We start from the raw sequence: 124,418 nt of genomic DNA, 5'->3' as shown, positions 1-124,418 counted from the left end.
GGTCCTTCTCTGTTGTTCTATGCATCAGACACATAGAAGCCCCTCTCCCAGTGCCCCCCCTTCCTGCCCCAGGCTGGGGCCCTACTCTGTAGATCAGCAATCAGGCACTTAAAGAGGCACTCTGGGTGGGGTCCTCCTCGGTAGTTCCCTGCCTCAGGTGCTTGATGGATCAGCCTCTCTTTTGTCCAGCTGCGCATGCTGGTGTGTGGGGAGAGAGGCTATGGTGATGGCTCCATCCCCTATGTGTGACTCAGCAGTTTCTCCTTGATACCATGTCTGCCTGGCTTTCCTCCACAGGCATTTCCCACCACAGTCTCCTCCCTCACAGCTCATCTGTCTCTCCACAGCAGCTCTTGACCTGGAATAGCTCCACAATCCCTAAGTTCCAGCTCCCAGCCACTGCGCCTTCTATGGGACTTGCATCCCTGTCCGGGGTGTGTATTGCTGTGGCAAGAACTGTCTGATTCTCATTCTATTCAGGCTGCCACAGATCAACTGTTTCACACTCAGCCTTAAATGTTTCTCCTCTGACTCAGACATTTGTCCCGCTGTGGGGATTGGACCCCTGCTTCAGTTCCCCCACATGGTGAGGGCAGATCCAATCCTACTAACACTCCAGTTTTTCCCTCTAGTTCCTTTGTCCTACAGAGTTTTGTGTGGTTCCATATATTTTTTTCCGCTGATCCGGTCCTCCTGTCTGCTCTCAGCTGGTGTTCTGTATGCACTTCCGTGTCTGAAGGTGTATTCCTGATGTATCCGAGGAGAGAGATGTACTCCATGACCACCTACTCACCCGCCATCTTCTTCCTCTACAGAGTGAGTTTTTAAAAAACATCAGCTCATGTAACTACTATGCTCAAAACCCAAAATGTAATTCTCCATTTCTCTCAGAGTAAAGTCCTGTCAAAAACCTACATGACACAGACCTCCTGGCCCCACCAGCTCTCTGGCCTTCTCTTCAAATCCTCTCTCCCCACCTTACTAAACTCCACCCACATCAGCTGACTTGCTGGCCTTTAAATGTTACATGAATACTCCTGCTTCCTTGACTAGCATTTTCTGTTTCAGAGAAATGCAGGGAGCACAATCTCTATGTTTCAAGGCTCTTTCTTGTACAAATGAGAAGTTGTGTGGGATGAAGTGGAGTTGGCTCCTCTGGCCAACAGATGTACAGAAATAGGAGAGATGGTGTAGAAATATCTCCTACAGGCACTTGCCCATTTCTAACAGCTAAATACTCCTGATTTTGTTCACAGTTTCAGCCTCCACTGGACAATCAACTCAAGAATTTCTCATTTTAATTAATATCTATTGATAAAACAATTTCTAGGCACACAATTAAGAAATTAAGTGAATAAGATTTGCTGCCTTAGAGTAAGCAAAATATAATGCTGGATTTGTAAATGGTATTTTTATCTTACCAAGATAATTACGCTAAGTTAAAAAATAAGTATACAACCTGTAGATTGAAGATTCCTTCTCTGTGTAAGTAAAAAATCACACACATTTGCACAGAAAAATGCACGGAAGTATTATTAAAATGGTTAAGCACAGCTTATTTTGATTTTCAATCCTTTGCCTTCTTTTTCCTAATTTTGTGTAATTTATATGTATTACCTTAATTATCAGAAAAATAGAAGTATTCTTACTTTGAAGTCTTTATTGTTTCGTAAACTGTTCAATGTTTTAAAAGGAAAAGCAAGCTTTCAAAATTTCAGACACGTCATTTAAACATCTTCACATAGTACAAAAATCTTCACCGCCCTAGAAGCAAGACATTCTCAAAGTATCACGGTGAGAGCTGAGAGTCAATATTCTTCAGAGAATGGATATTCTGGGTGACCAACACCACTGAAAGAGAAGAAGGAGGATTCATTTATTAAATCAGCCATGTTGTCATAGAGAACATTGTTCTGTGAATGTGGTCAGGAAGGGCTAAAACTCTAAATCTACAGGCAGGTCCCTCTTTCTCCCCGGACAAGCACACCTGCAGGTGCCTGCTCCATGTGCACACGGCACCTGCACGTCCAGTCCCAACATTCACATGTTACATTCACTCCACAGTGACAGGTAGGTTGACTCAGGTTACAATTTATACAACAGCACAAGACATAGGACTAACTGTGAGCATCATTTCACACAGGTGGAACTTCTGTCCCTAGATGAGGAGAAGAATCACAGTGAACAAATTAGCTACTCTTTTTTACACATCCATGGATAAGCAGATACTGAGAACCCCCCAAAATTCAGGGTGTCTCCATTAAGGAATTTATCATCTGTTGAAGAGATACTACATACACCTCAATAATCACACAGCACAAAGTGGGATCATTATTTTCTTACTTTCAGTTCAGTTCAGTCACTCAGGCGTGTCCAACTCTTTACGACCCCATGAATTGCAGCACGCAAGGCCTCCCTGTCCATCACCAACTCCCTGCATATTTAACTTATATGCAGAGAACATCATGAGAAATGCTAGGCTGGAAGAAGCACAAGCTGGAATCAAGATTGCTGGGGGAAATATTAATAACCTCAGATATGCAGATGACACCACCCTTATGGCAGAGAGTGAAGAAGAGCTAAAAAGCCTCTTGATGAAAGTGAAAGAGGAGAGTGAAAACGTTGGCATAAAGCTCAACATTCAGAAAACGAAGATCATGGCATCTGGTCCCATCACTTCATGGGCAATAGATGGGGAAACAGTGGAAACAGTGTCAGACTTTATTTTGGGGGGCTCCAAAATCACTGTAGATGGTGATTGCAGCCATGAAATTAAAAGACGCTTACTCTTGGAAGGAAAGTTATGACCAACCTAGATAGCATATTGGAAAGCAGAGACATTACTTTGCCAACAAAGGTCCATCTAGACAAGGCTATGGTTTTTCCAGTAGTCATGTATGGATGTCAGAGTTGGACTGTGATGAAAGGTGAGCACCAAAGAATTGATGCTTTCGAACTGTGGTGTTGGAGAAGACTCTTGAGAGTCCATTGGACTGCAAGGAGATCCAACCAGTCCATTCTAAAGGAGATCAGTCCTGGGAGTCTCTTACTTTATAATATATTAAAACACTACTTATTCAGCAATTTGTATTACTGCTGTTTTCCTTTTTTCCATGTTTGTACTTTTCATTCTAATGTGTCCTTTTAAATCCAATTTATTCTAAAGTGCATTTTTAGCAATTCCATCTTCCAGGAGCTGTGCTAATTAGTTGAGCCCACAAAGATAAGCATTCACAGCCGAGTGAAGGAGAACATAGAATTGAAAAGCCTTAGGGAACTTAAAAGCCTTTGAGTACAGAAGAGGAGCTTTCCATGTTTTTTCCATGTTTCATATCTTTTCTTAGAATCATGATATAGCTTTGCAACAACAGGGGCAGTTTTGAGATCTTTCACTGAAACTAAATCTTCATTTTGCCATTATTTGTATTCTCATTTCTCAAAACTCCCTTCCAAACTTCTATTTTGTCTCTTCAATTCTGATCTCCTTCAGTAATTAGGCAGCTGGAGTTGCATGTTAGTGACTAAGTCAAAATCCAGGTGATAGGGGCTTCCAAAGGGATGTACCCCTGATGGACAGAAGCTACAGTGGGATAAGTGTTAACTCAGAAAACCAAACACCCAGCCGATCTTCCCTGGGCGTGTCCTGCTAAGGACACAGAAGTCATTCAGTGGAGGGTCAGTTAATGACCTACTTGTAATTCAGTTTTTTGAAATTATAAGGACGATGAAATGGGAGTTGGAATAGGGAAAACGGCCAATGAAGAGATCAATTTGAAATAAATGGATAATGTCATGGAGAAGAAATGCCCATTAGGGAGAAAACCCACCAGCCACTTAGGGGAGGGGGTCGAAGTAGGTCCCCTGTGACTTCTGAGCACTGATGCACATTGGCCTGCCTGGATCCCTTCAGAAAAACATTAACATGACATTTTATGACTGTCCGTAGGCAAACACCAACGCAGGCTTCTCAGGTTGTTCAGTAGTAAAGGACCCCACTGCCCATGGAGGAGATATGGGTTCAACCCCTGGGGTGGGAAGATCCCTTGGAGAGGGAAATGCCTGGGAAATCCCATGGACAAAAGAGCTTGGTAGGCTATAGTCCATGGGGTTGCAAAAGAGTCAGACAGGACTTCGTAGCTGAACAACAAAACATGTGTGTAATGCATGATGGATTCATTCTTATATAGCTATTATTAATATAATAATTTTCCCCTGATACAAAAAGAATTAAAGAAGAAACATGTTCACAGGTCCCTGAAAGAATAGTGGGCTGCAAGCAATGTGCCCTTTGTATATCCTGGGTCCCTCCACCCTCCACCCTCCACCCTGAGAGGAGGCAAACTAGTAGTGAAATCACCATGATGTCAAATCTGGGGATTCTACTGATGGACTGTCCTGGGCACAAGTCACATTTCTGTTGGTCAGAGATGGAGCTCTGGAGGAAACCTCTGGCCTGAGGTCTGCAGGAAGCTCCTGGTTTATGCCTACACTGGAAATCAGTACTCTCTTCCCAGAATTAAGCTTTTGAAACGCTTAGTTCTCCTGCTGACCTGCCTGCTACAGAAAACAGCGTATGTGTGAAATATCTGCAAGTCACTTATAATAGTATCTCATTATATCTTATATTTCTGTCGATGCCATCAATTGCTTTCTTTTTTTCTTTAATTTTAAAATCTTTAATTCTTACATGCGTTCCCAAACATGAACCCCCTTCCCACCTCCCTCCCCATAACATCTCTGTGGGTCATCCCCATGTACCAGCCCCAAGCATGCTGTATCCTGCGTCAGACATAGACTGGCGATTCAATTCTTACATGATAGTATACATGTTAGAATGCCATTCTCCCAAATCATCCCACCCTCTCCCTCTCCCTCTGAGTCCAAAAGTCCGTTATACACATCTGTGTCTTCTTCCTGTCTTGCATACAGGGTCGTCATTGCCATCTTTCTAAATTCCATATATATGTGTTAGTATACTGTATTGGTGTTTTTCTTTCTGGCTTAGTTCACTCCGTATAATCGGCTCCAGTTTCATCCATCTCATCAGAACTGATTCAAATGAATTCTTTTTAATGGCTGAGTAATACTCCATTGTGTATATGTACCACTGCGTTCTTATCCATTCATCTGCTGATGGACATCTAGGTTGTTTCCATGTCCTGGCTATTATAAACAGTGCTGCGATGAACATTGGGGTACATGTGTCTCTTTCAATTCTGGTTTCCTCGGTGTGTATGCCAAGCAGTGGGATTGCTGGGTCATAAGGCAGCTCTATTTGCAATTTTTTAAGGAATCTCCACACTGTTCTCCATAGTGGCTGTACTAGTTTGCATTCCCACCAACAGTGTAGGAGGGTTCCCTTTTCTCCACACCCTCTCCAGCATTTATTGCTCACGGATTTTTGGATCGCAGCCATTCTGACTGGTGTGAAGTGGTACCTCATTGTGGTTTTGATTTGCATTTCCCTGATAATGAGTGATGTTGAGCATCTTTTCATGTGTTTGTTAGCCATCCGTATGTCTTCTTTGGAGAAATGTCTATTTAGTTCTTTGGCCCATTTTTTGATTGGGTCGTTTGTTTTTCTGGAATTGAGCTGCATAAGTTGCTTGTATATTTTTGAGATTAGTTGTTTGTCAGTTGCTTCATTTGCTATTATTTTCTCCCATTCAGAAGGCTGTCTTTTCACCTTGCTGATATTTTCCTTTGTTGTGCAGAAGCTTTTAATTTTAATTAGATCCCATTTGTTTATTTTTGCTTTTATTTCCAGAATTCTGGGAGGTGGATCATAGAGGATCCTGCTGTGATTTATGTCGGAGAGTGTTTTGCCTATGTTCTCCTCTAGGAGTTTTATAGTTTCTGGTCTTACATTTAGATCTTTAATCCATTTTGAGTTTATTTTTGTGTGCGGTGTTAGAAAGTGATCTAGTTTCATTCTTTTACAAGTGGTTGACCAGTTTTCCCAGCACCACTTGTTAAAGAGATTGTCTTTACTCCATTGTATATTCTTGCCTCCTTTGTCAAAGATAAGGTGTCCATATGTGTGTGGATTTATCTCTGGGCTTTCTATTTTGTTCCATTGATCTATATGTCTGTCTTTGTGCCAGTACCATACTGTTTTGATGACTGTGGCTTTGTAGTAGAGCCTGAAGTCAGGCAAGTTGATTCCTCCAGTTCCATTCTTCTTTCTCAAGATTGCTTTGGCAATTCGAGGTTTTTTGTATTTCCATACAAATCTTGAGATTATTTGTTCTAGTTCTGTGAAAAATATGGCTGGTAGCTTGATAGGGATTGCATTGAATTTGTAAATTGCTTTGGGTAGTATACTCATTTTCACTATATTGATTCTTCCAATCCATGAACATGGTATATTTCTCCATCTATTGGTGTCCTCTTTGATTTCTTTCATCAGTGTTTTATAGTTTTCTATGTATAGGTCTTTAGTTTCTTTGGGTAGATATATTCCTAAGTATTTTATTCTTTTCGTTGCATTGGTGAATGGAATTGTTTCCTTAATTTCGTTTTCTACTTTCTCATTATTAGTGTATAGGAATGCAAGGGATTTCTGTGTGTTGATTTTATATCCTGCAACTTTACTATATTCATTGATGAGCTCTAGTAATTTTCTGGTGGAGTCTTTAGGGTTTTCCATGTAGAGGATCATGTCATCTGCAAACAGTGAGAGTTTTACTTCTTCTTTTCCAATTTGGATTCCTTTTATTTCTTTTTCTGCTCTGATTGCTGTGGCCAAAACTTCCAGAACTATGTTGAATAGTAGCGGTGAAAGTGGACACCCTGGTCTTGTTCCTGACTTTAGGGGAAATGCTTTCAATTTTTCACCATTGAGGATAATGTTTGCTGTGGGTTTGTCATATATAGCTTTTATTATGTTGAGGTATGTTCCTTCTATTCCTGCTTTCTGGAGAGTTTTTATCATACATGGATGTTGAATTTTGTCAAAGGCCTTCTCTGCATCTATTGAGATAATCATATGGTTTTTATTTTTCAATTTGTTAATGTGGTGAATTACATTGATTGATTTGCGGATATTGAAGAATCCTTGCATCCCTGGGATGAAGCCCACTTGGTCATGGTGTATAATCTTTTTAATGTGTTGTTGGATTCTGATTGCTAGAATTTTGTTGAGGATTTTTGCATCTCTGTTCATCAGTGATATTGGCCTGTAGTTTTCTTTTTTTGTGACATCTTTGTCAGGTTTTGGTATTAGGGTGATGGTGGCCTCATAGAATGAGTTTGGAAGTTTACCTTCCTCTGCAATTTTCTGGAAGAGTTTGAGTAGGATAGGTGTTAGCTCTTCTCGAAATTTTTGGTAGAATTCAGCTGTGAAGCCGTCTGGACCTGGGCTTTTGTTTGCTGGAAGATTTCTGATTACAGTTTCAATTTCCGTGCTAGTGATGGGTCTGTTAAGATTTTCTATTTCTTCCTGGTTCAGTTTTGGAAAATTGTACTTTTCTAAGAATTTGTCCATTTCTTCCACGTTGTCCATTTTATTGGCATGCAACTGCTGATAGTAGTCTCTTATGATCCTTTGTATTTCTGTGTTGTCTGTTGTGATCTCTCCATTTTCATTTCTAATTTTATTGATTTGATTTTTCTCTCTTTGCTTCTTGATGAGTCTGGCTAATGGTTTGTCAATTTCATTTATCCTTTCAAAGAACCAGCTTTTGGCTTTGTTGGTTTTTGCTATGGTCTCTTTTGTTTCTTTTGCATTTATTTCTGCCCTAATTTTTAAGATTTCTTTCCTTCTACTAACTCTGGGGTTCTCCAATTCTTCCTTTTCTAGTTGCTTTAGTTGTAGAGTTAGGTTATTTATTTGACTTTTTTCTTGTTTCTTGAGGTATGCCTGTATTGCTATGAACTTTCCTCTTAGCACTGCTTTTATAGTGTCCCACAGGTTTTGGGTCGTTGTGTTTTCATTTTCATTAGTTTCTATGCATATTTTGATTTCTTTTTTGATTTCTTCTGTGATTTGTTGGTTATTCAGAAGTGTGTTGTTCAACCTCCATATGTTGGAATTTTTAATAGTAGTTCTCCTGTAATTGAGATCTAATCTGAATGCATTATGGTCAGAAAAGATGCTTGGAATGATTTCGATTTTTTTGACTTTATCAAGTTTAGATTTATGGCCCAGGATGTGATCTATCCTGGAGAAGGTTCCATGAGCACTTGAAAAAAAGGTGAAATTCATTGTTTTGGGGTGAAATGTCCTATAGATATCAATTAGGTCTAACTGATCTAATGTATCATTTAAAGTTTGCGTTTCTTTGTTAATTTTCTGTTTAGTTGATCTGTCCATAGGTGTGAGTGGGGTATTAAAGTCTCCCACTATTATTGTGTTATTGTTGATTTCCCCTTTCATACTTGTTAGCATTTGTCTTACATATTGCCGTGCTCCATATTGGGTGCATATATATTTATAATTGTTATATCTTCTTCTTGGATTGATGCTTTGATCATTATGTAGTGGCCTTCTTTGTCTCTTTTCACAGCCTTTGTTTTAAAGTCTATTTTATCGGATATGAGTATTGCCACTCCTGCTTTCTTTTGGTCTCTATTTGCGTGGTATATATTTTTCCAGCCCTTCACTTTCAGTCTGTATGTGTCCCTTGTTTTGAGGTGGGTCTCTTGTAAGCAGCATATAGAGGGGTCTTGTTTTTGTATCCATTCGGCCAGTCTTTGCCTTTTGGTTGGGGCGTTCAACCCATTTACGTTTAAGGTAATTATTGATAAGTATGATCCCGTTACCATTTACTTTACTGTTTGGGGTTCGGGTTTATACACCCTTTTCGTGTTTCCTGTCTAGAGAATATCCTTAAGAATTTGTTGGAGAGCTGGTTTGGTGGTGCTGAATTCTCTCAGCTTTTGCTTGTCTGTAAAGCGTTTGATTTCTCCTTCGTATTTGAATGAGATCCTTGCTGGGTACAGTAATCTGGGCTGTAGGTTATTGTCTTTCATCACTTTAAGTATGTCTTGCCATTCCCTCCTGGCCTGGAGAGTTTCTATTGAAAGATCAGCTGTTATCCTTATGGGAATCCCCTTGTGTGTTATTTGTTGTTTTTCCCTTGCTGCTTTTAATATTTGTTCTTTGTGTTTGATCTTTGTTAATTTGATTAATATGTGTCTTGGGGTGTTTCGCCTTGGGTTTATCCTATTTGGAACTCTCTGTGTTTCTTGGACTTGGGTGATTATTTCCTTCCCCATTTTAGGGAAGTTTTCAACTATTATCTCCTCAAGGATTTTCTCATGATCTTTCTTTCTGTCTTCTTCTTCTGGGACTCCTATAATTCGAATGTTGGAGCATTTCATATTGTCCCGGAGGTCTCTGAGATTGTCCTCGTTTCTTTTAATTCGTTTTTCTTGTTTCCTCTCTGATTCATGTATTTCTACCATTCTATCTTCTATTTCACTAATCCTATCTTCTGCCTCCGTTATTCTACTATTTGTTGCCTCCAGAGTGTTTCTGATCTCATTTATTGTGTTATTCATTATATTTTGACTCTTTTTTATTTCTTCTAGGTCCTTGTTAAACCTTTCTTGCATCTTCTCAATCCTTGTCTCTAGGCTATTTATCTGTGATTCCATTTTGATTTCAAGATTTTGGATCATTTTCACTATCAATATTCGGAATTCCTTCTCAGGTAGATTTCCTACTTCTTCCTCTTTTGTTTGGTTTGGTGGGCAACTCTCCTGTTCCTTTACCTGCTGAGTATTCCTCTGTCTCTTCATCTTGGTTATATTGCTGCGTTTGGGGTGGCCTTTTTATATTCTGGTAATTTGTGGAGTTCTCTTTATTATGGAGCTTCCTCACTGTGGGTGGGGTTCTATCAGTGGCTTGTCAAGGTTTCCTGGTTTGGGAGGCTTGTGTTGGAGTTCTGGTCAGCGGAGCTGGGTTTCTTCTCTCTGGAGTGCAGTGGAGTGACCAGTAATGGGTTATGAGACATCAAAGGTTTTGGAATAATTTTGAGCTGCCTGTATATTGAAGCTCAGGGGAGTGTTCCTGTGTTGCTGGAGAATTTGCGTGGTATGTCTTGTTTTGGAACGTGTTGGCCCTTGGGTGGAGCTTGGTTTCAGTGTAGGTATGAAGGCATTTGATGAGCTCCTATTGCTTAATGTTCCCTGAATTCAAGAGTTCTCTAATGTTTTCAGGCTTTGGATTTAAGCCTCCTGCTTCTGGTTTTCAGTTTTATTTTTACAGTAGCCTCTAGACTTCTCCATCTATACAGCACCGATGATAAAACATCTAGGTTAAAGATGAAAAGTTTCTCCACATTGAGGGACACTCAGAGAGGTTCACTGAGTTACAAGGAGAAGAGAAGAGGGAGGGAGTAGTTAGAGGTGACTGGATTGAGATGTGGTGAGATCAAAAGAGGAGAGAGCAAGCTAGCCAGTAGTCACTTCCTTATGTGCGCTCTATAGTCTGGACCGCTCAGAGGTATTTACGGAGTTATACAGGGAAGAGGAGAGGGAGGAAGTAGACAGAGGTGACCAGGAGGATAAGAGAGAGGAATGAGAAGGAGAGAGACAAATCCTGCCAGTAACCAGTTCCTTAGGTGTTCTCCACCGTCTGGAACACACAGAGATTCACAGAGCTGGATAGAGAAGAGATGGGGGAGAAAAGAGACAGAGGCCACCTGGTGGAGAAAAAGGAGAGTCCAAAGGAGGAGAGAGTGGTCAAGCCAGTAATCTCGCTCTCAGGTAAACTTGGGTAGTGAAGTTTGGGTTTTTAAATGTACAAAATTGACAACAAAAACCTAAGAGCAAAGATTAAAAATCTGTTTTTGAAGACAATGGTCTGCTTTTCTGGTTGCCTGATGTCCTCTGCCAGCCTACAGAAGTTGTTTTGTGGAGTTTGCTTGGCATTGAAATGTTCTTTTGAGGAATTTGTGAGGGAGAAAGTGGTCTTCCCGTCCTATTCCTCCGCCATCTTTACAGTTCCCTCCCACTTTGTTGTTTTGAATTCAAGTTTATACACCCTTTCTGTGTTTCCTGTCTAGAGAACATCCTTTAGCATTTGTTGGAGAGCTGGTTTGGTGGTGCTGAATTCTCTCAGCTTTTGCTTTTCTTTAAAGCTTTTGATTTCTTGATGGAGAAGTTTAAATAAAGTGTCTGAACTTCTGAAACCATGCCTTTCCTTTTAAAAATAAGCAGTTTATGAAACAGCATAGACTTAAAAGTAAAAATACTCTTGTTTCCTGATCATTGAAATAATACATATGTATGACAGAATATTTAGATAGAGAAGGGACAGGATAGGAAATAAAGATCAGCTGTGTTTACCTATTCAATAATACTTACCTTCGGTGCATTTAGCTTGTAATTTTCCTAGACACATATGTGAGTTTGTTTGTTTACAAAGACATATAAACTTCAATGTACAGATTGCAACTTCATTTAAAACAGCCTAAGTGTCTTGGTAAGCTAATAATATGATTTTTAAAATCCAGTATTATATTTTGCTTCCTGTATAGCAAGCAGCACATCTTAGTCATTTATGTAATTTCTTATTTGTCTGCCCATGCTCAGCATTTTGATGAATCCTTACATATATTGAGTTTATTCATTGGTCATTAAGCAAAACTTTATTGACATTCTTTAGAAAGACATTGTCATATCAACAAGTGTCAATAAGTGAAATGAGAAATGTCTTGAGTCATTAGTCTCATAGAGAATGAGACTGTGAATGAAATCAGAAGAATTTAACTGTTAGAAATGGGTAAGTGCTTGTTGAGATAATTCTGCACAATCTCTCCCATTTCTATACTTCTGTTAGACAGAGGCATCAACTACACTTCATTTCACACAACTTTTCATTTGTAAAACACAGCCTTGAAACACAGAGACAGTGGCTCCCTGCATTTCTCTGGCACAGAGAATGCTTATTCCAGGAAGGAAGAGTGTTCATGGAACATTTAAGAGCCAGAAAGTGGACTGATGTGGGTGGAAGTTAGTGAAGTAGGGAGACAGGAGATGAAGACAGGTCAGAGAGCTGGTGGGGCAGAGGGTCCTTGTCACATAGGCTTTTAAAGGACTTACTGTGAGGAAAATGAAGAAGAATATTTCCAGAACCCTGCTCCCCGATCCCCCCTCGTAGCCAATGGCCACCCTGGCCCATCCAGATAGCCACCTCTGTACCCTCACTGCTCACTCTGCCCACTCTGCCCAGCATGGGTGGCCATCTCCCCAGGGGGAGTGAACTGGATCCAGATGCACTGAGGGGCCATCTGTGGGCTAGAGGGCACACAGACTGCCCAGTAAACGGGCTGAGTCCTGGGCAGTGTCCAGTGACTCCCTCAGCCTGTTTCAGGAGCAGGAGCTGGTGCATGTCTTAGGAGAGTAGTCATGTTCCCAGGCCTCCTGTGGGTCCCCCTGGGTTCACAGCAGCTGTGGGGCTGTGACTTCCCGGGGTCGTCCCAGGGCTGCAGTGCCCAGTGTGTGGTGTCTCCAGGGTCTCTCCAGGGAGAACCTCTGAACCCCTGTTCTTCCTCCTCGTCTGAGGCACTCCTGTGGGCTCAGTCCTGATCTAACGGCTTCTCTTCCCTTCCCACCCAGCTCCATGGGGATGTTTCCATCCAGCCTTGGTATGGAGGAGTCTTCCTGCTTGTGTCGTGTGTTTTCAGGAGATGGGACCCCCTAGTGTGCCTCTGGGGGAGCTGAGCTCAGCGTCCTCTTGCCCAACTGGAGCTCCTCCCCAGGACAGTGTTTGACATTCACTGTGCACCAAGTGTGGCTCCTGTGATTGTCCAGGAAGAGTCGGTGCTGATTTTGTTTCTTCCTTACATGGATCAGGCTTCCCAGGTAGGGCAGTGGTAAAGAATCTGCCTGACAGTGCCGGAGATATGGGTTCGATCTCAGATCCAGGAAGATTCACTGGAAAAGGAAATGGCAGCCCACTCCAGTATTCTTAGCTGCAGAATCCCATGGACAGAGCAACCTGTGTGGTTACCTTCCATGGTGTTGCAATAGTCTGACTTAGCGACTAAACAATAACAAAACTGTTCCATGGCTCATGTTTTTCTCTCTTTTTTCACCTTTTTTTAAGCTTTGTTGTTTCAGCTTTCTTTATTGTATGCCTTTTCTCTCTCTCCCTCTGTGTGTTCATGACTGGGTACTTGGACAAGAACAGGACACCCACTGTTTGCAGATTTGTACCACATCCTGATTGTCCTTCACTAGCTGGCATGGCATGTGCCTGATCATGGGATCAGCCCAACAGGAAACTAAGGGAAACTCAGTTCATTTCTGAGTCAACAACTTACCTGGCCCATGAGAGCCTTTTTGATTCTGGGGAATTTATGATTGTTTTTGAATGCCTTCGGTTCAGTTCAGTTGCTCAGTCGTGTCTGACTCTTTGTGACCCCATGAAACGCAGCACTCCAGGCCATCTTGTCCATCACCAGCTCCTGGAGTTTACCCAAACTCATGTCCATTGAGTTGGTGATGCCATCCAACCATCTCATCCTCTGCCATTCCCCTCTCCTCCTGCTCCCAGTCTTTCCTACCATCATGGTCTTTTCCAGTGAGCCAGCCCTTCACATCAGGTTGCAAAGTATTGGAGTTTCAGCTTCTACATCAGTCCTTCCAATGAACACCCAGTACTGATCTCCTTTAGGATGGACTGGTTGGATCTCCTTGCAGTCCAAGGGACTCTAAACAGCCTTCTCAAACACCACAGTTCAAAAACATAAATTCTTCGGCACTCAGCTTTTTTATAGTCCAACTCTCACATCCATATATGACTACCAGAAAAACCATAGCCCTGACTAGATGGACCTTTGTTGACAAAGTAATGTCTCTACTTTTTAATATGCTGTCTGGGTTGGTCATAACTTTCTTTTCAAGGAGTCCAAGTAGTAAGCATCTTTTAATTTCATGGCTGCAGTCACTATCTGCAGTGATTTTGGAGCCCCCCCACCAAAAAAATAAAATCAGCCACTGTTTCCCCATCTATTTGCCATGAAGTGATGGGACTGGATGCCATGATCTTAGTTTTCTGAATGTTGAGCTTTAAGCCAACATTTTCACTTTCTTTCACTTTCATCAAGAGGCTGTTTAGTTCTTTTTCACTTTCTGCCCATAACAATTCCTTACTATCCCCCAAATCCATACCCTCGTTCTATCAGAATTTTACATGGTCTTGTGTGTGGCTCCACCCTTACTCCCTGGCCCTGGCCCCATATATATCTAGTTCCCCTGTAGCTGTAATGAGCCACTCCAGCTGCTCTTCAGTTCAAGCTCAGAAATAAGTGAAATGGACACCAGTTCCAGGCAAGTGCCAAGTAGGGGAAAATATTGCAGGTAAGGATTTCTGCGATGAGTCTGCTTTGAGGGAAGTAGCAGGGTGCTAAGCCGCCGCATTTTGCAGATCAAGGTGGCTCTGTTCAAGTCAGGGGAGAGATGATTGTGAAAAGGAAAACACACAGAAATATCCTTGCAGTCTTCTGGATCTTCCCTAGTTGCGTGTTCACTTTGTTGCTGTAGATGTTTGTTTGACTATTTCCCAGAACTCCTATGATGTTTTTCAGGTGCTTTCTCTTTCCATACTTTCCTTTCCAAGGGAGACGTCACTCCTCCTAGCTCACTATTTTGCTGACATCACTCTATGTGTTCAATTGAATTTTCCTTCACAACATCCCCTTGTACCAGTGCATCATGATTTCCCTTACTGTTCCCAAATTTGTTGCAATTTCAGATGTTTATAGGTTTTTATTTTATGAATAATGCTTAGCACAATAATAAACTATGTAAGATATGTAATGATTACATAATAAGAGTACTCTAAAAAGTTATGTAACTTAGTACAAGGTATAAACAGTCAAGAGTCTGTTTGAACCTGCACATGGTATCCACAAATTGTTAATGATTAACGCCAATAAACACTTTGCCCAAATGTCTGGTTTTGGTATCCTTTTCAGAATTTCACCCTAGTCAGGTCTGTAAGGGTTTCTCAGGTGGCCCAGTGGTAAGAATTCGCCTGCCAATGTAAGTGACACAAGAGACCTGGGCTGGATATCTGGATCAGGAAGATACTGTGTTGTTGGAAATGGCAACCCACTCCAGTATTCTAGCCAGGAAATTCCATGAACTGTGGAGCCTGGCTTGGTACAGTCCATGGGATTTTAAAAGAGTCAGACATGACTTACTGATTATACCTCCACCACCATAGGTGTGTAAAGCAAAATAATATTGCTGATGGAAAATTTAAAAAGGCAAATTTGTTTTGTTCCACAGTTTGATTCTTTATTAAGAGATTACATTTTGGAAAATGCTTAATAATTAACACTTTAAATTTTTTTTTATTTATTTCTTTTTTAATTGTTGTTATTATTTTTTTACTTTACAATATTGTATTGGTTTTGCCACACATCAACATGAATCCGCCATGGGTGTACATGTTTTCCCAATTCAAACCTCCCTCCCACTCCCCCCCCCCCCCCCCACCCGACACCATCCCTCCGGGTCATCCCAGTGCACCAGCCCCAAGCATCCTGCACCCTGCTTTGAACCTAGACTGACGATTCGTTTCTTATATGATATTATACATGTTTCAATGCTATTCTCCCAAATCATCCCACTCTCTCCCTCTCCCACAGAGTCCAAAAGACTATTCTATACATCTGTGTCTCTTTCGCTGTCTTGCATACAGGGTTATAATTACCATCTTTCTAAATTCCATATATATGCGTTAGTATACTGAATTGGTGTTTTTCTTTCTGGCTTAGTTCACTCTGTGTAATAGGCCCCAGTTTCATCCACCTCATTAAAACTGATTCAAATGTATTCTTTTTAATGGCTGAGTAATACTCCATTGTGTATATGTACCACTGCGTTCTTATCCATTCATCTGCTGATGGACATCTAGGTTGCTTCCATGTCCTGACTATTATAAACAGTGCTGCGATGAACATTGGGGTACACGTGTCTCTTTCTATTCTGGTTTCCTCAGTGTGTATGCCCAGCAGTGGGATTGCTGGGTCATAAGACAATTCTATTTCCAGTTTTTTAAGGAATCTCTACACTGTTCTCCATAGTGGCTGTACTAGTTTGCATTCCCACCAACAGTGTAAGAGGGTTCCCTTTTCTCCACACCCTCTCCAGCATTTATTGCTTGTAGACTTTTGGATCACAGCCATTCTGACTGGTGTGAAATGATACCTCATTGTGGTTTTGATTTGCATTTCTCTGATATTTTAATTGTGTGACTAGTGTGTCTTTCTGAACTATGAAGTAGTTTTTTCAGTTGATGTTTGATCAAAAGTGGGCTTCATAATTAAAAAAGTGAATTGACTGTTATGTGGAGGTGTCTGTGTAATGTTTGGTCAGTAATTGTTTGGCAGATATTATCATTATATAACTTAAGTTTTTTCTGATTAAAAAAAAATTGTACTGGATTCAATTCTCTTCTTACTCTCTGGGCACTGGTTTAATCCTTATCCTCCTCCAGTGTATCTGCTAACATTGGACAGTCAGCTGGGGTGTTAATGTCCTGTTATTTATAACCTGTAAAAGCAGAAGAAAAGATCAGTCTGCTTATTCAGATTAGAAACAGGCAATGGATCCCAAAGGCCAGAGTGTAAAGCTAAATGATAGCCATTTCATTCCTGTCCTGGGATTTGGCACCACTGTACCTAAAGAGTAACAGAGGTAGTTTGAGGTTGAGATAGAAATAGTAGTAGATGTAACATAATTGGAAAGGACTTGCATTGTCAAGCACTAAGCTCCTGTGTGACTCTGGGAGGGTCACATGGTTCCACTAACCAGGCTAAAACCACGCCTTGTGAAAGGGGAGAGAGCATCCAATCTTCACTCTGCATCAGGGTCTGAGGCTGTGCTCACCTGCAGATTTCTCTGGGTTCCCCTCCAGTTTCCATTTCTTTCCCAGCTTAGCAGAAGCAGTGAGACTCTGCTGTCCAGAACATTGACTGTCAGCTGCTTCTCTCTGAGGGGGATTGCAATGGCCAGGTTTCTCTGTATATTTTAGTAGTTTCAGAACTCCTTCCTCCTTCCAAAAAGACATGACCTAGAGAAATATTTGAGGTACAAGGTCCTGAAGATGAAATGGCTGAAAACTAATGGGAGGGAATTGCTTTTCTACTATGAGTGTCTGCTTGGTCCCAGGCCAGACACACTGCAGCTGCAGTTGTGTTTTTCGTTATACTTCTGTTTCTGCTTGACTACTTCTTCTAATGGGAATTGTAGTGTCATTTGAGGGGATAAGCTACAGTCTTACAGGCCAGGCTTTGTAAAGTATTTTTGGGTTTTGTTGTGTCTTTTTATTAAAGTATAGTTATCATTGCTTGGAAATGAGGGGCCAGTGGACAAGTTTCTAGACTGGAAGCCAGACAGTTTTCTGTCCCTCTGGTCTTTAGAGTAGGTAGCTGTGACAAGGGGCTGCTACTGCTACTGCTAAGTCACTTCAGTCGTGTCCGACTCTGGGTGACCCTGTAGACGGCAATCCACCAGGCTCCCCCATCCCTGGGATTCTCCAGGCAAGAACACTGGAGTGGGTTGCCATTTCCTTCTCCACTGCATGAAAGTGAAAAGTGAAAGTGAAGTCACTCAGTTGTATCTGACTCTTAGCGACCCCATGGACTGCAGCCTACCAGGCTCCTCCATCCATGGGATTTTCCAGGCAAGAGTACTGGAGTTGGGTGCCATTGCCTTCTCTGGGCAAGGTGCTGACAGGTCCTTAACTTGTGTCTCACTTCTTTGTCTATAAAACAGAAGGAAATATTCAGAGGTCTTTTCAAGACAGAAGACAGGGCTTGTTTCCTTGTGGTGCAAAGTGGGATGAGGGGAGGGAAGGGACCAGGCTATACTGAAGCTTACTGGTTCATTTCTTGGTACATTCCCAAATAACTGAGTATTTAAGAAAAACCAGGGCCCAACAGAGGGAAGTTAGACCAGTTATCTAGTTCCTTGAAACAGGAAAGATTCTGAATCCAATAAAAAGAAATGGAGTATTATGTAGCATTAAAAACAAAGTTAATCCTGCCATTTGCAACCACACAGATCAACCTGGAGAACATTAAGTGAAATGAGAGAAGCCAGAAATAGAAAGACAAATACTTCATGATCTCTATATGGGTGAAATCTGAAAAAGTGGAACTCACAGAAGAAGAGAGTAGAGAAATGGTGACCAGAAGTTGAGGACAAGGCTGGGAGAAAAGGGAAAGATGTTGGTCAAAGGGAACAGACCTTCAGTTTGAGATGAATAAGTCTTGACCCCTGATGTTCAGCACGGTGACTCCAGTTAATAACAATGGATTCTATCTTGAGATTTGCAGATTTGAAAGCAGATTTTCAGTGTTCTCACAACCCCCCTCACGAGTTAGCTATGTGAGGTGATGGATCTCCCGGTAGCTTGATTGTGATCATCAATAACAGTGGATAATTATAAGCAGTACTGACAGTATTTTACCTCTAGTGCCACCTGGTGCTGGTTGTAAAGAACCTCGCTGCCAGTGCAGGAGACATAAGAGGTTAAGGGTTCAATCCCTGGGTTGGGAAGAACGCTGGAGGAGGGCATGGCCATCCACTCCTGGATTTTTGCCTGGAGAAAACCTTGAACAGAGGAGCCTGGTGGGCTTTGGTTGCCATAGGGTGGCAAAGAGTTGGACATGACTGAAGCACCTTAGCTTCCATGCACTTGTGTGTAAATATCACTTTGTATACCTTAAATATATATATATATTTATAAATATATTTATATATAAATTTATATATATATAAATATATTTATATATAAATTTATATATATATAAATATATTTATATATAAATTTATATATATATATATTGGTGTATTCTGTGTGGCTTCACTGGTAGCCAGAAGTCTTAGAAGTTTTCACCTTGTTTCTTGATGCTTTTACCATACATCTCGTACCTTTGTCAATTTTGCTTCAGACATCTCACAATATAAATCCTATTCATGGGTTCTAACAGCAAATCATTGAACCTGGAGGTAGCCTTTGGGTCCTCTGATCAACCACCGATTGCCTGAGGTTGATGAGTTCCTGGGTGTCCATTTAATTGCTGACCAGGGACATTCAGGAAACTGTCATGGGTTCATCACATGCATACAGAACTACCCAAAGAAAAGTTGAATCTTGGGAAGATCAAAGCTTGTGCTTTAACAATCTTTTAACCCATGTGAATATGTAAGTATTATCTTTGTTGCTCATGTAGGTTACTAATAGCGAAGCTCTGGAGGCAACCAAATTTGCTATAGAGGTTGGGTTCCACCATATTGACTGTGCTCGTGTGTACCAAAATGAAGAGCAGGTTGGCCAAGCCATTCGAAGCAAGATTGCAGATGGCACTGTGAAGAGAGAAGACATTTTCGATACTTCAAAAGTGCTGTGTGTGTGTCGTGTGTGTGCACATGTGGGCAACTGATTGTGCCCAGGTGACTATTGTATAATAATATCATTGTTTGGTAAAGAGTTGTTTGGTGACCCATGTTTATTGTTACATTCCTAAAGTATTGGAATTCCCTGGTGGTCCAATGGTTAAGACTCAGTGCTTTATTGCCATGAGCCCAGATTCAATCTTTGGTCAGTGAAGTAATACTCCAAAATCCATGTTTTAAGCAACTGCCACCGCCTCCCCACCCCCCCGCCCCCAATTTTCCTAAAGTATTATTAACACAGTTTCCATTCTTTAATCTCTGCAGCTTTGGTGCACTTTCCTTTGACCAGATTTGGGCCGACCAGCCTTGGAAAAGTCACTGAAAGATCTCCAACTGGACTATGTTGATCTTTATCGCATTCATTTCCCAGTGGCCATGAATGTTGGAAATTTGTGTAATCACTTCTATAGTACTTCTTTTTTGCAGAATGTGTATCAATTTGCATGGATTGTTGAATTAAAGATTTGTCTTAGTAGGTTATAGCAAGGGTTTCACTAGAGTAGAATCCCCCTAATAATCATTCGCTATCATCTTTTTACTGATTTTCTTTGAATCTGTTACAGGCCTCCCAGAGAAAGGAGTTAAAGAATCTCTAAATGTCTACCTCAAAAATTTGAGGAAATAGAAATAGGTAGGTTCTGCACATAGTCTTGAATATGACTCCTGAGTCTCTAGGGATTTCATGAAACAAGAGTTTGGTGCAGCCATGATGAACAATGACACTATCTTACATCAAATGTGATGAGTTCTTATCCCTTTTCATCCTTTTGAGTTGAGCAGATTTGGTGGGTGCCCCATCTGGGTGCTAAAACTAGCAGACATCATAGAGACTTGGGAAAGTTTGCCTACACTGTTGCTTGTCTCCATGATGAAGTTTGTAGACTGCACTTAGACTTTAAGAACTGTATTATTATGTAGACGGGAGTTTCCTGGCAGTCCAGTAGTTAAGACTCCATGCTTTCACTGCTGAGGAAAGTTGACTTGAGGGAAGGTGTTCAATCTACGTTTGGGGAATTAAGATCCCACAAACCTGAGGGAACAAACAAACAAACAAACCCCGCAATGAAACTACAACAACAAAAAACTGTGTTATATAGAACTCTTGATTATAAGTTACAGAAATCTACTCAAGCCATCCTATGCAAAATAGCTTAGAGGACTATGTAGATGGGAAGTCCAAGTCATGGATAGATTTATGAACTTGCTATACTCTTCAGAAATGTCTATTTTTTCTATCTCTTATCATGGCATTGGAGGCTTTCCCTGTGGCTCATCAGTAAAGAACCTGCCTGCAATACAGGAGCTGCAGGAGATGTGGGTTTGATCTCTGGATGGGAAGATCCCCTGGAGGAGAGTCTGGCAACCCACTCCAGTATTCTTGCCTGGAGAATCCCATAGACAGAGGAGCCTCGTGGGCTACAGTCCATGGGGTCACAAAGAGTCAGAAATGACTGAAGCAATTTAGCACATGCACATGATGGCATTACTCATGATTTGCTTTTACTGAACATTGGTGACATTTTCGACTGGTGGCAAAAATGGTCTTGGGGCAGCTCAAGGCTCATGGTCATGAACGTTTGAGAGCATGTCTGGATCTTCCACATTCCATATAAACCTAACCAGAGCCTTGCTGGTTCACATGCCTGCCTAGGGCATCTGATGCTCAGATGGAAAAGGAAGTCTGATTATCTAGTCACATCAAGATTGAAATTTTTGTTCTGGAAATTATGTCACATAACTTACTGCCTTTTCCAGCTCAAGAGAAGCATTTCAAAAGAGACAAGTACAAGGAACAGACAAAATCTGCAAAAGTTGTGGGAATTCCCATTTAGGACCTAGAAAAACATATTTATTACAACATATATATATATATATATATATATATATATATATATATATATATATATATAGTGTAAGAGACTAGAATATGCCTCCCTCCTAAAGACATTGCTTACAACTCCATATATGCAAATACTAGTATCCAGAATATTGTAACACCTACCTCATGGAGGTTTACTACCTGGTGCCAAGCAGCCAGGCTAAATGTAGAGATATTACTTTGTGACATCTCTAAAATGACTACCTCTATTCCAGCCAGAGGAGGAATTATTTCCAAAAGATGAAAATGGAAAAATGATATTAGACTCAATGGATCTCTGTCGCACGTGGGAGGTGAGTCTGGGGAGGAGCAAATCAGGGGAGGAGCCAGGAGAGGGGGGACCTCCTTCATTTCTTCCACCTGTGAGAATGGGCTGTGGACCATCAGACTCAGCAGTTCATGAATCTAAGGGTTGTGATGCTGGGGTTTTGGGGAGGAAACCATTGCTGGAATGCTCACAGAGAGGAACGAAGGAGGAGAATATGGGACAGGGAAGACGGGCATCTCTTTCCTTCCATATGCTATGTCTTCTCAGGGATTTTTCTAAGGAGGAAATGGTAATTGTTGTTTTTGTGTCACAACTTCTTTTTTCCTCTTGATAAGCAATGCTAATTCTTGATGGGTGACCCTGTTGACAGATAATTTTTCAGCATTTATTTTTGCTCTATTGCCCATTCTAAATGACTGCACACCCCCCTCTTCTTCCCTAGGCCCTGGAGAAGTGTAAGAATGCAGGGCTGATCAAGTCCATCGGGGTGTCCGACTTCAACCACAAGCTGCTGGAGAAGATCCTGAACAAGCCGGGGCTCAAGTACAAGCCCGTCTGCAACCAGGTGAGCAGCTCGGCTCCTCTCCCTCCTGCTCTTCACAACCTCCCTCTTGCCATGGGGCCTGATGTCTGTCTGTCCTCCCCTCCTGTTCATCTGGCCTTTGTGGACAGAATGTTCTAGAGGGCAGAGCCTCTGTGTGGATGGAATACTATGAATAGAACCCACAGTGGTACCTCTGTTTGATAAAGTCTGGGTGGAAAAGCTGGTGGGGGGGAGGGTCCTGCTAAATTGTGGTGGAGACTGAGGAAAGGTAAGGGACGTGAAGAAGGGTTAGACTAGTCACCCAGAACTTAGAGGAAGGTGGTGTTCACCTGAGCCTAAAGGGTGTCCAGAAATGGATGTTGAAAGTGCCCGGGAGGGAACTTACAGATGGGAAGGAGGACCACGAAACATGGCATAGAGTGTAAAGAAAGTTAAATCGGACAATATTGGTTTAAAATTTGTGTGGGGTTTGGATGGCTGAATCCTTAGTCTTAGTGTTTCAGCTTTTCTGGGTCTTCAGTACCGAAAATGTGCTGAAAACTATGAAAGTCATCCAGGTGAAAGGCTGAATTTAACGGCTCATGGTGATATTAACAAACAATAAAATATTTACTCAGAAACGTTTACTCATATGTAGAGCTCACCTTGTGATTACTCAAGCTTGGAATGGTTCTCTCATTCACGTTTATCATAAAATTAACTTTTAAGTACACTTTTCTCTATTTCTAGCTTGATGTTGATATTTCAAGTTTACATTTAAGTTGTAGTTTTTCCTTTAGCATTTTTTAAACTTTTAATTCTCTGTTTTATTAATATTACTTTCCCATATAATCTGACACTCTTCTCTGTTGGCATTCTACAGGTGGAATGTCACCCTTATCTCAACCAGGGTAAACTGTTGGATTTCTGCAAGTCCCATGATATTGTTCTTGTTGCCTATAGTGCTCTGGGATCCCAAAGAATAAAAGGATGGTAATGAACCCTAAGGAAGACAACACGGTGTTTACCTAAAATTCAGTTTTTGATGAAATGGTTTAAATCATACAGTACTCAACAATAACTGAGAAATAAAGAAAAAATTCCATGAGTTTTGCAATCTTGGTCTCAACTCAATCATGAATCTGAATTACATGCAGAACTTTGTAAACACAGAAGGGGAGGTGACTCAGTTGAGGTTCTGATTCAGTTTGTCTTCAACTAAGTCATGGAATTTGTATTTCTAAGAAGATTCCAGGTCATACTGATGATGCTGGTCCCTGGAGCACACTTTGAGAAGCACTGGTCTAGAGTGGACCTACTTGGTCTGTTTGAGAGGCCTCCTTAGAAACTGAGGATTTAGTCTCAGTTCCTCAGCATTTCTGAATTTCCTCCCAGGGTGAACCAGAACCACCCTGTTTTCTTGGAGGACCCAGTTCTTTGTGCCATTGCCAAAAAGAACAAGCAGGTCCCAGCTCTGATTGCCCTTCTCTACCAGATACAACGTGGGGTTGTCGTTCTGATCAAGAGTTTCAACAAGAAGCAGATCAAAGAAAACATACAGGGGCTGTGGGTAGAGGGTTTCTAAGGAATATCCTTCACGAGGGTCATTCTTTGTCCGTCTCTGAAGACTTTCCTTGAGTCAAGACAAGTTACCTGTTCTCCCCTGTGCATGAATGCCTTGTGTGTGTTCCTGGTAGTTTTCTCCTCCTGATGTGGCAACAGGAAAGGTGGCATGGCTGGAGAGGGTTAATGTTGGACAAATGTGTGTGCTCAGTTGCTCAGTCTTGTCTGACTCTTTGTGACCCCATGGACTGTAGCCTGCCAGGCTGGTCTGTCCATGGGGGTTCTTAGGCAAGAATACTAGAGTGGGTCTCCATGCCCTCCTCCATGGGATCTTCCCAACCCAGGGACTGAACTCAGGTCTCCCACATTGCAGGCAGATTCTTCACTGTCTGAGTCACCAGGGAAGCCCAAGAACACTGGAGTTGCTAACCTATCCCTTCTCCAGGGGATCTTTCCAACCCAAGAATTGAACTGGAGTCTCCTGCATTGCAGGCAGATTCTTTACCATCTGAGCCAAGGTTGGACAGATAACAGAGATTTATTTCCAGTGTTACTTCTGCAATTTATTCTGTCAACTTGTGCAAATGACCATCTTATTATCTTTGTTCTCAGTTCATGAAATTGTGAATTTTTTAGGCTGTTTGGACTGCTCCAACAAAATACCATGGATTGAGTGGCTGAGAAAAAATGACTTTTCTTTCTCACATTTATGAACCTGCAGTCTTGAGGTCAGGGGGCTTGTGTGGTTGGTTGAGGGCCCTCCTCCAGGTCACAAGCTTCTCCTTGTAATTTAACATGGTGGAGGGGAAAACAGTATTTCCCTGAATACTAACAAGGTTGCATGTTCATACATTTAATCTCCATGAGTTTCTGCCTTCGAGAAGCTCCTTTTCAAGACTTTGTCCACTTAGGACAGTGTTGTTTCTTTTTAGACTTCTGTGTGGGAGACCTACATTTTCCCCTTAGTGTAGCTGCACAGAAAACTCCCCAATTTCAGAATTTAATGTAGAGAACAGTTATGCTTCTCTTGATTCTGTGGTTGACAGTCAGCCTGCACTCAGCTAAGCTGTTGTCCTCTTAGCTGGGTTCACACATGCATTTGCAGTTCAGTGCAGAGCAGCTCTGCAGTTCAGCTTTAGCAGGTGGATGTGGCTCTTGTTGGAGGAGCATGCATGCTTCTCTGCATAGTTTTTCATATATGTTTGGCTAGACTGTTGTCAACCGATTGGTCTTCATCTCAGCACAGTGCTGTGCTCCCAAGTCAGTGATTAGGGAAAAAATCCTCTTCCTGTCTGAGATCAGATCTGGCTCAGCACCTCTGGGAAATATCACTGTTCAGTGCCACAGGTTACAGGTCAGGCCAAGTCAAGGGGAAGGGAAATTGTCCCCTGAACAATTGTTTCTATTTTTCCATTTAAATTGGTTCTGTAATCTAGCTGAAACTGATTATCTAAGATAATATGAAAATAGATACATATACTTTTCAGTTCAGTTCAGTTTAGTTCAGTCGCTCAGTCGTGTCCCATTCTTTGGGACCCCATGAATCACAGCACACCAGGCCTCCCTGTCGATCACCAACTCCCGGAGTTCACCCAAACCCATGTCCATCGAGTCGGTGATGCCATCCAGCCATCTCATCCTCTGTCGTCCCCTTCTCCTCTTGCCCCCAATCCCTCCCAGCATCAGGGTCTTTTCCAGTGAGTCAACCCTTTCCATGAGGTGGCCAAAGTACTGGAGTTTCAGCTTCAGCATCAGTCCTTCCAATGAACACCCAGGACTGATTGCCTTTAGAATGGGCTGGTTGGATCTCCTTGCAGTCCAAGGGACTCTCAAGAGTCTTCTCCAACACCACAGTTCAAAAGAATCAATTCTTTGGTGCTCACCTTTCTTCACAGTCCAACTCTCACATCCATACATGACTACAGGAAAAACCATAGCCTTGACTAGATGGGCCTTTGTTGGCAAAGTAATATCCCTGTTTTTAAATATGCTATCTAGGTTGGTCATAACTTTCCTTCCAAGGGGTAAGTGCCTTTTAATTTCATGGCTGCAATCACCATCTGCAGTGATTTGGGAGCCCAGAAAAATAAAGTCTGACACTGTTTCCACTGTTTCCCCATCTATTTCCCATGAAGTGATGGGACCAGATGCCATGATCTTTGTTTGAGCTTTAAGCCAACTTTTTCACTCTCCACTTTCACTTTCATCAAGAGGCTTTTTAGTTCCTCTTCACTTTCTGCCATAAGGGTGGTGTCATCTGCATATCTGAGGTTATTGATATTTCTCCTGGCAATCTTGATTCTAGCTTGTGCCTGTTCCAGCCTAGAGTTTCTCATGATGTACTCTGCATATAAGTTAAATAAGCAGGGTGACAATATACAGCCTTGAAGTACTCCTTTTCCTCTTTGGAACCAGTCTGTTGATCCATGTCCAGTTCTAACTGTTGCTTCCTGATCTGCATACAGATTTCTCCAGAAGCAGGTCAGGTGGTCTGGTATTCCCATCTCTTTCAGAATTTTCCACAGTTTATTGTGATCCACACAGTCAAAGGCTTTGGCATAGTCAATAAAGAAGAAATAGATAATTTTCTGGAACTTTTTCCATGATCCAGTGGATGTTGGCAATTTGATCTCTGGTTCCTTTTCTAAAACCAGCTTGAACATCAGGAAGTTCATGGTTCACATATTGCTGAAGCCTGGCTTGGAGAATTTTGAGCACTACTTTACTAGCATGTGAGATGAGTGCAATTGTGCGGTAGTTTGAGCATTCTTTGGCATTGCCTTTCTTTGGGATTGGAATGAAAACTGACCTTTTCCAATCCTGTGGCCACTGCTGAGTTTTCCAAATTTGCTGGCATATTGAGTGCAGCACTTTCACAGCATCCTCTTTCAGAATTTGAAATAGCTCAACTGGAGTTCCATCACCTCCACTAGCTTTGTTCATAGTCATGCTTTCTAAGGCCCACTTGACTTCACATTCCAGGATGTCTGACTCTAGGTGTGTGATCACACCATCATTATTATCTGGGTTGTGAAGATCTTTTTTGTACAGTTCTTCCATGTATTCTTGCCATCTCTTCTTAATATCTTCTGCTTCTGTTAGGTCTATACCATTTCTGTCCTTTATCAAGCCCATCTTTACATGAAATGTTCCCTTGATATCTCTAATTTTCTTGAAGAGAGCTCTAGTCTTTCCCATTCTGTTATTTTCCTCTATTTCTTTGCAGTGATCACTGAGGAAGGCTTTTTTATCTCTTCTTGCTATTCTTTGGAACTCTGCATTCAGATGCTTATATCTTTCCTTTTCTCCTTTGCTTTTCACCTCTCTTCTTTTCACAGCTATTTGTAAGGGCTCCTCAGACAGCCATTTTGCTTTTGCATTTCTTTTCCATGGAGATGTTCTTGATCTCTGTCTCCTGTACAATGTCACGACCCTCCGTCCATAGTTCATCAAGTACTCTGTTTATCAGATATAGTCCCTTAAATCTATTTCTCACTTCCAATGTATAATCATAAGGGATTTGATTTAGGTCATACCTGAATGGTCTAGTGGTTTTTCCTACTTTCTTCAATTTAAGTCTGAATTTGGCAATAAGAGTTCATGATCTGAGTTGCTGTGAGCTCCCGGTCTTGTTTTTGCTGACTGTATAGAGCTTCTCCTTCTCTGGCTGCAAAGTGTATAATCAATCTGATTTCGTATTGAGTCAGGAGTGTCCAAAGGCAATGTTTGGAAAAAGAAGATTTTAGTTTGTTTTCTGTCACAAGTGATTCACTTAGAAAGATAAAGGACTGATGCACTATAATGTTTATGAAGTGGACAGAGAAGGAGAAGGTGTGGGAAGGAAAGATGAGAACTCAGGAGAGGGTCCCAGGTTGTTCTCCTGGAAGCTGAGGACAGACACGGCTTCCCTGTCCCCTTCTCGTGTCTCTATCCAGCTGGAATGTCCTCCAGTCTCCAGAGGGGAGGCTGTCTCCTTGGGGGAGAGGTTAATGCAATTGTTCCTTCCTTCCAGGTGTTTGACTTTAAGCTGAGTCCAGAAAACATGAAAGCAATTGATGGGGGAACTGTAAAGATGGCGGAGGAATAGGACGGGAAGACCACTTTCTCCCTCACAAATTCCTCAAAAGAACATTTCAATGCCAAGCAAACTCCACAAAACAACTTCTGTAGGCTGGCAGAGGACATCAGGCAACCAGAAAAGCAGACCATTGTCTTCAAAAACAGATTTTTAATCTTTGCTCTTAGGTTTTTGTTGTCAATTTTGTACATTTAAAAACCCAAACTTCACTACCCAAGTTTACCTGAGAGCGAGATTACTGGCTTGACCACTCTCTCCTCCTTTGGACTCTCCTTTTTCTCCACCAGGTGGCCTCTGTCTCTTTTCTCCCCCATCTCTTCTCTATCCAGCTCTGTGAATCTCTGTGTGTTCCAGACGGTGGAGAACACCTAAGGAACTGGTTACTGGCAGGATTTGTCTCTCTCCTTCTCATTCCTCTCTCTTATCCTCCTGGTCACCTCTGTCTACTTCCTCCCTCTCCTCTTCCCTGTATAACTCCGTAAATACCTCTGAGCGGTCCAGACTATAGAGCGCACATAAGGAAGTGACTACTGGCTAGCTTGCTCTCTCCTCTTTTGATCTCACCACATCTCAATCCAGTCACCTCTAACTACTCCCTCCCTCTTCTCTTCTCCTTGTAACTCAGTGAACCTCTCTGAGTGTCCCTCAATGTGGAGAAACTTTTCATCTTTAACCTAGATGTTTTATCATCGGTGCTGTATAGATGGAGAAGTCTAGAGGCTACTGTAAAAATAAAACTGAAAACCAGAAGCAGGAGGCTTAAATCCAAAGCCTGAAAACATTAGAGAACTCTTGAATTCAGGGAACATTAAGCAATAGGAGCTCATCAAATGCCTTCATACCTACACTGAAACCAAGCTCCACCCAAGGGCCAACACGTTCCAAAACAAGACATACCACGCAAATTCTCCAGCAACACAGGAACACTCCCCTGAGCTTCAATATACAGGCAGCTCAAAATTATTCCAAAACCTTTGATGTCTCATAACCCATTACTGGTCACTCCACTGCACTCCAGAGAGAAGAAACCCAGCTCCGCTGACCAGAACTCCAACACAAGCCTCCCAAACCAGGAAACCTTGACAAGCCACTGATAGAACCCCACCCACAGTGAGGAAGCTCCATAATAAAGAGAACTCCACAAATTACCAGAATATAAAAAGGCCACCCCAAACGCAGCAATATAACCAAGATGAAGAGACAGAGGAATACTCAGCAGGTAAAGGAACAGGAGAGTTGCCCACCAAACCAAACAAAAGAGGAAGAAGTAGGAAATCTACCTGAGAAGGAATTCCGAATATTGATAGTGAAAATGATCCAAAATCTTGAAATCAAAATGGAATCACAGATAAATAGCCTAGAGACAAGGATTGAGAAGATGCAAGAAAGGTTTAACAAGGACCTAGAAGAAATAAAAAAGAGTCAAAATATAATGAATAACACAATAAATGAGATCAGAAACACTCTGGAGGCAACAAATAGTAGAATAACGGAGGCAGAAGATAGGATTAGTGAAATAGAAGATAGAATGGTAGAAATACATGAATCAGAGAGGAAACAAGAAAAACGAATTAAAAGAAACGAGGACAATCTCAGAGACCTCCAGGACAATATGAAATGCTCCAACATTCGAATTATAGGAGTCCCAGAAGAAGAAGACAGAAAGAAAGATCATGAGAAAATCCTTGAGGAGATAATAGTTGAAAACTTCCCTAAAATGGGGAAGGAAATAATCACCCAAGTCCAAGAAACACAGAGAGTTCCAAATAGGATAAACCCAAGGCGAAACACCCCAAGACACATATTAATCAAATTAACAAAGATCAAACACAAAGAACAAATATTAAAAGCAGCAAGGGAAAAACAACAAATAACACACAAGGGGATTCCCATAAGGATAACAGCTGATCTTTCAATAGAAACTCTCCAGGCCAGGAGGGAATGGCAAGACATACTTAAAGTGATGAAAGACAATAACCTACAGCCCAGATTACTGTACCCAGCAAGGATCTCATTCAAATACGAAGGAGAAATCAAACGCTTTACAGACAAGCAAAAGCTGAGAGAATTCAGCACCACCAAACCAGCTCTCCAACAAATTCTTAAGGATATTCTCTAGACAGGAAACACGAAAAGGGTGTATAAACCCGAACCCCAAACAGTAAAGTAAATGGTAACGGGATCATACTTATCAATAATTACCTTAAACGTAAATGGGTTGAACGCCCCAACCAAAAGGCAAAGACTGGCCGAATGGATACAAAAACAAGACCCCTCTATATGCTGCTTACAAGAGACCCACCTCAAAACAAGGGACACATACAGACTGAAAGTGAAGGGCTGGAAAAATATATACCACGCAAATAGAGACCAAAAGAAAGCAGGAGTGGCAATACTCATATCCGATAAAATAGACTTTAAAACAAAGGCTGTGAAAAGAGACAAAGAAGGCCACTACATAATGACCAAAGGATCAATCCAAGAAGAAGATATAACAATTATAAATATATATGCACCCAATATGGAGCACGGCAATATGTAAGACAAATGCTAACAAGTATGAAAGGGGAAATCAACAATAACACAATAATAGTGGGAGACTTTAATACCCCACTCACACCTATGGACAGATCAACTAAACAGAAAATTAACAAAGAAACGCAAACTTTAAATGATACATTAGATCAGTTAGACCTAATTGATATCTATAGGACATTTCACCCCAAAACAATGAATTTCACCTTTTTTTCAAGTGCTCATGGAACCTTCTCCAGGATAGATCACATCCTGGGCCATAAATCTAAACTTGATAAAGTCAAAAAAATCGAAATCATTCCAAGCATCTTTTCTGACCATAATGCATTCAGATTAGATCTCAATTACAGGAGAACTACTATTAAAAATTCCAACATATGGAGGTTGAACAACACACTTCTGAATAACCAACAAATCACAGAAGAAATCAAAAAAGAAATCAAAATATGCATAGAAACTAATGAAAATGAAAACACAACGACCCAAAACCTGTGGGACACTATAAAAGCAGTGCTAAGAGGAAAGTTCATAGCAATACAGGCATACCTCAAGAAACAAGAAAAAAGTCAAATAAATAACCTAACTCTACAACTAAAGCAACTAGAAAAGGAAGAATTGGAGAACCCCAGAGTTAGTAGAAGGAAAGAAATCTTAAAAATTAGGGCAGAAATAAATGCAAAAGAAACAAAAGAGACCATAGCAAAAACCAACAAAGCCAAAAGCTGGTTCTTTGAAAGGATAAATGAAATTGACAAACCATTAGCCAGACTCATCAAGAAGCAAAGAGAGAAAAATCAAATCAATAAAATTAGAAATGAAAATGGAGAGATCACAACAGACAACACAGAAATACAAAGGATCATAAGAGACTACTATCAGCAGTTGCATGCCAATAAAATGGACAACGTGGAAGAAATGGACAAATTCTTAGAAAAGTACAATTTTCCAAAACTGAACCAGGAAGAAATAGAAAATCTTAACAGACCCATCACTAGCACGGAAATTGAAACTGTAATCAGAAATCTTCCAGCAAACAAAAGCCCAGGTCCAGACGGCTTCACAGCTGAATTCTACCAAAAATTTCGAGAAGAGCTAACACCTATCCTACTCAAACTCTTCCAGAAAATTGCAGAGGAAGGTAAACTTCCAAACTCATTCTATGAGGCCACCATCACCCTAATACCAAAACCTGACAAAGATGTCACAAAAAAAGAAAACTACAGGCCAATATCACTGATGAACAGAGATGCAAAAATCCTCAACAAAATTCTAGCAATCAGAATCCAACAACACATTAAAAAGATTATACACCATGACCAAGTGGGCTTCATCCCAGGGATGCAAGGATTCTTCAATATCCGCAAATCAATCAATGTAATTCACCACATTAACAAATTGAAAAATAAAAACCATATGATTATCTCAATAGATGCAGAGAAGGCCTTTGACAAAATTCAACATCCATGTATGATAAAAACTCTCCAGAAAGCAGGAATAGAAGGAACATACCTCAACATAATAAAAGCTATATATGACAAACCCACAGCAAACATTATCCTCAATGGTGAAAAATTGAAAGCATTTCCCCTAAAGTCAGGATCAAGACCAGGGTGTCCACTTTCACCGCTACTATTCAACATAGTTCTGGAAGTTTTGGCCACAGCAATCAGAGCAGAAAAAGAAATAAAAGGAATCCAAATTGGAAAAGAAGAAGTAAAACTCTCACTGTTTGCAGATGACATGATCCTCTACATGGAAAACCCTAAAGACTCCACCAGAAAATTACTAGAGCTCATCAATGAATATAGTAAAGTTGCAGGATATAAAATCAACACACAGAAATCCCTTGCATTCCTATACACTAATAATGAGAAAGTAGAAAACGAAATTAAGGAAACAATTCCATTCACCAATGCAACGAAAAGAATAAAATACTTAGGAATATATCTACCCAAAGAAACTAAAGACCTATACATAGAAAACTATAAAACACTGATGAAAGAAATCAAAGAGGACACCAATAGATGGAGAAATATACCATGTTCATGGATTGGAAGAATCAATATAGTGAAAATGAGTATACTACCCAAAGCAATTTACAAATTCAATGCAATCCCTATCAAGCTACCAGCCATATTTTTCACAGAACTAGAACAAATAATCTCAAGATTTGTATGGAAATACAAAAAACCTCGAATTGCCAAAGCAATCTTGAGAAAGAAGAATGGAACTGGAGGAATCAACTTGCCTGACTTCAGGCTCTACTACAAAGCCACAGTCATCAAAACAGTATGGTACTGGCACAAAGACAGACATATAGATCAATGGAACAAAATAGAAAGCCCAGAGATAAATCCACACACATATGGACACCTTATCTTTGACAAAGGAGGCAAGAATATACAATGGAGTAAAGACAATCTCTTTAACAAGTGGTGCTGGGAAAACTGGTCAACCACTTGTAAAAGAATGAAACTAGATCACTTTCTAACACCGCACACAAAAATAAACTCAAAATGGATTAAAGATCTAAATGTAAGACCAGAAACTATAAAACTCCTAGAGGAGAACATAGGCAAAACACTCTCCGACATAAATCACAGCAGGATCCTCTATGATCCACCTCCCAGAATTCTGGAAATAAAAGCAAAAATAAACAAATGGGATCTAATTAAAATTAAAAGCTTCTGCACAACAAAGGAAAATATCAGCAAGGTGAAAAGACAGCCTTCTGAATGGGAGAAAATAATAGCAAATGAAGCAACTGACAAACAACTAATCTCAAAAATATACAAGCAACTTATGCAGCTCAATTCCAGAAAAATAAACGACCCAATCAAAAAATGGGCCAAAGAACTAAATAGACATTTCTCCAAAGAAGACATACGGATGGCTAACAAACACATGAAAAGATGCTCAACATCACTCATTATCAGGGAAATGCAAATCAAAACCACAATGAGGTACCACTTCACACCAGTCAGAATGGCTGCGATCCAAAAATCCGTGAGCAATAAATGCTGGAGAGGGTGTGGAGAAAAGGGAACCCTCCTACACTGTTGGTGGGAATGCAAACTAGTACAGCCACTATGGAGAACAGTGTGGAGATTCCTTAAAAAATTGCAAATAGAGCTGCCTTATGACCCAGCAATCCCACTGCTGGGCATACACACCGAGGAAACCAGAATTGAAAGAGACACATGTACCCCAATGTTCATCGCAGCACTGTTTATAATAGCCAGGACATGGAAACAACCTAGATGTCCATCAGCAGATGAATGGATAAGAACGCAGTGGTACATATACACAATGGAGTATTACTCAGCCGTTAAAAAGAATTCATTTGAATCAGTTCTGATGAGATGGATGAAACTGGAGCCGATTATACAGAGTGAAGTAAGCCAGAAAGAAAAACACCAATACAGTATACTAACACATATATATGGAATTTAGAAAGATGGCAATGACGACCCTGTATGCAAGACAGGAAGAAGACACAGATGTGTATAATGGACTTTTGGACTCAGAGGGAGAGGGAGAGGGTGGGATGATTTGGGAGAATGGCATTCTAACATGTATACTATCATGTAAGAATTGAATCGCCAGTCTATGTCTGACGCAGGATACAGCATGCTTGGGGCTGGTGCATGGGGATGACCCACAGAGATGTTATGGGGAGGGAGGTGGGAGGGGAGTTCATGTTTGGGAACGCATGTAAGAATTAAAGATTTTAAAATTAAAAAATAAAAACAAAGAAAAAAAACAACAACAAAGTGAATGGCAATGGGATCATACTTATCAATAATTACCTCAAATGTAAATGGGTTGAATGCCCCAACCGAAAGACAAAGACTGGCTGAATGCATACAAAAACAAACTCCTATATGCGTTGTCTACAAGAGACCTGCCTCAATACAAGGGACACATACAGGCTAAAAGAGAAGGGCTGGAAAAAGATATTCCACGCAAACAGAGACCAAAAGAAAATAGAGACCAAAAGAGAGCAATACTCATATCAGATAAAATAGGCTCTAAAATAAAGGGTGTGAAAAGAGACAAAGAAGGACACTACATAATGATCAAAGGATTAATCCAAGAAGAAGATATAACAATTATAAATATATATCCACCCAACATAGGAGCACCGCAATATGTAAGGCAAATGCTAACAAACATGAAAGGGGAAATTAACAATAACACAATAATAGTGGGCTACTTTAATACCCAACTCACACCTATGAAACAGAAAATTAACAAGGAAACACAAACTTTAAATGATACAATAGACCAGTTAGGCCTAATTGATATCTATGGGACATTTCACCACAAAACAATGAATGTCAACTTTTTCCCAAGTGCACATGGAATCTTCTCCAGGATAGATCACATCCTGAGCCATAACTCTAGCCTTGGTGAATTCAAAAATATTGAAATCATTCCAAGCAGCTTTTCAGACAACAATGCACTAAGATTAGATCTCAATTACAGGAGAAAAACTATTAAAACTTCCAACATATGGAGGCTGAACAACACGCTGCTGAATAACCAACAAATCACAGAAGAAATAAAAAATAATCAAAATATGCATAGAAACAAATGAAAATGAAAACACAACAACCCAAAACCTATGGGAAACTGTAAAAGCAGTGCTAAGGGGAAGGTTCTTTCTGGAGTTATTTCTCCACTGATCTCCAGTAGCATATTGGGCACCTAATGACCTGGAGAGTTCCTCTTTTGGTATCCTATTATTTTGCCTTTTCATCCTGTTCATGGGGTTCTCAAGGCAAGAATACTGAAGTGGCATGCCATTCCCTTCTCCAGTGGACCACATTCTGTCAGACCTCCCCACCATGACCCACCTGTCCTGGGTTGCCCTGTGGGCATGGCTTAGTTTCATTGAGTTAGACAAGGCTGTGGTCCTAGTGTGATTAGATTGACTAGTTTTCTGTGAGTGTGGTTTCAGTGTGTCTGCCCTCTGATGCCCTCTTGCAACGCCTACCATCCTACCTGGGTTTCTGTTACCTTGGGCATGGGGTATCTCTTCAAGGCTGCTCCAGCAAAGCACAGCCGCTGCTCCTTAACTTGGACGAGATCAGTGGAGCAATAATTCCAGAAAGAATGAAGGGATGGAGCCAAAGCAAAAACAATACACAGTTGTGGATGTGAATGGTGATAGAAGCAAGGTCCAATGCTGTAAAGAGCAACATTGCATAGGAACCTGGAATGTCAGGTCCATGAATCAAGGCAAATTGGAAGTGGTCAAACAAGAGATGGCAAGAGTGAACATTTACATTCTAAGAATGAGCAAACTAAAACGGACTGGAATAGGTGAATTTAACTCAGATGACCATTATATCTACTACTGCGGGCAGGAATCACTCAGAAGAAATGGAGTAGCCATCAAGGTCAACAAAAGAGTCTGAAATGCAGTACTTGGATGCAATCTCAAAAATGACAGAATGATCTCTGTTTGTTTCCAAGGCAAACCATTCAATATCACAGTAATCCAAGTCTATGCCCCAACCAGTAATACTGAAGAAGCTGAAGTTGAACAATTCTATGAAGACCTACAAGATCTTTTAGAACTAACACCCAAAAAGGTGTCCTTTTCATTATAGGGGACTGGAATGCAAAAGTAGGAAGTCAAGAAACACCTGGAGTAACAGGCAAATTTGGCCTTGGAATGTGGAATGAAGCAGGGCAAAGACTAATAGAGTTTTGCCAAGAAAAGGCACTGGTCATAGCAAACATACTCTTCCAACAACACAAGAGAAGACTCTACACATGGACATCACCAGATCGTCAACACTGAAATCAGATTGATTATATTCTTTGCAGCCAAAGATGGAGAAGCTCTATACAGTCAACAAAAACAAGACCAGGAGATGGCTGTGTCTCAGATCATGAACTCCTTATTGCCAAATTCAGACTTAAATTGAAGAAAGTAGGGAAAACCGCTGGACTATTCAGGTATGACCTAAATCAAATTCCTTATGATTATACAGTGGAAGTGAGAAATAGATTTAAGGGCCCAGATCTGATAGATAGAGTGTCTGATGAACTACGGAATGAGGTTCATGACATTGTACAGGAGACAGGGATCAAGATCATCCCCTTGGGAAAGAAATGCAAAAAAGCAAAATGGCTGTCTGGGGAGGCCTTACAAATAGCTGTGAAAAGAAGAGAGGTGAAAAGCAAAGGAGAAAAGGAAAGATATAAGCATCTGGATGCAGAGGTCCAAAAAATAGCAAGAAGAGATAAGAAAGCCTTCTTCAGTGATCAATGCAAAGAAATAGAGGAAAACAACAGAATGGGAAAGACTAGAGCTCTCTTCAAGAAAATTAGGGATACCAAGGGAACATTTCATGCAAAGATGGGCTCGATAAAGGACAGAAATGGTATGGACCTAACAGAAGCAGAAGATATTAAGAAGAGATGGCAAGAATACATGGAAGAACTGTACAAAAAAGATCTTCACAACCCAGATCATCACGATGGTGTGATCACTCATCTAGAGCCAGACATCCTGGAATGTGAAGTCAAGTCGGCCTTAGAAAGCATCACTACGAGCAAAGCTAGTGGAGGTGATGGAACTCCAGTTGAGCTATTTCAAATTCTGAAAGAGGATGCTGTGAAAGTGCTGCACTCAATATGCCAGCAAATTTGGAAAACTCAGCAGTGGCCACAGGACTGGAAAAGGTCCATTTTCATTCCAATCCCAAAGAAAGGCAATGCCAAAGAATGCTCAAACTGCCACACAATTGCACTCATCTCACATGCTAGTAAAGTAGTGCTCAAAATTCTCCAAGCCAGGCTTCAGCAATATGTGAACCATGAACTTCCTGATGTTCAAGCTGGTTTTAGAAAAGGAACCAGAGATCAAATTGCCAACATCCTTTGGATCATGGAAAAAGCAAGAGAGTTCCAGAAAATTATCTATTTCTTCTTTATTGACTATGCCAAAGCCTTTGACTGTGTGGATCACAATAAACTGTGGAAAATTCTGAAAGAGATGGGAATACCAGACCACCTGACCTGCTTCTGGAGAAATCTGTATGCAGATCAGGAAGCAACAGTTAGAACTGGACAGGGATCAACAGACTGCTTCCAAATAGGATAAGGAGTACGTCAAGGCTGTATATTGTCACCCTGCTTATCTAACTTATATGCAGAGTACATCATGAGAAATGCTGGGCTGGAAGAAGCACAAGCTGAAATCAAGATTGCCAGGAGAAATATCAATAACCTCAGATATGCAGATGACACCACCCTTATGGCAGAAAGTGAAGAAGAACTAAAAAGCCTCTTGATGAAAGTGAAAGTGGAGAGTGAAAAAGTTGGCTTAAAGCTCAACATTGAGAAAACGAAGACCATGGCATCCAGTCCCATCACTTCATGGGAAATAGATGGGGAAACAGTGGAAGCAGTGTCAGAATTTATTTGGGGGGGCTCCAAAATCACTGCAGATGGTGACTGCAGCCATGAAATTAAAAGATGCTTACTCCTTGGAAGAAAAGTTATGACCAACCTAGATAGCATATTCAAAAGCAGAGACATTACTCTTTGCCTACTAAGGTCCATCTAGTCAAGGCTATGGTTTTTCCTGTAGTCATGTATGGATGTGAGAGTTGGACTATGAAGAAGGCTGAGCACCGAAGAATTGATGCTTTTGAACTGTGGTGTTGGAGAAGACTCTTGAGAGTCCCTTGGACTGCAAGGAGATCCAACCACTCCATTCTAAAGGAGATCAGCCCTGGGATTTCGTTGGAAGGACTGATGCTAAAGCTGAAACTCCAATCCTTTGGCCACCTCATGCAAAGAGTTGACTCATTGGAAAAGACTCTGATGCTGGGAGGTATTGGGGGCAGAAGGAAAAGGGGACAACAGAGGATGAGGTGGCTGGATGGCATCACCAACTTAATGGACATGAGTTTTAGTGAACTCCAGGAGTTGGTGATGGACAGGGAGGCCTGGCGTGCTGCTTTTCATGGGGTCACAAAGAGTTGGACACGACTGAGTGACTGAACTGAACTGAACTGAAGGCATTCAAAAACAATCATAAATTTCCAAAAATCAGAAAGCCCCTTGTGGGCCAGGTAATTTGTTGACTCAGAAATTAACTGAGTTTCCCTTTGTTTCCTGTTGGGCTGATCCCAGGACCAGGCACATGCCACGTCAGCTAGTGAAGGACAATCAGGATGTGGTATGAATCTGCAAACAGTGGGTGTCCTGTTCTTGTCCAAGTATCCAGTCATAAACACACAGAGGGAGAGAGAGAAAAGGCATACAATAAAGAAAGCTGAAACAACAAAGCTGAAAAAAAGAGGCAAAGAGGGAAAAAGAGAGAAAAACAAGAGCCATGAAACTGTTTTTGTTAATGTTTAGGCGCTAAGTCAAGACCTCTCATTGTGACACCATGGACCCCACAGGTTTCTCTGTCCATGGTATTTTCCAGGCAAGAATACTGGAGTGGGCTGCTATTTCCTTTTCCAGTGGATCTTCCTGGATCAGGGATGCAACCTGTATCTCCTGCACTGTCAGGCAGATTCTTTACCACTGCCCTACCAGAAAAGCCTGATCCATGTAAGGAAGAAAAGAAATCGGCATCGACTCTTCCTGAACAATCATAGGAGCCACACTTAATGCACAGTGAGTATCACACACTGTCCTGGGGAGGAGCTCCAGGTGGGCAAGAGGACGCTGAGCTCAGCTCCCCCAGAGGCACATTAGGGGGTCCCACCTCCTGAAAACACACGGCACAAGCAGGAAGACTCCTCCATACCAAGGCTGGATAGAACCATCCCCATGGAGCTGGATGAGAAAGGAAGAGAAGCCATCAGATCAGGACTAGGCCACAGAAGTGCCCCCAGACGAGGATAAACAGGGGCTTGGAGGTCCTCCCTGGAGAGACCCGTGCACACCACATACTGGGCACCGCAGCCCTGAGATGACCCCGGGAGGTCGCAGCCCCGCAGCTGCTGTTAACCCAGAGGGGCCCACAGGAGGCCGGGGAACCTGACTCCTCTCCTGAGACATGCACCTGCTCCTGCTCCTGGAACAGGCTGAGGAGGCAGCTGGATGTTGTCCAGGACTTGGCCAGTTTACTGGGCAGCCCGTGTGCTCCCTGGCCCGCAGACACCACTTCAGTGCCTCTGGATACAGTTTACTCCCCCCAAGGAGAGGGCCACCCATGCTGGGCAGGGTGGCAGTGTAGGCAGCTGGCAGAGTCAGCTCAGACAGGCAGGATGTTTGGACAGGCCAGGGTGGCCATCGGCTATCAGAGAGGGGCCCGAGGAGCAGTGTTCTGGAAGTATCCTTCTCCGTTTCCCTCACAGTGAAGTCCTTTAAAAGCCTATGTGACAAGGACCCCCTGCCCCACCGGCTCTCTGACTTGTCTTCAGCTCCTGTCTCCCCACCTCACTAAACTCCACCCACATCAGCCAATTTGCTGGCCCTAAAATGTTCCATGAACACTCTTCCTTCCTGGAATAAGCTTCTTCTGTTCCAGAGAAATGCAGGAATCACTGTCTCTATCTTCAAGGCTGTTTTGTAGAAATGAAAAGTTGTGTGGGATCAAGGGTAGTTGGTGTCTCTGCCGAATAGTTGTACGGAAATGCAAGATGTTATGCAGAACTATCTCAACAGACACACACCCATTTCTAACAGCTAAATTCTCCTGATATCATTCACAGTCTCATTCTCCATGAGACTAACGACTCAAGAATTTACCTCACTTATTGACATTTGTTGATGAAACCATGCCTTTCTAAAGAATGTTCAATAAAGTTTTGCTGAATGACCAGTGAACGAACTCAAAATATGTAAGGATTCATCAAAATGCTAAGCAGGGGCAGAGTAATGAGTAAAATGAGTAAATGAGTAAAATGTGCTGCTTTACAGGAAGCAAAATACAATACCTGATTCTTTTAAATCATTCTTTTAGCTTACCAAGATACGTATGCTAAGTTTCAAAAGAAGTATACAACCTATCAATTAAAGTTTATTTGTCTTTGTAAGTAAACAAATGCACATATTTATCTAGGAAAATCACAAAGTAAATGTACCAAAGGCAAGTATTTTTAATGGGTAAACACAACTGATCTTTATTTTCTATCTGGTCCCTTCTATTTTCCAAATTTTCTATAATTTGGAGGTATTATTTTAATGATCAGAAACAAGAGTTCTTACTTGAAGTCTTTATTGTTTCATGAATTTTTTATTTTTTAAAAAAGAAAGGCAAGCTTTCCAAAGTTCAGACATGCTGGGGTCCAGTACCGGTGGATCCAGGGAATTCGAAGCGGGGACTGAGTCAGCATCTAGGAAAGAACTATTTAATTAGAGATATAAAGAGAGATTAGGAAAGAATCGTGTAGTAGGAAAATTAGTGGAGAAAAGAGGCTGAATACCTTGGTTTACGCAGAGAACCAATAAAACTCCGAGACAAGAGTTTGCACCACTTACGTAGGCCACAGGCGTCTTCCCAATCTCCCAAAGGAGTGGAGGCACAAAGTGCCTCCCCGTTCAGATCTTAGAAGCCCAGGCAAAATTAGTAGGCTTGGCGAGCCTTCACACTCCAGATGGGAATTCAGCCAGAAAAGAAGAGAACGAGAAAAGACCACACGGGGGAAACCAGTCTTTCCAGGAACTGGTCCATTTCTTTATTTTCCAGATCCACTTTTATACTTTTAGTTGTACATAGAGATAAATGTAAGAAACAGAGTCACGCAGGGTCAGCTGCTCCGACCCTTATCTAAAGACAGTGTTCTCAGCATATCTGTGTTGTTACAAGGGTCTTACATTTGTTTACAATATCTTCTGGTCTGGAGACCGATTAACATTTTATGGCCCCACCTTTCTTTCTATTGATAAAGGTTAGTCGACCAGAAAACTTGTTTTCCCTTAAGATTACTTAGTCTTAAGACAGTGATAAAGTTACATTCTTACATAGCAAGGACACAATGATTTATAACAAAGAAAGAGGAGTACAATGATCTATAACAAAGAGAAAATTCATTAACTCAAAAGTCTAGTATTGCTAACATCAAAACTACTATGTTTCTTTTTCTACATTTCAATTACATTGATTAACATACTCCCAGGTGCCTAAGGATATGGAGGCCTGGCAGTAATCATTAACTCAGTAATGAAACACTTCACCAACATGATTTTTATCTTTAGAAAAACCCTATGCTAACTAAGACTTTCAAAACACTCCAAACTCTCTGTGCTGTTTATGGTTGACAGATTGTAAACAATCATGTACATAGTAGCAAGAGTGTGGATAATCCTGTCACACAAGCTAGTCTGCCAGCAGAGAGGTTTGACCTGAGACACTCCTTTTATATGCGGGAGACTATTATCTGGAGCTCTAAGTTAATTTTCCAGAGAAAGGTGGTCGGGGATAACCCCTGTTAATGTCAGAAGAGTGTAGTATAACAGACAGATTTTGGTTTCAGGGATAGATGCTTGAGAATCTCCAGGGGGACCCCTGAGGCTTGATCATGCCTTTGCGTATTGTCAGGCCAACTTCCTCATGACCTTTGCCATGGACAGGATTCCTCACGCTGGCTCCCAGCACAGACACTTCATTTAAGTACCTCCACCAAGTACAAAAATCTTCACCACCCTAGATGCAAGAAATTCTCGAAGAATCTCAGTGAGAGTTGAGAGTCAATATTCTTCAGAGAATGGATACTCAGGGTGACCAACACCACTGAAAGAGAAGGAGGAGGATTCATTTATTAAATCAGTCATGTTGTCATAGAGCATTACTCTATGATGCGGTTAGGATGGGCTAAAACTCCAAATCTACAAACACGTCCCTCCTTCTCCCCCAACAAGCACACATGCAGGTGTCTGCTCCATGTGCACATGGCACCTGCACATCCAGTCCCAACATCCACATGTGACATTCACTCCACAGTGACAGGTAGTTTGACTCGTTACAATTTATAAGAGACCACAAGATCAGGCAGTAACTGTAGCAATCATTTCAGACACAGGTGAAACTTCTGCCCCTAGATGATGAAAAGGTGCACAGTGAACAAATTAGTTGCCCTTTTCCATACACCCATGGTGTATGGGTAAGCAAATGACCACTCCAAAAATGCAGAGTGCCTGGAACTTGTCATCTACTGAAGAGCTGCCACAAGCACCTGAATAATCACACAGCTCAAAGTGGGAATGTTCATTTCTTAATTTATAGTGTATTAAAACAATTGTATTAGTATTACTGCTGCTTTCCTTTTTTTTGGCCTTTTTACTTTTCTTTCTGAATTTGTCCTTTTCAGTTCATTAAAAAGTGCACTCTGAGCAATTCCAAGTGCCAGGAGCTGTGCTGTTGACCCAAGCCCACAAAGAGGAGTAAGTCTAGGCATTCACAGCCTATGAAGAAGAACATAGAATTATACTTAAGAGCCCCTAAGTACAGAAAAATAACCTTCCACATTTTTTCTTTTAACATGGCTTTTCTCAGAAGCATGATACAGCTTTACAAGCAATAGGGAGAGTTTTGAGATCCTTCGTTGGAAACAAAAGCTTCATTTTACCAATAATTTGTATTCCCTTCTCTCTAAACTCCCTTCCAGCTTCTCCCTGTTTGACCAGTCATCAGTCTCTTCCGTCCTGACATCCTCCTGCAGTAATTAGGCAGCTGGAATCCCATGTTAGTGACTAAGTCAAAGTACAGGAGGTAGGGACTCCACAATGGATGGATCACTGATGAGTAGATACAACACAGGTGTGAGTCTTTACTCAAGAAAGCAGAAGACCCAGATGATCTTACCTGGGTGTGTCCTGCTAAGGACACAGCAGTCACTCACTGGAGGGTCAGTTAAGCTCATGATCTACTGGTAATTCAGCTTTGTGAGATAACAAGGGTGAGGATGTGGGAGTTGTAACAGGGAAAAAAAGGCCAATGAAGAGATTAATTTGAAAGAAATGGATGATGGTTTGGAGAAAAAATGCCCATTAGGGAGAAAATCCACCAGACACTTAGGGGACACAGTGGAAGCAGGACCCCTGTGACTTCGTAGCACAGATGTACGTTGGATTTCATGGGCCCATCTTCACAAAAAATATCAGCAATACATTTTGTAATTTTGTTAGGTGTAATACGAATGCCTTCTTCCCAGGTGGCTCAGTGTTAAGGATCCACCTGCCAAGCAGGAGACCTGGGTTTGATCCCTAGGGTCACAAGATCCACTGGAGAAGGAAATGGCAATCCACTCCAGTATTATTGCCAAGGAAATCCCAAGAACAGAGGAGCCTATTGGGCTATAGCGCATGGGATGGTAGAGAGTCATACAGGACTTAGAGATTAAACAAAAACAACAAAACAAGAATGTAATGCATGATGGAGTCATTATCATATAGTTATTATTAATATAATTATTTTCCTGATGTAAAAAGGATTAAAGATGAAACATGTTCACAAGTCCTTGAATGAACACTGGGCTGCAGACACTGCCCTCTGTTTCCTGAGTCTCTCAGCCCTGAGAGGAGGTACACCAGGCACAGGGATCAAGGGCACAAAGTAGTGAATTCACTATGATGTGAACTCGGGATTTTATTGATGCGCTGTTCTGGGCTCCAATCACATTTTGGTTGGTCCGAGATGAAGCCCTAGGGGAAAGCTCTGGTGTGAGGTCTGCAGGAAGCCCCTGGTTTACTCCTATGCTGGAAATCAGGACTGTCTTCCAAGAATTAAGCTTTAAAAAGCTTAGTTCCCCTACTGAACTGCCTGCTACAGAAAATAACATATGTGTGAAACATGCAAGTCACTTACGGTAAAAATTCATAGTATCTCCTATTTCTGTTGAGGCCATCAATTGCTTTCATGTCTTCTGGACTCAGCTCAAAGTCAAACACCTGGAAGAAAGGAAAAAATCATGTTAAATCCCCCCAAGAACTGGCGTCCCCCTGGGGACTGGAGGACTTTCCCACTGGATGGAGACAAGAAGAGGGGACAGGGGAAGCCATGTCTGTCTTCAGCTTCCAGGTGAACAAGGCTGGGAGCCTCTGCTGAGTTCTCACCTCTCCTTCCCATACCTTCTCCTTCTCTGTCCATCTCACAAATGTTACAATGCATCAGTCCCCTATCTTTCTAAGTGAATCACTTGAAAAAACAAACAAATCAAAATCTTCTTTTACCAAGCACAGTGGTTGGACACTCCTGACTTGATACTGAACCTGAGCTAACATTAACTGATTAACTCTCACCAACATGCCCTAAGGGTGACAGCATTCAGCTGAAGCAGTGTCAGAAGGAGACTCCTCCATGAAAGCCTATTCAAGAATCTGATATCAAACATACTCATTACCTATAATTGAATCTAAAAAACTTTATGTATATGCCTTTGTGGAGAAAGCTATGAAAAGTGTTTTAGACATTAGAGAACACCTAAATAATTAAAAATTCATATCATAATTTTGACACAGAAAGCTCAGTTTTATCAAGAAATTCATCTTCTCCAAAGTGATTTAGTGTTTCAGTGCAACATGAACCAAAGACTTAAACACGTATTATTTTGTGGAATTCAATAAAGTGACACTAAGTTTGAAATTAGAAATAGCTAGTCAAGAGCAGTCAAGATAGCCTTAAAGAAGCAGAATATACCATTCTGAGAAGCAACACTTATTTTATACTTTTCTAACACAGTACAGAAAACTGAATAGTTAAATATAAGGGAGAGGCCAGAAATGTATTTACGAACATTTGATATATGACAGAGTTGGCAGTGAAAATCGGTGGAAAATGTGGACACTTAGATTTCCATTTAAATAAAAAATATATATAGGTAATCATTTTATATCATGTTACAAAATCAGTTCCAGGTGTATTTCAGAGCCAAATTTGAATGCAAACACAAAAACAATTTTTCAGGGGACTATAATTGACCCTTGACTTGGCCTGAACCATAACTTGCATTGGGCAGTGAAATTTGTCAGAAGAAATGGTGAGTTAGTTCTGAGTCTAGAAATGAAGAGGATTTTTTTCCTACTCCCTAGCTTAGGATCATAATTGGGAAATTAAAAGACACTTGCTCCTTGGAAGAAAAGCTATGACAAACCCTCTGCTGCTGCTATGTCGCTTCAATCATGTCCGACTCTGTGACCCCATAGATGGCAGCCCACCAGGCTCCACTGTCCCTGGGATTCTCCAGGCAAGAACACTGGAGTGGGTTGCCATTTCCTTCTCCAGTGCATGAAAGTGACAAGTGAAAGTGAAGTTGCTCAGCCATGTCTGATCTTAGCAACCCCATGGACTGCAGCCTACCAGGCTCCTCCGTCCATGTGATTTTCCAGGCAAGAGTACTGGAGTGGGGTGCCATTGCCTTCTCCGATGACAAACCTAGACAGCATATTAAACAGCAGAGACGTCACTTTTCTGACAAAGGTCCATCTAGTCAAAGCTATGGTTTTTCCAGTAGTCATGTATGGATGTGAGAGTTGGACTATAAAGAAAGCTGAGTGCCAAAGAACTGATGCTTTGAACTGCGGTGTTGGAAATGACTCTTGAGAGTCCCTTGGACTGCAAGGAGATAAAACCAGTCAATTGTAAAGGAAATAATTCCTGAACATTCTTTGGAAGGACTGATGCTGCAGCTAAAACTCCAATACTTTGGCCACCCAATGCAAAGAGCTGACTCATTGGATAAGACCCTGATGCTGGGAAAGATTGAAGGCAGGAGGACAAGGGGAGGACAGAGGATGAGATGGTTGGATGGCATCACCAACTCGATGGACATGAATTTGAGTAAACTCCAGGAGTTGGCAGTGGACAGGGAAGCCTGGCATGCTGCGGTGCATGGGGTTGCAAAGAGTCAGACATGACTGAGTAACGAAACTGACTGACTGGCTTGGGATCATAGGGCTGTGCTGAGATAGTTGTCACAGTCTCAGTTCAGTTCAGTCACTCAGTCATGTCTGACTATTTGCGACCCCATGAATTGCAGCACGCCAGGCCTCCCTGTCCATCACCAGCTCCTGGAGTTCACTCAAACTCACATCCATCAAGTCGGTGATGCCATCCAGCCATCTCATCTTCTGTCGTCCCCTTCTCCTCCTGCCCCAATCCCTCCCAGCATCAGAGTTTTTCCCAATGAGTCAACTCTTCGTATCAGGTAGCCAAAGTATTGGAGTTTCAGCTTTAGCATCAGTCCTTCCAATGAACACCCAGGACTGATCTCCTTTAGAATAGACTGGTTGGATCTCCTTGTAGTCCAAGGGATTCTCTCTTACATAAATCACAGCAGGATCCTCTATGACCCACCTCCCAGAATATTGGAAATAAAAGCAAAAATAAATGAATGGGACCTAATTAAAATTAACAAAGGAAACTATAAGCAAGGTGAAAAGACAGCCTTCAGAATGGGAGAAAATAATAGCAAATGAAGCAACTGACAAAGAACTAATCTCAAAAATAAACAAGCAAATCCTGCAGCTCAATTCCAGAAAAATGAACGACCCAATCAAAAAATGGGCCAAAGAACTAAACAGACATTTCTCCAAAGACAGACAGATGGCTAACAAACACATAGAATGATGCTCAACATCACTCATTATCAGAGTGCAAATCAAAACCACAATGAGGTACCATTTCATGCCAGTCAGAATGGCTGCTATCCAAAAGTCTACAAACCACATAGGCTGGAGAAGGTGTGGAAAAAAGGGACTCCTCATACACTGTTGGTGGGAATGAAAACTAGTACAGCCACTATGGAGAACAGTGTGGAGATTCTTTAAAAAAACAAACAGAACTGCCATATGACCCAGCAATCCCACTGCTGGGCATACACACCAAGGAAACCAGAACTGAAATAGACATGTGTACCCCAATGTTCACTGAAGCACAGTTTACAATAGCTAGGACATAGAAGCAACCTAGATGTCCATCAGCAGAGAATAGATAAGAAAGCTGTGGTACATATACACAATGGAATATTACTCAGCCATTAAAAAGAATGCATTTGAATCATTTACAATGAGGTGGGTGAAACTAGAGCCTATTATACACACTGAAGTAAACCATAAAGAAAAACACCAATACAGTATACTAATGCATATATATGGAATTTAGATAGATGGTAATGATGACTGTATATGTGAGAGTGCAAAAGTGACACAGATGTAAAGAACAGTCTTTGGGACTCTGTGGGAGAATGTGAGGACGGGATGATTTGAGAGAATAGCATTGAAACATGTATATTATCATAAGTGAAATCAATCGCCAGTCCAGGTTCAATGCATGAGACAGGGTGCTCGGGGCTGGTGCACTGGGGTGACCCTGAGGGATGGGATGGGGAGAGATGTGGGAGGGGGGTTTAGGATGGGGAACACATGTACACCCATGGCTGATTCATGTCAATGTATGGCAAAAACCACCACAGTATTGTAAAGTAATTAGCCTCCAATTAAAATAAATTAATTAATTTAATTTTAAAAAGGAGGTTAAAGATCACTGCCATAAATGTGTGCCCCAAAATTCACATCTTGATGGTGTTAGAAAAGGAGTTTTTGAGAGGTGATTAGGACATGATTGTGGAGCCCTCATGAATGAGATTTTTTCAATATCATATAATATAAGAGACTTGGGACAGCTCTGTGGCCCCCTCCACCATGTTAAGGTACAAGGAGAAGCCTGTGACCTGGAGGAGGGCCCTCACTTGACCACACGGGCACCCTGACCTCAGACCTCCAGCTTCAGAACTGTGAGAAACAAATTTCACTTTTTTCTCAGTCACTCAGGCTGTAGTATTTTGTTAAAACACACAAAAAGTTCTAAAAAAATCACATAATGCAATTTCATCAATTGAGAACAAAGACAATAAGATATCATTTGTACAATGTGACAGAATAAATTGGAGACATAGCACTGGAGTTAAAAATCTCTGTTTTCTGTCCAACCATAACCCCCTCCAGCCATGCTAACTCTCCTGTTGTCACATCAGGTGGAGAAAACCACCAGGAATACACACAAGCCTTTCATGCATGGGAAAGAGCAGGTAACTCATTTTGACTCAAGGAAAGTCTTGAGAGATGGACACAGAATGCCCCTCATGAAGGATATTGCCTAGAAGCCCTCTGCCCATGGCCCTACTCATCATCACCTGTATGTTCTCTTTGACCCGCTTCTTGTTGAAACTCTTGGTCAGAACCACAACCCCACGTTGTATCTGGTAGCGAAGGGCAACTAGAGCTGGGGTTTGCTTGTGCTTTTGGGCAATGGCAGAAAGAACTGGGTCCTCCAAGAGAACGGGGTGGTTCAGGTTCACCCTGGAAGGAAATTCAGAATTGATGAGGAGCTGAGACAAATGAGCTCATTTGTCTTCTCATTTGTCTCAGCTTCTCAAACAGACCAAGAAGGTCCACTGTAGACAGGGCTTCTCAAAGTGTGGTCCATGGACCAACAGCATCAGCATCACTTGGGATCTTGTAAGAAATACAAATTCCATGCCTTAGCTGAAGACAAACTGAATCAGGACCTCAACTGTGTAACCTCCCATTCTGTGTTTACAGGGCTCTGCAGGTGATTCAGATGCATTATTGAGTTGAGACCAGGACTGCCAAACTCACGGATTTTTCTTTAAATCTGAGAGGTTGTTTTTCTTCTATTATCAAGAGCATGAATAGAGAAACAGAAGAAGAAAAAAAAAAAACAGGGATCATTTTTAAATTTCACTTTTCTAAGGTACTAATTGAGAAGTCTCAAAATAAGAGACATTTATTTCATCATTATTCTACTATAGATGTTTACAAACATGGTTCATTGAAATTTTTTCTAACATGATTGATCTATGAGATACATATTATTATCCTAATTTTAGACATAAGGTAAGAGGCTTGGAACATCTGTTTTTAGAAATGTTTTCCTTGGTTAATAAATAAGTAAATCATGACATAATGCTGTGTCTCTGGTCTCAACTGGGGGACTATATGTAGATTTTAATGCAGACATTTATTACTGATGAGTCGACAAGCTAATTTAATGTGGAAAAACAGCCTGGGTGATGGGATGATAAAAGAGAAGAATTCATTCCATCCCTTCCCTCTCTCCCCGCCCCCGCCTATGAGAGCTATCTGAGCACTGTACAATGTAAACTATTTCATCAAAAATTGAATTTCAGGGGAAATTCCAGTTGTCTTCAATAGGATTCAGTACCATTCTTTTACACGTTGGGATCCCAGAGCACCAAAGGCAACAAGAACGATACCATGTGACTTGCAGAAATCCAACAGTTTGCTCTGATTGAGATAAGGGTGACATTCCACCTGTAGAATGCCCAAAGAGAAGAGTGTCAGATTATATGCAAAGGTAATAGTAACAGGACAGAGAAAGGTTAAATGGTTAAAAAAAATGCTGAGGGAAAAACTGTAACATTAACTGAAAAATTGAAATATCAACAGCAAGAGTGAAATAGAGAAAAGTGTGTTTATATAGTTAATTTTATGATGGAAATGGATGGGAGAACAAGCCCAAGATTGAGTAATCAAAATATGGGCTCTACATCTGAGTAAATGTTTCAGAGTAAATATTTTATCTACTGTTAGTATTACCATGAACCTTTAATTTCACCCTCTAACCTAGACAGTTTTCATCATCCCCAGCACATTTTTTTGTAATGTGCTCCCTGTTGAAGGCCCATACAGGATGAGAACCTCAAGACTAGGGATTTGGCCATCAAAACTCCACACAATTTCTTAAGCCAGTCCTACATGATTTGTCTTGTTTATTTACTTCCCACTCCATTTTTTCATGGTTTTCCTTCCTATACATGGTTTGCTACAAGGCAGTTTTCCATCCAATTCCTGGTCACAATTTTATCTCAGAAAAATGCCTCTGGGTTCTACCCATAGTTTACCTAGAAGCTTTCCCCACCTTTTCCACCCAAATTTATCAGACAAGAATACCATTCTGGGTTCTATTCACACTATCCAGACAGAGGCTCTGCACTCTAGAATCTTCTGTCCACAAAGGTCGGATGAACAGGAGGGGAGGAAAGACAGATAGGCTCCAGTGCAAGAAGGAGGTTGTGAAGAGCAGGAGGGAGAGGAGCCAAGCTGCTCACCTGGTTGCAGACGGGCTTGTACTTGAGCCCCGGCTTGTTCAGGATCTTCTCCAGCTGCTTGTGGTTGAAGTTGGACACCCCGATGGACTTGGTCAGCCCTGCGTCCTTACACTTCTCCAGGGCCTGGGAGGGAGGGGTGGTGAACAATTACATGCAATGATAGAGCAAGAATAAATGCTGAGAAACATCAGTAATCACTGTCATCCATCAAGAATTAGCATTGATTATCAAGAAGAAAAAAGTGGGAAAAGTCATGACACAGGAAGAATTACTGTCTCCTCCTTAGAAAAAAACCCTGGAGAAGACATATCACATGGAAGGAAAGATACCTGTCTGCACTGTCCCATATTCTCCTCCCTTGTTCTTCTCTGTGAACTTTTCAGCAACAGTTTTCTCCCCACAACCTCAACATCACAACCCTTAGATTCATGAACTGCTGAGTCTGATGGGCCACAGCCCATTCTCACAGGTGGAAGAAATGAAGGAGGTTCCCCCTCTCCTGGCTCCTCCCCTGGTTCTCTCCTCCCTGGACTCACCTCCCATGTAAGACAGAGATCCACTGAGTCAAATATCAGTTTTCCATTTTCATCTTTTGGAAATAATTCCTCCCCTGGCTGGAACAGAAGCAGGTGTTTTAGAGATGTTACAAAATAATTTCCCAACGCTTGTCCAGGGTGAAAGGCATCAGGAATTAAACATCCATGAGATAGGTTTAAACTTTCTAGATGCTAATATCTGCAAAGTGATTTGTTTGTGGAGTTGTAAGCAGTGTCTTTAGGATGGAGGCTTATTCTAATCTCTTATACTTAATATATGTCGGAAGAAATACAATTTTTCTAGGTCCTAAAAGTGACTCACAGTGATTTCTGTGAATTTTGTCTGTTCCTTGTACTTGTCTATTTTGAACTGCCTCTCTTGATATAGAACTGGTAGTAAGTTATATGGGCTTTATTTCCAGCATAAATATTGCAATGACTTTCTTTTCCCTCTGAGGATCAGATGCCATAGGGCAGGCATATGAATCAGCAAGGCTCAAGTTAGGTGGATATGGAATGTGGAAGATCCAGACAAGCTCTCAAATTCATGACCATGAGCCTTGAACAGCCCCAAGGCCATATTTGCCACCAATGGAAAATGTTCAGTAAACATACAGCATACCATGAGCAAAGCCATGATAAGGGATAGAAATTAGGAGACATTTCTGAAGAGTACTGAAACTCTTAAAATATGTCTGTGACTGGGACTTGCCATCCACATAGTCCACTAAGTGATTTTGCATCAGAAGACTTGAGTTGATTTCTACAACTTGAAATCAAGAATTCTAAGTAAACTGTTCTTATTGGCTAACTGCAATTTACAAACATCATCCTGAAGACAGGCAAGAGTGTAGGCAAGGTCTTCCAAGTCCCTATAAAGGTATGAGGTTTAGACGCACCCAGAGGGAGCACTACCAAATCTGCTCAACTTAAAAGGATGAAAGACAAGATAAACTCATCATGTTCAATGTAAGGCAGTGTCATGCTCACCACGGCTGCACCAAACTCTTGGTTCATGAAATCCCCAGAGACTCAGGAGTCATAACCAGGACTGTGTGCAGAACTGGCTTATTTCTCAAGCTCTTCAGGCAGAAAAACTCAGATTATTTAATACCTTTCCCTGGGAGTCTTGTAAGGGATTCAAAGAAACTCAGTAAAAAGATGATCACAAAAGATTATTTGGGGGATTCTACTCTAGTGTAATCATCCCTTCAATCTACTAAGACAAATCTTTATCCAACCATCCAAGCAAGTTGATGCACATTCTAACACAAGATACAAAATGATGTGAGCACAGAAAGTTCTAACCTTCAGAGCCACTGGAATATGAATAATATAGAGATCAACATAGTCCAGTTGAAGATTTTTCAGTGATTTTTCCAAGGCTGGTCGGACCAACTCTGGTCGAAGGGAAGTTAACCAAAGCTGCAGAGGTTAAAGAATGAAAGTTGTATTAATAACACTTTAGGTAACTTTTTTTCCTGACCACTTGACTTGTGGGATATTACTACCTTGACCAAGGATACATCTGGGCTCATGGCATTAAAGCACCAACTCTCAACCACTGAACCATGAGGGAACTCTAATACGTCAGGAATGTATGTAAGAATAGTTCACCAAACAATTATTCACCGAAAAATGATCCTATTATATAACTGTCACCTGGGCAAAATCACTTGCACACATCTATACACACTCAACACACAGCACCTTTGAGGTGTAGAATATGTCTTCTCTCTTCACAGTGCCATCTGCAATCTTGCTTCGAATGGCCTGGCCAACTTGCTCTTCATTTTGGTAAGCATGAGCACAGTCAATATGGCGGAACCCAACCTCGATAGCGAATTTGGTGATTTCCAGAGCTTCCCTCTTAGCAGCCTACATAAGCAATAACGTAGAAGTTTAATATCTGCATGATCAAGAGATTGCTAAGGCACAAGATTGATCTTCCTAAGAATCAACATTTCTTTGTGTTTATGGTTCATTCTGCAAGTGTTGTAATGAATTCATGATAGTTTCTCTGAATGTTCCTGGCCAGAGATTAAATGGGTATCAAGGAACACTTCAATCCCAGATGGCCATTGGTTGATCACAGGCCTCAGAGGACCCCAAGACAACCTCCAGGTTCAGTGGTTTGCTGGAAGACCCAAAGAACTCAGCATAAAGTTGTAGTAATGGAGAAGATTTATACTGTGAAATGTTTGAGGAAAATCAACAAAGGTGTAAAATCCCTGGTAAGAGCATCAAGAATCATGTGAAAGCTTCTAAGACTTCTGTCTACCAATGAAGCCACACAGAATACAAATAAAAAGGATATATATTGAATAAAGTGATGTTTTCATATAAGTATACATTGCTAATGATTACCACAATCAACCTAGGCAACAGATCCATCACCTCACATACTTAAATTTACAGCATGTTTGTAAGAAAATTTAAGGTCTAGTTTCTACAAAATCTCAAGATATAGCCCATTGTCTTTAATTATAATCACCGTGCTATACATCAAGTGTTCAGACTTATTCATTTTAGTACTGAAAGTCTGTACTATTGACCAACATCTTTTCATTTTTCCTAGACTTGTCCCCAGCTTCTGGTCATAATACCCTACTCTTTCTCCTATGAGTTCCACTGTTTTAGATTCCACCTATAAGGAGATCATACAGTAACTGTCTGTTTATGGCTTATTACACTTAGCTTAAAGTTAGTTCATCTGTGTGGTTTGAAATGATGGGATTAATTTCATTTTTAATATTGAATAATATTCCATTTCTTTTTATGTGATTCAGACTCGTTCCTGTTTCAAGGAAGTAGATAGTTGGTGTAGCTTCTCTCTGTTAGAGTTAGTCCTGGATTTTCTTAAATGCTCAGCCATTTGTGTGTTTACCAGGGAATGAACCCAATGAGCTTCAGTAACAGCCTGGACTCTTCCCTCCCCTCACCCCAATTTGTACTACAAAGTACTGTCTTCTGTCTCCAAAATGCACCTAATTACTTCCATCGGTTTTATAGATGAAAAACATGAGGCTCAACGTTTAAGGACCAGTCCATTGTCACAACTACATACTATAAACACAAGATGGATAGCAAATTTTCTGGCTTACAGCATAGACTTGTCCACTAGCTCCTCTTTTATACCCCAGCACTGAAAAACATATTTAAATAAAAGCACATTACAAAACACAAAGATACATTACAAAACCTGGCCTGTAAGATTGCATATTATCACCTCAAATGATACTATAGTTTCCATCAGAAGTTCCCAAGCAGAAACAGAAGCACAGGGCAAAACACAGCTGAAGTGTTTCTGCCCTGGCACCTACCAGGCAGCCCACAGTAGAAAAACAATTTTCTCCCATTATTTTTCAGTCACCTCATCTTCAGGACCTTCCACCTAAAACATTTTCTGCATCATATCTTTTTGGAAGGAGGAAAGAGTTCTTGAAATAATAAAATCTACAGAGAAACCCCACCATTGCAATCACACTTAAAGCAAAGCAGCTGACAGTAAGTGTTCTCCACAGCCAAGTCTCACCTCTTCTGCCAAGCTGGGAAAGAGATGGAAATTGGAAGGAAACCCAGAGTAATCTGCAGGTGAGCACAGCTTCAGACCCTGATGCAGAGTGGAGATTGGATGCTCTTTCTCCTTTCACGGGGCATGGTTCTAACCTGGTTAGTGGAACCACGTCACCCTCCCAGAGTCACACAGGAGCTCAGTGCTTGACAACCCAAGTCCCTTTCGCTCATGTCACATCCACTACTATTTATATCTCAACCCCAAACCACTACTGTTACCTCTGGAGGTGCGTAGGTTCCAAATCCCAGGACAGGAATGAAGTGGCCATCATTAAGCTTCACCTTCTGGCTTTTGGGATCCATTGCCTGCTGTTCCTCTGAGTAAGCAGATTGATTTTTTCTTCTGCCTTCAGAGGTTAGAAATAACAGGAAGGTAACACCCCAGCTGCACTGTCCATTGTTAGCAGATGCATTGCAGGAGAAGTGTGATTAACCTAATGCCCATGGAGTCAGAGAGTTAACTTGTTTGATTTTTTTTATCAGTATAACCTAAAGTTTTATATAAAGTGAGATTGGCTGAGCAATTAATGACCATTAGTTAAACTAGAAATTTCCACACTCCAGTTTTTTATATTTTCTATTATAGGCCCAATCTCAATCAAACATAAACTGAGACAATTGTCTTACAGTACAAACAGCACACATACACACATCACAAAATGTAAAGTGATAACAGCATTTTTGAAAATGTTATCCCTTAATAAAGAATCAAAACTTCAAGTGAAAGTAAATTTTCCTTTTTACATTTCCCACCAGCAAAATTATTTTGCTTTACAGACCTGACTGTGGTGAAATCCTGAACAGGATACCTAAACCAGACATTTTGGAAAAGTATTTATTAGAGGTTAATTATTAATAGCTTTAGGATACCATGTGCAGTGTGCAAAGAGAACGTTGTACTTAGTTATATAACTTTTACAGTATGCTTGCTTTCCAGGTGGCCCTAGTGGTAAAGAACCTGCCTGCCAATGCAGGAGATGTACAGTGTCGATCACTGGGTTCAATCCCTGGGTTGGGAAGATCCCCTGAAGGAGGGCATGGCAACCCACTCCAGTATTCTTGCCTGGGGAATCCCATGAACATAGGAGTCTGGCGGGCTGCAGTCCATGGGGTTGCAAAGAGTTGGATGGGATTAAAACAGTTTAGCACACACCCAGAGTACTTTCATAATGTATCTGGTACATACTTTACATAATTTACTAACTTGTTGAACATGATTCATAAAAGAAAACGCAAGAAACTACATGTATGTTAGTCGCTCAATTGTGTCCGACTCTTTGCGACCCATGGGGTGTAGCCCACCAGGCTCCTCCAGCCATGGGATTTTCCAGGTAAAAATTCTGGAGTAGTTTGCTATTTCCTTCACCAGGGGATCTTCCTGACCCAGGGATCAAACCCGAGTCTCCTGCATAAGCTACATAAATTATAACAAATTTGGAAAGAGTAAGGGAAATTGTGATGCACTGATATGTGGGGGTGAGGTGAAGTTAAATAAAATTTAACATATATAGTGATGTCAGCAAAATGGTGAAGTAAGATGACTGAATTCTCCCTTGGAAAGGCTAGAAAAGAAAGAGAAAGCGGCTGAAAAACCTCATAAGATCTCTGGAAAACACTCAAAGATCTACAGCAACAAAGTGAACACACAATTAGGAAAAATCCAGAACAGAATGGTAGGAAATTTCATCGTGTATTACTCACCTGTACCCTCCTCCTCCCTGGGACAGTGCACTCTTGATCAGCCCCCAGTTGCTTCCCTCAATCCAGAGTGATCAAAGAAAACCAACTGTGCAATGTTCCAACCAACTTGGGGGCTGCCTGGAGACTGGTGCCTGTTCCAATTAACTCTAAGCTTAAACCGAAGAGCAGCTGGAATGGCTATTGCAGCTCGAGGGGAACTATATATATATATATATATATACATACATACACACAGAGCCAAGGACAAAGGAATAAGGGTGGAGCCATAGACTAGACCATGTATTGATAAAACCCTGAGTAGAACTGGGGTGTGGATTTGGGAGCCATAAGGCATTCAAAAACAGTCATAAATTCACTGGACTCAGAAAGCCACCCATGGGCCAGGCAAGACGCTGACTCAGAAATGAACTGAGTCACCCTTAGCTTTCCTGTTGGGGTGAAAGAAGGACAAGGAGAATGCCAGGCAAACTAGTGAAAGCCAGTCAGGACAGGGAACAAGATCTACCAAGAGTGAGTATTTGCCTGCTGTTTCAGGTAGCCAATTATGAACACACACAAACACACACACACACACACACACACACACACACACACACACAGGAACACACACATATCTGGACGGGGCAGGGAGGCCAGACAGGCCCGAGGAGCAGGATCTGGGGCTCTGACAGTGTGCCAGGGCTGCAACACAGGCACGGCCACCCACCTCAGGAGCTGCTCCAGCATGCCTCCCTCCAGCTTGCCACCCTCTGGGGCAAAGGTGCCAGAGTGGGGGAGCGGGGTGCACACTTACAAGAGGTGGAACCAGTCTGGACACAACCCTTAGAGTTCTGCTCCAGCATCTTGGGACCCGCCTGGCCCAGTAGGGTGGGGACAGCCACTGAGCACAGGAGAAGCCTTTGCTCACACTGGGCTCTGGCTCTAGTCTTCCCCTCCCCGTCCCACAGAGGTGACAGTTGCCAGCACTCCCTGGGAAGGGGTGACCCTGCCCACCTCAGCTCCAGCTCTGCCCCAAAGCCTCTGGGCACACAGACTGCACAGGGACACAGCCACACAAGGACAGCCCAAAAAAACCAGGACAGGTAACTTTTTCACCTAATTTCATAGAGACAGAGGACGTTAAACAAAATGAGAAGACAGAGAAATCTGTTTCAAATGAAACAATGAAAAAAAAAAAACCTGAAAAAATCTGCTAATAAGATAGATATTAATAATTTACCAGAATTCAGAATTTAGAATGTTATTCTAACTAGGGAATAGAACATACTAACATTCACATGATAGGGGTTCCAGAAAGAGAAGGAAAAGGGGCAGAAAATGTATCTGATGAAAATATGGCTAAAATTTTCTGAACCTGGGACTTCCCTTGTGGTCCAGTGGTGAGGATTCTGTGCTTCCACTGCAGGGGGCACAAGTTCTGAAACTGGTCGGGGAACTACTTAGCAAAGGTGATTAAAACCATAAGATGGGGATGTTCCTGGATTACCTGGTCACCCTGGTGTAATCACAAAGTCCTTATACGTGGGACCTGGGAGGGTTGTAGTCAAAGAGAAGGTGGGAAGATAGGAGCATTAGATAAGAGACTTGAAGACACTATGTGCTGTCTCTGAGTGTCAGAAGAGTCTACAAGACCAAGAACGGAGTGTTTTGCTGTTCAGTCCCTCAGTGGTGTCCAGCTCTACCACAGCATGGACTGCAGCACGCCAGACACTTCTGCCCTTCACTGTCTCCCAGAGTTTGCTCAAACTCATGTCCAGCGAGTTGGTGATACCATCTAAACACCTCATCCTCCATCACCGTCTTCTCCTCTTTTTCTTAATCATTCCCCACATCACAGTTTATTCCAATGAGTTGCCTCCTCTGGTCAGATGACCAAAGTATTGGAGCTTCAGCTTCAGCATTAGTCCTTCCAATGAATATTCAGTGTTGATTTCCTTTAGGATTGACTGGTTTGATCCCCTTGCTGACCAAGGAATTCTCAAGAGCCTTCTCTGGCACCACAGTTTGAAAACATCAATTCTTCCACACTCAGCCTTCTTTATGGTCCAACTCTCACATCCGTACATGACTACCAGAAAAACCAGAGCTTTGACTGTACAGAACTGTGTCAGAAAAATGATATCTCTCCTTTTTAATATGCTGCCCAGGTTTGTCATAGTTTTTCTTCCAAGGAGCTTTTAATTTTATGGCTAAGATCAGCGTCCTCAGTGATTTTGGAGCCCAAGAAAATAAAATCTGTCATTGTTTCCATTGTTTCCCCATCTATTTGCCGTGAAGTGATGGGACCAGATGCCATGATCTTAGTTTTTTGAATGTTGAGTTTCATGTTGGCTTTTTCACTCTCCTATTTCAACTTATCAAAAGGCTCTTTAGTTCCTCTTCCCTTTCTGCCATAAGGGTGGCATCATCTGCATACATGCTGCTGCTGCTGCTGCTAAGTCACTTCAGTTGTGTCCAACTCTGCACGACCCCATAGATGGCAGCCCACCAGGCTCCCCCATCCCTCGGATTCTCCAGGCAAGAACACTGGAGTGGGTTGCCATTTCCTTCTCCAATGCATGAAAGTGAAAAGTGAAAGTGAAGTCTCTCAGTCGTGTCCAACTCTTAGCAACCCCATGGATCGCAGGGACTCCAGGTTCCTCTGTCCATGGGATTTTCCAAGCAAGTGCATACATGTGGTTATTGATATTTCTCCCCAAATCTTGTTTCCAGCTTGTGATTCATCCAGCTTGGCATTTTGTAGGATGTACTCTGCATGTAATATAGATTGGCATGGTGACAACATATAACCTTGATGTGCCTCTTTCCCAATTTTGAACCACTCTGTCATTCCATATCCAATTCTAACTGTTGCTTCTTGGCCTGCATACAGGTTTCTCAGGAGGCAGGTAAGGTGGTCTGGTATTGCCAACTCTTTAAGATATATCCACAATTTGTTGTGATCCATACTGTCAAAGGTATGAGCCTAGTAAATAAAGCAGAAAAAGATGTTTTTCAGGAATTCTTTTGCATTTTCTGTGATCAAATTGATGTTGGCAATTTGATCTCTGGTTCCTCTACCTTTTCCAAATCCAACTTGTATATCTGCTATTGAAGATTAACTAGAAGGATTTTTAGCGTTACCTTGGTAGCCTGTGAGACGAGCACAATTATGTGGCAGTTTGAATATTATTTGGCACTGCCCTTCTTTGGGATTAGAAAGAAAACTGACCTTGTCCACTGCTGAGTTTTCCAAATTAGCTGCCATATTGAGTGCAACACTTTAACAACATCATCCCTTAGCATTTGAAATAACTCAGGTGGAAATCTTTCACCTCCAATAACTTTGTTCATAGTAATATTTCCTAAGGCCCACTTGACTTCACACTCCAGGATGTCTGGCGCTAGGTGAGTGAACATACCACCCTGGTTATACAGGTCATTAAAACGTTTTTTGTACAATTTTTCTGTGTATTCTTGCCACTTTTTTCTTAATCTCCTCTGCTTATGTTAGATTTTTTTTTAACTTTACAATATTGTATTGCTTCTGCCATACATCAGCATGAATCCACCATGGGTGTACACGTGTTCCCCATCCTGAACCCCCCTCCCACCTCCCTCCCCATACCATCCCTCTGGGTCATCCCAGTGCACCAGCCCCAAGCATCCTGTATCCTGCATGGAACCTGGACTGGCGATTCGTTTCTTATATGATATTGTACATGATTCAATGCCACTCTCCCAAATCATCCCACCCTCTCCCTCTCCCACAGAGTCCAAAAGCCTGTTCTATACATCTGTGTCTCTTTTTCTCTCTCGCAAACAGAGAAGTTATGACCAACCTAGATAACATATTCAAAAGCAGAGACATTACTTTGCCAACAAAAGTTCGTCTAGTCAAGGTTATGGTTTTTTCAGTGGTCATGTATGGATGTGAGAGTTGGACTGTGAAGAAGGCTGAGCACCAAAGAATTGATGCTTTTGAACTGTGGTGTTGGAGAAGACTCCTGAGAGTCCCTTGGACTGCAAGGAGATCCAACCAGTCCATTCTGAAGGAGATCAGCCCTGGGATTTCTTTGGAAGGAATGATGCTAAAGCTGAAACTCCAGTACTATGGCCACCTGATGCGAAAGGTTGACTCATTGGAAAAGACTCTGATGCTGGGAGGGATTGGGGGCAGGAGGAGAGGGGGATGACAGAGGATGAGATGGCTGGATGGCATCACGGACTCGATGGACATGAGTCTGAGTGAACTCCGGGAGTTGGTGATGGACAGGGAGGCCTGGTGTGCTGCGATTCATGGGGTCGCAAAGAGTCGGACACAACTGAGCGACTGAACTGAACTGAACTGATACAGGGTTATCGTTACCATCTTTCTAAATTCCATATATATGCATTAATATACTGTACTGGTGTTTTACTTTCTGGCTTACTTCACTCTGTATAATAGGCTCCAGTTTCATCCACCTTATTAGAACTGATTCAAATATATTATTTTTAATGGCTGAGTAATACTCCATTGTGTATATGTACCACAGCTTTCTTATCCATTCCTCTGCTGATGGACATTCAGGTTGCTTCCATGTCCTGGCTATTATAAACAGTGCTGCATTGGGGTACACATGTCTCTTTCAATTCTGGTTTCCTTGGTGTGTATGCCCAGCAGTGGGATTGCTGGGTCATAAGGCAGTTCACACTGTTCTCCATAGTGGCTGTACTAGTTTGCATTCCTACCAACAGTGTAAGAGGGTTCCCTTTTCTCCACACCCTCTCCAGCAATTATTGCTTGTAGACTTTTGGATCGCAGCCATTCTGACTGATGTGAAATGATACCTCATTGTGGTTTTGATTTGCATTTCTCTGATAATGAGTGATGTTGAGCATCTTTTCACGTGTCTGTTAGCCATCTGTATGTCTTCTTTGGAGAAATGCCTGTTTAGTTCTTTGGCCCATTTTTTGATTGGGTCGTTTATTTTTCTGGAATTGAGCTGCATAAGTTGCTTGTATATTTTTAGATTAGTTGTTTGTCAGTTGCTTCATTTGCTATTATTTTCTCCCATTCCGAAGGCTGTCTTTTCACCTTGCTTATAGTTTCCTTTGTTGTGCAGAAGCTTTTAAGTTTAATTAGGTCCATTCGTTTATTTTTGCTTTTATTTCCAATATTCTGGGAGGTGGGTCATAGAGGATCCTGCTGTGATTTATGTCGGAGAGTGTTTTGCCTATGTTCTCCTCTAGGAGTTTTATAGTTTCGGGTCTTACATTTAGATCTTTAATCCATTTTGAGTTTATTTTTGTGTATTGTGTTAGAAAGTATTCTAGTTTCATTCTTTTACAAGTGGTTGACCAGTTTTTGCAGCACCACTTGTTAAAGAGATTATCTTTTCTCCATTGTATAGTCTTGCTTCCTTTGTCAAAGATAAGGTGTCCATAGGTGTGTGGATTTATCTCTGGGCTTTCTATTTTGTTCCCTTGACCTATATTTCTGTCTTTGTGCCAGTACCATACAATGGCACCCCACTCCAGTACTCTTGCCTGGAAAATCCCATGGATGGAGGAGCCTGGTAGGCTGCAGTCCATGGGGTCGCTAAGAGTCAGACACAACTGAGCGACTTCACTTTCCCTTTTCACTTTCATGCATTGGAGAAGGAAATGGCAACCCACTCCAGTGTTCTTGCCTGGAGAATCCCAGGGACGGTGGAGCCTGGTGGGCTGCCATCTATGGGGTTGCACAGAGTCGGACACGACTGAAGCAATTTAGCAGCAGCAGCAGTAGCATACTATCTTGATGACTGTGGCTTTGTAGTATAGCCTAAAGTCAGGCAGGTTGATTCTTCCAGTTCCATTCTTATTTCTCAAGATTGCTTTGGCTATTAGAGGTTTTTTGTATTTCCATACAAATTGTGAAATTATTTGTTCTAGTTCTGTGAAGAATACCGTTGGTAGCTTGATAGGGATTGCATTGAATCTATAAATAGCTTTGGGTAGTATACTCATTTTCACTATATTGATTCTTCCGATCCATGAACATGGTATATTTCTCCATCTATTAGTGTCCTCTTTGATTTCTTTCACCAGTGTTTTATAGTTTTCTATATATAGGTCTTTAGTTTCTTTAGGTAGATATATTCCTAAGTATTTTATTCTTTTTGTTGCAATGGTGAATGGACTTGTTTCCTTAATTTCTCTTTCTATTTTCTCATTATTAGTGTATAGGAATGCAAGTGATTTCTGTGTGTTGATTTTGTGTCCTGCAACTTTACTATATTCATTGATTAGCTCTAGTAATTTTCTGGTGGAGTCTTTAGCGTTTTCTATGTAGAGGATCATGTCATCTGCAAACAGTGAGAATTTTACTTCTTTTCCAATCTGGATTCCTTTTATTTCTTTTTCTGCTCTGATTGCTGTGGCCAAAACTTCCAAAACCATGCTAAATAGTAATGGTGAAAGGGGGCACGCTTGTCTTGATCCTGACTTTAGGGGAAATGCTTTCAGTTTTTCACCATTGAGGATAATGTTTGCTGTGGGTTTGTCATATATAGCTTTTATTATGTTGAGGTATGTTCCTTCTATTCCTGCTTTCTGGAGAGTTTTTTTTTTTCTTTATCATAAATGGATGTTGAATTTTGTCAAAGGCTTTCTCTGCATCTACTGAGATAATCATATGGCTTTTGCTTTTCAATTTGTTAATGTGGTGTATTACATTGATTGATTTGTGGATATTGAAGAATCCTTGCATCCTTGGGATAAAGCCCACTTGGTCATGGTGTATGATCTTTTTAATGTGTTGTTAGATTCTGATTGCTAGAATTTTGTTGAGGATTTTTGCATCTATGTTCATCAGTGATATTGGTCTGTTACACTTCCAAACTTATTCTATGAGGCCACCATCACCTTAATACCAAAACCTGACAAAGATACCATGAAAAAAGAAATCTACAGGCCAATATCACTGATGAACATAGATGCAAAAATCCTTATGTTAGATCTTTACAGTTTCTGTCCTTTCTGTGGTCATCTTCACATGAAATGTTCCCTTGGTATCTCTAATTTTCTTGAAGAGATCTCTAGTCTTTCTCATTCTATAGTTTTAATCTATCTCTTTGCATTGTTCACTTATGAAGGTGTTCTTACCTCTCTTTGCTATTCTTCAGAACTCTGCATTCAGTTACCTATTTATTTCCTGTTCTCTTTTGCCTTTCACTTCTCTTCTTTCCTCAGGTATTTGTAAGGTCTTCTCAGACAACCATTTTGTCTTCTTGCATTTCTTTTTCTTGGGGATGGTTTCAGTCACTGCCTACTGTACAATATTATGAACCTCTATCCACAGTTCTTCAGGCACTCTGCATCATATCTAATCTCTTGAATCTATTTGTCACTTTCACTGTATAATCATAAGGGATTTGATTTGAGCCATGCCTGAATAGCCTAGTAATTTTCCTACTACAGGGAGGAACCACAGTCCCACGCATTAACAGAAAATTGGATAAAAGATTTACTGAACATGGCCCTGCCCAACAGAGCAAGACTCAGTTTCCCCCACAGCCAGTCCCTCCCATCAGGTAGCTTGCACAAGCCTCTTATCCTCATCCATCACAAGGCAGACAGAAGGAGCAAGAATTTCAATCCCATGGCCTCCAAAATGAAAACCACAATCACAGAAAAGTAACCAAAATGATCACATGGATCACAGCCTTGCATAACTCATGAAACTATGAGTCATGCCATACACGGCCCCCAAGATGGATGCGTCATGGTGGAGAGTTCCAACAAAACTTGGCTCACTAGAGAAGGGAATAGCAAACCACTTAGAATTCTTGCCTTGAGAACCCCATGAATGGTAGGAAAAAGCAAAAAAGATACAACCCTGAGAGATGACTCCACCAGGACAGTAGGTGTCCTTTATTTTATACGCTAGGGAAGAGTGGAGAAATACAACCTGAAAGAATGATGAGGCTGATCCAAAACAGAAATGACACCCAGCTCTGGGTGTGTCTGGTGGTGAAAGTAAAGTCTGATGCTTTAAAGAACAATATTGCCTAGGAACCTGGAACATTAGGTCCATGAATCTAGATAAATTGGATTTGGTCAAACAGAAGATAGCAAGAGTGAATATTGATTTTTTAGGAATCAGTGAACTAAAATAGATGAGAATGGGTGAATTTAATTCAGATGTTGATTATATCAACTACTGTAGGGAAGCATCCCATAGAAGGAATGGGGTAACCCTCATAGTCAACAAGAGTCCAAAATGCAGTACTTAGGTGCAACCTCAAAATGACAGAAGGTACCTGGTCCATTTCCAAGGTAAACCATTCAATATCACAGTAATCTAAGTCTATGCTCCAACCACAAATGCAGGAGAAGCTGAAGTTGAACGTTCTATGAGGACCTACAAGTCCTTCTAGATCTAACACCAAAAAAAAAAAAAAAAAAGATGTCCTTTTCATCACAGGGGACCAGAATGTACAAGTAGGAAGTCAAGAGATACCTGGAGTAACAGGCAAGTTTGGCCTTGGGGTACAAATGTAGCAGGGCAAAGGATAACAGAGTATTACCAAGAGAACACTGTGGTCTTAGCAAACACATTCTTCCAACAACCCAAGACCTGTTCTCTAGGAGCTGGATAAAGCAACAAAATGGATTTCCCCTACAAACTCCAGAAGAGACCACAAGCCTGCTGGCACTTTGATTTCAGACCTCAGAACTGTATTTTGAATTTCTGACCTCCAGATATGTAAATGAATACCTTGGTGTTGTTTCAAAGCACAAAGTTTTTGGTCATTTGTTATAAGAACAGTGTTAACTGAGACAGATGTGGTTCAAGCTAGCCCCACCTCCATCTGAAGCATCATGAGTTTTACTCTCTGCTGGAATGTTCCTCTGACCTCAGAGACAGGTGGTCATCTCCCCAAACACAGGAACCTTGTCTCTTGATTCCACTTTCTTCCTTAGTGACTGACTGATTCCGTGGTCCTCATTACAACAAAGTCTTTGAAAACTGTGTATACTCAATTCCACATTGGTCTCTTCACATCATTTCTTGAACCAACTTTACTCAGGGTTTGCCTTCACTACTCTATCAAAGCTGCACTTGATCCTGCCAAGGTTAACTGCTGAATCCAGTGGTCCATTTTCAATCTTCTCTTACTTGACCCATTGAAAGCACTGGATTCTTTTCTCCTGCAAACACTTACTTCACATGCCTTCTAAGAACAGTCCCTCCTACTTCACCCACTGATCCTTTTCAGCCTCTTTTGCTGGTTCCTTCAGTTTTTGTTTGTTTGTTTTAAGGATTTTCTTAATGCTTATTGCTCATGAAGCTTGACTTCCCTGTCCACACCACTCACTGCATAATGTAATATCTCTGACTGGTTAGTTTCATGGCTTTAAGAGACTATATTTGACAAATTTCAGATATGAATATTTTGTCTAAACCTTTCCTCTAATTGACTTGCATGGCCAACTCTATGCACACATCTTCACTTGGATACCTAAAGGCATTTGAAAGATGCGTATCTATAACTGAACTCATGATCTTCCCACAAAAATGAGATCCCCCAAATTGTCTCCATCTGAGAAAATGGCATCTGCATTTCCTGTTATTTAAACACAAACACCTGGAGTCAACTTTGATTCCCTTTTACCTTTCACCATATGTCCAACATGTTAGCAGTCTAGTTACCTCTGGCCATCTTTACTGTTCCTTCTGTGGTTCCAGCCAACATTACCTCTCACCTAAATTCCTGTAGAGTCCTAAAAAGGGGCTCTTTCTCCTCTTTTTCTTCTAAACATAACAACCAGAGTGATTTTTTTTGAAAACATGTCAGCTCATGTAACTACTGTGCTCAAAACCAAAATATCATTCTCCACTTCTCTCAGAGTAAAGACCTCTCGAAAACCCACATGACACAGACCCCATGGCCCCACTGGCTCTCTGGCTTGTCTTCAACTCCTCTCTGCTTCCCTCACTAAACTCCATCCACATCAGCCAACTTGCTGGCCCTCAAATGTTACATGAACACTCTTCCTTCCTGGACTTAACGTTTTCTGTTCCAGAGAAAAGCAAGGAGCCACTGTCTCTATGTTTCAAGGCTGTTTCTTGTACAAATGAAAAGTTGTGTGGGATTAAGGGTAGTTGGTGTCTCTGCCTAACAGATGGACAGAAATGTGAGAGATTGTGCAGGATTTTCTCAACAGGCACTTACCCATTTCTAACAGCTAAATTCTCCTGATGACATTCGCTGTCCCATCCTCCACTGGACAATAAACTCAAGGATTTCTCATTTAGTCAATATTTATTGATAAAACAATGTCTTACTAAAGAATGTTAAATAAAATTTTGCTGAATGAATGAATAAATGACAACCAATGAAGGGATGGTAAAATATGTACATATTTATCAAAATGCTAAGCATGGGCAGACAATTAAGATTTTAAATAAATGAATAAGATGTGCTGCTTTACAGAGAGCAAAATATAATACTGGATTTTTTAAATTATATTTTAGCTTACCAAGATGATTATGCTAAGTTGAAAAGTATACAGCCTATAGATTGAAAAGTATTTGTCTTTGTAAATATCATACACACAAATTTGTATAGGATTCTATAAGGAAAATGTACCAAAGTATTATATAATGGTGAATTACAGCTTATCTTTTTTTTCTATCATTTCTCTTTTACTTTCCAAATTTCCTGTATTTTTTTAATTATCAGAGAAAAAAAAAGAGCATTCTTACTTTGAAGTTTTAATTGTTTCATAAACTGTTTATTTTTTCACACGGAAAGGCATTTTCAAAAGTTGAGACATTTCATTCAAGCACCTTCACCACTTACAAAAATCCTCTTCACAGCCCCAGAAGCAAGAAATTCTTAAAGAACCACAGTGAGACCTGAGAATCAATATTCTTCAAGAAATGGATATTCAGGGTGACAGATACCACTGAAAGAGAAGGAGGAGGATTCATTTATTAATTCTGTCATGTTGTCATAGAGAGCATTACTCTGTGAGTGCAGTCAGGATGGGCTAAAATTCAAAATCTACTAACACATCCCTCCATCTCCCCCAACAAACATACATCAGGTGTCTGCTCCATGTGTCCATGGCACCTGCATGTCCAGTCCCAACACTGACGTGTAACCGTCACTCCACAGTGACAGGTAGTTTGACTCAGGTTACAATTTTAAGAGGGCGCAAGACCTGGGGCTAACTTTGGAGGTCATTTCAGCCCCTTCATGGAACTTCTGTCCCTAGACAATGAGAAGGATCATAGCGAACAAACTAGCTGCTCTTTTTTTGCACATCCATGGATAAACAGATACAGAGCATCCCCCAAAATACAGACTGTCTTCATTAAGGAAATTCTACTCTATTGGAGAGATACAACAGTCACCTGAATAATCATACAGCACAAAGTGGCTTTGATATTTTCTTAAATATCAAGGATGTATTTGATGTATTAAAACATTAGTTACCCAGTAATTAGTATAACTATTGTTTTCTTTTTATCCATGTTTCTACTTTTCTTTCTAAACTTGTCCTTTTCAATTCAATTCATTAAAGAGTGCATTCTGAGCAATTCCAAGGGCCAGGAGCTGTGCTGTTGACCTGAGCCCACAAAGAGGAATAAGTCTAGCCATTCACAGCCTAATGAAGGAGAAGATAGAATTATACTTAAAAGTCTTTAAGGACAGAAAAGTGAGTCTCCACCATTTTTTCATTTATCATGTATTTTATCAGAATTGTGATATAGTTTTACAAACAATAGGGAGAGTTTTGAGATCTTTCCCTTCAAACAAAGTCTTCGCTGTACCAATAATTGCATTCCCTCCTCTCTAAACTCCCTTCCAAATTTCTCTTCTGTCTCTTCAATCCTGACATTCTCCTGCAGTGATGAGGCAGCTAGAATTCTATGTTAGTGACTAAGTCAAAGGCAAGCAGGTGGGGGCTCCCCAGGGGATGGACTTCTGCTGGATAAAGGCTAAACTGCAGTGAGTCTTCACTCAAGAAACCAGAGAGACCCAGATGATCTTACCTAAGTGTGTCCTGTTAAGGACACAGCAGTCTTTCACTGGAGGGTCAGTTAAACTCATGATCTACTGGTAATTCAGCTTGGTGAGATAACAAGGATGAGGACATGGGAATTGTAACAGGGAAAAAAGATTAATGAAGGAAGAGATTAATTTGAAAGAAATGGATTGTGTCTTGGAGAAGAAATGCCTGTAAGGGAGAAAATCCACCAGACCCTTAGGAGATGGGGTGGAAGCAGGCCCATGTGACTTCTCAAAACTGTTGAGGGTTGGCCTTCGTAGGACCTTCCTTCATAAAAAGTATCAGCAAGATGATTTATCATTGTGTTAGGAATAACATGAATGGGGGCTTCCCAGGTGGTCAGTGATAAAAGATCCATCTGCCAAGCAGGAGACTTGGGTTCAGTGATTGGCAAGATAACTTGGAGAAGAAAATGAGTACCCCCTCCAGTATTCCTGCCTGGGAAATCCCATGGACCCTGGAGCCTAGCAGGCTACAGTCCGTGGGTCCAAAGAGTTGGACACAACTAAGCAACTAAACAGCAACAACAAAACATGAACAGAATCCAGAAAGGATTCATTATTATACAGTTTTTATGAATATAAGCATTTTATCCTGATCTAAAAAGAATTAAACACGTTCACAGGTCCCTGTAAGAATAGTGGGCTGCTGGCACTGTGCCCTCTGTGTTTACTGGGTCCCTCGGCCCTGAGAGGAGGTGCACCAGGCACAGAGATTAGGGGCACAAAGTAGTGAAATCACCGCGATGTCAACTCTGAGAATTTTACTGATGGGCTGTCCTAGGTCCCAATCATTTCTGTTGGTCAGACACAGAGCCCAAGAGGAAACCTCTGCTTTGAGGCCTGCAGGAAGACTCTGGTTGGTTCCTATGCTAGAATCAGGACTGTCTTCCTAGAATCAAGTTTTTAAAAGTTTAGTTGCCCTACTGATCTGCCTTCTACAGGAAAAAAAAACATGTGTGTGAAACATCTGCAAGTCACTTACAGTAGAAATTCATAGTATCTTATATTTCTATTGAGGCCATCGATTGCTTTCATGTCTTCTGGAGTCAGTTCAAAGTCAAACACCTGGGAGGGAAGAAGAATCACATTACCTTTCCCCCAAGAAGATGGCCTCCCCATGGGGACTGGAGGACTTTCCATCTGGATGGGGACAAGAAGAGGGGACAGGGGAGTCGTGTCTGTCCTCAGCTTCCAAGTGAGCAAACCTGGGACCCTCTGCTGAGTTCTCGCCTCTCCTTCCCACAACTCCTCCTCTGTCCACTTCACAAACATTACAGTGCCTCAGTCCCTTATCTTTCTAAGTGAATCACTTCAGAAAGAAAAGAAATGTACTAAAATACCCTTTTGTCTTTGGACACTCCTGACTCAATACCTGCACCTGAACAAACATTAGACTGCTTCACGCTCCCCAACATGCCCTAAGTGTGACAGCATTGCACTGAAGCTGTGTGGGGAGGAGTCTTCCTTGCAAAAGCCTATCCAAGAATCTGATATCAAACTCACTCTTTATCTATGAATAAATCTAAAAGAAACTTTATGTAAATGCCTTTGTAGATAAAGTTATGAAAATTTAAACATTAAAGAACACCTAAAATATTAAAAGTTCACATCATAATCATGAAATGAATAGCTCAGTTTTGTAAAGAAATTTGTTTTCTATGAAATGATCTAGTGTTTCAATGCAACATGAATCAAAGACTGACATACACATTCTCCTGTAGAAGTCAGTAAAGTGATACCAAATTTTAAATAAAAGAACTATTAAAAAGCAGCCAAGACATTCTTCAGTTTAGTTCAGTTCAGTCGCTCAGTCGTGTCTGACTCTTTGCGACCCCATGAACTGCAGCACACCAGGCCTCCCCGTCCATCACCAACACTCGGAGTCCACCCAAACCCATGTCCATTGAGTCAGTGATGCCATCCAACCATCTCATCCTCTGTCCTCCCCTTCTCCTCCTGCCCCCAATCCCTCCCAGCATCAGAGTCTTTTCCAAAGAGTCAACACTTCGCATCAGGTGGCCAAAGTATTGGAGTTTCAGCTTCAGCATCAGTCCTTCCAATGAATATTCAGGACTGATTTCCTTTAGGATGGACTGGTTGAAGAATTTACCATTCTGGAAATAAGACTTACTTTACAATTTAATAACACAGTACAGAAAAATGAATAGTTAAATGAAAGAGGCCAGAAATGTACTTAAAGGCTCTCTATATATGACAGAGTTGACAATGAAAATCTGGAAAATATGGACATGTTGTTTTTATTCAGTTGCTAAGTCACATCCAATTGTTTGTGACACACTGGACTGTGGCAAGGCAGGCTTCCATGTTCATCATCAACTCACAGAGTTGCTCAAATTCATGTCAATCAAGTTGGTGATGCCATCCAACCACCTCATCCTCTGTCTCCCCCTTCTCCTTCTGCCCTCAAGCTTTTCCAGCTTCAGGGTCTTTTCCAGTGAGTCAGCTCTTCACATCAGGTGGCCAAAGTATTAGAGCTTCGGCTTCAACATCAGTCCTTCCAATGAATATTCAAGGTTGATTTCCTTTAGGCTAGATTGATTTGGTATCCTTGCTGTCTTAGATTTCCACTTAATAAACATATATGTAACCATTTTGATATTATATTGGAAAACCAATTCTAGGTGTATTGCAGGGCCAAATTTGAATGTAAACACAGAGACAATTTTTTAGGGGACCATACACTTGACCTTGACTTAGATGGGCCTGTAACATTGGGCAGTGAACTTGGCCAGAATTGATGAGTCAGTTCTGAGTCTAGAAATGAAGAATATGTTTTTTTCCATTCACTGACTATGGGTCATAGTACTGTGCTGACGTGATAACCAGGTTAGTTGACCACAGTCTAGCCAAATATACATGTAAAACTACATGGAGAAGTGTGCAGGCTCCTCTGACAAGAGTCATATCCACCTGCTAAAGCAAAACTGCTGAGCTGCTCTGCACTGAGCTGCAAATGCATGAGCGAGAGCAGTTAAGAGGACAGCAGCTGAGCTGAGTTCAGGCTGATTGTCAAAACACAGAATCAAGAGACACAGAAATGATCTCTGCATTAAATCCTGAAAATGGGGAGAATTTCCTGTATAGCTGTGACTATGGGTACAATAATGGTCTCCTACAAATAAATCAAAAGAGAAACAACCTAGCTAAAGTGGACAAAGTTTTGAAGAGGAGCTTCACAAAGAGAAATTCAAGAAGTACAAATGTGTAAAGATGAAACCCTATAATATTAAGGGAAAAGCAAAATAAAACCATGATGGTTTGGGGGTTAAAGTTTGCTGCTATAATTTTTGTGCCCCCAAACTTCCAAATAGGAAAAGGAGTATGTCAAGGCTGTATATTGTCACCTTGCTTATTTAATTTATATGCAGAGTACATCATTAGAAATGCTGGGCTGGAAGAAGCACAAGCTGGAATCAAGAGTGCCGGGAGAAATATCAATAACATCAGATACGCAGGTGACACCACCTTTATGGCAGAAAGTGAAAAAAATTAAAGAGCCTCTTTATGAAAGAGGAGAGTCAAAAAGTTGACTTAAAACTAAACATTCAGAAAACTAAGATTATGGCATCTAGTCTCATCACTCCATGACAAATAGATGGGGAAACAGTGGAAACAGCGGCTGACTTTATTTCTTGGGCCCCAAAATCACTGCTCAGTGACTGCAGCCATGAAATTAAAAGACACTTACTCCTTGGAAGGAAAGTTATAACCAACCTAGACAGCATATTAAAAAGCAGAGACGTTACTTTGCCAACAAAGGTCTGTCTCGCCAAGGCTATGGTTTTTCTAGTGGTCATGTATGGATGTGAGAGTTGGACTATAAAGAAAACTGAGCGCTGAAGAATTGATGCTTTTGAACTGTGGTACTGGAAAACTCTTGAGACTCCCTTGGACTGCAAGGAGATCCAACCAGTCCATCCTAAAGGAGATCACTCTTGGGTGTTCATTAGAAGGACTGATGTTGAAGCTGAAACTGCAATCCTTTGGCCACCTGATGCAAAGAGCTGACTCATTTGAAAAGACCCTGATGCTGGGAAAGATTGAGGGCAGGAAGAGAAGGGGACGACAGAGGATGAGATAGTTGGATGGTATCACCGATTCAATGGACATCAATTTGGGTAAACTCTGGGAGTTGGTGATGGGCAGGGAGGTATGGCATGCTGTGGTCCCTGGGGTCACAAAGAGTCAGACACGGCTAAGCGATTGAACTGAACTGAACTGAAAATTACATTTTTATGTTGTTAGAAATGGAGCCTTTGAAAGGTCATGATAGTGGAGCTCTCACGAATGAGATTTTAAAATAGCATATTCATATAAGAGACTTGGGAGAGCTCTGTTGCCCCCTCCATGATATTAAGATGCAAAGAGAAACCTGTGACCTGGATGAGGGCCCTCACCTGACCACACAGGAACCCTGACTCAGATCTCCAGCTTCAAAACTGTGAGAAATAAATTTCAATTTTCCTCAGCCACCCAATCTGTGATATTTTGTTAGAGCAGTTCAAATGGTCTAAAAAAAATCACATATTGCAATTTCATCAACTGATAACAAAGAAAATAAGATGTCATTTGCACAAGATGACTGAATAAACGACTGACATAACTCCGAAACCAAAATCTCTGTTTTCTGTCCAACCTGAACCCTCTCCAGCCATGCCGCCTCTCCTGTTGCCACATCCGGAGGCGAAAATCACCAGGAACACACACAACACATTCATGCATGGGGAAGAACTGGTAACTTGTCTTGATTCAAGGAAAGTCTTGAGAGACAGACAAAGAATGACCTGCGTGAAGAATGTTCCTTAGGACCCCTCTGCCCACAGCCCAACTCATCACCTGTATGTTCTCTTTGATCCGCTTCTTGTTGTAACTTTTGGCCAGAACCACAACCCCACGTTGTATCTGGTAGCGAAGGGCAACCAGAGCTGGGGTTTGCTTGTGCTTTTTGGCAATGGTACAAAGAACCGGGTCCTCCAAGAGAACGGGCAGGTCCAGGTTCACCCTGGAAGGAAATTCAGAAATGTTGAGGAGCTGAGACTAAGTACTCAGTTTCTGAGTAATTTCACCAAACAGATCAAGTATGTCCACTCTATACCAGTGCTTCTCAAACTGTGGTCCATGTACTAAGAGCATTAGCATTACTGGGGATCTTGTTAGAAATACAAATTCCCAGCTTAAATGCAGACACACAGAATCAGAACCTCAGTGGTGGCACCTCCTAATCTGTGTTTACAAAGTTCTCCCAGTCATTTGGATGTATGTTTGAGTGAGACCAGAACTGCCAAACTCGTGGATTTTATTTTCCTTTTTTAATTCTCATTTGTTGTGTCTCTCCATTCATAGCTCTAAAGCTTGTACAATGGCATGAAAAGAAATAGTGATGGAAACAGACTGGGAAATTTTTTTTAATTGTCACATTTCACAGGTATTGATACAAGTTGAATAGTCCAAAATATAGAACTATTCATTTCATCATTATTTATATTATGCAATTTTCTATATATGTTTACAAAAATGGCTCATATTGAAATTTGTTATCATGATAGACCTGGAAGTTACATATTATCATCCCAATTTTAGATAAAAGATATGTGAGGTTTAGACATGTATTTTTAGAAATATGTTCTTTGTTGAATAAATAAGTAAATCATGATATGAGCTTGTGTCTCTGGTTTCAACTAAGGGATTCTATATAGATTTTAATGCAGACATTTGTTATTTATGGGTCAACAGTCTAATACAATGTAGAAAAATTGGCTGGGTGATGGGAAGATAAAAGAGAAGGATTCATTCCATCCCTCCCTGCTTATACACTGTGCCTATGAGTTATCTGAGTAATACATGATTTACACTATTTTATCAAAAATTGAATTTTACATAAACTCCTTGTTGTCTTCATGAGGGTTCAATACCATTCTTTTAGTCGTTGGGATCCCAGAGCAGCATAGGCAACAAGAACGATATCATGTGACTTGCAGAAATCCAGCAGGTTCCTCTGGTTGAGATAAGGGTGACATTCCACCTGTAGAATGTCAACAGAGAAGAGTGTCAGATTATATGGAAAGGTATTAATGTGACAGAAAAAGATGTAAGCTGGAAATATCAACACCAAGAGAGAAATAGACAAAAGTGTGTGTGTACAGTTAATTTATGATAGACATGGATGGGAAAACCAGTCTAAGACTGAATAATCAAAACGTGGGCTCTACATTCCAGTAAATGCTTCTGAGTAAATATTTCATGTAATGTTAGCATCACCATGAGCCTTTAAATTAACCCTGTAACCTGGATGATTTCCATCATCTCCAGCACATTTTTCTGTTCTGTGCTCCCTGTTGAGACTCATAAATGCTGAGCCACCAAGATTTTGGATACAGCCAACAGAACCGCCCACAAATGCTTAACACCCATCTCAGCTGATTTGACTCTTTATTACTTCCCATTCCAGTTTTGTTTTTTTTTTGGCTTTATTCTTTATTTTTTAATTTTTTTACTTTACAATATTGGATTGATTTTTATTTATTTATTTTTTACTGAAGAATGATTGCTTTACAGAATTTTGCTGGTTTCTGTCAAACCTCAACATGAATCCATTCCAGATTTTCATGGTCTTCCTTCTTGCTTGCAGTTCGCTCCAAGCCACTTTCACCCTCTGTCTGGTCATCCCTCCATCTCAGGGAAAAGCCTCCTTCCTCTAGCTCTGGATTCTACCTACAATTTACCAGGAAGCCCTCCACACCTATCAACCCAGACTTTATCAGAGATATCATTATGGATTTCATTCAGAAAGTCCAGACAGAGGCTCTGCTCTCTAGAATCCTCTGACCCACAAAGGTCAGATGAACAGGAGGAGAGGACAGAAAATCAGGCTCCAGGGCAAGAAGGAGGTTGTGAAGAGCAGGAGGGAAAGGAGCCAAGCTGCTCACCTGGTTGCAGACGGACTTATACTTGAGCCCTGGCTTGTTCAGGATCTTCTCCAGCTGCTTGTGGTTGAAGTTGGACACCCCAATGGACTTGGTCAGCCCTGCATCCTTACACTTCTCCAGGGCCTGGGGACAGATGGGTGCTGAAAAATCACTTGGAATGGGCAATAGAACAAGAATAAAAGCTGAAAAAATACCTGTAAAAAGTGTCATCCAGAAATAATTAGCATTGATTATCAAGAAGGAAAGAGGGGAAGAATGACATGACACAAAAAGGAGAACTGCCATCTCTTCCTTGGAAAACCCTGGAGAGCACATGTCACATGGAAGGAAATAGATATCTGTCTCACTGTCCCAGATTCTCCTCCTCTGTTCCTCTCTGTGAACATTTCAGCATGGGTTTCCTCCCCACAACCCCAGCATCACATCCCTTAGAGTTCATGACCTGCTGAGTCTGATGGCCCACAGCCCATTCTCACAGGCAGAAGAACTGATGGAGGTTTCCCCTCTCCTGGCTCCTCCTTTAACTCCCGACTCTTGGAACTTACCTCCCATGTGTGACAGAGATCCACTGAGTCAGCTATCAGTTTTCGATTTTCATCTTTTGGGTATAATTCCTCCCCTGGCTGGAATAGAAGCAGTCATTTTAGACATGTCACAAAACCATTTATCCGCATTTAGCAAGGCTTCCAGGCACCCGGGATTAAACCTACATGAGGTAGGTTTACAACTTTCTAGATACTAATATTTGCAAAGTGATTGCATATGGAGATGTAAGAAAGGTCTTTAGGAGGGAGGCTTATTCTACTTTTCTACACTCAAAACATGTTGTAATAAGTACAATTTTTCTAGGTCCTAAAAAGGACTTCAAGTGACTTCTGTGAATTTTGTCTGTTCTTGTACTGCCCTCTTTTGAAATATCTCTGATCTGAGAATGGCAGTAAGTTACAAGGCTTTATTTCCAGAATAAAAATTTCAACCTTGACCTGGGCTAGATAATCAGATTTCCTTTTCCCTCTGAGCATCAGATGCCCTAGGGCAGGCACATGAACCAGCAAGACTCTCCTTAAGTTGGTATGGATTGTGGAAGATCAGGGTCTCAAAGATCAATGGTCTTTGAGACCATTGTGGAAGATCAAGGGTCTCAAATGTTCATGGCTGTGAACCTTGAGCTGCCCCAAGGTCATATTTTCCATCAGTGGAAATTTTTCAGTAAAAAACAAGCAAACCATGAGTAACATCCTGATAAGGCATAGAAATTGGTAGAAATTAGGAGACATTTCTAAAGAGTACTGCGAATCCCCAGTCTGTCTGTGGCTATGACTTGTCATCTACATAGTCCACTAAGCTATTGTGCATCAGATGGTTTGAGCTGCTTTTTGTGACTTGAAATCAAGAGTTCTCAGTAAACCATTCTTAACAGCTAAGTGCAGTCTACAAACCTCATCATGAAGTCAGGCAAGAGAGGAGGCAATCTCTCCCAAGTCCTTATAAAGGAACAAAGTTTAGACGCACCCAGAGGGAGCACCACCAAATATGCTCAACTTGAAAGGGTGAAAGACAAGAGAAACTCATCATGTTCAATGTAGGGGAGTGTCATGCTCATCACGGCTGCACCAAACTCTTGGTTCATGAAATCCCCAGGGACCCAGGAGTCATATTCAGGACTGTGTGCAGAACAGCCTGCTTCTACTTCCTCGAGTTTTTCTGGCAGAGACTCAGATTATTAACTCCTTTCTCTGGGAGGCATGTAAGGGATTCAAAGAAGCTCAGTAAAAAGATGATCACAAATTATTGTTTGCGAGATTCTACTCCAGTGTAATTGTCCCTTCAACCTACTAAGACAAATCTTAATTCAACCATCCATGCAAGCTGATGCACACTCTAACACAAGAAACAAAATTGATGTGATCACACATATTTCCAACCTTCACAGCCAGTGGAAAATGAATAATATAGAGATCAACATAGTCCAGTTGAAGAGTTTTCAGTGACTTTTCCAAGGTTGGTCGGACCAACTCTTGTCGAAGGGAAGTTAACCAAAGCTGCAGAGATTAAAGAATGGAAGTTTTATTAATAATACTTCAGGTTTTGTTTTCTTTTTTTTGCCTTACTGTGAGGCTTGTGGAATATTACTTCCCTGACCAAGGATCAAATCTGGGCTCATGGCATTAAAGCACCAACTCTTAACCACTGAACCACCAGGGAATTCTAATACTTTAGGAATTTACCAATAAACGTAGATCCCCCCAAAACTGATCCTATTATATAATTGTCACCTTGGCACAATCACTTGCATATATGTTCACACACAACATGCATAGCACCTTTGAAGTGTAGAATATGTCTTCTCTCTTCACAGTGCCATCTGCAATCTTGCTTCGAATGGCCTGGCCAACTTGCTCTTCATTTTGGTACACATGAGCACAGTCAATATGGTGGAACCCAACCTCTATAGCAAATTGGGTGACTTCCTGAGCTTCACTCTTAGCAGTCTACATAAACGAAAATGTTGAATATCCACATGATTGCAAAGGCACAAGCTTTGATCTTCCCAAGGATTGACTTCTCTCTGTGACTTTGGTTAGCTCTACATGTGTGGTGAGGAACCCATGATAGTTTCCCTGAACATTCCTGGTGACTTATTCCATGGACACCCAGGAACCCTTCAACCCCAGGCAACCAGTGGTTGATTGCTGACCTCAGAGGACCCAAGAACACCTCCAGGTTCAGTGGTTTGCTGTTAGAAGCCAAAAGACTCAGATTAAGTTGTAGTCATGGGTAGCATTTATGCTGTGAGATGTATACTTATATACAAAGATATAAGGTGCCTGGTAAAAGCAGCAGGAAACCAAGTGAAAGCATTTGAGACCTCTGTCTACCAGTGAAACTACACAGAATACACCAAACAAAACTGTATCTATTCAAGGTATACAAAGTGATGTTCTCATATAAGAATCCATAGTTAATAATCATCACAATCAAGCTAGGTAACAGATTCATCACCTCCCATAGCTAACTATTAAGGTTGTTTGTAAGACTTAAAATCTAATCTAACAAAATCTAAAGTTATAGCACATTATCTTTAACTATAGTCACTGTGCTATACATCAGGTGTTCAGGCTTATTCATCCTGTAACTGAAGATCTATACCATTGACCAACATCTTTCCATTTTTCCCAGCCTTGACACCAGCTTCTGGTCACTATTTCTCTATTATCTGCTTATACAAGTTCCACTTTTAGAGAATCCACCTATAAAGATATCATGTAGTATTTCTCTTTCTATTTCTGGCCATTTCACTTAGCTTAATGTTCTCCCAGTTCATCTGTGTGGTTACAAATGACAGGATTATTTTGTTTATAATGCTAACTAAATGTTCCATTTCTTTTTTTTTTTTAGAAATTATTGCTTTATTTGAGAAACTTACTTCCAAATTACTTTTACGTGTTTTTTTTTTACTTTATTTTATTTTTCAATACTGTATTGGTTTTGCCATATATCAACATGAATCCGCCATAGGTGTACATGAGTTCCCAATAGAAAGTCATAAAGAGCATCCAAGAGAAAAACATATAGTTTCCATAGGAATAAGGACCAAAAAATGGGGTTGATGACTACCCCAAACAATATTTCCTAAAGGAAAAAAATGTAATATTTAACTTCTCTTTTTTTGAGGCAGGGTAAGTGAACTACAAACATCATAAATAAAATTTTCTTATTTACAAGGAGGAAGGACTATGATCCTGTTTTTGATGCATATTAAATACAAAAATTCACTGTTCTGATCAAGATGAGGGAAAAAACATCATTCTTCAAAACTTCATTCATTTCATGCAATGAAATCCAAAGTTCTGTTGAATCCACCCTATCAATTCATGTACTGCCTATACTTTCTCTTCTGAGATACATTTATGGCATAGGCATTTACAGAGCCATCCACCTTTTTCCCTTTTGTGGAGTCAAAGGAGGCAAATCCCATTGACTTCATCATTTCTATTTCTTCCTCTGTTTTGCCCTCTAAGCCTTTCTCAGTTATCTGACGTTCTTTGCTCTTTGTTTCTTTCTTCACCTCATCTCTTCTTTCTTTCAGTCGAGAAGGGAAGATGTGGATCTATGTCGTCTTGGGGACCTGGAACACCTTCTGTGTGGGGAGCAAGAGCGGCTTCTTCTCCTATCTCGCTCCCGGGACCGGGACCTTTCTCGGCGCCTGTGTTCTTTCCCGGGATGTGGACCAGGATCGCCTAGTCTCCCGCCGTGGGGCGCGGCAGTGGCTGTGACCCATTTGGAATCCTTCTCCAGTACAGGTTCTCCATTTCTTTTTATGTGATTGAGAATCTTTCCTACTTCAAGGAGAGATTAGATTAGACCGAAGTTAGATTCGGTCTAACTTCCCTCTGTTGTGTCTGCTCCTGGTTTTTCTTAAATGCTCAGACATTTGGGGATGTACTCAGCCATGAACCAGTGAATTTCACTGACAGCCTGGACCCTTCCTTGCCCTGACCCCCTGAGTACTACAAAGTCCTGTCTTCTGTTTCCAAAATGTCTCTGGATATTTCTGTTTTATAGATGAAAAAGGTGAGACTCTAAGGACCAGTCCCTCGTGACAATTACATGCTCTAAAGACAAGACGGACAGCCAACTTTCTGCCTTACAGTCTAAAGGCTTGTCCACTAGCCCAATTTATGCCCAAGCACTTCAGACTATACTTTAATAAAAACACACAATGAAACCCAAGAATACATTGCAAAACCTGGCTTGTAAGACTGTAGTTTATCCCCCCAGTGATATATCCCCTCAGTTTTATCCTCCTCCCCACTCAAATGATACTGTAGTTCCCACCAGAAGAAGTTTCCGAGCAGAAAGAGAAGTACAGGGAAAAACATAGCTGGAGTGTTTCTGCCCTGGCACTGAGCAGGTATCCCACAGCAGAAAAGCAATTCTCTCCCATTACTTTTCAGTCACCTCATCTTCAGGACCTTCCACCTCAAATGCTTCTCTGGATCATGTCTTTTTGAAAGAAAGAAAGTGTTCTGTAATGAAATAAAGAGAAACCCTATCATTGCAATCCCCCTCAAAACAAAGCAAGTGACAGTCAGTGATCTTGATGGCCAAGTCTCACCTCTTCTGCCAAACTGGGAAAGAGATGGAAACTAGAGGGGAACCCAGAGTAATCTGCAGGTGAGCACAACCTCACACCTTGATGCAGAGTGGAAACTGGATGCTCTCTCCTCTTTCATAAGACATGGTTCTAGCCTGGTTAATGAGCCAAATGACTCTCCTCGTGTCACATGGGGAATCAAGACTTGAGTCCCCACATCCCTTTCACTCATGTTACATCCACTATTTTTTATATCTCAACTCCAAACCACTACTCTTACCTCTGGAGGTCCATAGGTTCCAAATCCCAGGACAGGAATGAAGTGGCCATCATTAAGCTTCACTTGCCTTTTGGGATCCATTGCCTGTTTCTCCTCTGAGTAAGCAGACTGACTTTTTTTTCTTCTTCCCTCGCAGTTATAAATAACAGGAAGGTAACACCCAGCTGCAGGACCCAAATGTTAGCTGATATGTTGTAGGAGCAGCATGACTAAACCAGTGCCCACAGAGTAAGAAGAGAATTGAAATCAGTTAACTTGTTTGATTTTTTAACCAATATAACCTTAAGTATCAAATAATGATGAGATGTGCTGAACAAATATTAATCACTAGTTGCACAAGAAACTCTACACAGTAATCTTTTTTATTTTTCTATTATGAAGCCACTCTCAATCAAACATCAATTGAAACAACTACCTTACAGTACAAACACACTCACATACAAAAGTGTTTAATAAAGAGTTTTCAAAATGCTATCCCTTAATAAAGAATTAAAACTTCAAAAGAACATAAATTTCCTTTTTCACATTTCCTGCCAGCAAAATTATTTTGCTTTACATATCTTACAGTGGTGAAATCTTGAACAGGATACCAAAACGTTTGGCTAAGTCCTTGTTGGAGGTTAACTGTTAATAGCTTTAGGACATCACATGCAAAGTGCAAACAGACTGAGTGCTTATACCTTGTCCTTAGTTATATAACATTTAAAGTACTCTCATAATACAACTGATACATATTTCACATGTTTCACTTAACTGACTATCTTACAGCATTACTCATAAAAGAATAACCTATAAACAACTTAGATTATAACAAATTCAGGAAGAGTAAGGGAAATTATCATGCAATGCTACATGGTTATACTGTGAAGTCCAAAGTTTAATATGTACTATGATGCCAGCAAAATGGTGAGCTAGGAGGACTAAATTCTCCCAAGGAAAGATGAAAACAGAGAGAGAAAGCAGCTGAAAAACCTCATAGGAGTTCTGGAAAACAGTCAAACAAAGATCAACAGCAACAAAGTAAACAGGCAATTAGGAAAAATTCAGAACAGAGTGTGGCAAGGAATTTCACTGTGCATCACTCACCTGTACCCTGCTCCTGTCTGTCTGGAGCGGTGCAGTCTTGATCAGCTCCCAGTTGCCTCCCTCAAACCAAAGCGATCACAGAAAACCTGTGTGCAATGTTCCAACCTACTTGGAGGCTGTTTGGAGATTGCTGTCTGTTCCACTTAACTCTAAACTTAAATTGAAGAGCAGTTAGAGGGGCTATTACAGCTGTGGGGGGACTATATATATATATGGAGTGAGTGTTAGTTGCTCAGTCGTGTCTGACTCTTTGCGACCCTATGTGCAATAGCCCACCAGGCCCCTCTGTCCATGGAATTCTCCAGGCAAGAATGTTGGAGTGGGTTGCCAGTCCCTTCTCCAGGGGATCCTCCAGACCCAGGGATTGAACCCGGGTTTCCTGCAATATAGGCAGATTCTCTACCATCTAAGCCACCGGGGAAGCCCATATATATATGGGGCCAAGGACAAAGGAATAAGGGGGAAACATAGACTAGACCAAGTATTAATAAAACCCTGAGTAGAATTGGGGTGTGGATTTGGGTGGGGGGGGGGGGAGGGGGGCGAGAGAACATAGAGCATTCAAAAACAGTCATAAATACACCAGAATCAGAAATCCAGCCATGGGCCAGGCAAGATGCTGACTCAGAAATGAACTGAGACCCCTCAGTTTTCCTGTCGGGCTAAAACCAGGACTAGGAAAGACCCTGATGCTGGGAGGGATTGGGGGAAGGAGGAGAAGGAGATGACAGAGGATAAGATGGCTGGATGGCATCACCAACTTGATGGACATGAGTGTGGGTGACCTCCAGGAGTTGGTGTTGGACAGGGAGGCCTGGCATGCTGCGATTCATGGGGTCAGAAAGAGTTGGACATAACTGAGCGACTGAACTGAACTGAACTGAACTGAGGAGCATACCAAGCAAACTAATGAAGGAAAATCATGACAAGGAACAAATTTGCCAAGAGTATTTGCCTTGTTTGTTAAACAAATTGGTTAAAGTCCCCAACTATGAACACCTTCACAAAGGAACACACACAGAAACACACTCACGTATGGATGGGGCAGGGCAACCATCAGAGAGGGGCCAGAGGAGCAGGGTCTGGAGCTCTGACAAGTGTGCCAGGGTTGCACCACATGCACAGCCATCCATGCCAGGGGCTTCTCCAGCACGCCTTCCTCCAGCTCTGCTCCCTTCTGGGGCAAAAGTGCCAGTGTCAGGGATGGGGAGGAGGGTGCACACTTACAAGGGGTGGAATTAAGTTGAGGCCAATCTTCATAGCTTCTGCTCCAGCCACTTGGGACCTGCCTGGCCCAGTAAGGTTGGAACAGTCAGTGAGCACAGGGCTCTGGTTCTTGCCTCCCCCACCTCCTCCCACCGAGGTGACAGTTGCCAGCACGCCCTGGGAATGGATGACCCTGCCCACCTCAGCTCCAGCTCTGCCCCAAAGCCTCTGGGCACACCGATTGCACAAGGATGCATCCACACAAGGACACACCCCTGTAAGAACAGATCAGGAAACTTTTTCACCTCATTTCATAGAGACAGAGAAAGTAAAGCAAAATGAGAAGACAGAGGAATTTGTCTCAAATGAAACAATAAGAAAAACACCTGAAAAAATCTGCTAAAGAGATAACATAAATAATTTACCAAAATAATTCATTTACCAGAATTCAGAATAGTAATTAAGAATGCTTCTCTAACTAGGGAATAGAACATAAAAACATTCACATGATAGAGGTTCCAGAAGGAGAGGAGAAAAGAAAAGGGGTGCAAAATGTATGTGGTGAAATTATGGGCAAAAAACTTTCTGAACCCGGAACATCCCTGGTGGTCCAGTGGTGAGGACTCTGTACTTCCACTGCAGGGGACACGGGTTTTGAACCTGGTCAGGGAACTACTTAGCAAAGGTGATTAAAACCATGTGACTGGGGATGTTCCTGGATTACCTGGGTCACCCTAGAGTAATCATGAAGTCCTGGGACCTGGGAGGGCTATAGTTGAAAAGAAGGTGGGAAGATAGGAGCATTAGAAAGAGACTCCAAGATGTGATGTGCTGTCTCTGAAGATGGAGGAAGAGTCTACAGGACAATAAATGAGGTGTTCAGTCACTCAGTTGTGTCTAACTCTTTGCCACCCTATGGACTGCAGCACACAGTCTCCTCTGTCCTTCACTACTTCCCAGAGTTTGCCCAAATTCATTTCCATTGAGTCAATGATGTCCTCCAACCATCTCATCCTCTGTTGGCCCTTTTCCTCCTGCCTTCAATCTTGCCCAAAATCAGGGTCTTCTCTAATGAGTCAGCTCTTCGCATCAGGTGGCCAAAGTATTGGAGCATCAGTCCTTTCAATAAATATCAGGGTTGGAACTAGGATTTCCTTTAGGGTTGACTGGTTTGATCTTCTTTCAGTCCAAGGGACTCCCAAGAGTCTTCTCCAGCACCACAGTTCAGAAGCGTCAATTCTTCGGTGCTCAACTTTCTTTATGGTCCTACTCTCACATCCATACCTGACTACAGGAAAAGCCAAAGCTTTGACGCTATGGACCTTTGTCAGAAAAGTGATGTCTCTGCTCTTCAATGTGCTGTCTAGGCTTTTCATAGCTTTTCTTCCAAGGGGCAAGTGTCTTTAATTTCATGGCTGTGGCCACAGTCTATATTGATTTTTAGCCCAAGAATATGAAGTCTGTGACTGTTTCCATTTTTTCCCTATCTATTTCCCATAAACGTATGGGACCAGATGCCATAATCTCAGTTTTTGAATGTTGAGTTTTAAGCCAACTTTTTCACTCTCCTCCTTCACCTTCATCAAGAGGCTCTTTAGTTCCTCCTCACTTTCTGCCAGAAGGGTGGTGTCATGCAAATTCTTTGAAGACTTTGTATACTCTGCTTCTCACTGGTTTCTTGCACCGTTTCTTGAACCTATTCTCCTCACAGTTTGCCTTCACCACTCTATCAAAGTTGCACTTGACCTTGCCAAGGTTAACTGCCCAATCCAGCAGTCAGTTTCAGTCCTCCCTGACTTGTCCCCTCTTAGCATTGGTCTCTTTTTTTCTCCAAACATCTGCTTCACATGACTTATAAACCTCTTTTGCAGGTTCCTCCATATTTTTTTAAAATCACCTTCTTAATGCTGGGTTCTCATGAAGCTTAACTTCCCTATCTCATTGTATAACATAATATCTCTGATTATGCAGTCTCATGGCTTTAAGAGGCAACTAAAATTAACAAACCACAAATTAAATATTTTACCTAAACCTTTTCTCTCATAGAATTCCATGTCCAACTGTATGCATGCATCTTTACTTGGGTACCTAAAGGCATCTCAAGGATACGTGTCTGTAATTGAACTCCTAATCTTCCCACAAATGTGTACTCCCCCACATCATCTCCATCTGAGAAAATGGCATCTCCATCTCCTGTTCCTTAGCCACAGACACCTGGAGTCAACTTTGATTCCCCTTTTCCTTTATCTGTATGTCCAACATGTTAGACAGTCTAATTCATGCTGCCCTTAAAATAAATCTGCTCTAACCATATTTACGGCTCCTTCTGTGGTCCAAGCCAACATCATCTCTCTCCTAAATTCCTGTAGAGTCCTAAACGAGGGCTCTTTTTTCTCTTTTATTCTCAACATAACAACCAGGTTGATTTTTTTAAAACTCATGTCTGTTCATGTAACTACTCTGCACAAAACACAAAATATCATTCTCCATTTCTCTCACAGTAAAGTCCTTTTAAACGCCTATGTGACACAGATCCCCTGGCCCCACTGCCCCACTGGCTCTCTGGTTTGTCTCAACTCCTGTCTTCTTTCCTCACTAAACTCCACCCACATAAGCCGACTTGCAGGCCCTTAAATGTTACGTGAACACTCTTCCTTCCTGAATTTAGTGTTTTGTGTTCCAGAGAAATGAAGAGAGCCACGATCTCTCTGTCAAGGCTGTTTCTTGTACAATTGAAACGTTGTGTGGGATGTAGGGTAGTTGGTGTCTCTGCCTAACAGATGTACAGAAATGCAAGACATTGTGCAGAATTTTCTCAATAGGCACTTACCCATTTCTAACAGCTAAATTCTCCTGACTTCATTTACTGTCTCATCCTCCACTAGACTATAAACTCAAGAATTTCTCATTTTAAAAGAAAAAGAATTTCTCATTTTAATTAACATTTATTGATAAAACAATATATTACTAAAGAACATTCAGTAAAGTTTTGCTGAATGAGAGTGAATGGCAACCAATGAAATACTAGCAGAATATATAAGAACTCAAAATGCTAAGCATGGGCAGACAATTAAGAAATTAAATAAATGAATAACATGCGCTGCTTTACAATAAACAAAATATAATACTGGATTTTTTAAATCATATTTTTAGCTTACTAAGATAATTATGCTAAGTTAAAAAATAAATATCCAACCTGTAGATTGAAGATTATTTGTCTTTGTATATAAACACACATACACCGTTGCATAGGATTCATAAAGAAAATGCACCAAAGTTAAGTATTAGTAAATGGTTTAATCATGGCTTATTTTTATTTCCTATCCTTTCCCTTCTGTTTTCCAAATTTTCTGCAATTTGCATGTTTTTCAAATATCATAAACAAAGAGTATTCTTATTTTGAAGTCTTTATTGTTTCATAAACTTTTCTTTTTATTTTTAAGGAAAGGCAAGCTTTCAAACATTCAGACACTTCATTTGAGCACCTCCACCAAGTACAAAAATCCTCTTCCCTAGAAGCAAGAAATTCTTGAAGATCCAGAAGGAGGACTAAGAGTCAATATTCTTCAGAAAATGGAAACTCAGGGTGACCAATACCCCTGAAAGAGAAGAGGATTAATTTATTATATTGTCAGAGAGAGCATTACTCTGTGGAGGCAGTCAGGATGGGCTAAAACTCTAAATCTACAAACACATTCCTCCTTCTCCCCACCCTCCCTTACAAGCACACATGCAGGTGTCTGCTCCATGTACACATGGCAGCTGCACATCCAGTCCCAACATTCACATGTAATATTCACTCCACAGTGATACGTAGTTTGACTCAGGTTACAATTTCCAAGAGGGCACAAGACCTGGGTCTAACTATGGAGATCATTTCAGACACAAGTGGAACTTCTGTCCCTAGATGATGAGAAGGGTCGCAGTGAACAAATTAGCTCCTCTTTTCCACAAATCCATTAATAAGCTGATATTGAGCACCCCCAAAACAGAGTGTCCCCATTAAGGAAGTTCTCATCTATTGGAGAGATACCTTGTGCACCTGAATAATCATAGAGCACAGAGTGGGATTACTTTTTTCTTAATTTATACTGTACTGTATTAAAACACTGGTTATTCAGCAAGTAGTATTACTGCTGTTTTCCTTTTTTGCCATGTTTCTACTTTTCTTTTTGAAAATGTCCTTTTCAATTCAATTCATTAAATAGTGAATTCTGAATGATTCCAAGTGCCAGGAGCTGTGCTGTTGACCCAAGCCCACAAAGATGTGTAAGTCTAGGCATTCACAGCCTAATGAAAGAGAATATACATTTATACTTAAAAGTCTTTAAGTATATAAATGCAACTATGCACTTTTTTTTTCAATTATCATGTCTTTTATCAGAACATAATAGTTGCTCAGCTGGTAAAGAATCTGCCTGCAATGCGGGAGACCTGGATCAATCCCTGGGTTGGGAAGATCCCCTGGAGAAGGGAAAGGTTACCCACTCCAGTATCCTGGCCTGAAAAATTCCATGGATTGTATAGTCCATGGGGTCCCAAAGAGTCAAACATGACTGAGCGACTTCCACACTTATCAGAATCATGATATAGCTTTACAAACAACAGGGAGAGCTTTGGAATCTCATTTGAAGCAAAATCTTTGTTAACCAATCATTTCTATTCCCTTCTCTCTAAACTTCCTTCCAAATTTCTCTTCTGTCTCCTCAGTCCCGATATTCTCCTGTAGTAATTAAGCAGCCGGAAACCAAGTCAAAGTCAAGGAGATGGGGGCTCCCCAGGGGATGGACTTCTAAAGTGTGCTTAGTTGCTCAGTCACGTCTGACTGTTTATGATGCCATGGACTGTAACCCACAAGGTTCCTCTGTCCATGGGATTTTTCAGGCAAGAGTACTGGAATGGGCTGCCATGCCCTCCTCCAGGGGATTTTCCCACACAAGAATTGATCCCAGGTCTCCCCAACTGCAGGTAGATTCTTTACCATCTGAGCCACCAAGGACTTCTGATGGATGAAAGCTAAACTGGGGTCAGTCTTTACTCAAGAAACCAGAGACCCAGATGATCCTATCTGGGTGTGTCCTGCTAAGGACACAGAAGTCATTCACTGGAGGGTCAGTTAAGCTCATGATCTACTGGTAATTCAACTTTGTGAGATAACAAGAATGAGGACATGGGAGTCATAATAGGGAAAAAAGATCAATGAAGAGATTAATTTGAAAGAAATGGATGGTGTCTTGGAAAAGAAATGCCCATTAATGACAATATCCACCAGACACATAGGAGCAGGCCTGTGTGACTTCACAGCACTGTTGCATGTTGGCCTTCATGAGACCCTCCTCAATAAAAATGTCAACAATACATTTTATAATTGTGTTCACAGGATTAACATGAATGCCGGCTTCCCAGGCGGCTCAGTGGTAAAGGATCCACTTGCCAAGCAGGAGACATGAGTTCGATCCCTTGATCCCCAAGGTTCCCTGGAGAAGGAAATAGCAACCCACTCCAGTATTCCTGCCTGGGGAATCCCATGGATTGAGGAGCCTGTTGGGGTTCATTCCACAAGGTCCCAAGATTTGGGCATGAATAAGCGACTAAACAGAACAAAACAAGAAAGTAATCTTTATGGATTCGTTAATACATCAGTCAGTTCAGTTCAGTTCAGTCTCTCAGTAGTGTCTGACTCTTTGCCACCCCATGAATCACAGCATGTCAGGCCTCCCTGTCCATCACCAACTCCCGGAGTTTACTCAAACTCATGTCCATCAAGTCAGTGATGCCATCCAGCCATCTCATCCTCTGTTGTCCCCTTCTCTTCCTGCCCCCAATCCCTCCCAGCATCAGGGTCTTTTCCAATGAGTCAACTGTTTGCATAATACGTAGTTATTATTAATATAATCATTTTCCCCTAATGTAAAAAGAAATAAAGATTAAACATGTTCACAGATCACTGAAAGAATAGTTGGCTGCAGGCACCGTGGCTTTTGTGTTCCCTGGGTGCCCAGCACTGAGAGGAGGTGCACCAGGCACAGGGAATAGGGGCACAAAGTAGTGAATTCACCATGATGCCAACTCTGGGGATTTTACTGTTGAGTTGTCCAGGGCCCATCACACTGCTGTTGGTGAAAGATGGAACCCTGGAGGAAATCTCTGGTATGAGGTCTGCAGAAAGTCCCCAGTTACTCCTAAGCAGGAAATCAGCACTGTCTTTCTAGAATTATCCTTTTGAAAAGCTTAGTTCCCCTGCTGACCCGCCTGCTAGAGAAAACAGTGTGTAAGTGAAACATCTGCAAGTCACTTACAGTTGAAAATCACAATATCTTATGTTGCTGTCGAGGCCATCGATTGCTTTCATGTCTTCTGGAGTCAGTTCAAAGTCAAACACCTGGAAGGAAGGAACAATCACATTACCTCTCCCTCAAGGAACCAGTCTCTCCCTGGGGACTGGAGGAGTTTCCAGCTGAATGGAGACAAGAAGAGGGGGCAGGGAAGCCGTGTTTGTCCTCAGCTTTCAGGAGAACAAGCCTGGGAACCTCTGCTGAATTCTCACCTCTGCTTCCCACACCTTCTCCTTCTCTGTCCACCTCACAAACATTACAGCACATCAGTCCCTTATCTTTCTAAGTGAGTCACTTCAGATAGAAAACAAACTAAAATCATTCTTTTCCAATCACACCGCCTTCAGGTACTCCTAACTTGATAACTGCAATTGAGCAAACATTAGACTGATTAACTCTTCCCAAAATGCTGTAAGGGTGACAGCGATCAGCTAAAGTAGTGTAGGGAGGAGGCTCCCCTTTTAAAGCCTGTTCAGGAATCTGATATCAAACTTACTCATTATCTATGAATAAATCTAACAAAAACTTTATGTATATGCCTTAGTGGAGAAAGTTATGAAAAGTGTTTTAACATTAAAGAACACCTAAGTAATTAAAAATTCATATCATAATCATGAAATGAAAAGCTCAGTTTTGTAAAAAAAATTCGTTTTCTCCAAAGTGATCTAGTGTTTCAATGCAACTTGAGCCAAAGACTCGAGCATGTATTCTTTCCTGGAAGTTGGTAAAGTGATACTAAATGTTAAATAAAAGAGAGCCAATCAAAAGTAGCCAAGACAGCTTTAAAAAATAAAAAATTACCATTCTGAAAAGCAAGACTTATTTTCCACTTTAATAACATGATGCAGAAAACTGAATAGTTAAATAGAAAAGAGATAACAGAAATGTACTTATGAACACTTGATATATGACTGAGTTGACAATGAAAATCTTTGAGGAAATATGAAACCTTAGATTTACATTTAAATATACTTAAACATACATGCATCCATTTTCATATTATCTTAGATAAACAGTTCCAGCTAGATTACAGAACCAACTTTAAATGGAAACACGGAAACAATTGATCAGGGGACAATTTCCATTCCCCTTACTTGGCCTGACCTGTAACCTGCATTGAACAGTGATATTTCCCAGAAGAAGAGATGACCCAGATCTTAGTCCAGACAGGAAGAGGACAATTTCCCTAATAACTGACTTGGGATCATACCACTGTGCTGAGATGAAGACCAGGTTAGTTGTCCCAGTCTAGTCAACTATTCATAAAAACTATACAGAGCAGGGTGGAGGCTCCTCCTACAAAAGCCTCGTCCACCTGCTAAAACAGAACTTCCCAGCTGCTCCCCATTGAACTGCAGAAGCACAGGAAAGCCCAGACCAGAGGACGACAGCTTAGCTGAGTGCAGGTTGGTTGTCAAACCACAGAATACAAGAGACGCATAAATCATCTCTGCATTAAATCCTGAAACTGGGGAGTTTCCATACAGTTATGGCTAAAGGTACAATAATGGTCTCCTACACAGAAAACAAAGTATAGACAACCTAGCAAAAATGGACAAAGTCTTGAAGAGGACTTCACAAAGACAGAAACTCAAGAAGATTAAATGTATGAAGATGAAATCTTATTAGTATTCAGGGAAAGGCAAAATAAAAACACAATGGTTTGGAAGTTAAAGATCACTGCCATAAATTTTCTGTCCTCATATTCACAGGTTGATGCTGTTAGAAATGAATCCTTTGAGAGATGATTATGTCATGATGGTGGAGCCCTCATGAATGAGATTTAAACAACATCATATTCACATAAGAGAACTGGGGGAGTTCTTTGCCCCCTCCACCATGTTAAGATACAAGGAGTAACCTGTGACTTGGAGGAGCAGCCTCACCTGACCACACAGGCACTCTGATCTCAGATCTCCAGCTTCAGAACTGTGAGAAACAAATTCCAGTTTTTTTTCTCAGCCACTCAACCTATGGTGTTTGATTAGAGCAGTTCAAACAGTATAAGAAAGAAAATCACATACTGCAATTGCATAATTGAGAATGAAGAAAATAAGATGTAATTTGCACAAAGTGACAGAATACATTGCCCCAATGTAATGCTCAAGCGAAAATCTCCATTTTCTGTCCAACCGTAACCCTCTCCAGCCATAATGCTTCTCCTGTTGCCACAGCAGAAGGAGAAAACTACCAGGCATTCACACACAGGGAAAGATCAGGTAACTCGTTTTGGCCCAAAGATAGTCTGAGAGCCCTCGTGAAGGATATTCCTGAGGAGCCCTCTGCCCACAGCCCCACTCATCATCACCTGCATGTTCTCTTTGATCCACTTCTTGTTGTTACCCTTGGCCAGAACCACAACCCCACGTTGTATCTGGTAGCGAAGGGCAACCAGAGCTGCCGTTTTCTTGTGCTTTTGAGCAATGGCAGAGAGAACTGGGTCCTCCAAGAGAACGGGGTGGTTTGGGTTCACCCTGGAAGGAAATTCAAAAATGCTGAGGAGCTGAGACTAAATACTCAGTTTCTGAATATTTTTCCAAATAGAACAAGAGGTTCACTCTAGACCAGAGCTTCGCAAAGTATAGTTCATTGACCAGCATCATCACTATCAACTGGGATCTTGTAAGAAATACAAATTCCATGGCAGATCTGAAAACAAACTGAATCAGAACCTCAACTGTGTCACCTCCTATTCTGTGTTTAAAAACTCTGCAGGTAACTCAGAGGCATTATTGAGTTGAGACCAGGACTGCCAAACTCATGGGTTTTTTTGTCCTTTAATTTTCAAGGGTGTTTTTTCTTATATAATCAAGGGCATGAATAGAGAAGCAAAAGGAAAGACCAAGAATTGTTTGTAAATTTCACTTTTTCTAAAGTATTGATAAAAATTGCGAGGTCTCAAAATAAGAGACATTTATTTCATCATTATTCTACTATAGATGCTTACCAAAATGGTTCAAATTGAAATTTTTTTCTATCATGATAGAAACCTAGGAGTTAAATACTACTATCTCAACTGTAGACATAAGGTAAGTGAACCTTGGAACACCTATTTTTTAAAATGTGCTCATTAGTTAATAAGTAAATCATGACATAAGCTTGTGTCTCTGGTCTCAACTGGGAGATTACATATAGATTTTAATGTAGGCATTTCTTATTCATGAGTCGAAAAGCTAATACAATCTAGAAAAATTGGCTGGGTGATGGGAAGATAAAAGAGAAGAATTCATTCCATTACTCCTCTCTCTCCCCTCTGCCTATGAGAGTTATCTGAGTATTGTATGATTTAAACTATCTCATCAAAAATTGAATTTTACATAAACTCCCTGTTGCTTTCATTAGAGTTCAATACCATTCTTTTACTCTTTGGGATCCCAGAGCACTATAGGCAACAAGAACAATATCATGTGACTTGCAGAAATCCAACAGTTTCCTCTGATTGAGATAAGGGTGACATTCCACCTGTAGAAAACCAATAGAAAAGAGGGTCACGTATTATGGAAATGTAATATTAAATGACAGAGAAAGGCAAAAAGTTTAAAAAATGATAAAGGAAAAACCATAACATTAAATATAAATTGGAAATGTTAATATCAACAGAGAAATAGAGAAAAATTTGTTTATACACTTAATTTATGACGGACATAGATGGGAGAACCAGTCTGAGACTGACTAACCAAAAGATGGACTCTACATTTGAGTAGATATTCATGAGTAAAATTCATAGAGTGTTAGCGTCACAATGAGCCTTTAACTTCACCCTCTAACCTGAATGATTTTCATCATCTCCAACACAGTTTTCTCAACTGTGCTCCCTGTTAAAGACTTATAAACACTGCAACACCAAGACTAAGGATTCAGCCATCAGAACCCCACACAAACCCTTAACACCCATCTCAGCTGATTTGCCTCTATGTCAATTTATTTCCCATTCCACATTTTCATGGTTTTCCTTCCTGTACAAATTTCACTCCAGGGCACTTTCACCCTGTGACTTGGCCATCCTTTCATCTCAGGGAAATACCTCCTTCCTTTACTTCTGCATTCTACCAGGAAGATCTCTGCACTTTTCCACCCAGATTTACAGACAGAGATACCATTTTGGATTTTATACACACCATGCAGACAGGAACTCAGCTGTTTAGAATCTCCTGTCCACAATGGTCAGATGAACAGGAGAGGAGGACAGACAGACATCAGACTCCAGGGCAAAAAGAAGGTTCCAAAGAGCAGGAGGGAGAGAAGCTGAGCTGCTCACCTGGTTGCACACGGGCTTGTACTTGAGCCCCGGCTTTTTCAGGATCTTCTCCAGCTGCTTGTGGTTGAAGTTGGACACCCCGATGGATTTGGCCAGCCCTGCGTCCTTACACTTCTCCAGGGCCTGGGAGGGAGGGGTGATGAACAATTACATGGAAAGATAGAGCAAGAATAAATGCTGGAAAACATCGGTAATCACCATCATCCATCAAGAATTAGCATCAATTATCAAAAAGGAAAGAGGGGAAAAAGACATGATATAAAAAGAAATATTGTTTGCCCCTTGAACCCTGGAGAAGACACATCATATGGAAGGACAGAGATGCCTGTCTGCACTGTCCCATATTCTACTCCTCCATTCCTCTCTGTAAACATTACAGCAATGGCTTCCTCCCCACAAACCCAGCATCCCAGCCCTTAGATTCATGAACTGCTGAGTCTGATGGTCCACAGCGCATTCTCACAGGTGGAAGAAATGAAGGAAGTTCCCACTCTCCTGGCTCCTCCCCAGTCTCTCTGCTCCTCATACTCACCTCCCATGTGCGACAGAGATCCACTGAGTCAGCTATCAGTTTTCCATTTTCATCTTTTGGATATAATTCTTCTCCTGGCTAGAATAGAAGCAGTCATTTTAGAGATGTCACAAAATAATTTCTCCACATTTAGCAAGCCTGCCTGGCACCAGGGATTAAACCTCCATGAGTTAGGTTTAAAACTTTCTAGATACTAGATAATATTTGCAAAGTGATTTGTGTATATAAGCAATGTCTTTAGGAGGGAGACTTATTCTAATCTCTTACATTAAATATATGTTGTAATAAGTACAATTTTTCTGGGTCCTGAAAGGACCTTCCTGTGACTTCTGTGAATTTTGTCTGTTCTTATACTTGCCTGTTTCCAAATGCCTCTGTGAGCTGGGAATGGCAGTAAGTTACATGACTTCATTTCCAGAATAAAATTTGCTATCTTGACCTGGTCTAGATAATCAGACTCTCTTTTCCCTTTGAGCGTCAGGTGCCCTAGGACAGGCACATGAGCCAGCAGGGATCTCATTAGGTTGATATGGAATGTGGAAGACCCAGACATGTTCTCATATGTTCATGACCATGAGCCTTGAGCTACCCCAAGGTCAAATTTCCCACCAATGTAAAATGTTCAGTAAAAATAAAGTAAACCATGAGTAGTGCCTTTATAAGGGATAGGAAAAGGAGACACTTCTGTAGAGTACTGCAACCATCATTTCTGTCTGTGGCTGGAACTTGCCATCTATGTAGACCACTAAGCTATTTTGCATTGGATGGTTTGAGTTCATTTCTGTGACTTGACATCAAGTGTTCTAAGTAAACCTTTCTTAATGGGTAAGTGCAGTCTACAAACCTCATCTGAAGACTAGGGAGAGTGCAGGAAAGTTATCCCAAGTCCCTGCATAGGTATGAAGTTTAGACGCACTCAGAAGGAGCACCACCAAATATGCTCAACTTGAAAGGGTGAAAGACAAGAGAAACTAATCATGTTCAGTGTGAGACAGTGCCATGCTCACCACAGCTGCACCAAACTCTTGGTTCATGAAATCCCCAGACACTCAGGAGTTATAACAAGGACTGTGTGCAGAACTCACCTAGTTCTATTTCCTCAAGTTTTTCTGGCAGAGAATCTCAGAATACTAACTCCTTTCTCTGGGAGTATGTAAGGGATTCAGAGAAACTCAGTAAAAAGATGATCACAAATGATTGTGGAAGATTCTACTCTAGTATAATCATCCCTTCAACCTACTAAGAAAAATCTTAATTTAACCATCCATGCAAGTTGATGCACATTCTAACGCAAGATGTAACACTGATGTGATCACACAAATTTCTAACCTTCAGAGCCAGTGGATAATGCATAATATAGAGATCGACATAGTCCAGTTGAAGACTTTTCAGTGACTTTTCCAAGGCTGGTCGGACCAACTCTGGTCGAAAGGATGTGCACCAAAGCTACAGAGGTTAAAGAATAAAAGTTGTATTAAGAATACTTTAGGTAACTTATTTTGGCCTTACTGCAAGGCTTGTCTGATATTACTTCCCCAACCAAGGATCAAATCAGGGCACATGGCATTTAAGTGCCAAGTCTTAAGCACTGAACCACGAGGGAACTCTAATACTTTAGGAATTTATCAATAAGCATAGTTCACCAAGCAACTCTTCATCAAAGGATCCTATTATATAATTGTCACCTGGGCACAATCACTTGCACATATGTGCACACACACAACACACACAGTACCTTTGAAGTGCAGAATATGTCTTCTCTCTTCACAGTGCCATCTGCAATCTTGCTTCGAATGGCCTGGCCTATCTGCTCTTCATTTTGGTAAGCATGAGCACAGTCAATATGGCGGAACCCAACCTCTATAGCAAATGGGGTGAATTCCAGAGCATCCCTCTTAGCAACCTACATAAGCAACAAAGGTAGAAGTTGAATATCCAGATGATTAAGAGATTGCTAGGCACAAGCTTTCATCTTCCCAACATCAACTTTTCTTTGTGCCTTTGGTTAGTTCTGTATGTGTGGTGATGAATGCTTGATGATTTCCCTGAATGTTCCTGGTCAGTAATTAACTGGACACCCAGGAACCACTCACCCTGAGGTGATCATGGTTGATTATGGGCATGAGAGACCTCAAGACCACCTGCAGTTTCATTGATTTGCTGGTAGAACCCAAAGTACTCAGGATAACGTTGCAGTCAGAATAGGATTTATACTGTGAGATCTTTGAAGATAATTCAACAAAGGTGTAAGGTGCCTGGTAAAAGCATCAAGAAACAAGGTAATTGCTTCTAAGACCTCTGTCTACCAGTGAGGCCACAAAGAACACACCACATAAAAACTGTATGTAATCAAGGTGTACAAAGAGATGTTCTCATATAAGTCACTGTTTTTGTTCCATCACTCAGTCCTGTTCAATTCCTTCTGATCCCACGGACTGCAGCACTCCAGGTTACCCTGTATTTCATTACCTCCTGCAGCTTGCTCAAACTCATGTCCATTGTATCAGTGATGCCACCCAACTATCTCACCCTCAGTCGCCTCCTTCTCCTCACACCTTCAGTCTTTTCCAGAATCAGGGTCTTTTCCAATGAGTTGGCTCTTCGTATTGCGTGGCCAAAATATTGGAGCTTCAACTTCAGCATCAGTCCTTCCAAGGAATACTCAGGGTTGATTTCCTTTAGGTGATGACTGGCTTGATCTCTTTGCTGTCCAAGGCATTCTCAAGAGTATTCTCCAACACCACAGTTCAAAAGCATCGATTCTTCCCCGCATAGCCTTTTATGGTCCAACTCTCACATCCATACATAACGACTGGAAAAAACATGGCTTTGACTATATGGACCTTTGTCCACAAGCCAATGCCTCTGCTTTTTAAGATGATGTCTAGGTTTCTCGTGGCTTTTCTTCTGAGGAGCAATCATCTTTTAATTTCCTGGCTACAGTCACCGTCCACAATGATTTGGAGTCCAAGAAAATAAAGTCTGCCACTGTTTCCATTTCTCCCCCATTTACTTGCCGTGAAGTGATGGGACTGAATGACAAGATCTTAGGTTTTTGAATGTTTAATTTTAAATCAGCTTTTCACTCCCTCTTTAACCTTCATCAAGAGGTTCTCTAGTTCCTCTTCCTTTCTGCCATTAGGGGGGTGTCATCTCCATTCTGAGGTCATTGATCTTTCTCCTGGCTTAAGCTTGATTCAAGCTTGAGCTTCAACCGGTGTGCCATTTCCCATGATTATTCTTACCAATGGAAGTATCCACTCTTAATGAATTACCAAAATCAACCTAGGTAACAGTTCCATCACCTCACACACCTAACTTTTCTGGGTGTTTGTAAGAAGACATAAGATCTAGTCTACAAAATTGAAGATATATCCCATTATTTTAAACTATAGTCACAGTGCTTTACATCAGGTCTCCATGATTATTCATCTTATAATTGATGGTCTGTAGCCTTGACCAACAACTTACCATTTTTCCCAGGCTTGACACCAGCTGCTGGTCACCACACCTCTATTCTTTGCTTCTATGAGTTCTACTTTTTAAGATTCTAGCTACAAGGAGATTATGCAGTATTTGTCTTTCTATTTCTAGCTTGTTTCACTTGCCTTAATGTTCTTACCATCCATCTGTGCAGTTGCAAATGGCAGGATTAATGTCATTTTAATGCTGAATAATATTCCATTTCTTTTTATATGATTGAGAATCTTTCCCATTTCAAAGTGTTAAAGTGTTGGTCATTCAGTCATGTCCAACTCTTTGTGACCACATGGACTCTAGCCCATTAGGCTTCTCTGTCCACGGGATTCTCCACAAGAATACTGGAGTGGGTTGCCATTTCCTTCTTCAAGGGATCTTCCCAACCCAGGGATTGAACTCAGATCCCCTGCATTGCAGGCAGATTCTTTAACATTTGAACTACCCGGGGAAGCCCAAGAAAACATTACAAAGCCTGGCCTGTAGGGTAGTAACTTTTACCCTCAAATGACAATATTATTTTCTCTGAGAATAAATTTCCAAGCAGAAACAAAAATATGAGGCAAAACACAGCTGGAGTGTTTCTTGCCTGCCATCTAGCAGGCACTCCACAGTATAAAAGCAATTCATTCCCATTATTTTTCATTCAACTCATCTACGGGACCTCCCACCTCAAATACTTCTCAGTGTCATGGCTTTTTGGAAAGAGGAAAGACTTCTGGAATTAATTAACTATACAGATAAACTTCACCATTGCAATCACCTTCAAAGCAAAGAAGCTGACAGTATTCTTGACAGCTGAGTCTCACCTCTTATGCCAATCTGGGAAAGAGATGGAAACTGGAAGGAAACCCAGAGTAATCTGCAGGTGAACACAGCTTCAGACCATGATGCAGAGTGAAGCCTGAATGCTTTATCCCCTTTCAGAGGAAATGGTTCTAGCCTGGTTGGTGGAACCACATGACCCGTACAGAGTCACACAGGAGCTCAGTGCTTGACAACCCAAGTCCCTTCTGCTCATGTCACATCCACTACTATTTATATCTCAACCCCAAACCACTACTGTTACCTCTGGAGGTGCGTAGGTTCCAAATCCCAGGACAGGAATGAAGTGGCCATCATTAAGCTTCACCTTCTGGCCTTTGGGATCCATTGTCTGTTGCTCCTCTGAGTAAGCAGACTGGGATTTTTTTCTTCTGCCTTCAGAGGTTATAAATAACAAGAAGGTAACACCCCAGCTGCACTGTCCAGTGTTAGCAGAGACATTGTAGGAGAAGCATGATTAAACTAGTACCCATGGAGTCAGAGACGATTGAACACTGCTAACTTATTTGATTATTTTTATCAACATAACCTCACGTATTATATAATGATGAGACTGGGTGAGCAATTATTGACTACTTATTAGACTAGAAACTTCCAACAACAATCTTTTTTAATTTTCTATTATGAAGCCCAATGTCAATCAAACATCAATTGAAAAAACTACCTTACAGTACAAACACACACACATACACAAATCACACAATCCAAAAGTGTTTAATAGCATTTTTCAAAATGTTACCCCTTAATAAAGAATCAAACCTTCAAATGAAAATAAATTTCCCCTTTTACATTTCCCACAGCAAAATTATTATGCTTTACAGACCTGACTGGTGAAATCCTGAACAGAAAATAGAAATGAGACATTTTGGCAAAGTGCTTATTGGAAGTTAACTATTAATAGCCTTAGAATACCATGTACAGTGTTCAAAGAGACTTTGAGTGTTGATCCCTTCTAGCTAGTTATATAACTTTTAGGGTACCCTTATAATGTCACTGATACATATTTTACATAATTTACTAACTGCTCCACATCATTCGTAAATGAAAAACCTATAAACAAATTAAAATGCAACAAATTTGGAAAGAGTAACAGAAATTGTGATGCACTGATACACGAGAATGTTGTGAAGACAAAATTTAACATGTACAGTGATGTCAGCAAAATGGTGAGGTGGGAGGACTGAACTCTCCCATGGAAAGATAAGAAAAGAAAGACAAATCAGCTTAAAAACTTCATAGGAGTTCTGGAAAACAGTCAAACACAGATTAACAGCAACAAAGTGAACAGGCAATTAGGAAAAATCCAGAACAGAGTGGAAGGAAATTTCACCGTGTGTTACTCACCTGTACCCTCCTCCTGCCTGCGGCAGTGCAGTCTTGATGAGCTCCCAGTTGCTCCCTCAATCCAGAGTGATAACAGAAAACCTTATGTGCGGTATTCCAACCTACTTGGGGGCTGTCTGGGAACTAGTGTCTGTTCCACTTAACTCTAAGTTTAAACTGAAGAGCACTTGGAATGCCTATTGCAGCTTCAGGGGAACTATATATACATGTTTGTGTGTGTGTGTGTGTGTGTGTGTGTGTATACATACATACGGAGCCAAGGACAAAGGAATAAGGGTGGAGACATGGACAAGACCATGTATTAAAAGGCCCTGAATAGAATGGGGGTGTGGCTTTGGGGGACATAGTGCATTCAGAAACAGTCATAAATTCACCAGAATCAGATAGCCAATCTCAGCCAGGTAAGATGCTGACTCAGAAATGAACTGAACCACCTGTAGCTTTCCTGTTGGGCTGATTCCAGGGCTAGGAGCATGACGAGCTAACTAGTAAAAGTCATGACAGGGAACAAATCTACCAAGAGTGAGACTTTCCCTGTTATTTCAAGTACCAAACTGAATGCACATACACAGAAGCACACAGAGGAACACACATACAGAAACACAAACACACACAGGGACACACATACAGAAACACACACACACCCAGGAACACACATCCAGGAACACATACACACAGGAACACACATCCAGGAACACACATACACAGCAACACACATCCAGGAACACATACACACACAGGAATACACACACACAAAGGGACACACATATAGGAACACATACACACACAGGAACACACACACACAGGAACACACATTCAGGAACACACACACACAGGAACACACATCCAGGAACACACACACACACAGGAACACACATCCAGGAACATGCACACACAGGAACACACATCCAGGAACACACACACACAGGAACACACATCCAGGAACATGCACACACAGGAACACACATCCAGGAACACACACACACACAGGAACACACATCCAGGAACATGCACACACAGGAACACACATCCAGGAACACACACACACAGGAACACACATCCAGGAACATGCACACACAGGAACACACATCCAGGAACACACACACACACAGGAACACACATCCAGGAACATGAACACACAGGAATACACACACACAAAGGGGCACACATATAGGAACACATACACACACAGGAACACACACACATAGGAACACACACACACATCTGGACGGGGCAGGAAGGCCATCACAGAGGGCCCCGAGGAGCAGGGTCTGGGGCTCTGATGGTATGTAGGGCTGCACCACATGCACGGCTGCCCGCACCAGGGGCTGCTCCTGCACACCTTCCTCCAGCTCTGCCACCCTCTGGGGCAAAGGTGCAGTGCAGGGGATGGGGGTGCACACTTACAAGGGGTGCACACTTACAAGGAATGGAACTAGTCTGGACCCAACCCTCAGAGTTCTGCTCCAGCGTCTTGGGACTCACCTGGCCCAGTAGGGTGGGGACAGCCACTGAGCACAAGAGAAGCCTTTGCTCACACTGGGCTCTGGCTCTAGCCTGCCCCTCCTCCTCCCACCGAGGTGACAGTTGCCAGCACACCCTGGGAAGGGATGACCTCTGACCAGCTCAGCTCCAGCTCTGCCCTAAAGCCTTATGCACACAGACTGCACAGAGACAGGTCCACACAAGGACAGCCCCATGAAACCAGGACAGATAACTTTTTCACCTAACTTAATAGAAAAGGAGGAAGCTAAGAAAAATGAGAAGAGAGAGGAATTTGTGTCAAATGAAACAATTTAAAAAAAAAAACTTGAAAAGATCAGATATTGAGATAGAGATTAATAATTTACCAAAATAATTTACCAGAATACAGAATCATAATAAAAATTGCTACATTAACTAGGGAATAGTACATACTAACATTCACAGTGTAGGAGTTCCAGAAGCAGAAGAGATGGAGAAGAGAGCTGAAAATGTAGGTATGATGAAATTGTGGCTAAAAATTTCCTTTAACCTGGGACTTTCCTGGTGGTCCAGTGGTGAGGACTCTGTGCCTCCACTGCAGGGGGCATGGTTCTGAACCTGGTCTGGGAACGATCTTGTAAAGCTGATTAAAATCTTGAGAGGCAAGATATTCTTGGTTTACCTGGTAACCCTAGTATAATGACAAAGTCCTTACATGTGTGACCTGGGAGGGTTGTATTCAAAGAGAAGGTGGGGAGATAGGAGCATTAGATAAAAGATTCTAAGATGCTATAGTCTGTCTCTGAAGACCTCGGTAGAGTCTACAAGATGAAGACGGAAGAGTTCTCTTGTTCAGTTTCTTGGTTGTCTCCAACTCTTTGCCATCCCATGGACTGCAACACAGCAGTCTTCTCTGTCCTTCACTATCTCCCAGAGTTTGCTCAACTCATGTCCATTGAGTCAGTGATGCCATCCAACCATCTCATCCTCTGTCCTCCCCTTCTCCTCTTGCCCTCACTCTTTCCCAGCATCAGGGTCTTTTTCAGTGAGCTGGTTCTTCACATCAGGTGGCCAAAATATTGGTGTTTCAGCTTCAGCATCAGTCCTTCCAATGAATATTCAGGATTGATTTCCTTCAGGATTGACTAGTTTGATCTGGCTGTCCAAGGGTTCTCAAGTGTCTTCTCCAGAACCACAGTTTGAAAGCATCAGTTCTTCAGGGCTCAGCCTTCTTTACAGTCCAACTCTCATATTTATACATGACTACTGGAAATGCCATAGCTTTGACCCTACAGATCTTTGTCAGCAAAGTGATGGCTCTGCTTTTAAACAGGTTATCTAGATTTGTCATAGTTTATCTTCCAAGAAGTAAGCATCTTAGTTTAACAGCTACAGTCACCATCTGCAGTGATTTTGGAGGCCAAGGAAATAAACTGTCACTGTTTCCCTTTTTTTCTCCATCTATCTGCTGTGAAGGGGTGGAACCAGATGCCATGATCTTAATTTTTCAAATATTTAGATTTAAGTCAGTTATTTCTCTCTTCTCTTTCACCTCCATCAAGAGACTCTTTAGTTCCTCTTTGCTTTCTGCCATTAAAACAAAGAAAGAAAGTGAAGTCGCTCAATCATGTCCAACACTTTGTGACCCCATAGATTGTAGCCTGCCATGCTCCTCCACCCATGGGATTTTCCAGGCAAGAATACTGGAGTGGGTTGCCATTTCCTTCTCCAGAGGATCTTCCCAACCCAGAGATCGAACCTGGGTCTCCCACATTGTAGGCAGACGCTTTACCGTCTGAGCCACCAGGGAAGACTTTTCTGCCATTAAGGTGATGTCATCTGCATATCTGAGGTTACTGATATTTCTCCCAGCAATCTTCAACCCACCTTGTGATTCATCCAGCTCGGCATTCCACATAATGTACTCTGCATATAAAGTAAATAAGCAGGGTGAAAATATACAGCTTTGACGTACTCCTCTCACAATTTGGAACCAGTCCATTGTTTCATGTCCAGTTCTTTTTTTTTTTGGGGGGGGGGAATTTTTTTTTATTATTATTTTTTTTTTAATTTTAAAATCTTTAATTCTTGCTTCTTAGCCTGCATACAGGTTTCTCAGGAGGCAGGTAAAGTGGTCTGGTATTTCCATCTCTTTAAGAATTTTCCACAGTTTGTTGTGATCCACAGAGTCAAAGGCTTTAGCATAGTCAATGAAACAGAAGTAGATTTTTTTGTGGAATTCTCTTGCTTTTTTGATGATCCAATGGATGTAGGCAATTTGATCTCTGGTTCCTCTGGCTTTTCTAAATCCAACTTGAACATCTGGAAGTTCTTGGTTCACATACCATTGAAGCCTAGCATCAAAGATTTTCAGCATTACCTTGCTACTATGTGAAATGAGTGCAATTGTGCAGTAGTTTGAACATTCTTTGGCATTGCCCTTCTTTGGGATTGGAATGAAAACTGACTTCTTCCAGTCCTGGGGCCACTGCTGAGTTTCCCAAATTTGCTGGGCTATTGAGTGCAGCACTTTCACAGCATCATCTTTTAGGATTTGGAATAGCTCAGCTGGAATTCCATCACCTCCACTAGTTTCATTCATAGTGATTCTTCCTAATGCCCACTTGACTTCACATTCCATGATGTCTGGCTCTATGTGAGTGATCACACCATAATGGTTATCCTGAGCATTAAGGCCATTTTTTTGTATAGTTCTTTGTATTCTTGCCACCTGTTCCTAATCTGTTCTGCTTATCTTAGGTAATACAATTTCTGTCCTTTATTGTCATCATCTTTGCATGAAATATTCCTTTAATATCTCTAATTTTCTTGAAGTGATCTCTAGTGTTTCTCATTATACTGTTTTCTTCAATTTCTTTGCACTGATCACTTAAAGACTTCCTTACCTCTCCTAGCTATTCCTTGGAACTCTGCATTCAGATGGGTAAATCTTTCCCTTCCTCCTTTGCCTTTTGCTTTTCCTCTTTTCTCAGCTATTTGTAAGGTCTCCTCAGACAACCATTTTGCCTTGTTGCATTTCTTTTCTTGGTAATGGTTTGGTCACTGCCTCCTGTACAGTGTTACAAATCTCCACCCATAGTTCTTCAGGCACTCTGTCTATCATATCTAATCCCTTGAATCTTTCTGTCACTTCCACTGTATAATCATAAGGAATTTCATTTAGGTCAAACCAGAATGGCCTAGTGGTTTTCCATTCTACTGGAGGGTGCACAGTCCCACTTTTACCAAAAGGGCGTTTGCGGGGACAGCTGCTCTTCACTTCAAAGCCAATAATCAGGCCAGGTTGCTGGAAAGGAAAGTTTGTTTGATTTCAGATTCCAGCAACTGGGCTGTTGGGGTTACAGACATCGACCCAAAGGCCGACCCCCCTCCACTTCAACCAGTGGGGCAAGAGCCCTTATAGACAGAAGTGATAGTGTTGCCATATGCAGAAACACTACAGTCTGCTCTGAGAGTCATCTTCAAATTGGTCATCAATGGTCTGACCTGTGTCATCTTGCCATTCTATGTACATTAGTCTTCAGTTCCAGGACCCATTTGTTTGCATTTCTTGAGTTCAGTACTCAGAATTGTGGCAGCTTATGTCATGGATATACTCTGGCCATCGTGTGGTTAACTTCTCCACCTGGTGTTCTAGAATCTATACGGCAGCTCACAGGATATGGTTCAGAATATTATCTCTAGCCCCAGAAATAGCAGGAAGTCCTTGATTATGCTTAATGACCACACGGTTATTATTTAGTCTCCTGTGACCCTTTTCCTTTGTGTCTAGTTTCTCAGTTCTCTGATTAAACTTATTCTTTGAAGTTTTCCACAAAGAGCAGGGAAAAGACATGGTACCAGGGCAAGGAACAAAGGATTCTGCTCATTTCACCACACACCAGCAGAAAATTGGGTAAAAGATTTACTAAGCATTGCCCTGCCCACCAGAGAAATACTTCCCCACAGTCAGTACCTCACATCAGGAAACTTGCACAAGCCTCTTGAAAACTACAATCACAGAAAACTAAACAATGTGATCACATGGATCACAACCTTGTATAACTCATGAAACTATCAGTCATGCCATGCAGGGCCACCCAAGATGGACAAGTCATGATGGAGAGATCCGATGATGGAGAAGGAATGGCGAGCCACTTCAACATTCCTGCCTTGAGAACCCCATGAACAGTATGAAAAGGCAAAAGTATATCATACTGAAGGATGAGATACACAGGTTGGTAGGTGTCCAATGTGCTACTAGAAAAGAGTGGAGAGATAGCTCTAAAAGGAATGAAGAGGCAGAGCCAAAGCAGAAACAACACCCAACTGTGGATGTCTCTAGTGGTGGAAGTAAAATCTGATGCTGTAAAGAATAATATTGCATAGGAACCTGGAAAGTTAGGTCTCTGAAACCAGGTAAATTGGATGTGGTCCAACAGGAGATGGCAGGAGTAAACATGGATATTTTAGAAATCAGTGAACTAAAATGGACGGGGATGGCTGAAATTAATTCCGATGACCATTATATCTACTACTGTGGGCAAGAATCCCTTAGAAGAAAGGGAGTAGCCCTCACAGTCAACAAAAGAGTCTGAAATGCCATATACTAGGGTACAATCTCAAAGGTGACAGAATGATCTCGGTTCAGTTCCATGGCAAAGCATTCAACATTGCCATAATTCAAGTCCATGTCCCAAACACAAAGGCCAGAGAAGCTGAAGTTGACTGGTTCTCTGAAGCCCTAAGAGACCTTCTAAATCTGACACCAGAACAAGATGTCCTTTTCATGAGGGGACTGGAATCTGAAAGTAGAAAGTCAAGAGCTACCTGAATTAACAGGTGTCTCTGTTAGTTTGTATTAACAGACTTTGTGCTCCAAGTTTGGCCTTGGAGTACAAATGAAGCAGGGCAAAAGCTAACAGAATTTTGTCAAGAGAAGGCTCTGGTCTTAGCAAACACCCTCTTCCAACAACACAAGACCTGTTCTCTAGGAGTTGGAAAAGGCAACAAAATGGATTTCCCCCTACAACCTCCAGAAAAGAATGCAGGCCTGCTGGCACTTTAATTAGCCCATTGAACCGGATTTTGAATTTCTGACCTCAGGATATGTAAACTAGTACATTGGTGTTGTTTCAAGGCACAAAGTGTTTGGTCATTTGGTGTAGCAGCAGCAGTAACTAATACGGATATGGTTCAAACCAGCCCATTTCCATCTGTGGCATCATAGGATTTCCTCTCTCTGCTGGACTGTTCCTCTGACCTCAGAGGCTGGCGATCCTCTTCAGGGTACCCCAACAGTGTACTTGTCTCTTAATTCCACTTCCTTCTTCAACAACTGCCCAATTCTGTGGTCCGCATTACAGCAAAGTCTTTGAAAGCTGTGTCTACTCTGTTTCTCACTGACCTCTTAACACCACTTCTTGAACCCACTCTACTCGAGTTTGCCTTCACCACTCTATCAGAGCTGCCCTTGACCTTGCCAAGGTTACCTGCCAAATCCAATGGTCAGGTTCAGTCTTCTCTTACTTGTCCCCTTGCAAGAACTGGATTCTTTTCTCCTCCAATCATTTACTTCATGTGCCTTCTAAAAACAGTCCCTCCTACCTCACTAGCCTCTTCTTCTCTGCCTCTTCTGCTGGTTCCTGCAAATTTTTTTTTTTTTTTAAGAAAAAACTAACTTCTCAATGCTGGGTTCTCATGAAGCGTGATGTCCCAGACTACACTCACTTAAGTATACCGTATTATCTCTGATTTTCTAGTTTCATGGCATTAAGTGGCAACTAAATTTGAGAAGCCACAAATATAAATATTTTACCTAACGCTTTTCTCTAATAGACTTAATGTCCAACTGTGTGCATGCATCTTCACTCGGGTACCTAAAGGCATCTCAAAGATCCATGTCTGTAACTGAACTCATAATCTTCCCACAAAGAAATGTCCTCCCCCACATCATCTCCATCTGAGAAAAGGGCATCTCCTTTTCCTATCCCTTAAGCACAAACGTTGGGAGTCAGCTTTGATTCCCCTCTTCCTTTCACTTTACGTCCAATATGTCAGACAATCTAGTTGATGGAGCCCTTAAAATGTATCCCTATTCTAACAACTTTGACCACACTTACTGTTCCTTCTGTGGTCCAAGCCAACATCATCTCTCACCTAGATTGCTGTAAAGTCCTAAAAGAGGGCTCTTTTTTCTCTTTTTCATCTCAAAATAGCAACAAAGGTAATTTTTTTTTGAAGCATGTCAATTTATGTAACTACTCTGCTCAGAACCCAAAATATCATTCTCCATTTCCCTCAGAGTAAAGTCCTTTCAAAACCCCTTGTGACACAAACCCTATGGTGCCACTATCTCTCTGGCATATCTTCAGCTTCTGTCTCTGCACCTCACTAAGCTTGACCCAAATCAGCCAACTTTGGTTCAGTTCAGTTGTTCAGTCGTGTCTGACTCTTTGCAACCCCATGGACTGCTGTAGGGAACAAGGTATAAAGAAGGTTGAGAAGTGCTTGCAAACGAGACTCTCAACCAGAGCTGAACATTCTTGCAAACGAGATATTCTGCCCAGTGTAGGGAACTAGGTTTAAGGAAGGTTGAGAAGTGCTTGCAAACGAGACTCTCAACCAGGGCTGAACATTCTTGCAAACGAGATGTTCAGCTAAGAATCCTGTTTGTTCCCGTGGGAAAAGAACATTTCTTGCACACAAGGATGTTTCTATGATTCCTCAAAAGGAGCAGACCCTGGGACAAAACGGATTCTAAGTTGATAAGGAAGTTCCCCAAAACACAGTCTTAGCTGCAGTAAATAAGTCAAGGTAAAGGTTATCTCGCCCTGCGCCTGCGCACTGTATAGTCTCTGAATCATAGTGCTTGGCAGCTTGCCCTGTAGGTTGTTGTGCTAGGGATATAAAATAAAGTAGCTGTAAGAAGCAAGTGTTAAAATATAAAGATTTAAACCACTCTGCAGTGTTGGTGTTTCATTCCGTCGCCAGCAGACTGCAGCACTCCAGGCTTCCCTGTACATCACCAACTCCCTGAGTTTACTCAAACTCATGTCCATTGAGTTGGTGATTTCATCCAACCATCTTATCCTCTGTCATCCCCTTCTCCTCTCACTTTCAATCTTTCCCAGCATCAGGGTCTTTTCAAATGAGTCAGTTCTTCACATCAGGTGGCCAAAGTATTGGAGTTTCAGCTTCAGCATCAGTCCTTCCAATGAATATTATGGACTAATTTCCTTTAAGATTGACTGGGTTTCCTTGCAGTCCAAGGGACTCTCAAGAGTCTTCTCCAACACCACAATTAAAAAGCATCAATTCTTCAGTGTTCAGCTTTCTTTATAGTCCACCTCTCACATCCATATGTGACTACTGCAAAAACCATAACTTTGACTAGATGGACCTTTGTTATTAATGTCAGCCAACTTGCTGTCCCTTAAATGTTACATAACACTCGGCCTTCTTGAACTTAGTATTTTCTGTTCCGGAGTAATGAATGGAGCCACTGTCTCTATGTTGCAAGGCTGTTTCTTGTACAAATGAAAAGTTGTGTGGGATGAAGGGTAGTTGGTGTCTCTGCCTAACAGATGTACAGAAATGAGAGAGATTGTGCAGAATTATCTCCTACAGGCACTTACTCATTTCTAACAGCTAAGTCCTCCTGATTTCATTCACAGTCTTATCCTCCTGTAGGCTATCGACTCAAGAATTTCTCATTTTAATTGATATTTATTGATAATAAATGTGTTACTAAAGAATATTCAATAAAGTTTTGCTGAATTAATGAGTGAATGACAACCAATGAATCAATGGCAAAATATATAAAAATTCATCAAAATGCTAAGCATGGGCAAAAAATTAAGAAATTAAATAAAGAATATGATATGCTGCTTTATAGTAAGCAAAATATAATACTGGATTTTTAAGTCATATTTTTATTTTACCAAGATAATTATGCTAAGTTAAAAATGAGTAGAAAACCTGTAATTGAAATCTTTTCCCTTTGTAAATGAAAACACACACACATTTCTACAGTAAAATCATAAGGAAGAGGCACCAAATTTAAATATCATTAAATGGGTTAATCATAGCTTATCTTTATTCTCTATCATTTCCTTTCAACTTTCCAAACTTTCTGTAATTTGCATTTTTTAACTATCACAACACAGAGATGTTATGGGGAGGGAGGTGGGAGGGGGGTTCATGTTTGGGAACACATGTAAGAATTAAAGATTTTAAAATTAAAAAAATAAAAAACTAAAAAAAAAAAGTATTCTAACTTTGAAGCCTTTATTGTTTCATGAACTGTTTCTTTTTTTAAAGGAAAGGCAAACTTTCAAACATTCAGACATTTAAGCACCTCCACCAAGTACAAAAATCTTCTTCATAGTCCTAGAAGCAAGTAATTCTCAAAGAACCACAGTGAGAACTGAGAGTCAATATTCTTCAGAGAATGGAAACTCAGGATGATCGACACAACTGAAAGAGAAGAATGATTCATTTATTAAATCAGCCATGTTGTCATAGAGAACATTATTCTGTGAATGTGGTCAGGATGGGCTAAAACTCTAAATCTACAAACACGTCCCTCGTTCTCCCCCGACAAGTACACCTGCAGGTGCCTGCTCCGTGTGCAGAGGGTACCTGCACGTCCAGTCCCAACATTCACGTGTGATCTCCACTCCACAGTGACAGGTAGCGGGACTCAGGTTACAATTTATATGAGAGCACAAGACCTAGGGCTCACTGTGGAGGCCATTTCACACACAGGGAGAACTTCTTCGGTCCCTAGTTGATGAAAAGGTGCACAAATTAGCTGCACTTTTCCACACATCCATGGATAAGCAAATACTGAGCACTCCAAAAATACAGAGCACCTCCATTAAGGAACTTGTCATCTATAGACGAGCTAGCATGCGCACCTGAATAATCACACAGTTCAAAGTGGGATTATTACCTCTTTAATTTAGTCAAACATTGGTTATGCAGTAATTACTATTACTGCTTTTTTCATTTTTCCTTTGTTTCTACTTTTCTTTCAGAATTTGTCTTTTTCAATTTGATTGATTAAAGAGTGCATTCGGAGCAATTCCAAGTACCAGGATCCTGGCTCAGGTCATTAACTGAGCCCACAACAGAGTACAGAAAAGTAAGTATCCACCTTTTTTTCAATTATCATATCTTTTATCAGAAGCATGATAGCTGCTATAAAAACAATAGGGAGAGTTTTGAAATCTTTCACTGGAAACAAAATCTTCATTTCACCAATAATTGGTATTCCCTTCTCTCTAAACTCCCTTCCAACATCTCGTGTTTGATTAGCCCTCTGTCCCTTCAATCCTGACATCTTCCTGCAGTAATTGGGCAGCTGGAATTCAATGTTAGTGACTAATTCAAAGTCAAGAGGGTATGGGCTCCCCAGGGACCTCTGATGGACAAATGCAACACTGGTGTGAGTCTTGACTCAAGAAACCACAGAGACCCAGATAATCTTACCTGAGTATGTCCTGCTAAGCAGTCACTCACTGGAGGGTCAGTTAAGCTCAAGATCTACTTGTAATTCAGTTTTGTGAGATAACAAGGATGAAGATATGGGAGTTGTAACAGGGAAGAAAGGGCAGTGAAGCAATCGATTTGTAGGAAACAGATGGTGTCTTGGTGAAGAAATGTCCATAAGGGAGAATGTCCACCAGACCCTTAGGGGACAGGGTGGGACAGGCCCATGTGACATCACAGCACTGATGGATGTTGGCCTTTCTAGGACCTTCCTCCATTAAAAAACATCTACAATACATTTTATAGTTTTGTTGGGGTTAACATGATTGCAGGCTTCCTAGGTGGCTCAGTGGTAAAGGATCCACCTGCAAAGCAGGAGACATGGGTTTGATCCCTGAGTCAGCAAGATCCCCTGGAGAAGGAAATGGCAACTCACTTCAGTATTCTTGCCTGGGAAATCCCAGGGACAGAGGAGCCTGGCAGGCTACATCCATGGAAGACCAAGAGTTGGAAATGACTGAGTGACTAAATAACAACAACAAAACTTGAATGCAATTCATGATGGATTCATTATTATACAAAATATTATTAACATAATAATTTTCCACTGATGTAGAAAGAAATAGAGATTAAACATGTTCACAGGACCCTGAAAGAATACAGGGCTGCAGGCACTGTGCCCTCTGTGTTTCCTGAGTCCCTCAGCCTTGAGAGGAGGTACACCAGGCACAGGGATTAGGGGCACAAAGTAGTGAATTCACCAGGATGTCAACTCAGATGATTTTATTGATGGGCTGGCCTGGGCCCCATCACATTCCTCTTGGTCAGAGACAGAGCCCTGGAGGAAACCTCTGGTCTGAGGTCTGCAGGAAGCCCCTGGTTTACTCCTACTCTAGAAATCAGCACTGTTTTCCTAGATTTAAGCTTTTAAAAAGCTAAGCTCTCCTGCTGACCTGCCTGCTAAAGAAAACAGTATTTGTGGGAAACCTAGGCAAGCCACTTACAGGTGAAGATCATAGTATCTTATATTATGATTGAGGCCATCGATTGCTTTCATGTCTTCTGGAGTCAGTTCAAAGTCAAACACCTGGAAGGAAAGAAGAATCACACTGACCTCTCCCCCAAGGAGCCAGCCTCCCCTTGGGGGCTGGAGGACTTTCCAGCTGGATGGAGACAAGAAGAGGGGATAGGGAAGCATGTCTGTCCTCAGTTTCCAGATGAATAAGCTTAGGACCCTCTGCTGAGTTCTCACCTCTCCCTTCCCACACCTTCTCCTTCTCTGTCCACCTCACAAACATTACATCACATCAGCCGCTTATCTTTCCAAGTGAATTACTTGAGACAAAAAAAAAGGAATCTAAAATCATTTTTTTCCAAACACACTGCTTTTAGACACTCCTGACTTGATACTTGAACCTGAGTTGACATTAGACTGATTGCCTCTCCCCAACATACCCTAAGGGCAACAGCATTTGGCTGAAGCAATGTGGGAAGGAGGCTCCCCTGAGAAAGCCTGTTCAGCAATCTGATATCAAACTACTCATTATCTATGATTGAATCTAAAAAAACACCTTTATGTACATACATTCCTGGAGAAAGTTATGAGAGGTGTTTAAACATTAAGGAACAACAAATTATTAAAAATTCACATCATAACAAATGGAAATGGAAAGCTCAGTTTTGTAAAGAAATTCATTTTCTCCGAAGTGATCTCTTGTTTCAGTGCAACATGAACCAAAGACTTAAACACATATTCTGTTGTGGAAGTTGGTATAGTGATACTGAATTTTAAATAAGAGAAGAGCTAGTCAAAAGCAGTCAAGACATCCTTAAAACAGAAGAACGTACCATACTAAAAAGCAAAACATTTTTTACTTCAGTAACACAGTACAGAAATAGTTAAATAGACAAGAGTGGGCAGAAATGTACTTATGGACACTTGATATGTGGCAGAGTTGACAAGGAAAACGTGGAAATGGACAGTTGTTTTTGTTATTCAGTCACTTAGTATGTCCAACTCTTTGTGACCCCAAAGGAAGAGGTTTTTCTCCCCACTCACTGACTGAGAATCATATCACTGTGCTGAAAAGAAGACTAGGTTAGTTGCCTTATTCTAGCCAATAAAAACTATACAGAAAAGTCTTCAGGCTCCTCTGACAAGAGCCACATCCACCTGCTAAAGCAGAACTCCCGAGCTGCTCAGCACTGAACTGCAAATACACAAAAGAGCCCAGCCTAGAGGACAACAGCTGAGCTGAGTGCAGGCTCATTTTCAAACCACAGATTCAGATACATAAATGAACTCCGCATTAAATCCTGAAACTGGGGAGAGTTTCCTGTACAGCTAAGGGCAGAATAATGGTCTCCTACAAATACATAAAAAGAGAAACAACCTAGCTAAAGTGGACAGACAAAGTCATTAAGAGGAACTTCACAAAGACAGAAACTCAAAAAGATTAAATGTATGAAGATGAAAGCCTATTAGTATTCAGGGAAATAGTAATAAAACCACAAGGCTTTGGAAGTTAAAGAAAATTTTTGTGCCCCCAAATTCACATGTTATGGTGTTAAAAATGGAGCCTTTGAGGGAGGAGTAGGTCATGATGTCAGAGGCCTCACAAATGAGATTTCAAGAATATCATATTCATATAAGAGACTTGGGAGAGCTGTGTTTCCCCTCCAACATGTAAAGATACAAGGAGAAGCCTGTGACCTGGAGGAGAGCCCTCACCCAACTACCCGGATCCTGATCTCAGATCTACAGCTTTACAACTGTGAGAAACAAATTTAAATTTTTTCACAGCCACTCAGCCTGTAGTGTTTTGTTAGAGCAATTCAAACAGTCTAAGAAAAATCACATAATCCAATTTTATCAATTGAGAACAGAGAAACTAAGATATTTTCCTTAGGAGCCCTCTGCCCACAGCCCTGCTCGTCACCTGCATGTTCTCTTTGATCCACTTCTTGTTGTTACCCTTGGCCAGAACCACAACCCCACGTTGTATCTGGTAGCGAAGGGCAACCAGAGCTGCCGTTTTCTTGTGCTTTTGAGCAATGGCAGAGAGAACCGGGTCCTCCAGGAGAACGGGGTGGTTTGGGTTCACCCTGGAAGGAATTTCAGAAATGCTGAGGAGCTGAGACTATGCAGTTTCTAAGGAGGCTTCTCAAACAGACCAAGTAGGTCCACTCCAGACCAGTGCTTCCCAAAGTCTGGTCCAGGGACCGGCAGCATCAGTATCACTTGGGATCTTATTAGAAATACAAATTCCATGGCTGAGCTGAAGACAAACTGAATCAGAACCTCAACTGAGACTCTTCCCATTTTTTGTTTACAGAGCTCTGCAGGTGATTCAGATGCATTATTGAGTTGAGACCAGAATGCCAAATTGTGGATTATTTTCTTTAATTCTCAGGGGTTGTTTTCTTCTGCAATCAAGGGCATGAATAGAGAAACAGTAGGAGGAGCCCAGAAATTGTTTTTAAATTTCACTTTTTAAGGTATTGATAAAAATTGAGTAGTCTCAAAAATAAGACACGTTTATTTCATCATTATTTTTCTAGGATGTTCACAGAAATGCTTCAAATTGAAATGTTTTCTATCGTGATATACCAAGTAGTTACATATTATCCAAATTTTAGATATGGGCTAAGTGAGGCTTGCAACATCTGTTTTTACAAATGTGTTCATTAGTTAATAAGTAAATCATGACATCACCTTGTGTCTCTGGTCTCAACTGGGGGATTCTATATAGATTTCAGTGCAGACATTTGTTATTGATGAGTCTACAAGCTAATACAATGTAGAAAACTTGTCTGGGTGATGGGAAGATAAAAGGATTAATTTCATCCCACCCCTCTCTCCCCTCTGCCTATGAGAGATTTCCGAGTACTGTGCTATTTAAATTGTTTCATCAAATATTGAATTTCAGGGAAACTCCAGATGTCTTCATTAGGATTCAATACCATTCTTTTACTCGTTGGGATCCCAGAGCAGCATAGGCAACAAGAACGATTTCATGTGACTTGCAGAAATCCAACAGTTTGCTCTGGTTGAGATAAGGGTGACATTCCACCTGTAGAATGCCCAAAGAGAAGAGTGTCAGATTATATGCAAAGGCAATATTAATATGACAGAGAAAGACTAAAAGTTTTCAAAGGCTAAAGGAAAGAGTAGAACATTAAATGAAAACTGGAAATGCCAACATTTACAAGAAACAAAGAAAAGTGTATTTATACAGTTAATTTTATGATAGACATGGATAGGAGAACCAGTCCAATACTGAGTAATCAAAAGCTGTGCTCTACATTTCAGTAGATGTTCTTGAGTAACTATTTCATAAATTACTAGTATCACCTTGAGCCTTTAACTTCACCCTCTAACCTGGATGATTTTCATCACCTCCAACACATTCTTCTGAACTATGCTCCCTGTTTAAGACTCATAAATGCTGAGACAACTAGACCAAGAATTCAGACATCAGAACCCCACACAAACCCTTAAAATCCATCTCAGCTGTTTTGACTCTTTATTAATTTACTTCTGATTCCATGTTTTTATCATCTTCCTTCCTGTATGCAGTTCTCTTCAGGGCACACTTCCCTCCATCTGTTCATCCTTCCATCTCAGGGAAATGCCTCCTTCCTCTAGTTCTGAGTTCTACCCACAGTTTAGAAGAGAGGCATCTCACCTTTTCCAGCCAGATGTTTGTAAATAGAGATACTGTTATGGATTCTATTCACACCATCCAGAGAGGCTCTGCTCTCTAGAATCCTCTGACCCACAAAGGTCAGATGAACATGAGGAGAGAACAGACAGACATCAGGGCAAGAAGGAGGTTGTGAAGAGCAGGAGGGAGAGGAGCCGAGCTGCTCACCTGGTTGCAGACGGGCTTGTACTTGAGCCCTGGCTTGTTCAGGATCTTCTCCAGCTGCTTGTGGTTGAAGTTGGACACCCCGATGGACTTGGTCAGCCCTGCATCCTTACACTTTTCCAGGGCCTGGGAGGGAGGAGTGGTGAATAGTCATGAACAGTCATTTGGAATGGGCAATAGAATAAGAATAAATGCTGAAAAACATCAGTAATCACACTCATCCATCATGAATTACCCTTGACTATCAAGAAGAAAACTCAGGAAGAAGGTCATGATTTCCTCACCTTAGAAAAACTCCAGAGAAGATATATCACATGGAAGGAAAAAGATACCTGTCTACACTGTCCCAAATTCTCCTCCTCCATTCCTCTCTGTGAACATTTCAGCAATGGTTTCCTCGCCACAACCCCAGCATTCATGCCCTTAGATTCATGAACTGCTGAGTCTGATGGTCCACAGCCCATTCTCACAGGTGGAAGAAATGAAGGAGGTTCCCCCTCTTCTGGCTGGTTCTCTCCTCCATGGACTCACCTCCCATGTGCGACAGAAATCCACTGAGTCAAATATCAGTTTTCCATTTTCATCTTTGGGGTATAATTCCTCCCCTGGCTGGATAGAAGCACTCATTTTAGACATGTCACAAAATAATTTCTCTGCATTTACAGGCTGCTCGGCACCAGGGAGTAAACCTCTATCAGGTAGCTTCACAGATTTCTAAATATTAATATTTGCAAAGTGATTTGCACATATGGAGTTGTCAGCAATACCTTTAGTAAGGAGGACTATTCCAATCTCTTACACTCAATATATGTTGTAATAAATACAATTTTTCTAGGTCCTAAAAGGGACTCACAGTGACTTCTCTGAATTTTGTCTGCTCCTTGTACTTGCCAATTTTGAAATGCCCTTTTGGGCTGGGAATGTCAGTAAGTTACATGGCATGATTTCCAGAATAAACTTTGCAGTCTTCATATGGCTAGATATCAGACTTCCTTCTTCATCTGAGCATCAGGTGCCCTAGGGCAGGCATGTGAACCAGCAAGGCTATCTTTAGGTGGATATGGAGTGTGGACGATCCACACATTTTCTCAAATATTCATGACCATGAGCCTTGAACTGCCCCCAAGGTCATATTTGCCTCCAGTGGTAGATGTTCAGTAAAAAATAAAGTAAATCATGAGTAGTGTCTGATAAGGGATAGAAGAAAGGAGACATTTCTGAACACTGCTGAAAATCCTCAAAACTCTCTGTGTCTGGGACTTGCCATCTACATAGTCCACTAAGTGATTTTGCATTACATAGCTTGAGTTTATTTCTGTAACTTGAAACCAAGAGTTCTAAGTAAACCACCATTCTTAATGGCTAAGTGCAGTCTACAAACCTCATCATGAAGACAGGCAAGAGTGTAGGTCATGTCTCCCAACTTCCTATACAGTTAAGAGATTTGACTCACCCAGAGGAAGCACCACCAAATCTCCTCAACTTGAAAGAGTAAAAGACAAGATTAACTCATCATGTTCAATGTAAGGCAGTGTCATGCTCACCACAGCTGCACCAAACTCTTGGTTCATGAAATCCCCAGACACTCAGGAGTCGTAACAAGGACTGTGTGCAGAACTGGCTGATTTCTATTTCCTTTAGTTTTTCAGGCAGAGCCTCAGATTATTAACTCCTTTCAAAAAACTCAGTAAAAAAAATCACAAAGGATTATTTGGGGGATTCTACTCTAGTGTAATCATCCTTTCAACCTACTAAGAAAAATCTTTCTCCAACTATCCATGCAAATTGATACGCATTCTAACACAAGATATAACATTGACGTGATCACACAAATTTCTAACCTTCAGAGCCAGCGGATAATGCATAATATAGAGATCGACATAGTCCAGTTGAAGACTTTTCAATGACTTTTCCAAGGCTGGTCGGACTAACTCTGGTCGAAGGGAAGTTAACCAAAGCTGCAGAAGTTAAAGAATGAAAGTTGCATTAATAATACACGAGGTAATTTTTTTTGAGGCTTGTGGGATATTACTTCACCAAGGATGGAATCCCAGCTCCTGGCAGTAAAGCACCAAGCCTTAAACACTGAACCACCAGGGAACTCTAATACTGACGGAATATACAAATAAGCATAGTTCCCCAAACAACCCCACCAAAGGATCCTGTTATGTAATTGTCACCTGGGCACAATCACTTGCACCCGTGCACACACACAACACACACAGTACCTTTGAAGTGCAGAATATGTCTTCTCTCTTCACAGTGCCATCTGCAATCTTGCTTCGAATGGCCTGGCCAACCTCCTCTTCGTTTCGGTAGGCATGAGCACAGTCAATATGGCGGAACCCAATCTCTATAGCGAATGGGGTGAATTCCAGAGCATCCCTCTTAGCAACCTACATAAGCAACAAAGGTACAAGTTGAATACCCACATAAGATATTGCTAGGCACAAGCTTTGATCTTCCCAAGAGTCAACTTTTTTCTGTGTCTTTGGTTAGTTCTGTATGTATAGTGATGAACCCATAACAGTTTCCCTTAACATTCCTAATAAGTAATTAAATGAACACTAGCCAGGAACCCTTCAACTTCAGGTGATCAGTGGCTGACTGTTGGTATCAGAGGATGGCAAAACCACCTTTAGGTTCAGTGACTTGATGAAAGAACCCAAAGGACTCAACAGAATGTTGTAGTCATGAATATGATTTATAATGGGAGGTGTTCGAAGCAAAAGGAGCAAAGTTACAAGGTGCCTGGTAAAAGTACCAAGAACCAAGGTGAAAGCTTCTGAGACTTCTACCTACCAGTGAAGCCACACAGAATACACCCAAAAACATACCAAAAAAAAAAAGCTGTATCTTTTCAAGGTGTACAATGTGATATTCTCATATAAGTTATTGTTGTTATTCACTTGCTCAGTCATGTCTGACTCTTTGCAACCCCATGGACTGCAGCACTCCAGGTTTCCCTGTTCTTCACCATCTCCCAGAGTTTGCCCAAACTCATGTCCTTTGAGCCAATGATGCCATCAAACCATCTCATTCTCTGTCCCCTCCTTCTCCTCTTGCTCTAAATCTTTCCCAGATTCAGGGTGTTTTCCCATGAGTTGTCACTAGCATCAAGTAGCCAAAGTGTTGGAGCTTCAGCTTTAGCATCAGTCATTCCAAGGAATATTCAGGGTTGATTTCCTTTAGGACAGACTAGTTTGATCTGCTGGCTGTCCAAAGGACTCTCAAGAGTCTTCTCCAACATCACTGATCAAATGCATCAATTCTTTGGTGCACAGCCTTCTTTATGGTCCAGCACTTACATCCATACACGAACATGACTACTGGAAAAACCATAGCTTTGACAATATGTACCTCTGTGGGCAAAGTAATGTTTCTGCTTTTTAATACGCTGTCCAAGTTTGTTATAGCTTTTCTTCCAAGGAACAATGTCTTTTAATTTTCTGGCTACACACCATTCACAGTAATTTTGGAGACAAAAAAAAATAGTCTGTCACTGTTTCCATTGTTTCCCCATCTATTTGCCATAAAGTTATGGGACAGGATGCAATGATCATAGCTTTTCAAACGCGGAGTTGTAAGCCAGGTTTTTCACTCTCCACTTTCACCTTCTTCAAGAGGCTATTTAATTCCTCTTCACTTTCTGCCATTATGGTGGTGTTGTTTGCACATCTGTGGTTACTGATATTTCTCACGGCAGTCTTGATGCCAGCTTGAGCTTCATCCAGCCTGGCATTTCTCAGGATTGTACTTACTCATATAAGTATCCATTCTTAATAATTACCACAAGCAAGCTAGTTAACACCATCACCTCACATGGCTACCTTTTAGAAGTGCTTGTAAGAAGATATAGATCTAGTCTCTACAAAATCTCAAGAGATAGCCCATTATTTTTAACTATAGTCAACTTGCTGTACATCAGGTCTCCAGAATTATGCCTCTTACAACAGAAGGTTGTACCCTTGATCAACATCTTTCCATTTTTCCCAGGCTTGTCACCAGCTTCTGGTCACCATAACGCTACTCTCCCTTCTATGAGTACCACCATTTTAGATTCCACCTACAAAGAGATCATGCAGTATTTGTCTTTCTATTTCTGGCTTACTTCACTTGTGATTGCAAATGGACTAACTTTGTCTTCAGTGCTCAATACTATTCCATTTCTTTTTATGTGATTCAGAATCTTTCCCATTTCAAGGAGGTAGATAATTGGGGTAACAGACTTCTGCTGGGTCTAGTTCTGGTTTTTCTTAAATGCATGGACATTTGGGGATGGGCTTCCCCGGTGGCTCAGACAGTATAGAATCTGCCTGCAATGCAGGAGACCTGGGTTCGATCCCCAGGATAGGAGATCCCCTGGAGAAGGGAAAGGCTACCCACTCCAGTACTCTCGCCTGGAGAATTCCACAGACTATACAGTCCATGGGATCACAAAGAGTCAGACACGACTGAGTGATGTTCACTTTCAGGGATGTACCTGGGAATGAGCCCATGAGCTTCAGTAACAGCCCTTTCCTCTTCCTCTCCTCAATCCAATGTGCTCTATGAAGTAAACAAGTTCTGTCTTCTATCTGCAAAGTGTCTCTTAATAATTTTTCCATTTTATAAATTAGAATAGTGAGCCTCAAAGTATAAGTCCAGTCCCTTGTCACATCTACTCTAAAGACAAGATAGACAGCAAACTTTCTGGCTTCCAGTCTAGAGACTTGTCCACTAACCCCTCTTATGACCAAGCACTGCAGACCATACTTTAATAAAAACACACTACAAAACCCCAGGATACATTACAAAACCTGGCCTGTAAGATTGTATCTTATCCACTCAAGTGATACTAAGGTTCCCATCAGAAGAAGTTTCCAAGCAGAAACAGAAGCACAAGGCAAAATGCAGCTGGAGTGCTTCTTGCCTGGCACCAAGCAGATATCCCACAGTAGAAAAGCAATTCTCTCCCATTAGTTTTCAGTCACCTCATCTTCAGGACCTTCCACCTCAAATACCTCTCTGGGTCATGTATTATTGGAAGCAGGAAAGAGCTCTTGAACTAATAAAACATACATAAAAACCTTGCAACTGCAGTCACCCACAAAGGAAAGCAGCTGACAGTCAGTGATCTTGACAGCCGAGTCTCACCTCTTCTGCCAAGCTGGGAAAGAGATGGAAAGTGGAGGGGAACCCAGACCCAGAGTAATCTACAGGTGAGCACAGTTTCATAACCCTGAGGCAGAGTGAAGACTGAATGCTCTCTCCTCTTTCATAGGGCATCATTCTGGCCTGGTTAGTGGAATGATGTGATCCTCCCAGAGTCACACAGGAGCTCAGTGCTTGACAACCCAAGTCCCTTTCACTCATGTTAAATCCACTACTATTTATATCTCAACCTACAACTGCTACTGTTACCTCCGGAGGTGCATAGGTTCCAAATCCCAGGACAGGAATGAAGTGGCTGTCATTAAGTTTCACTCTCTGGCTTTTGGGATCCATTGCCTATTTCTCCTTGGAGTAAGCAGACTGAGGATTTTCTTCTTTGTTCACAGGTTAGGAATAACAGGAAGGTAACACCCCACCTGCACCATCCAATGTTAACAGATATATTGCAGGAGAAGCATGATTAAACCAGTTTCCATTGAGTAAGAACAGGATTGAAATCAATTAGCTTGTTTGCTTTTTTCTTTTTTTAGCAGTAAAACACTATTATATAATGATGATATGTGCTGAATAATTATTGACTATATTTTAGACTAGAAACTTCCACAAGAGCAATAGTTTTTATTTTTCTATTACAAAGCCAATCTCGATGAAACATCAGTTGAAACAACAGTCTTACAGTACAAACATACACAAAAACACCAATCACACAGTCCAAAAGTGTTTAATAAGCATTTTTTAAAATGTTAATCTTTAATGAAGAATCAAAACTTCAAATGAAAATAAATTTGCCTTTTTACATTTTCCACCAGCAAAATTATTATGCTTTACAGACCTGACTGGTGAAATCCTGAACATGATATGGAAACCAGACTTTGGCCAAAGCGCTTATTGGAGGTTAATTATTAATAGTTTTAAGATATCATGTGCAGTGTGCAAATTCTGAGTGTTCATACCTTGTACTTAGTTATATAACTCTAATAGTACTCTTATATGTAACTGACACATATTTTACATAATTTATTAACTGTTCCACATTATTCATAAAGAAAAACCTATAAACAAATTGAAATACACAAATTTGGAAAGAGTAATGGAAATTGTGATGCACTTATAGACAGGGATATTGTGAAGACAAATAAAATTTAAATGTGTTGTGATGTCAGCAAATGGTGAGATGGGAGGATGGAAATCTCCCATGGAAAGACAAGAAAGAGAAGGCAGCTGAAAAACCTCATAGGAGCTCTGGAAAACAGTCACACAAAGATCTATAGCCAAAAAAAAGTGAACAGACAACTAGGAAAAATCCAGAACAGAATTACAGAAAATTTCATCATATATTACTCACCTGTACCCTCCTCCTGCCTGGGGCAGTGCAGTCTTGATCAGTTCCAGTTGCCTCCCTCAAACCAGAATGATCAGAAAAAAACGTATGTGCAATGTTCCAACCTACCTGGGGACTGGCTGGAGACTGGTGTCTGTTCTACTTAACTCTAAACTTAAACTGAAGAGCAGCTGGAGTGGTTATTACAGCTACAGGAGGAATATATATATATATATATATATATATATATATATATATATATATATACATATACATACATACATACAGGGACTCAAGGACAAAGGAATAAAGGTGGAGACATAGATTAGACCATGTATTAATAGAATCCTGAATAGGACTGGGGTGTGGCTTTGGGGGACACAGGGCATTCAAAAAACAGTCATAAATTTACCAGAATCAGAAAGCAAGTCTCGGGCCAGGCACAATGATGAATCAGAAATGACTGAGACCCCCTTAGCTTTCTTGTTGGGCTGATCCCATGACTAGGAGCATGATGAGCAAACTAATGAAGAAGTCATGACAAGAAACAAATCTACCAAGAGCAAATTTTTACCTGCTGTTTCAAGTACCCAATGATGAACACAAACAACACAGGAATACACACACACACAGAGCAACACAAACAGGAACATACACACACACATCTGGATGGGGCAGTGCACACTTATAAGGGATGGAATGAGTTTGGACCCAGCCATCAGAGTTCTGCTCCAGCACCTTGGGACTCACACCGTCCAGTAGGGTGGGTACACCCAGTGAGCACAGAAGCCTCTGCTCACACTTGGCTCTGGTGTAACCTCTCTCTCTCCTCCCACCAAGCTGCCAGCATGCCCTAGGGAAGGGGTGACCCTGCCAACATCAGCTCCAGCTCTGCCCCCAGATCCTCCAGGCACAAAGACTGCACAGGAACCTGTCCACACATGGACACCCCTGCAAGACCAGAACAAGTTTTTCACCTAATTTCATAGGGATGCTTCCTTGGTGGCTCAGCTGGTAAAGACTCTGCCTGCAGTTTGGGAGACCTGGATCGATCTCTGGCTTGGGAAGATCCCCTGGAGAAGGGAACAGCTACCCACTCGAGTATTCTGTCTTGGAGAATTCCATGGACTGTACAGTCCATGCGGTCACAAAGAGTCAGACCCGATTGAGCAACTTTCACTTCACAGGGAGAGAGCAAGTTAATGAGAAGAGAGAGGAATTTGTGTTAAATGAAACATTAAGAATAAACGCCAGAGAAAAAATCAGCTATGAGATAGACATTGATAGTTTACCGATATAATTTACCGGAATGGAGAAACATAAGAAGAATGCTACCTTAACTAGGGAATGGAACATACTAACATTCACAGTGTAGGGGTTCCAGAAGCAGAAGAGAGGAGGAAAGGGGCAGAAAATGTATCTGATGAAAGTATGGCTAAAATTTTCTTAACCTAGGACTTCCCTGGAGGTCCAGTGGTAAGGACTCTGTGCTTTCACTGCACGGGGCACAGGTTCTGAACCTGGTCGGGAAACTACTTACCAAAGGTTATTAAAATCATGAGATGGGGGGATATTGCTGGATTACCTTGATCACGCTGGTATATTCACAGAGTCCTTATACGTGGGACCTGGGAGGGCTGTAGTCGAAGAGAAGGTGGGAAGATAGGAGCATTAGACAAGAGAGTCAAAGACACTATGGGCTGTCTCTGAAGATGTTGGAAGAGTGTCCAAGACAGAAAACGAAGTGTTCGCTTGTTGTACAGTGACATAATCACGTATAACTCTTTGCACCCCATGGACTATAACACACAAGGATTCCCTATCCTTCACTATCTCCTGGGGTTTGCTCTAGCTCATGTCCATTGAGTCAATGATGCCATCAAACCAGCTCATCCTCTGTCGCACCCTTCTCCTCCTGCCCTCAGTCTTTCTAGCATCAGGGTCTTTTCCAATGAATCAGCTCTTTGCACTAGGGTGAAAAATATTGGAGCTTCAGCTTCAGCATCAGTCCTTCCAATGAACATTCAAGGTTGTTTTCCTGTAGGGTTGACTGCTTTGTTCTCCTTGCTGTTGAGGGACTGAATCTTCTCCAACACCACCATTCAAAAACATCAAATCTCCGGCCTTCTTTACGGTCCAACTCTCACATCTACATGACTACTGAAAAAACCATAAATTTGACTATATGAAACTTGGTGGGCAAAGTGATGTCTCTGCTTAATACGTTGTCTAGGTGTGTCATAGATTTTTTTTTCCAAGGACCAAGTGTCTTAATTTCCTGGCTGCAGTCATGGTTCACAGCGATTTTGGAGCCCAAGAAAATAAAGTCTGTCACTGTTTCCATTTTTTCCCCATCTATTTGTCATAAAGTGATGGAACTGGATAGGCTTCCAGGTGGCACTACTGGTAAAGAATCTGCCAATGCAGGAGACATAGTGACATGGGTTCTACACCTGGGTCAGGAAGATCCCCTGAAGGAGGGCATGGCAACCCACACCAGTATTCTTGCTCAAGGAATCCCATGGACACTGGAGCCTGGT

The 124,418-nt window shown here is 41.3% G+C and overlaps 4 protein-coding genes and 2 pseudogenes across 4 annotated transcripts; 1 reads left to right on the top strand and 5 right to left on the bottom strand.

The window, feature by feature from the left end:
- Positions 1 to 16,567: 16,567 nt before the first annotated feature.
- LOC128058204 (dihydrodiol dehydrogenase 3-like) lies at positions 16,568 to 23,733 on the top strand (annotated as a pseudogene).
- An 18,208-nt stretch (positions 23,734 to 41,941) lies between these two features.
- LOC128058217 (dihydrodiol dehydrogenase 3-like) lies at positions 41,942 to 54,836 on the bottom strand. Its single transcript, XM_052650599.1, has 9 exons — positions 54,672 to 54,836; positions 52,587 to 52,754; positions 52,185 to 52,301; positions 50,877 to 50,954; positions 50,341 to 50,463; positions 49,434 to 49,543; positions 48,382 to 48,547; positions 44,058 to 44,140; positions 41,942 to 41,984 (listed from the first exon to the last, which is right to left on the bottom strand). Exons 1-9 carry the CDS (start codon positions 54,753 to 54,755, stop codon positions 41,942 to 41,944), a joined length of 972 nt encoding a protein of 323 aa, XP_052506559.1. The 5' UTR covers positions 54,756 to 54,836.
- A 12,094-nt stretch (positions 54,837 to 66,930) lies between these two features.
- On the bottom strand, positions 66,931 to 80,608 carry LOC128058208 (dihydrodiol dehydrogenase 3-like). The gene is made up of 9 exons (XM_052650592.1): positions 80,511 to 80,608; positions 77,457 to 77,624; positions 77,058 to 77,174; positions 75,678 to 75,755; positions 75,133 to 75,255; positions 74,119 to 74,228; positions 73,043 to 73,208; positions 69,168 to 69,250; positions 66,931 to 67,073 (listed from the first exon to the last, which is right to left on the bottom strand). The coding sequence occupies exons 1-9, from the start codon at positions 80,589 to 80,591 to the stop codon at positions 67,031 to 67,033; spliced, it is 969 nt and encodes a 322-aa protein (XP_052506552.1). The 5' UTR covers positions 80,592 to 80,608; the 3' UTR covers positions 66,931 to 67,030.
- Positions 78,962 to 79,414, bottom strand: LOC128058209 (U4/U6.U5 small nuclear ribonucleoprotein 27 kDa protein-like; annotated as a pseudogene).
- Positions 80,609 to 86,283: 5,675 nt separating the features above from the next.
- On the bottom strand, positions 86,284 to 98,593 carry LOC128058206 (dihydrodiol dehydrogenase 3-like). Its single transcript, XM_052650591.1, has 9 exons — positions 98,474 to 98,593; positions 95,663 to 95,830; positions 95,257 to 95,373; positions 93,928 to 94,005; positions 93,396 to 93,518; positions 92,490 to 92,599; positions 91,446 to 91,611; positions 89,102 to 89,184; positions 86,284 to 86,401 (listed from the first exon to the last, which is right to left on the bottom strand). Exons 1-9 carry the CDS (start codon positions 98,555 to 98,557, stop codon positions 86,359 to 86,361), a joined length of 972 nt encoding a protein of 323 aa, XP_052506551.1. The 5' UTR covers positions 98,558 to 98,593; the 3' UTR covers positions 86,284 to 86,358.
- Positions 98,594 to 109,472: 10,879 nt separating this feature from the next.
- Positions 109,473 to 120,905, bottom strand: LOC128058215 (dihydrodiol dehydrogenase 3-like). The gene is made up of 9 exons (XM_052650597.1): positions 120,807 to 120,905; positions 117,632 to 117,799; positions 117,245 to 117,361; positions 115,935 to 116,012; positions 115,407 to 115,529; positions 114,496 to 114,605; positions 113,472 to 113,637; positions 111,537 to 111,619; positions 109,473 to 109,515 (listed from the first exon to the last, which is right to left on the bottom strand). The coding sequence occupies exons 1-9, from the start codon at positions 120,888 to 120,890 to the stop codon at positions 109,473 to 109,475; spliced, it is 972 nt and encodes a 323-aa protein (XP_052506557.1). The 5' UTR covers positions 120,891 to 120,905.
- Between the last annotated feature and the right edge of the window lie 3,513 nt (positions 120,906 to 124,418).

Source organism: Budorcas taxicolor, chromosome 13 (assembly GCF_023091745.1).
Source record: "Budorcas taxicolor isolate Tak-1 chromosome 13, Takin1.1, whole genome shotgun sequence".
Taxonomy (NCBI): domain Eukaryota; kingdom Metazoa; phylum Chordata; class Mammalia; order Artiodactyla; family Bovidae; genus Budorcas; species Budorcas taxicolor.
Note: the sequence above shows the minus strand (reverse complement) of the source record. Positions and strands in the feature narration are given on the sequence as shown.

Excerpts from the sequence above, each read along its gene's own strand:
- LOC128058217 (XM_052650599.1), bottom strand. The coding sequence starts at position 54,755 with ATGGATCCCAAAAGCCAGAAGGTGAAGCTTAATGATGGCCACTTCATT. Across the intron at positions 52,755-54,671 it reads GAACCTACGCACCTCCAGAG|GCTGCTAAGAGGGAAGCTCT; the intron begins GTAACAGTAGTG and ends TTGCTTATGTAG. Across the intron at positions 44,141-48,381 it reads GGGTCAAAGAGAACATACAG|GTGTTTGACTTTGAGCTGAG; the intron begins GTGATGATGAGT and ends CCTTTCTTCCAG.
- LOC128058208 (XM_052650592.1), bottom strand. The coding sequence starts at position 80,591 with ATGGATCCCAAAAGGCAAGTGAAGCTTAATGATGGCCACTTCATTCCT. Across the intron at positions 75,256-75,677 it reads ATCTCTGTCACACATGGGAG|GCCCTGGAGAAGTGTAAGGA; the intron begins GTAAGTTCCAAG and ends ATCTGTCCCCAG. Across the intron at positions 67,074-69,167 it reads AGATACTATGAATTTCTACT|TGGTATCTGTCACCCTGAAT; the intron begins GTAAGTGACTTG and ends CTTCTCTTTCAG.
- LOC128058206 (XM_052650591.1), bottom strand. The coding sequence starts at position 98,557 with ATGGATCCCAAAGGCCAGAAGGTGAAGCTTAATGATGGCCACTTCATT. Across the intron at positions 95,831-98,473 it reads GAACCTACGCACCTCCAGAG|GTTGCTAAGAGGGATGCTCT; the intron begins GTAACAGTAGTG and ends TTGCTTATGTAG. Across the intron at positions 92,600-93,395 it reads ACAAGCCCGTGTGCAACCAG|GTGGAATGTCACCCTTATCT; the intron begins GTGAGCAGCTCA and ends GGTTTTCTACAG.
- LOC128058215 (XM_052650597.1), bottom strand. The coding sequence starts at position 120,890 with ATGGATCCCAAAAGCCAGAGAGTGAAACTTAATGACAGCCACTTCATT. Across the intron at positions 116,013-117,244 it reads ATTATCCGCTGGCTCTGAAG|CCAGGGGAGGAATTATACCC; the intron begins GTTAGAAATTTG and ends GCTTCTATCCAG. Across the intron at positions 111,620-113,471 it reads GGATCAAAGAGAACATGCAG|GTGTTTGACTTTGAACTGAC; the intron begins GTGACGAGCAGG and ends CTTTCCTTCCAG.